At 36.9% G+C, this 132471-nt stretch overlaps 2 long non-coding RNA genes across 2 annotated transcripts; one reads left to right on the forward strand and one right to left on the reverse strand.

Moving 5' to 3' along the window:
• Window positions 1-391: 391 nt before the first annotated feature.
• On the reverse strand, window positions 392-57244 carry LOC110836831 (uncharacterized). The gene is made up of 2 exons (XR_015535250.1): window positions 56106-57244; window positions 392-1809 (listed from the first exon to the last, which is right to left on the reverse strand). It is a non-coding gene; the product is annotated as an uncharacterized LOC110836831 (long non-coding RNA).
• Window positions 57245-88632: 31388 nt separating this feature from the next.
• On the forward strand, window positions 88633-97613 carry LOC110836830 (uncharacterized). Its single transcript, XR_002545461.2, has 3 exons — window positions 88633-88723; window positions 91874-91999; window positions 97165-97613. It is a non-coding gene; the product is annotated as an uncharacterized LOC110836830 (long non-coding RNA).
• Window positions 97614-132471: the final 34858 nt, after the last annotated feature.

Here is a 132471-nt window from a genome sequence, read left to right on the forward strand (position 1 = left end):
GCGTATAATTATTTAGACTTTCCAATCAGTTAAATAACCCGAATTCTTAGTGATATGTCTGCTGACGGTAAGTACAGGTATTTGAATTCCATCCTGTGGCAGTGCCTAGTGATTTCGTCTACATAAATCTGTGTCATAAAGCTTTAAAGTGTATGCGACTTCAGCGTAGGTAGATGATCCGGAATTTACCGTAGGCAAAGGCGGGCTTTCGTTATAACGACGATTAAACTTCGACTTACACAGAATCTTACGACGAGCTGCTGTGAGTTCTTTTGCACAAGACTGCTTTCCTCCAAATGTTACGTGCAGGGCCTGTGCTAACAGTACAAGGAATTTCAGTGAGAATGGATTCGATGGAAGGCGTAAGAAAAATTCACACGTAAAGAAGTGAAAAGTTTCTATTGTATGCTTTAATGGCACCATTTGTTTGCAGTATAAAAACGAGGTATCGCTTTTAAGTACATTTTGCAATATGTAATGTTCCTCTTGTAGTCTGAAGACGGGCAGGTGGTTAGAAAACTGACAGTTTCTTTGTCAACACCAGTAATTAGCTTTCGCCACAATTAAATTACAACATTCATATAATTAATCGAAAGACTTAAAAAACAGTAGCTCGTGTAAATATGAGCTTATCAAGAGGTACAGCAAAGAAGATATCATTGCACTTTGGAGATATGAGACTCTTGACTTTAGACTCTCAAATTCTAGGATAACAAATTCAAATTTATAGTTATTTTCAGATTATTTTATTAATATTTATGGTATTTTACGATGGAGGTTTACTAAGCAACATAAATCGGATACCATTTATCAAAGCAAGTGTTTAGGTTCTAACGGCGGCGTATAAGCAGGTGACAGTCGTCTGAAATTTTGCGCTGTGTTCTGATTATGTTGGCAGTAAGAACCATCGAATTGTCAGTAAGCCTCCTCTATGGCGCTACCAGTTAATTTGCAAAATTTTTGAAAGCCAATGTCCCATATTTTATCAGTTTATATTGTAGCGCATAATGAATACAGTGTACATTAAATCTAGCAGTACATTTGTTGTGCAATATTTAATAATAACGCCCTTTATATATTTTTATTTTCTCACTAGTAGCATAAAGAAAGAATTAAAAGTAAATAAAACAAGAGACATCCAGAGCTTTACAAAACAATTTTAAGGTTTCAACAACTCCTACTTACTAGTGTGTTCAGTGTACCTATAGCTGGGTGTGAGGAAGCAGACAGGGGACCACTCCAGGTTCAGTTTAATGCACTTCTTAACGCCTCTGAGAAAACATACTGTAGATTGTGGTATCGTGTTAGAATTGTGTCTTTTCCTTGTTAAGCTTCTACTGATTAGACACTCGGACATGCTGCAATTCAAAATTAAGCCTACTGTAAAGTCTTTAAGACATTAGACAGAACTCTTTTCACGGGTTATTAACCGCTCTTAAGGCCTCTGCTTATTCAGGATAGCACAATACAAAAATCGTGTACGAATATTATTGCCTCGTGCGGGGTTCGACCTCACGATTTCGGTGTCTGATCTTGCAAACCTCAGAGCGAGCAGACACTGCGATAGGAAATCACGTATTTATACTGTATCTTCTTGCAAGTTGTTATCGAGTGGTTAGTATTCCTTCTTCGTATTCGGGAGGTCCCAGGTTCAAATTGCGCCCCAGAGAACGGATGCCCTGTTAGAGGTTTTTGTGATTTTAGTAGGTAAATGACGGGATAGTAGCTTGAAGTAGGCCACGATCGTTTTCTTCCACGTCCTTTACAATTCTTTATTTACTATCGTCCTCTCATTCGACGTTACACAGTCTGAAATATTGAAAGCGTAGTTAATAAAAAAAAGTATGTTCAGTTACTTTCAATATCTTACGAACAGGAATTTTATCACGACACTCTCCGGCCAATTTTTGGGAATGTTAGAAGCAACTTTAGTGACAATAAATTCTGGAAAGAAGTTAATAACGCTGAGTTCCCTTCAGATGATTCAGACTGTAAAATAAAGCTAGAAGTATGTGCAAAATAATAATTACACAGTTTATTGATCAGTTTATACGCGTAATTTTCACTGGTGCGGAATCCAACTACAGTCTACATTAAATAGATTAGATATTGGCATAATCTCAAAGCACTGCACAGTGTGTACATTTGTATATTTAACGTAAACAATACGTAAAACAGGATATTAATAATTACGTTCTTTTTGTGTATTTATCTCCATATAAAATTCCTCAATAGTAGGCCTAGTTAGGTGTCTTCGACGAAGAATGTTGTAACAAAAGTTCTTGTATTTTTCTTGAATATGCATCACCACACATCACGATCCTATATTAAACGGGGCTAATGTCACTTTTGGCTCAAGTTCGTGCAACCGCCGAGGAGTGTCGTGTTGGTAATACAGACGGCAGGAAAACGAGAGTACGGAGAAGCGTTAGTCCTCAGAGGAAGGATGTGAATACAAAGTTCCATGAAAATCCTCAAAAGTTATTGGGGGAAGGGTTTTAGGAGCATATACGAGCACATGGACCTAACGGTGCCACACACCTATCCGTCATTATAAAATATAGTGTTTACGTGAAGCTATACTTGCATCCTTAAATACGTCTTCATGGTGCGATGCTTAAATACGCACAGGGATAGCATTTTATCCTGCCTATCTTTTCCAAATAAGGAAATATGGCTAAAAGAATTGGTGAATTCTTTGGTTGCATTCGCATTTTTTCTTGCAGCGACAATAACATGAAATTGACTGTACCGGCGAGAAAAAACTAACATTATTATATATTCACGATCCAAACAAAGAGAATGCGGTGTGTTGCCAAATCGTATCAGGCTCCCCTCTCCTCACCTCACAACCATTCACCAACCACTGCACAGGAATGCGAATATCCTGTCCATGCAATTCCTCACTAACCGCGGATTTCAAGTCGCGCATCCCCTGTTTTGCATTTATAAGTCCAGTTTTGCCAAACGCGGTATTCAGTTTTATATCGCGGTCTTTAATGTGTGTTCATGGAATAATCGATGTTTTCCACACATTTACTGGAGGCAGGTGTGTAATGTTATCTGAAACCACTTTTGTCGATTTCAGATCATAACTATGGTATATTTATTCACAATGCGTGCAGTATCCGTCACCAAATTGCATGCTTCAGGGTAACAACAAAATCGAACAACACCGCAACACGAACAGCGGAGCCCGGGTGAGAAAAGACAGCTCAAAACTAGCAGCGTAGCAAAGCAAACAACGCTGTGAAGTCTTCCGTGGCCTTGAAGCATGCAATTTAGTGGCGGCTACGATAGTTATTTTTCATGCCTAATTAACTGCATATTTTGAATGTTTACTGAATAAACACGCAAATTTCTTAACTTGTAGTTTTCAGTCAGTGTTTTTCACTGACAGTCTCCGCGGGTGACGATGGATAACGAGGACAGACAGAGAAAGGAAGACTGCAATTGGGCCATCGTCCTCCCGCTCCATTCCTGAGTATGATAGGCCACCCGTCGCATTGTGTTAGGGAGAATGAAATTAAAGCCCCGGTGATCTGTAATATGCGGGGGTGAATATCTGGTCGCTCATGCGAGATCATATGCCGGGAAAATTCGTTTTCAGGTCGGATGGGAAACTGATTAGCCGTTCCACGGCACAAGAGACGCACATCTGGCAACCCTGTGAAGGTCCCATATGGAACATTCAGAGAACTAATTCCATGTACAGAGAATCGGACAATACCATCAGAACAGTGTGATTAAAAATATAAAACTTTATACAGCAATGTTTTTAATTCCAACCTATGCTAATTGGGGAGATAGCTTTTAAAAACAGATACAATTATTCAGATCCGAAAGTTATAATTATTATAGTTCTTCTATTTCTGTGTCTAATTTGTGATGTAACTTTACAAACAAATGTGATAATCTAAAACTACTGGAGTCATTTTAGCTCTAATGAAAATCTACGTCTGTAATGCGACCAAATTATTAGTATGTGGAGTACGTTTTTGAAATTGTTCATTTACAAAGTGGTCACGATATTTCCTGCTCTTATAGAACCCGAAATTCTATAATCGTGCTCATAAAGACTTGTCATTGGATCCTACCTGATCCACCTAATTCCAGCTCATACTCCCAGATAAACATTTACTTTAAGATCCACTCAAGCATTTTCCTCTCATCTACCCACGTGTATCCAGAGAGTCCCTTCCCTCGAGGACCTTCTCTCAAATCTGGCATTAATATGCCATTTATCCACGTTTTCTACATGTCCTGTCCATCTCATCCACTTTGAGTTAATCAACTCAAGAGTATTTCCGGTTCTCACGGCTGCGATTATACAAAATACTGTTTTCTGAGCCGCTGTACCGTGATGAAAATAACAAGCACCTCTGAAACGTCGGTAAACTTATACCAGACTACATCCTGGAGAAAATTCATCTTAATATTCGCTTCGTTCTTGTCCTACTTCGTGCGTCTTAGGTCTACATAAACATTTTCAAACTTTTAATCCATCTGATATTTGAGATTATCAAAGCAATGTAGACGTATACTGTGGTATTTTGGTTTACTAACATTTCGGAGGAACGTTGGTAACATGTATAAGACTAGACAGAGTCACAATGCAGAAAATCACAACGGAATTCTATCTGTTTTTTAACAATTTTCTTAGTGGTTCTTAAGTCACGCATTTTGTAATAACAGACTAAAACACTGTGTAGAAAGGACGGGGCACGCGCAGAAATAAATTCAACTCAAGGTTTGTTTGAAAATAGAGTTTAATCACCGCGACATCGTCGCCCATTCATCGGCCTGTGCTTTGAGCATCTGTCTGTTTGAGAAGAGAAATAAAAAGCGGAAATTTACTCACCTGTGGCTTAGTGACGAGCCGAAACTTATTTAATTTTAAGCTCAGCTGAAGGTGACACTCTTCAAAGAGTCCGTCAGTTGTTTAAATATTTAATATTAAGCTGAAGGAAGGAAATAAATATTAAATTTCGTTTTCACTGTTTAATCGTTCAAAACCGAGGACGTCGACATTAAATTTAGTTATTACTAATTTTAGAGCCATAATGTAATTGGTCTGAATCTTTAACTGAGCATTTTACTGAATACAGCATTGTTTCATTGTCTCTCCAGCTATAGTTTGAATACCTGGTCTAAAAGTGGGTGTTCTATTGCAGAATTATTCACTGGCGAGCTTATTACGTAACAATTCTATGATTATCCATTATTTGCGCATTATACCATATAATTATACTACTTCTGCCTTCTTAGGCAGAGCGCATCCTATGTTAAATACTCGTGTCTCAATTTCTTATTGATACTATCAGGTTTTTCAATATTTATCTAGGCCTATTTCTTTTCTTCCTTCTGTGTGATGTGTGTACTCTTGTTCGGATATGTGTGTGGCTGTGCTGGACATGTGTAATGAGTCTATATTTGTTTTACACCGAGTTCAACATTAAATTGAAGACACGAATTATTTACTCACATTGTAGTTAGCTGGTCCTTTTCAAATTCTAGCTGTATGAAACTTAGCAGATTTTTGTAAACGTAAAACAAATCACCGCTGAAATTACACTCTAGGCCAACATTTACTTTCTCCTTTCGGTATTTTTTTTCTTTTCAGCGAACCTTCGATTTATACAGGCAGGTTTTACTTTAATTTTGATAGATGATGTAAAGAAAACAGAGGTATTCTTGTATGGTCTTCTATCGTTTGTAGCAAAAAACGAATAAAAATAAGCTACTCGTTAAAGTACCCAGTGTAAGATAAAGTTAACGTAATAAAAAGGGAGGTTTCCTCGTGTTTTGTCTCAGTGATTCCCTACTTTTTTTAAATCAGATCCCTGGATGAACTGTTTCTGTGTGTTTTTGTCTGCTCTCCTATTGATCGACGCGCTACCCCAGTTTCTCTTGTCTCTCCCCCGTTGCCCAATTTGCGACCTCTTCCCGTGCTAATGTGATCACTCCTACGGAACCCTCTTGTACACGGCTGAGGAACTTTCAAGTGCCTAGCCTCATTCGCGCCAACTCTCCAAATGCAATGACTTTTAAGGGGGCGTCGTTTGTCCGGTTACCGCGATGCAAGTATCTGCCGCTCCTCTTCAACATTATCCTTCTCCTGACATGAGGGTTTGCCTGAAAAAACACTCAACTCGCAATTACTTTTCCCCTCCTACGACGGAAAAATATTTTTAAAATTATTTCTGTCTACTTTCTAGTCCGTTTTCGATATCTTTCAGCCTAAAATCTCAGTGTAATGTAGTTTTCAACACAAATTTATGCATGCTTTTGAAGAGTATTTAGGCCTTATAAAATTTACAGGTGAGAAACTACAAATATCTTATAAAAAATAGAGAATCTTGATATAATTTTTGTAACATGTCGCCAAGTTCCTTTTTTACGTGTTTATTGTTTTGGCAGTTCGATGGAAAAGAAGACTTAAAATACCTTGACTAACATCACCCTCGTAAATAAATGGATTTGTCATCGTGGTTCTATTCCATGGACACTGATGTCGACATCGAAATGTTAATTATGAAAATACACTACGAGAATAGCATTAAACTTCCAGAAGTTTTTACCAGCCATTAAGTACAATGCCCTTTTACTTTAGAGGGGCTATCTGCAGACAGCAGAGAACTGCAAATTAATTTTACTTGTACGCGAATATGCAATACCTTAATTTTTTTACTCCTTTCACATCAGCTTCGTCTCCAGCATGATGCAATGGAAACCGGTCCTACTTTTTAGCAACATGAACACGACCCCGTCACACGAACAACACGAGTATCAATAAGTTCTCAGAAGACGTTATGACGCATAGATTCCTCCAATGTTAGGCATTATAGGAATAGTAAAAACAGATGGAACTATAAACTAATAGACCTCCTTATAAAAGTTAGTGATGTACTTTCGGGCATAATTTTGATTAATAGCCCTACATAATTTTTTTAAGGTTGCCAGAAAAGAATTCAGAGTTTCATAACTTCGTCATAGTTCAAATTCATAACATTTTCGTATAATATTTTTAATCTATAATCATACAGCATTTTCTTGTTTCTAATTTATGATAATCCATATACATGACCTACTACAACACAACGCTTGGCATACTTCAGTGTTTAATTAATTTTTGCTACGAAACCAAAACCAAAATACGTATTTCACCATGTTACTATTTTGCATGACCGATATACAAAAATATGACCTTAGTAGTAGAATTTGAGGTTCTCATGGCGGTGATCACTAAGATGGCTGTCTTCTGGACTGTAACGCCGTGTAGTCTGGTAGAATTTTACCGACGTTTCGGGGGTCTTTTCTGTCTCCATTATCACCCTGATGATGGAAACAGCGACGTTGGTAAACTTCTACCAGACCACACGGCACTATAAAAATAAAATCCTCGCCTTATTTTCATCGTGTAAACTATTTTACATCATCAAATATCAAGACTCCAGAAATGCCTCAAACGTCGCTCCTGTGACAAAACTTCACACGAAAACTTGGTCGATAATAGACTATGATGGAGGAGTAATGAGGACTAATGAGTACACAGATAACGCGTAATGTAGCCTATAGTGACATAATGTTCAAGTCCAAGTTTCATGTAACTGAATAAATTTCAAAAGTTAATTTGGGCGGAGGGTAGGGCCAGTATATAACACAACATACACGTCTTCCATTACAAAAAATACTTCCGTTATAAAAATAGAAAAATAAAATAAATATAATTTAAACTATTTGTTTTACAGGCTTGTGTATATAAAATAACACAATGGCCACCTAATGCTGGAATCATAAGTTCAAATTCCGCTCCGTGTATGCGGGTATATCGTTTCAGGTGCGTATGCAACACTGCGGAGCAGTCCTTCCGCCCGACTGCCGGCATCAAACAGTCAGGGAACGGACAAACCGATTTTCATTACATGTAATAAAAGAGATTTTTGTGAAAAAATTGTTTTTTTAATTTATGATTTTATTTAGACAGAACAATTTTAACGACTACTGAACTACATAGAAGAATAAAAAAAATTATTGAGCTTTTCTGGCGAACGCTTAAATTAAATGTACAACGTATACTATTACACATTTGTTTTCTTTGTAGAAAGAGAACTTAAGACGAACCTATCCTCCAAACAAAGAAGTTATGCAAAATGTTTAACAGATTAGCTAACTAAACTATACCAATTACTAAACTAGCAGGAGAGTCGGCTTTGGCAAAAATATAACTACTTTCCTAAACCACGTTTCAAGGTTAAGACTGCGTGTTGTTTCACCTCCTTTCAACCTCCTTATGACCACGAATCGGCTATAGAGATTCCTTCCCGTTCAACAATTACAACATCTGTGTTGACAAAAGTGGATTTGAGGAAAAGACAACTTAACATCATGGAAGTTTTAAAGCAGTGTCAATACGTTGCTGTGTACTGCCAAATATCTAAAATAATTTTAACATTGCTTGTGTTCATTACGAAGTTACGGAATATTTCATTCATTGTCAAGTTAAACTATAAGGAGTGAGTTTTATTATTTCTTTGATGCATATAATTTTGCGTATACTTCGTTCGTCAATAAATGTTTTTATTCTGTACTATGAATAACCTGGGGGCCAGTCGCCTTCATCAAATATTCTTTGTTGGCTATGGTTCCGCAAAGTATGGGAAGAGTCACGTAGGCCAATCACTGCCTTAAACTCTGTCTGCCATGTGGTCTGCGAAGTGTGACTGGATAGTATTTTGTCTCTAAGTATTTTCGTAATGGTGTGCGCTTCTGAATCTCGACCGTTCCTAGTTATTCTCAAGAGCAATTACGAAGTACTAAAAGAGTCACCCAGAAGTTGTCCTCTGATTATTCATACAATACTCAGCGTTTAACGAGAAAAGTTTAGAAAGACTTTTTATAAAGCTTCCACTTCAGACAGTTGTAACAGAAAGCATCATTGTAAGTACAAGTACATAGACATTGTTAATTGCATTAGATAATTGCAATTATATTCAAGCTGAGAGGCATGAATCCATCAAATGGAAGGAGTTTGTTAGTGTCTCTTTATTTGTATTGGTGGGAGGAGCTCACTTCGAATCTTGGCCTCGTTACTAACTGTAAGTACGGAGGTTTTGTTGGCTTCGCTCAGACTCCTCAGGCCGGAAGTACAGTGAAATAAGCCACGGCCGTTTCACAAGTTCACACCTATCAGCGATTTTAAGCTTCTTGTCAACTCATTCGCCGATAAAACAATGCAATTTAATATGTAGGAATAAATTTTTAAATATGCTTGCACTCAATTTAAAATGTTTCGGACAAGAATTTGAAATTCGAACGGACACATAACATGATTATATCGGACAAAACAACGTAGTTACTAACTGAAGGGCAAAATCAACCTTTCTGTATGCAGACTCCGAAATATTAGAGTAATTACCTGAACTTATGAGTACATATATGCACATTTTATTTAACTTACTATTCCAAAATTTGCCTCAGTCAATATAGCTACTAGGCTATGGACTGAACGACCCGAGATTCGATTCCTGGCAGGGCCAAGAGATTTTTCACCACTGTATCGAGATCGTCTCCGGCATTGAATTTATACCGAGGTCCTTTTCCCCGTGGAGTGAAGCTGACCACTCACAACCCTTGCAGTGCCGAGGTCAGACATGGGTTGAGCCACGTGTCTTTATGGCATGATGTTTAATAAGTACCAGGACTTTACCTTTAACATTTGCCTGGAAGGACTGGACAAACCCTGACAGGATAACTTGTCTCCGTGCAGGGATACGAACTTTGTAGGCTTGCCTGCCGAGTATGAAGCAAAGTGCTAAGCACACAACGGCGAGCTTAATTTTTGAGCTCTTGTAGAATTAAAAGAAAATGGAACGTGTCTGTTAGTTGCGAGGTAAAGAGGATCAGAGAGGCGACAGTCAAGGAAAAACAGTCTGTCATCGTTACGAGTAACAGAAATCACTTTCTCACAGGGTTTTCGCATCTTACATTCTATTCACAGCGCAACATAAAAAGGTCTGGCACAAATTAAAGAGTTGGTTCTGTACACCAGAACTGTAAAAAAAAGGGTTCATATGAATATGGGTCAGGGAAAGCTTCCTTTCCGATTGAAAACGTCTGAAACGGCTTCATACTTTCTTCCTTTGCGTGCTGTAATCGGAAATAATAAAACAAATGATTAACATGTCCTTCGTGAGTTCTTGAAACCATCTGCACACCTATAAAAGACAAACATGTCTACCATTTTATTGAATGAATAAACACTCATTTTCAAAAACCACTTCGGCACGAAATTTCTTGAATTTAAACACTGATACAGTTACTCTTCAAATATTTATACTCAGGAATTATAATTGCAGTTGAATGTTGTTAATAAAGTAAATTAAACTTAGTAGAGTGCAGACTAAGAACTTAATTACGAGCGGAAAGGCCAGTGTTAGAGCTGCCGAAATGTATCTTACTGAGCCGTGCAATTTGGTGTCATTCCCCCCTCTTTTGGGTCCGCTGCAATGACTGCATGACATTACGCCGCGTCCGAAATTTCGGGGTGGTAAGGATCGTAAATTGGGAAGGAGACTTGTCCGATACCATACTCATATGAACATTCATAGGAAACCTGTCTTTAAAGCTAACAAAGAACACCTATCGGTCGATCTATATCTGTCTATCTGACTTATCACGTTGTCGTAATAATGACCTTGAATACTACTGTTATTGTTCTTAATCCTTAAGAGACTAGTGATCCAAGTCTAGAGCGCCTCTAAGCTATTTTATTAACGTAAGAAACTGCTGTGCATTTTGTGGCGTGAAAAACGCCTTTTGGAATTTTAGTGTACATAAAAATGCACACGTTCCAATTTTTATTTTTCATTCTTCTGGTGTATTTAATTTACTCTTACATTTATAACAGACTTTTAAGACATAACATGTATCTAGTAAAGATGAGTGTTTCATAGGGTTGTTTTGTTTAACACACTTTTTAAAATATTGAAAGCCGAGGGATCACCCAGAAGTAAAATTTCCTACATAGAAGCTGGAGACTTTTTAAAGTGCTTAATTATTTATTACGAGAGGCAGTGATTAGTGCACGGTGTTGCAAGTCACAAAAACGCACAGGTGAGAAATTTCTGGCAAAATGATAGCACAATCGTAAACTTGTAACTCTGACTCCCTCTCTTTGCCCCACAAATCGTTTCCCAGCCTCCGACGCGGCGTTCATGAATCATGGTACAGTGTATAAACGCGCTAAATCACATCCTTCTTTGTACAAACACCTTTGCATTCACATAAGCATATTATAACGAAGAAATCTTAACAGTATATGCGCACCTCGATTGTTTCTCTCAACCTACTTTCTATCAACACTGCATTGTGTTTAATGGCGGATTGTCGAGGTGCTTTCTTCGTAACTGTTCCTCCCTCCCCTCCTATTTAAGCTGCTTGTTGGAGCTGCTTCTCTAGGGGGCGTCTATGCAGCAAAGAGTTCTTATCAGCACAGGGAGATTTTTATACACATTATTTTTTAAATATTACAACAGTCACAACAGTGTTATCTGTCTAATATTTCCTGTGATATGGATATTCAGTCGTACTGTGAGATTTGTTATAAACGCTGAATAATTTAGCCTAATTCAAAAGCAAGTTTCTGATATATAATTCTGTAATAATTTATTTCTGGATAGGATTTGAGGTTCTCACGGCGGTAGGTAAGAAGATAGCTGTTTCCTGGGTTATTGCACCATGCAGCCTGGTAGAAGTTTACCAACGTTTCAAAGGTCTTCGCTGTCTCCATCATCAGGGCGATTATCAACTAGACCAACAAGTCTACGAAGAGGTAATTATCTTTATTTATATTTGGAATATGCGTGACTAGAATTCTGGTCATATTACTAGCTATCATAACTGAGGATTTTTGATAGTTTTCCTCAGATTCTGTAATTCATTTCCGGAATAGCAGCCAACTTTTTAACAGGTTACGAGAACCTCTTTTTAGTTTATCTATTTTCGTTATGTTCGACATGTACAGTAGGAAGAGTGTCATTAAATAACATAAAAATTAATCGGTACACAAAATTATGGTCTCTGTTTAGACCTGTATAAATTAAACACCTTTGATGTATAAATTAATTCAACAATTTACGTGGCAGTTGAATAGTATCATTATTAGGTCTGTACGATCATAACACAGGAAAACGTTCTCATACCTCCTGAAAGACAGAAAGACTCAGTTCCACTGTGTGCGAGGTCTAAGACCATAAATGACTGATTTATTCCTCTGTCTTTAAATTAATTTTGTTTTTCTCTAGAAACGACTTATAAGTGTCTATTACACGGCCATTAATTTACGTGTATCCTATTATTACTCTTTATTATGTGCATTATAATTTCACCAAAACAAAATTTAATCAAAATAACACTTTTATTTCACACCAACAGAACCGCAGATAGGACAATCTGGTATGTCCTTTTTGTTTAGTAAGTGCCTTTCAGTCTAGCACTTTCAGGTCTAAGTGACGCTAATAACATTCTTATCGTGTGCCGAGCTCTTTAAGACAAACTGCAAGTAGGCTATTCTTTATCGAGATAGAGAGGGACGTCCACATTCGCGGCTAGAAACATTAACAACTAAAAAATAAAAAAAGATTAACACTGCAGCGTGCAATTCGTGACTTGCAGAACAATGGCAGACTGTGACATGCTGGTGATCTTGCTTTGCTGAATTTATTGCTCGAAACGGCCAAGGAGATTTGGTCTTGTTGGAACGGTGACCATGAATTTCTTTTGGCAACAGTGCAAAAAAGAGAGAGGTTGATGAACTGAAATGACCAACAAGACACTCAACTTGGAGTAACCAGTATATACAGAAACCCATACGTCCATTTCCACTACATGTGAGTGAAACACGAAAATGTATAACAGCTCTGCGGAAAATCTGGTCTATGGTTAGAATTATGCAAGAAATCAAGAAGGAAATTTGGAAACAGGAATAAATATATCAGCTAAATATATGTAACCTATAAAATGCTACAGAAATTACTAGTAACGTCATCTGGCTTGAATGTTCAAATATAGATTTATTGAAATAAGTAGATGACTGTCTTTTGGAAGTTACATTGTGTAGTCTGGTAAAAGTTTACCGACGTCTCAGAGGTGTTTAGTGGTTCCATTTTCAGGGCGATAGGAAGAACATCTGAAATGTCTTTAAACTACTCCCAGATTACACGGCGCAACATTCCAGAAAACAGTCATTTTCATACTTGCCGCCGTGAGAAACTAAAACTCACCAGCTGAAATGAGAGTTAAAGATATGCTTCAATTTGGAGTAATTTGCAAATGCATTTTAAAGGTTTTACATATCTTACTTAATGAAGATATAACTCCGTAGTTTCAGAAACATATTTATTCTTCCGAAGCTGATTATAAATTATTTTCCCTTACATTTGGAGACACAACATATCGAAAAATACTTCAAATAAAATTTGTATTCGGAGTTCCGAATGAAATATATTATTTTCCAATTTCTTAGTACTATGAATATTCTTTGAGGAAAAATGTCTCGTACTGTATATAAAATTTTTTACGGAAAAAACGTAGGCCTAAATCGTCGGATTATGCAATCTCTTTTAGCTGAGATCATGTTTTGTTTCTATTATGCTAATGATGGCAATTGTGAACTTATGTTTTATAATTAGATTGTTTCTGAAAACAGTTTATCTGATAGTATAGTCTGCATTTCGCACCGTCGAACTTAAAATTCATTAACAGCCTATCGGCCTGCTGTTTGTTTTGTAATTCACATTTAATAAAAATTCGTGAAAGAACAGATATGAGTTTAAATAATATAAACAACATTCTAATGATGGACCACATCACTACCAATGTTAAAAACGTTGATTATGGGCTCATTACAATTTTCATATATTTTAATCTTAATAGTTAATCTGAATTAAAACTTTAAATCCAATGCATTTGTAATCACGTTACGTGTACACCAATAACACAAAATACCAGACTTATCTCTGCGACTTTCGGTATAATCTAACTGATAAAATAGTTCAGCGATTCATATAAATCTTGCTAGCCTCGCAATACAGACTGTACATTTGAATTAAATTTGGTATCCGAAGTTATTACATAAACTTAGAAGGTTTAGAAGGTATGAAGACGTTACAAGGTCACTGCCGTCCACTAACCTACTAAGACAAATAGCGTGGTAGTGCTGCTCCGACAGATTCTTGACACGTAACAATAATCTTTATTACAGTTTCTCTCTAGCAGAAAGAGGAGTTGTTGCATAAACACTTGTAGAAACTACAAACATAATGCGGTTGAAAAATCCAACATAACTTAACCAAGTTTGCAGATTAGGGGACCTGAATAATGGATACGATCCTAGTTAGTACGATTCCTACGTTTCAAACGCAGACTAGTGGCCGTAATTTTAACTACAACAAATCTGAAAGACTGACAATTCAAACGAAGGTTGCCAAGTACAGGAACATTATGCTGACATAAACGTTAAGATGGAAAGGAGATGATCGATGCTACTCTCGTTACTGATACAGTTCCTGACACACCCCATCTCAGCACTTCTTCCTACGGGATTTCCTTAATGCTCTTCCCGCCCTTCACAGAGACGTCAGCAAGACAAATGATCTATGATTCAAAAGGAAGTTGCTATTATAATTATACGTTACTTTTTCCTCGTGATTCAAATGTTTGAATTTTGTTAAGCATTGTAAGGACATAAAGACCTTCTGTCCATTACGTAGGGATTCAATATTTTGCAGTAGGAATAAGGACCTATACATATGTTTCGGAGATACCAGGTTCAAATCTCCACAGTATTACCGATTATCCTAAATTTGTTTTCCTTGGTTTCCTTCATTGTCTCTAGACCATTGCTGGAATGGTACTATCAGACATAGCACGACCATCTTCGTCCAAATTCTTACCTACTTCCTATTCGTGGTCTACGTACCATATCTTTCGGCAGTAAATAAGTTTAATTGACGGTACGTTATTAACCATCCGTGTTATTTAAATTTCAACCGGATTTTAAATGAAACTGAAGCGGAACATCTAGGAGGCAATGAAATACAAATTAAATTGTGGATCACTGATTCTAGAGGATTCTATCGATGATAAACCTCTGTATCATAATTAGTGCTACAGAGTTTCCGGGTTTTCTCCACTGGAGAATTGATTCGACTTTGAAACCTTGAAGTCATGCTGAACGCTGTCCAAAAAACATCGTCCCTTACTCCAAATGTTCCCACTGTTGGAGCATTTTGTATATACAGTAGATTCCGGTTAATTGGGCTATCGGTTAATCGGGGCAGCCGCTTAATTGGACCAAAGTGTTCTCGTACCGATGTGTCCCATTTAACCGGAATCCCCTGTATTGATATCGATATTACTGGCGTGTTACCTTCGATCCTGCGAAAAAACTAAATTCTATACAAGCTATGAAATAATAGAGAAGAAGAATGATATGAAAGGCCAGAAAGCTAGAGAACTAATGCAGATCTGAGAGTCAGCTGATATTCCTATACCGCGTATTACAATGGCTGTGCGCTTGCGCAGACAGGTACTTCTGTTTGAAGGTCGAATCAATTCTCTGCTGAGACTGTGTTTGCCGGGAGTCCTGAGTCAGACGGTCGGCTTTTGGCGGTGCGTTTGGCAGGTATATGATTTTAGTCGCCCTGAATACGTTCTGATATAAAATTTAGTTTTTAATAAATTGTATAAATTTCGTATTTACATGCGAGCTACAAAGGTAATGCTGTAATAAATTGTATAGCTGTTCAAAACAAAAAGGTTTATTTCTGTCAAATACGCCAATATTATTTTATAAAACAGTTAATACATCCTTCTAAATCGTGGTAAAATGTAAGTATCTAGGAACAAGAGTCTGAAAATAAATGAATTCAAGAAGAAGTTAAGCGCACCGAGACTTATTCAGTCAAGATGTGTCGCTATTCATCTTCCGTCTCATCACATTTAATATTAAATTACATTTGTTCAACGCTTATTACTTTTAATGTCACTCTTATTATTTATTACTATTTCATAAATGTTGATTATAAGAACATTTCTCTACGAACTCTAATGCTTATTACAGTTACTAGAAGCGCAATTAAGCTTGAAGAGTATGAACAATGTTTGTGTAAAACATAAAACCACTGGAAGCTATTTTAATATTATCTTCCCATTTATGTCTAGGTCTCCAAGTATTTTCCTCTTTCCAGGTTATCCGAGTTAAATTTTGTATGCATTTTCGACTTCCAGCGCTTGCTGAATATGCCGGTAAATTTGTATGAAAACCACCTTAATAAGATTTGGTTAAGTTATATTACGATATTCCTCATTATCCACACACAACTTTACAATATTACGTGATTCGGGTAAACTGTATTTTCGCGTGCCGTCACGTGGATGATATTGAGAAAACTTGTGTTAGGTAACAACAGAAAATTGAGGTCCATATCAATTGTCAGTACTTGGCTGTCAGTTAATAGGTTCTCTTGTTGATTCAAACTACATTTACTAAGAAAGGCGCTGCGTGAATGGAGCTAATATTCTGCGACTTCCAGACCCTTCCAGTGCCCTTTGAGCCTAACCTTAGCAACCTGTATACTGTTCCACTGGATAAAACAACACGTTGTTGGACCAGTGTTTGTACTGCCTCAATCCCAACCAGACATCGCCTGACCAAGAGGTTATATGAGGGTAGACATTGGCAAAGGCAGCAACAAATTACACACATCCGGTTGAGAGAAGCCCCAGTCCTGTTAAGCGGGCAGCCGATTTCAACCCTGCAAGGCTCCCAGTTTTCTCATTACATGCTACACTAATTCTAAAGAGCTTTTGCCACGTCCTGCAAGTTAAAATATTCCAGCACAAGTGTACAGGGCAATTTTCATGCAGCGAACACAGTTGAAGTCAGGGTATTTCAAACTCTGCACGGAATGGGCCACATCTGTTCAACAGAATATTCTAATTTTTACATAACAAAGCGTTTCTATACAGCTGTAAACACAATGTTTAACACGAGCACTGCCAAGCAGAACACAATGTATGAACTTGGTAGTTGGTGAGTCGGTGACATACAGAGTTCAGTTATAACTCGGTTTGTGTTCGGCAGAATTAGCGCGGGAAACCTTTCAATGTGGTTACAAATAATCCGGGAGTGTTTTAAAATAAACCACGATATTTCCCTTTCCATTTCATTGCTAGTATTACTATATTTTTCCCTTCAACCCAATTAACAAGAGAACAGACTAAAAGTACAGTGCATGTGTCTTCTTTTAAAAGTTGACAGTCAGTCGGTCAAAATATTAATTGTTTTTATGAAACCCGAAGGTCCATTGCCGCATTTACAACTATCTGCCAGTGGACCCGATTCTGGGCCAAATACTATATTTTGGCCACACCTTTACGCCCAGTTTTTCTAAGACCCACTATAGGCTTAACATTTTTCTCCCATCTGCCCCTAGATAAATTAACTCTGCAGTTGACTGGTTAGCATTTTACTTCGTAATCGGAAGATTTCGGTTTAAAAATCTCTGCCTAGAGATAGCCTATCCTGACAGGTTTTCTTTGGCTTCCTTAGTCCCTCAAAGAACGAGGTGGGGTAATACCTTAAATTAGGCCACGGTCGTTTCATTCCACATTACTTCTAGTTACTTTGGCATTAGTTTTACTGCCATTCATTGCTAGATGTTCTGAAATATAGACAGTACCGTTGCATGGACTATAAATAAATATATGTACCTAAGCGTTTCAAGCAGTCTCACACCATTAAGAAAATTAGTAAAAGTTCTATGATTATTTATTACTTTTTCCAAACATGTTAAAATATACCGTTCATCTCATTCTCTTTTATTTAATTGTTTCAATAAAAACAACCGATTTTAAAACTCCTCTTTTTGTATATGTAATCCACACAGCTATCGAAGTGTCGCTAAATAAACGTATATCTCATCTAGCATATATGTTCGTAATTACAACCCTTGTAAAAGCGTTGTAGCCAGCCGTTTAAACTGAAATATCCTTTCGCCGTCTTTACTACGGCCAAAAGAATCTCATGACACTCTCACGATAACCTTTTACGTGACATATCAATTCCCAACTGAGTACAGGAAACTGTTTCTCTTCTGTCATACAAAAACGTCCACATAGCACAGTGATATCAAAGAGAACGCTTGCCGACAGAGAAACAGCCAGGAACTGAGCAAGCTTACTCTTATTCCTCAAGGATCCACTTTAAAAGAGGGGTCACGTCTGACTAGCGCTTTGTAGCCGCAGCCAACTTTTAAATAAATGGAGTCTTTTCATTGCACTCACTGTTCTTCCATCTACATATATTGACACAAGAGTTAAAGGTATAAAAACTTTGTTTACAATTTTTATTTTATCATATAAAAATTGTCAATTAAGGGGTGTCACACCATTTTGTATTCCCCTCTAAACAAAATTATCAGAAAAGAAGACGTTACCTTGGGTCCGATCTGTAATGCTCCTAAGATGAAATTATGTTATAATAGAAACTGCTCAAGTAAGCAGATCTGATATCGGTATTAAATAATGAATTTTAATGAGAGAGTGCAAGGGCATGTAAAATCAGTTATAGAAATAAAACATAACTGATCGATCTTTAGAAGTGGTTGCTTCGATTTTGTTCATAGTCCATGTTTCGAAAATTAGATCTTCCGTCTTCGGCTAGTTTGATTTCCGTGGTTCTAAAAATTTGTCTAAACAAACACAAATTAAAAGCGTTCTTAAATACTTCGGAAGTAATGTTTTTCTAAGAGAAAAAAATAAAGTGGGAATAGACTATATTATGAAAAGAGAAACCTGACATTGTTATGGTACTGAAATCTTTAACACTGGAATAGGCTAAACTTTTAGTTGGGACCGACGTTACAAGTAATGCAAACATAATTTTGTGTTGAGAACTTACTGAAGGACTAGGACAAATTTCGGGAGTTAAAATTTGAAAAGTAATGGCGAAAACTTTATTTGTAAAAAAGTTTAGAAAATAAAAGTACCTCCCTAACGTATGAACCAAATACTGCTCACTATATGTGGGTCTACATCCGCCGACTTGCTCAGAACACTCACAGCTGGTCCCAGTATTAACATTCCCGTCTGTTCATTTGTTGAAATACGCCATCACGACTTTCTACCCGATGTCACTTTCGTTGGCGTATTTTCCCAAGCATTAAGATTGCGTTTCACTATTGCATTTTACCATAAAATTATATACATGTATGTGTCTCACTGTTCGGCTACTGTTTTACGTAATAATGCTCCTCTAACTGAATTTATTACACAGCATGGTTTTCTCTCTAGAAGCCGCAGACTTTCAGCAATAAAACCACTTTTTAGCACCGGTGGTGATCACATGTTGCCTCAGCCCTTGTGTAACTGCATCCCGCCACATACGGTGGTGGAAGTGGTCGTCCTCAGCTTCAACTGGACACGATGCTCGAAACTGGAGAACGCACGTTGGGGCATGTCTGCAATCTCCTGGTGAACGTTTTCTTTGACAACGTTGGTGATGCAAGGCTTGTACTTGTAAAATTTTCCCTTCAGTAGAACCCCTAGGATAACGTCTTGGGGTATATCGGCCAGAGATCTTTTGATGTAAACAGATCTACAAAAAATGTGGAATTGTAGCATCGCGTCCAGCTGTGCATGGACGCCAGGGACGACTGTTTTCAGCACCTTTTATGGCAGGTCACAAGGGCTGAGGTCTGCACCGATCACATGCTTTTTACTATCGGTGCACATATAGTGGTTTCATTGCTGAAAGTGTGCGGCTTCTAGAGAGAGGATCATCCTGCAATTTATGGCTTTGAATAAGAAAGAACATAAAGATTTGTGAAAGATGAGTTGGGAAGACGTGTGAATGCAGTTTCTTATTTGAAGTTTGCATCCAAATACTTTCCTGAAGGTTCAGAGTAGCGCTAACCGCTTTACTATGACAATCGATTTCAACAACGTTGGTTACTTAACGAAGCTGTTTAGTGTCGAATGATATGAAGGGGTGAACATTATAGTCGAATTGAAAGAACTTGTTCACTGAACGAATCGACCTATATCTGTTTCAAATTACTTCAGACATTCGAATAGAAGGACTGAAGGAAACCACGAAAGATCTCAGTTAAGATTGCCCATCTCGAGGCCAGTATTTGAAGCCAGGACATTCCCAATAAGAAATAGGACTTTCGGCAGCATCTTCTAGTCCTATAACAGGCAACTTCTCGATTGTCAAAAGAACTATCAATAGCTGAAGGAGGAATTTTTGCCTTGGAGTTAGTTTCCCACTATTGATTGGTTGTTAGTCTTGTGGGGATAGCAGATCGAGAAGCGTGGTGGTGATACAAGAAATGACGGAAGGACAGATTTTTGCCTCCCCATCCTTATTTGTTCAGTTGCTTCGGCTGGTTTTTGTCCCCACCCTCCAGGTAAATAATCGTAGGGGCAGACATATAGAGTATCGGAGTCTGTTCTATTCAGTGGTTGAATGCAAGAGTTACAAACACAGATCTGTCCCATAAAGGTGGTAGCTTTATTCCCACTGAATATAAAGCTTATTAATTTAATTTCAGGAAGCTTTAAAATTGTTGGCAGTAACCAAGTATTAATCACTGAATCGTACAAATACTTCATACTCACACACACTCATTACAATTTATATCAGTTCTGGCAGGCAGTTTTAGAGGATAAACTACTTTTCTTCACATCTTTTGGACATCATACAAATTTAATATCAGTGAATTCTGGGAAGGAAGTACAGCGCCTGCTTTCTTTAATATGGTTCAATCCATGGGGTGAGACCACCAAGAAGTACAAATAATAAAGAACACAACTTACATGTATTCAAGTTCGATACATTCGCATCTAAAAGTTGCAAAAATTCTCCGAAAAGCTTCGTTATGCCCTTCTGCCTGTTCACATCTACTAAGTCGAGAAAAGCTGAAATCGTGAAATTGTGTGTTAGTAAATCGTAATTAAATCTGCAGGCACGCTCCAATTTTGGTTAAATTCTACCAACAGCAACTAGTATACGATGCGAAGACCTTCATGTGTTTCTGCGCGCGGAAGTAACTAAGTGGGGAATACCCAATAGGTTAATTATCACATATCACGTCATCACCAAAATCAGACAGACGCCAGCCTCCAAAAGATTCTTTGTCACAAAATAAATCTGACGTCACTTGCGTCACACGCAAAGGACTGACTAAAGTGCCAGAATTGTTACGATCTGCATACATTTCCTAGCTTGTACATAATTTCAACTAGCATGGGTTCCTACCATGCGTAAAGTCAGTCTATGTAACACCGAAGTTATAAGTTATTGCACAAGATGCAAATAATAACCACAACACGCCGGGCATTATGATATGCATATCAAGGGAATAACCCTGGAGCCAAACATCTGTTGTGTTTGCGTAGTCTATAATATCCTGTTACTATATGGACACAAAGCCGTCATGTGGCACAGGAAACTAAGCTTCGTAAAACCAATTCGTATGTTATGCTGTAGAACAATAACCAAGACAAATGATCGCCTAAAGTAAAGAGCATACAATAAAACTAATCCATCTCTGTGAGTCGTGCCCTTACGCGTGACCCAGGACACTTCAACATCTAACACAGCCTCACTGTGACTCTCATACCTGAAATACCGAGCTGCAAAACCCACACTGATGTACATTTTAAACTGTTTTGCAGTAATAAAAACCATTCGACTGCAGACAGATTGTCTACATTCACTTGACGACACGTTGCAAAAAATATATCTGCTGTTACCAAGCGAGCAAACGCCATTATAGAGAACATAACTTGTATTACCAGTCCCACCTCCTGTATAATAGAATGGAGGTCCCTGACTTCGATTCTCTGTCCCTTGCCCAGCTGACATGACTTAGGTATTTTGTATGTCTGCTTAGTCTCCCAAGAAAATTCTAGGCCAGTACCTTCAAAATGGACAACAGTTGTTTCGTTCCACACATTTCCTTTTACAATTTATTAGCTCATTCCACTCCATAACACATATTTTATGCAAATATAGAATCCTTTGAAGTTAACTAATAAATATCCAGAATCTAACTAGTATTTAGCACCTCCCATAATAAACTTACTTCTGCATAAAATAATCAACATTAAAGTTTGTCTGTGATATAACAAAAGATGACGCGAAAAAGTTTATCTGTTGGCATGAAGATAGTGGACCACGTTAATTTGCCAATTTACCTATATAAAGTAATAAAATATGCACAGGAAGACAAAGAAAAACAACGGAGCTTGAAGGATGAAGACAGGAGGTCAAAGTTAGAATGAAATTATGAACCGGTAGCTCGAAGATAGGCTGTTGAAATTAAAATTATGAGGCAAATTCGGGTATTAATTTATCTAATCTACATATATAGAAAGATTAAAAACATTACTTGTCATCTTGTAAACTTTTTAAAAATATTTTAAGCTCAGTGAAACAAGAAAAAATATAGACTTTCTAGACCTATAAACGAAAGTTCCGCTTGAGACCTAGCATAAAATAACATTAAAATTAAGAATAAATTTCGTATGTATGGCAGGCTGCAGTAAGGATGTTGATGAACCTTAATGTTTCATAACAAGAGGGAAGTTTATTTACATACCTTTCTGCTGCAAGTTCTCCGAGCCACTTATTTTTTGTGCTTCAGAGTTGCTAACAGTTTAAGTTATAGATGGGAAAGCAGAATATATGTATTCGTGAAAAAGTACTTAAGAAGTTATGTGCGTAAGATTTTATCTTCTCGCAGTGGCGTTAATAAAGACGACTGTCTTCTGTGATGTAGTTTGGTAGACGTTTACCGACGTTTCAAATGTCTTCGCCCTGATGATGGAAGCAGTACGCAAAAAACAGCCACGATCAAGAAGTTATGATGCTTTCCGCCAAGAATTCTAGACTTCGGGACGGATGAGACAAAGTAGTCGGCTTTACGATTCGGGCGCTTTGCCTCCCGGGAAAAAATTGCAGGTACCCTTAGAATAAAATACAGGCCTCGCTTCAGGAAGACCATTCCACCCCACACAAACCTTTATACACACCAAAACTAGGATTGAAACACGAAGTTATTTTGTCGTCTAAGTATTCTCATGAACTTAGGCAATGAAATTATTTTTGGACAGTTTTCGAGTAAAGGCACGATCCATATCAACATAAAACCTGCTTAAAATTATGGACGTGACTTAACATTCCCTGAAATACAACGAAATACGCGTAACACTCATTGGTACTAGAAAGCATCTTCTGTCATCCATGTTACCGTCTTTTTTGCTGGTAATCGAGATGTACGACTTGTTACTTGTTTAGCAGATGGAAATAAAATGACAATATTCAGCCTTCTCTGGTACGTGATATGTGTAATGCCTTATTTATTTTCGTGCGTTTAAGTATAATTAAGGTGTCTTAGATGGGCACTAAATTTGAATACCGAACTGTGGAAAAGTCTAATGCTTTCAGAATTAGTGACGAAGACTGTATTAGATGTTTGTTACGTAATATTCGCCCAATGATTAGAACTCTCTAAGTGAACAATCGAAAATTTATTATCTTTTTCAAGCATTATTATAGTAACGAAAATGAGGAAGAGTGAGTTAGATAGTACCTTATATGCAGCCAACATGAGAAAAATGATAATTTATTCAGAATTTTAGTCAGGGAACCTGAAAGAAGAAGCTTCTCGTGAGACATAAAACTTCGGAGAATAATACTAAATTTTATCTTAAAGAAATATCAAGTAAATATGATGGACGCTAATGTCTCTTGCGAACCGGAAATGAATTTCAGGCTTCATAAAATACTTAATTTCTTTAACGGCTTAGCGAGTATCAGCTTTTCAAAACGGACTTCTTTTCTCAGGCAGGTTAGGTTTTCGTGTATTTATGGTCTGGATATTTCTCAGACATTTCAGAAATTCATTAATGTATGAACCCTGAACGCGTCAGAATAAACAGTCCGGAGGACACCAAATAGTTTACAAATAGGGCCCCATTCACCTTCGCAGCGAAACGAAGAGGAAGAAGGTGGTGTGGTAGAACGATGGTACTTTTTCATCCGTCTCATTTCCCAATTTTCTTTTGATACGTTTTTATGGTGTTTCTTGTAACGTTCTTTTTTGTGCCGTGATACGAAGGTGGGATAGGAAGAAACGAGAGGATGGATAGCTATGTCTCTTCTGAGTACCATTTGTTTCGCCCCTTCATAATCTTCTTCCATCAGTTGACATGGGAAGAATGAACTGTGAGCAAGAAAGTCGCTTTGTGAATACTCTTCTTCATAAGCGAAGAAGGAGAAGAAGAAGAAGAAGAAGAAGAAGGCAGAAGAGCACTGTCAAATAAGGCAACGTTATCTTGTTCGTGCAATTGAAACATGCAGGAAAGGGAAAATAATACAGTAAGAACAGCAAGAGTAAATTTAATCATTCGAAAGCTTATCAGAATGTTGAATAAAATAGGTCATAGAACTCGAGGTTATATTGTACTCCCTTTTTATTTAACAATGCTTTCCCAGGTCCATAGGTTACATACCGTCGAACAGGAAATACTTATCGCCCTTATAATGGAAGCAGCAAGCACCTCTGAAATTTTAGTAAACGTCTAACAAACTACACGGTGCTATATCGCAGAAGAGAGCCATTTTCGCAATTCATACAGCCCGTCAAATATTACTATGGTCATCAAATAAACGAGTATGACGTTTAGTACACATTTCAGAAGACATTTGTACAATTTCGGTCAGAGAACCTGGTGGAAAGAAGGCACTGGGAGAAATTGGAATACATGCGAGGGAAATTAAAAGTGGATTCTTTTAAGAAATGTGGTGTAATGATGTTAACTTGATTCATCTGGTTCAAGGTAGGATCCACTGACAGACTCTTGTAAAAACGATAATGAACATTCGCGTTCCATAAACAAAGGGAAATTTCTTTCCTAGCTGAATAACTATTTCCATCCTAAGATGATTTCTCCTGCATAGAATTATAAACGGGTTTAGAGTGAAGCAATGTTAGAATATAATAGGAACAACTATATAAAACAAATAATTACACTGCATGATGTAGAGATTCTATGGACGTAATGATCCTCACAGATTTGAATCCTTAATCGCTGGGAAGAGACGATAGGTTCTCCAGTAACCACGCAGCTATACGTTCAATGTCTTTTAGAAGAATAGTACAAATGCCACCAGTTATAACTTCAGTGACCCGTAAATGGATTTGTCGTTTGACTGATCCATGCGAGGGACTGCGGGATTTCGGTGGCTGATTGAGGGATGGCCAGCCCTCCAGACCGAGAGCCTGTAAGCTGCTACTGTCATGTATCATTCGAGCCGTTCTTGTCGCGTATAACGTGGCCAGTTCTCTCACTCAGGGGTGCCATATACATCCCACTGCGCCCAGCGCAACTCCCTAAATTATTACGAATACGTAGCACAATAAAAAGGTCATAAAATGAGGGGTTTATGTGTAAAACAGAAATGGAAGACGAGGCAGACCAACACATATTTTTCTCCAGATGCATTAATTTCGATTTTATAACAACAATTCAAACAGAATATATGGGTATATTTAAGTATTTTTGTCAAAAATATAAAAATATACATATAAACAACAATCATCCAGCTTAATAACACCAAAGTTAAATTTATTGAAACGAAAAATGGAATATTTACGTGAAACCTATGCAATGACATCATTAGCTATTTTTATTTTCTGTTCTTAAATAAATTAATAAGAGAACTAAACTGATATAAGCAAGTTGAAAAATTAGTTTATTCAATAATTTAACTTCACTAGAATATTCTTGATTTGAATTTATTTCAGATAAAAATTTATTATAATAAACATAATCGACTAAACTCCACACAGACACATGCCATATTACTTCCCTATTACTTACTTAATTATTAAAACAAGTTTTATTAAATTGTTTCAATAATCAATATTTATATAGTAGATTTATTCTTCAAAAGATAATATGTACTTTACTTCTCAAAAAATTCAACGAGTTTTATCAAACCCAAAGTTTCAAGACCATGTTTACAAGAGCCCGAAACTGGGCTCTATCCTAAGTCACATTAATCCAGTCACCGTCTCCATATCTTATTTCCTCAGAACCATTTTTAATATTATCCTCTCGTCTACGTCAAGGTTTCCCAGGTGATTATTTTCCTTGGAACTTCCCAATTAAATTTCTGTACGCAGACTATTTCTCATTTTCGCACTGGGTGCCATATGTTTCACCCAGTTCGTTCCACCAGACTTAATCATCCTGACGTGACCTGTAATCGCACTTAACCTAACAGCTGAAGAAACAAGCTCCTCTACCTCAGCCGGCTGCTAAAATCTACAACAGCTATATAATCCTCTAATTAATTACGGAAACAAATAGAAAATCTCTCTCATTCTTGGAAAATATGAACTCATAATGCCATACATTATTACATTGTGTCCCTTAATTCAGCCAATTAATTCCTGAACGGCAATTTCTCTGTGAAGAAAATATGACGGGAAAGGCGACATGCCATTTGCAGGGTGTATATTTATTGACGGCAGTCTTGATACATAAAGTAATCTCTCTCAGCATAAATGCTCCAGCAGGGGCGATATTAATTACTTTCCTCCGCTGAGAAAGCGAGAGGTTGTTGCCAGATCGGGTTATAGTAACTCACTAAAGTAATGATAAAACCTGACTACTCAACACAGCTAATACAGAAGGCCGCCATTACTGAAGATTCTAAACTATCTGCATCCAGATCACATGCACGGAAACTCTTTACCAAAGATTTATTTATTAATTGCATAAGTTGAAAAAGCGGAATAAGCATCCGCTTGTTAATTAAGAAAACGAGACGATGTTGTGGGAAATTATCATGGCCTATTTTAAGTTAAGTTACTACCGCAGAATTTCGTTAAGAAGCAAAAGAAAAAATGACGACTCTCACTCGGGTTAGGCGATATTATATTTATTCAAATATTATCGTCTCACCGCTATCGCTGTGTGAGGTTTTATAACTAACTTGCTTCGCATCGCTGACTTGTTTAGTATTCCGGACGTTTCGGCTTTACCCGCCTCAGATCTTTTGTCATTTTATTGAATCCCTCCAGGCAAACTTAGATATAATACATGAGATGTGATTTTCTCATGGCGGTAAAGATGTCGATGTTGAACTTCAGGGTTATAGCTTCATGTGGATGCGTATAGACACCAGCGTTTCGAAAGAACATGTTGCCTTAGCCCTAAGATATAGGCAGTATGTTACTGCGAAACGTTGGTATCTGCTGAAGACCAACATCTACGCGGGGATAATATCTTAATTAAACTATCGTCGATAGATTTTGAATCACAACTTTTCCGAAATTTATAAAAATAACTAACACGACAAAGCAGAATTATGAAATATAAAACTGATCTAACTAGTCATGTGACTAATTAACTATCATCGTGGAGCGCAGTCTTTGTTGAAAAGCAGATATATTTTTGTTCACCATAAACCAAAAAATTAAACATGAACAAGGAATATAGTTACCCGAATTTTATAAAATAAAACTTCCTAAAACAAAAAATAATGAAAATAAAGTCTGAATTAATAACACAATGGAAACGGAAAATTGAGTTAGCCTTCGTCCACCGTAAGCAAACCCTTCACGTTTCAAGGTTTCCTTTACGTTACATGATTCACGGTGGAGAGAGAGAGAGATAAAGTGAGAAATCAAAAGAGATGGATGAAAGTCAATCAGAAAAGCAAAACGAATGAGGGTCCTGAACTCAGCTTATGTGACTGATCACCTGTCCCATAGTGTGACCTTGGGTGCTAACGATGCTCATCTGTCGTAACCTAGTCCTCGATCATACAGCTAAGAGATAACTGTTTCTTCACCGTTTCCCTACTCTTCTAGAGCATCACCAGCCAAGGTGAAATGTTGCTTTACATCTTCAGTGTTCATCCGTCAGGATTCTGAGTTAACACGGAGCGGGCTAGCAGACCCGTGACGTGTTTCACTCGCAATGGAGAAATCCCAGCCAGGAAGCGGCTATCGTAACAAGGTTCTTGTAATTTTCTCAGTCACTCCAGGAAGATTTAGAGATAATAGCTGTATTATAATGAAATATATCGCGAATTTAAAAGCTGAGAATAAGTTACTTATTATTCTATTATTAAAATCACATTTCTCTACATAGATGGAATAACAATATTGAAACGAACCTTAGGGAAACTGGATGAAAGTTTCAGGACTTGATTCGTCTGGCTCCGGGTGGGGACCGGTGGTGGGCTCTTGTAAACACGGCTATGAACATTCGGGTTACTTAACAGGCGGGAAAGCCTTGATTAACTCCCTACTATTGACTTCTCAATAAGGACTTTGCTCATGGAAGTAGTTTCGGTAAGATTCACTTTTGGTTTTTCCCTGATAATGTACTTTTTAAACATTCCATTGGAGTGGTGAAGCAAATTTAGCGTTGTATTAACGGAGTCGTCTTTTTAGTGCACACTCTTAAATAACAATTCCTTGTTTGCTCAAGTGTTATTTCAGTTATAAAAACTGAAGACTCTGAGCGGGGTGGGGGGGCCTTAATATCTATCGTTTGTTGCAAGAACCTTCCAAGATTACGTTACGTCAGATGAGTCAATGAGAACTCGTCTTTGACAGTTCTAGAGCCGGTCGCATCTCACACTTTCGAACCTAAGTAAATATTTTATTTATACTTTCGAACATGCAGATGGTGTGATAAAATCAAACACCACCACAATGAAACATTGACAGTGTTAGTCACACTGTCCACAATACCTTGTGTACCGAGGCGCGACAGTAACATCTCGTCTTCCATAATCGCAGTAGCCTTTCGTAATCCTGAATCGGAACGTCTGCAAATTTCCCCAGTCCCTGGAGCAGCTGACGCCAACACAGCACTTTCAATCAGGTCAAACTACTGTCCTTACTAGTCCGATGAACATGATCATCCTATGGATTCTTTCACGTGGTAAATAACTTCTGCAGTTGACAACATGAAGGAAAAAGACTACCAGGAAGACGTAGACGTAAATAGGAGGATTCCGAAGATATTAACATGGATGGAATAGCAACAAAATGGGAGGTTGTGGACTGGGTCAATGTGGCTCAGGACAGGAACCAATAATGGAAACGTGTGAAAACTTCCGTAAAAGACGGGGAATATTTTGACTCTTTAAGTGACTATTAAATTCTATAGAGGGACTATGATGCTTGGAGATAATCAGTTAGTTACCATTATGACGACATTAAACAATGTAGATCCAACCGAAAATTTGTGCAGTGATAGTAGGGGTAGATACACGCATCGGGGGGTCTCCACCATCCATCCTCAACTCTCTGGTTTGTCTGCATTACGATAGCAACCGTATTGTCACAGCTATAAAGGGCTTATTAAAGGCGACCCGGTAGGATATATTGGATCTCACAACAACGTCGTTCAATTCTGACGTGGAAAAACAGTTTCCCTGTTCCAGGCACTGACTCGAAAGAGGATGAAGGGAAGGGAAACGATGACAGCGCCATGTCGGATCAATCTGCGAAAATTCGTGATATATGCACTTGATGACTCAGAGAGAAGGGTTGCGTCCTGCTTTGTTTCTGGAGTTGGCGCGTTCATAACAGGAGGACAGCTTTTCGTGCACCGGGAAAGGCCGGAGACTTGAGTAATCGCAAAGCGACTCTAACTGGATTATTTAATAGGATATGAAGGATACGTGTGTCTAATTTCCATGCAAAACTACTCACTAACGCCAGAAGTTCCCAACCCCCAGTTACCAACAAACGTTTCCATATTTGACTTCATTTTCTTTTTGTATTAGAATTCAACAAAGAAAATAAACACATTCTGAATAGGCGAAGTTGTCCCTACGCTTAACTGGGCACCACAATATACGAACGTATGGGGGAGTGGAGTAAAAGTAGAAGTTTAAAGTTTTCGACGATAGTCCGTTATAATAAGCAAAATGGTCCTTCTGAACTTCGTCCATTGTTTAACGATTCTGCTTCTGTTATATTTTGAGGATCCAGTCCAGGTATCAGGTCCATATGTCTTTAAGATCAATCTCAATATCTTCTCATCTTCGTCTAGGTCTTCCCTTGAGTATTGCTTACTAAAGTTTTGTATATATCTTTTATTCCTGCGTGGTACATATCCGCCCTCCTGCCCTCTTTGATTTGGTTTCGCTCAGAACATTTATGAAGAATGCACATTATGAAAATCCTTATTATCTTTGTCATAATAGCCACGGGGTTAACTCGGCCTTCAGAATAAAAGTGAAGACCATGTCAAGTTCTTTCCATGCATCACAAAGCTTGGAGGAGATACAGATAACGATTAGTTTTATGGAGTGTAATGGATGGACCTGTTTGTCCTTATCTCGTCTTTCTGTCCCCTCTTTCACGGCTTCATTGCGTCTTGTCATGCATTTGTCGCACCTTCGGACTTAACAAGGATCATAAGCGAACCACTAACAAACAAATCTCCTGTCCAGTGGTCCCTCCGTCCTTCTTGGCTTATCCCGTACCACGAAGCCCTGCTTATGTATAATCTGTTCCCGAATTCAATCCCACATTCTGTTTTAAGATTATGCATTGATAATGATTTTGGGATTCCATTCCAACCAACACGACTGCACCTTATCTCTGCTCCTCCTTATTAACTGTAATGCTTATTTAATCTGAGACATCCAGGTCTAAAGTTCTTGTAATTCAAAGCACAGTTTTCTTCTTTCTCCGCCGGCTCTCCTTTAAAATTTTCTGAACTTTCTCCATATAATTGCATTTCATTTGTAGTTGAAGTGTCTTCTTTTATTCTATCCATCTTCTACGTGTTATTAAAATCACAGCGTTTTAGAAGTTTTTCCATTTCTCTCTTCAGGTAAAAGGAGGAAAAAGGTCTAAACTATTGAACGGACTGGATTTGCTAGCCTCAAACCTGGATACATTCCATTTAAAAATTTTCGCTGTCTGGAGTTTTTCCATCGTCTTTGTTTAAAATAAAAACCACGACGTTTCGGAAACCTGCTCTGTTTCCATCTTCAGACGAGAAAGAAGGTACCTACTTAGTGGGGGTCCGTCAGAAAAAGCTAGTCCCTGTCACTGGACCTTAACACTCGCCTCAAGAAGGAAACATAGCCAGTTTCCGAAACGTCGTGGTTTTTATTTTGAACAAAGACGATGGAGAAACCCCAGATAGCAAATAATTTTAAGTGTGATCCACCATCGTCAGAACCCTTCAGAATTGAATTACATTTAATTTATTCTTCCGGACTGGGGATCGACAGCCCATAAATGTGAGAACTTTGAAAACACAATGGCTGGAATTCAGGACCTTACGTGTCCTAAATCTCGCTGCAGTCATTTTTAAAATACGCCCACTATAAAGTTACATTTTATCGAACTTGTTGTGTTAAAAGTGAAGTATACAAATGAAGTGAACTTGACTTCAGTGACTCCATTATATCCGTGAGTCTGTAACACCCAATAATTTTAGAATCATTTCACATATTTTATAAAGCGCAGTATGAAAACCATGCCACTAGAGGTAAACCCACCTCAATGTTTCTAAATTTACGAACATAGAGAAAAAGCTATCCAAACTTCTGTTATGGGATTTGAATTTGCGCCACTCAATTTAGAGTGATAAAATACTGTGTGATCAAGCATGCCAAAAATGTGCAGACGCTGTTAAGGTATTTATCACAGAATGTAAATATACACTGTGGACGCGCGGATTCTAGTTAAAATGTGGTCTGATGGTGATTACTGATTAACCACTGAGTTAGGAATGTGATATTTCATATGAAAGAGATCATAAACATACAATTTTGGGTGAAATATTCTTCCTATTTTTAACAACCACATACATGTCAATGGTGGAAAACGTGTCTGTGAAACGCAAATTATGAACATATAATGATGCACTTAGCGGGTATATAACGTGCATGGCGAAATACGAAATACGTACAAAATTTTGGTTTGAAATCATGATAGAATTAGGCCATCCCTGAGACTCAGGTATACATGGCTGAATGATATTAAGATGGAAAGTCAGCGTTATAAGATCTTCTCGCACCTTCTGTTTTTATTTGAAAGTCATCGATTACCACGAGAAATTTAGTGCTCGGTGCTGTCATGTTCTGATCGTTTAAACGCCAGTTTATTGTTCTTGCCGCTTTTTCCAAGGGATTTCTGACAATACCGAAACAAAAAAATATGCTTGTAGTGTCGCGGTATTTCAGTTCAAAATATAGCAACAGAGGGGCCATAAAGCAAGCTGTATGACATCCATTGCTCGCATGCAAGAATTGTATTGTATATCTATCTACGAAACTGCGTTGTAACTCTACGACACAGGCAGACACGCACACACATGCTGTCGAACTTGAAACCGCAATTTATAACTGAAGAGGTTGCATGCATGAGAAGGCCCTACGCCAGGGCTGCACGTATAGACCTAATGTCTTCTCAGTTCCCAGTGGAATTCAGGCTCGAACGATCACACCATACGTCGATTCATTGCGTTCTGTCCTACTGTCCAATCGGACACAAGACTAAATTTTCAGTCCACAGTATCCATATACGATTGTATTATACATTTTAATTTCTAACTGAATGAGAGAAGGAATTCTTGTAATTTTAAAACAGTCAGTATTTAACTACAGCTTATTTGAAGAACAATTTGAGATAAATACGGACAATTTGGGCAACGGCTTACTTTTTCATTTTTTGTTTTGTCAACGGAATATAAGTCTGTATTCATTTCACAGTCACACTTAATAATCAACTTTATTATTTCAATACAGTTTATTAGACGAAAGACCCGCATAAATGGCTAGTTTCGTTAGTGAAGTGTGTGTGCTTGCATGTGTGTGACAGAGAGAGACAGAGATATAACCGGAAACTTAGAAGAGAATCGGGAATTTTGTGTTTACCAATCTCAAATTATATGATTATGTCTAACTAACCGAATATTATTTTGAAAATTTGGTATTCTGACATTCCCAATGTTATCCAACACCAAGAGTCGAGGATTTAATTTTTTAGCAGCAAAGCAATAATTCCTGTGTGGGACTCAAGCTTTGCGACTGTGTACGAAATGCGAGCCAGATATAGTTCTTGCACATTAACCTTTATTACCCCAGCTTGTACCGCGAGTCCAGAGCAGTATGATATCCAAGAAACGATTAACGAAAATGTGAATTTACATTTCTTAACTTCAAAAATGAATCCCTATAATTACTGCAGAAACTATAAGAGAACACAGTGCCTACATATTTTAGGAATCTGAAGTTAAATAAGAGCCAAGGTCATCTGGTTTCAAATAGACGTGTTTACGGCTGTGTTCTCTTCCTCTAGTGACACCCTACAACTAGTGATTGTCGTTTTGTTGGTTATCCTGATTTACCGCCTGTGCTATAATTCTACAGCCATCACTCATACGCCACTCCCAACGAACTGTCTGTCAATAAACCCGAGAAGAAAGCTCTGTAGTCCATGACTTCTCACGTTGTTTTAGATAAAACCAAATAGTTTCCTCAGGATTTATAAAAAAATTAACATTCTATACTGGACGACCTATTGTTACTCGTATGTGAAAAGTTAGCTTACCCTCCATTCTGTTATTTTATTTATTTATAGTTTATTAATAACGTTTTTCAGTAGCTCAGACTATACAGCGTCTTTTAAAAGGATGATAGTGAATAATGAATTGGAAAGGATGTGGAAGGAAGCGATCGTGTCCTAATTTAAAATTTAAAAAAAAACCGCATTTGGCTGGAGATACTGAGGAAAACCGCGAAAACCGTCAGTCAGGATAGGTCTCCGAGCCGAGATTTGAACCTGGGACCGAATACGAAGGAGTGATTTTGTTATTGTTTTGCGCAGGAATTTGTAAAGCATGGCGTCAATATTATACCATACACGTTGATCTTCGGAGTTCCTTCGAAAATGTGGGGAAGCACATAAAAATGCGTGTACCATAAACACACTTTCTTAAACATCATGCAAATTCAAAGGAAATGACTAATATTACTGAAAATATATACATCAATTTGTGAGTGTTACTAACATTAAGAATTCTAGTCTGTAAGTCCAAAATATAACAGGAAATTTCCTTAATTCCCACATGTGAAGAGAAAGGCGTCTCTAAATGATAACATCTGATTTGTAGCTTTTAAAGAGATAGGATTAGGCAGCTTAGCAGTATTTTTCTCATCCCCAATGGCACAGACACACGAGGGCACGAAGGTCCTGTCGGAGTCCTCCCGGCGTGGCTTAGGGACTTGCCGGATTTGCGGGAACCAACCTCGGGAAGAGGGACACAAGCATCAGGACTCCATATCCCCTCAGCTTTGTTCTCGTAATAATTGTTCCGGCTTCCTCCACAGATTACCTCACATTCCCACGCTAATTCAGCAATTCACATGTGGATGGATGCCTACACAACGCTTTGCGATTCAATTCAGAATCGTCATGACAACCTAATAGCGCCTCTATGAGGCGAAGGGCTTTTTCCACTCTGAATAGTAAAACGTGCTGTTTAGTCAAACTTTCGATTCAAAATGGATTAAGGAAAATGTCCTCAAAATACAGACAGAGAACTAAGCGTAGAAAATGAAGGCGTAATGGGAAGGAAGTGCATGTCCGCTTGTTCACATATATGTACATGCTTTGGCGTCCAGGTTTCGGCCACTGAGTAGGCGTTGTCAAATATGTAATTGAAAACTACATCATAACTCTTGGGAGAATCTTACTTTAGTTTGCGTGTGACATATTACTCCTATGTTACACAAAGCCAAAATATAACTAATTTTAGTCGCATTTGCAAATAAAAGTTGCAAAAATGGACCTATCAACTTCACCCTGTTTGGGAATCCCCACTCGGGGAACTCCCCAACATTTCTTAATGGTCAATATTAAACTCTGATAAACGCACTGAAATTGTTACGCTATTGCTTATAGTGTGCATATGTATATATATATATATATATATATATATCCTTGTTTTCGTCATAAACAGATAAACATTTGGTACTCCTATATGACATTTGATTTCATTAGGCTGTACAACTTTAATTTTCACCGACTTTAATATGGTTCCTATACAATCAGGATATATGTTGAAATCTAACGCAATAGAAACCGGTACCAAATGTGAAAATTACGGACAAAAATCAATCACTAAACTGCAGAATTATTAAATAAGATTTCAGGTTCTCATGTCGGCGAGTGTGAGTCTTCTGGGTTGTTACGCCGTACAGATTGGCATAAGTTTATCGACGTTTCAGAGATGCTTACTGCCTCTATCACTATTGCCTCAGGGCAATGCTACGTGGCCAAAACATATAAGACAGCCATATTTAGGATTATTGTCATAAACTTCTTACAGAAATTCTTGTTAAGGACTCACGACTGGAGAACGAAGCAGCAAATTTGCAATCTTGTTTGTATCAGTAAACTTTATGATTCATGTTCTTTATTAGAAGTAAAAGACATTCTGCTAGTCTGCAGATTTGGTACGATTTACGTGATAGAGCCGCTTTTATCCAGGCGCCTGAACTGCTGTTTGGTTGCGGAGGGGGGCGGGGGATCGGCGACGCAAGCCAAGATGCGGGTGTTTGGGTGGTTGCCTAAACTCCCGGGTGGGTGGATGCTACAGCGTGGCAGCATCTGTTCCAAGGTTATGAGCCCGTGTTTTCCAACTCATTGGACCCGGAGAGGTGACGGAAAGAGAGTGGAGGGGAATGGGAATGGGAATGGGGAATGGGGTAAAGGGGCTCATAGGGCTCTCGAGGGCATCTGTGTAAACGGGAAGATTTCGATAGTTAGACCACTGAGCAGTAAGAGTTAAGTGCAAACGGAAATAGAACAAGTGTCAAATAAAGAAAGGGTTGAATGCACAGATTCAGTTACTAGCAGAATAGTGGTCTTTCTAATTGTGTTTAAGAACACGTGACTTGTTTCCGACAATAAATTAAATTTATAGTTATTTTAATCTTGCTTTACCGCAGTTATGTTTTCAAATAATATAGTTCACAATGTTTTATCAGTATTATTTTCATTTCAGCTACATGCTAATCTGTTATTGTCCCTTCAAAGATCGGGTACTACATTGTTTTCCCATCACAATTTCTGCAGTATTTCCAGCTCTCTGCAACACGAGTCCGGCATGTTATGGCGAGGAGAGACCGAAATTTCACCTCCTGAGCCTACATTTATTTTCATCTTAGCTAAGTATCCCAATTCAGGTAGTGACGCTTTCTTGACTGCATAAATTATATAAGACAAATGGGAGCATGAGTTTTCGAAATAAATGGGTGGAATGTAATATCCGGGGAACACGTTTTAGATAGGAAGGATGGAGGAAGACCACAGTAAAAATCAATTATTAAAGTTGGCTACCCAAATGGGAATCGAAATAAGAATAAAATACAGGAGTCCGAAAAATTCAGGGTTCCTGAAAGTATCAGAACCACCTTTTATAAACTCTTTGGTAAATTGTACGGTGTGTAATGAGATTCTTTTTACCATTGCTTTCCAACTTTGCTATAGAATGTGCTACCGTTAAGGTCCAAGAAAACAAAGGAACTGAACATAATATAAACTTCTGATATATCCTGATAATGTTAATTTATTGAGTAAAAACAAATTTTATACAAGAAAGTAAGGAAACTGATCTAGAAGTAAACGGAAAGAAAACTAAATTTATATTCGTATCTCTTCACCAGACTACAGGACAAAATCATTATATAATCATAGATGATAAATCCTTTGAAAATTTGCCTAAGTTAAAATGTTTGGGAACAACATTTACATATCAGACCTGTATTCATGAGGACGTTAACAACAGACTGAATTCGAGGAATCTACTATCTAATATCGTAAGAATTAAAATAACCAGAATAAATATAATTTTAACTTTTGTACTGGTGTGAAACGAGGTCTCTTATTTTAAGGGAAGAGTACAGGTTGAAGGTATTTGAGAACAGGATAGCAAGGAGAATCTTTGTACCTAAGGAGGATGAAGTTACAGGATAAAAACGATTACATTTTGATAAAATCCTTATTTTGTACTTTTCATCAAATATTGAAAGGATGATAAAATCAAGAAGGTTAATATATACTGCATATAAAGCGCGCAAGGGGAAACAAGAACTGCGTAAAAATTTATACTGAAAAGCCTAAAGTCATGATATCACTTCGAAGACCTAGGCGTGTATGGGTAAATAATATTAAAATGGATCTTGGGGGAAATGGGATTTGGAAATGTGAATTGGATTCATGTAGCTTAGGATAGGGAACGATGGCGGGTTCTTGTGAACAGATAATGAAATTCAGGTTAGACAAAAAAGAGTAGAATTTCTTGACTTAGCATCCCAATAAAGATTCTGCCCTACAAAGTTATTTAAACAAAACTTTGTCTTCCCTTAACCCTTCCTACGCACTTTAGGTTATTAAGCGACACTGTATTAACTGCTAGAGACTTGGGGTGGAACCACTGACAGCCTGCTTTAAGGTTCTGGCATTGACCTTAAAGGACTACAGTAAACTACGCCAGGCTAGCTGGTGTGACTGTCGAGATTCAACCGAGCACCTCCCGAATAGAAACCAGTAGCTTTTATCCCTGCTTTGCAGTCCCTTACTTATGTTCAGTGATTTGTTTGTAGGGAGGCTATAGGGCCCCGAGAAAGGAATACGAAGGCCCCCCTTCTGCTATCCCATAAATCCCACGAGGACTGGCTGCGTTCTGAACACATCCACTTTGTGTGTCAGTAACAAGAGCATCAGCAACCCACATGCCTCGATGCACGTGTTCCTTAAAGACAGACGAATTGTAGACTGCCGAATTGAGGCAGGTGTGGTATTTCTAAACGTACGTTATTTGCGATTTTGTATACTGGACGCAGATTTATTCATATTCTATGGCGGAGCCTGCGACACTGCACAGTCATCAATAATTTTTACCAGATAGTTCATTAAATACAAAGCACACAGAATAACATGGGAAATATTTATTACAGAAATCCGTTGAGTAAGACATGGACTGACCTTTACATACGAACTAATATATATATATTAAAGTGTAATATTACTATTAGATTATACGAAAGACAGTGGACACAAGTTTAGATATATTCTTCTTACTTAACATAAATAGGCTCATGTAAAACAGGATATCAACACAGAACAATAAAGTCAATAATGGGCAGTTTGTATGGGAATTCTGAAGTACTGTCATGTCAGAATTCTAAAATGAGTTCTAAAGCGAAATTGAAAATCGATGTGATGTAGCGTCATGCTATTTAAACCATACAATTTACTAAAGAATTTAAAAATGTAAGTATGCCTTCGTCAAGCCGTTTTTTCCGGCATGCACTCACTTTGCACCAGCTCAGAATTAAGTTTGAATTTTAAAAAATCATATTTCCACTTTCTTGTAGATAGATGGACAACGGAATAAGTCAATATATACTCACGTGTGTTGCGTACGGAATAACTGCCTATTTCTTCCAAAACAAAGCCACGATTTCTTGGAATAAAATCAAAATTTTATCTTTTATTTGTTACTGACGAAGATGACATTTGTAATTATATTTTAATCTCATTCTAAACTATACAACCATTGCATTTTAAAAAATTTCGTTAACTATCCTAAGAATATATCAATTAATACAGTTTATGTAATCAATATGATCAGTGCTGAAATGTTGCGTGCTTGTTTCAAACACAGGTTTTACTACGAATTTTCTTGTGTAAAGTTAAACAAACACAATAAACGTGGAAAGCTTCTTTGGCAAAAGAATTCTACAACAGATAGACTTTCTTCTCCTTTTTGAGACAAGAGGAGATTAGTCTAAATACAATCCCGCTGTGAACTGAATTGAAGATTTTTTTATCATCAACTTCCCCAACTGTTCGACTTAGATCAGCAAAACCTCATGCTGTATAACATTTGTCAGACCGAAGCCCCATCACAATAATACTGTACGCCTGCAGAATTACGACTAGATTACACGCCTAGCAGAACTGTCGGAGAAGTTGCCGCATTTGGTTCACGACACATGGATCTGTAATTAACCACTGGATTCTAGAAGTACAATAGTAGCACTGAATTTTATTTATACGCGTTTTTCTGTTAATTCATTCAGCCATGCAATTGTTTATTGAAACTTCAGGGGTTCGATAGTCGGCAATGACAATGTTTTTGTCTTCTTTTAGAACGTTCTAACATAATTCGACCACAGATTGTGCAGAAAGAATGTCAGAATGTAAATTAAAGTGGAATCAAAATGTTACGAGACATCAGCACTGCGAGAGCAAAGACGCAGAAAGAAATTGCTCATTATGACGAAGATCGGGAGTCTGACTCTGTACGGTAATAATAAAGCATAAAGAAGCCTCGCAACGTTGAAATTTCTGTTCGAGATTACATCTTCAAGAAAGGTTATTCAATTCGCCTGAAGATTTGAAGGTAAGAAAACATGTTATTATAACATACATGCTGAGTCTTGGAAAGCGGGAAAGAAATCGGAAGAAGCAGTCGGTCAAGTGTGGTCTATTCACTGGCAATCTCGATTTATGACATCAGTATCGACCAGAGCCACGCTGCTAGACTTCCAGTTGTGGCGGTGTGGTAGGGGTGGGGTTGTAACAGGATGAATTGGGAAGGGTAGTGGGATTATAGGCCTAATGCCAGTTGTCTGGTTGTCCAGCGTTGCAATAAGCAACAACAGTAGCAACAGAAGATGCAATAACGTAAGAAGGCAGATGGACCGAGTCATGTGGCGGAGTAGCTTCTCCGTTCTACCCCGCGTGCCGTTAGTCCCAACCAACTCCGAATATCCGCTCTAGCGAGTCTACGAAAATACACAGGGCTGGAGAATAACTGCCCATCTGGAAACCTACACAAGGACGATGCAGAAACATGACAGAGATAAAAAAAACACAATGAGAGGCTGAAGGAAAATCAAATTGAGAAACGAAAGGAGGTGAACGAAGGAGTAGGGCTGCAAAGGGTAGCAAAGGCACTATTTGTACGTGGTCCGTAGCAGAGACAATTGCATTTTGTCTAACGCTGAATTTGGAAGCACAAAGAATACGTTGCATGCATTACACAGTATAAAAAATAAAACAGCCCACGCATTTTAAACCACAATCTGCGCACAATACGTCTTCGAGTGCGTCTGACTCTCACAATATGGTTGGAAAAAATACACTGCGGCATTTGCTTATACTTCACACTTTCATGTATAAAATGTACGTATAATCAGATTCAGTCTTCATGCTACAAAGCATTGCTATGATTGTGAAGATGTCATCAGATATCGACACTATTAATATGCCATTTTACTCGTCAAAGTGTAAAATAAAATAAATTTCGATTATAGTAAACTCTGTAATTGTATAACACAAAATACACAGTTTTTTTTTCCAGAAGACGCTCCATCTTATTTGTATATATTTACTCTTAATTTTTGTGACACAAATGTTTATTTCTTATGGAATAATGTGTGAAGTGTTATCTACTAACCATGTATTTATTTTATAACTTTGGAATTGGAAACATATGAATCTTCTTTAACCCGTTGAACCCAAAGCTTGTCTATAAAATATTCATTAATTAAACCTGTACCGCATAAAACACAATTCTACACCATTACGAATACCAACTTGTCAATGCCGTTTAAGAAAACAGTCGCTGTTTATAATAAGAATCATACAAAACCCATAATTAGAAAATAATAAATAAAAATACATAAAAGATAAAAAATGAACAGTTACTGGTTGTTAAAGTAAGTGCGACATATATTTACCTGTGGGGCTGGATGTCATATACCAGTTGAAATATGCTTTAAGTAAACACTTAACTTTAATGTAAAGAAATTTCTTAATGAAGCAACGAAGTTCATTTTGTCAACAGCTTATATGCCACCTGAAAGCGTTTCCTGTTTGTAGGGCACTGAACTTTTTTCAGTCTCTGTGCCAGGTGTTCTCTTTTATTATATAACATCAACGCATAATGGTTACAAGTCCGCAATTCGAATTTCGCCTGCGATAATGACCATTCTGGCCAAGATTTTACGCGGTTTTCCTGTCGCCCTCCAGGCAATTGCTGGTATTACAGAGTGATTCAAAAGGTTAGAGCCAAACTGAAGGAGCTAGTAGGAGGGTAGCAAAGTACGATTATTTCAGCGGTATGTTATCAGACTTTCCTACCTTCAATGTCCTCGACTGACTCAGGATAACTTCGGAGGACATGGATTCCTATTCGAAAGTTGCTCTCTCTGAGTCTCTCTATACGCTCCTTCAATTTGGCCCTAACCTTTTGAATCACCCTGTATATTAACGCTCTATCTTTAAACCTTCTCAGTTAACCATTCATTTCATATTAGACACTTTTTAAAGTCTGCAGCTGTAAGGCGTCAACAAGAAAACAAACTTACTTTCTTTGTCGAATTGCACGTACAACTGATAATAAATGTCAGAACATAAGACGAAAGGAGGTGCTTCATTCTTATAAATACACTGTGAAAATGACATGTTGCTGTAGACAGCTTTCAGACGCAAATCGGTCATCTTCAGCGCCGATCCAAAATAAATAGTTGAACGAGACGAAATCGACTGTTAGCTTTTCACGGAGGGGGAGGGGGGGGGGAGGAGACTTCATGTAAGTCAACAGAATTTGTAAGCAATTCTTTTTTTTATTTTCACAGCCATGTACCCACACACCTGCTAGGAACTGCGCCACGTAATTCATAATCTGCAGTTTGAAAGTAAGTTGAAGGAACTGAGTCTGTAGTTTCCATAAGGGATAACGCTTCTTCTGATATTTAGCAGTAAATCCATATAAGACTATAGAAACGCTTCTGGACAAAAGCATAAGATGCCGGGTCTTAGCTGTGATAATATTTCGAATTTTATGATTGATCGTTAATCAGGTATCCTGTACATCTCTCTCTGTCCAACAAAATAGCCATTACAACTGCCCACCTCAGAGTTAATCATTCATCCTCTCGTCACAAGTTAGCAGTTGCCGAGAAATATTTTAGAGCAGTTGAAATAGCTCATTAGATTTACGCAACTGTGTAAACGAATACATTGTACGTCTGACTGCTTGTTTCTCTTCCTTGAAACATCAATACAACAATGATGATGATGATGTTCTGGGTTTTGGATCCGTGTAGATCCGTAGGTATATTCCAAAGTTTCGGAGAAACACGACGTTTGTCTTCAGGGTTTCAGTCGGAATATCAACATGTCCGTCCTCACCGCCGTGGAAATCTCGGAATCACAACGCAAAAACACGTCGAAAATTAACACAAAATTATTTTGTGACTTGAAGTATGCCACACTCTTTTGGTTAGGAGACGGCTATATAACTTACACACAGACCCTCACTTGTAATTGGGACATCATTTCATACGCCTTCATTATAAAATGGATAACCTAATAGCTATTTTTGCTTATCTGGAAGCGTTAGGTCAGACGAATCGTAAATTCGTTCATTAGTAAAATTCACTTCATGCACCGGTTATCGTCACTGAGATATTGTGAGGTTTTCAGTGCGTCCATTTAAGTGCCTGTAAATTATTTAAATGGGTTATTATAGCTTTCTTCGTCACCTATTCCATTCATTATTCACAACTGTCCTGTCTTTCAAAGCTTCATAACCTACGGATTGAAAACGTTTTGTCAAATAACAAAATCAGTAATTAGTGTTTACTTACGCATTTGTGGCTTATTTAATACATTGTTAGTAGCTCAGTTTAGATAACTAATGTTGAATGTCCGAGGGATTAATTTAAAATTAATTGGAAAGTACAGATCATGACCTAATTTAAGTTACTATGCTGTCATTTACCTGGAGGGACTAAGGAAAACGACAAAAGACTTCAGTTAGGATAGAAGGTCTCTCGGTAGAAACGCTCGGCCAATAATTAGTAGCTGACTTATTATATTGTACTTAATAATCTTGATGTTCTGTGATTCGAACACGAACGTAACTTTTGTTGCTGGGACTGGCTTTCGCCCAAGGCCGTACTTATTTCTTCAGAGCTCCAACCTAGCAATTATACTAACTTAGTACTTTTTCGGCTGCCAAGATAAATTTCTGTCTGCACGTGGCAATGCTTCATGAAACAAAACTTATATATTACATAAATGCCAAGACATCTGATACATCGATATCGGTAATCTGTCATGCACATAGAATGTTTCCTAATTATGTGTATCCGATTTCTTTGAAATTAAAATCTGAACAGTATTACTAGTATAAGTAATGATAAATTGTAAGTTAAAACTTGCACACTGCTTTTTGAGTTTTAATTAATGTTAGCAACTAGAATTATGTTTTACTGACATTCTCAAGAAAATGAAACATTTATCTTCTCTTTCTTTTACAATAAGTAAAAAATATGGAGAACGAATAAAGCAGAAAGAAAATAAACAGTGAGACGGTTATTGAGCTGCTTGGCCTAAGCAACCTGGCACTAGACGTAGGTGGGGAGGGGGGGGGGTGTTGCTAAGACATTCTCGCCCCAGTCTCCGAGACTGCATGGTGCCTGCCTTAGATCCCCCACACACCTGACTTGACTCCCATTCGGTCCATTCGCATCGATCTGTTTGTAGCGCAGAGCAACCCGAGAAGAAGAATCTAACATAATTCTCACTTTCCTCCAACCCCTCTCCTTCCAGCATAACATCACAGCACTACCAGTAAGAGCACAAAAGTTTCTGGACACTATCTTAACAGGGGATGCATATATCACACAGCCTGTCTCATACATTGGGCAACGGCTGATATCATTTCTGACTTTAAACTTCTGTTTCAGCATAATTAAACCATGTCTTGACTTTATAGGATGCCAAATTAAGTTAAAGTAAGTTTTAGGCATCATTACTTATCGATAATTTACTTTCATTGTCATATAACAAAAATGTGCATCTATGATATATAAAACAACTCGCGAAACTTTTCAAGCACTTGGGGTTTTCACTGCCGAATCTTTCTTTTCTGAGTAATTTTAATAAAGAAAATTTTGTAAGTTTTTGAGGTTTTCACAGCGGTGAGTAGGAAGATTTCTGTCTTCTGGGTTGTTGCGCTGTGTAGTCTGGTCGATGTTAACCAACGTTTCAGAGGTCATACTGACTCCGTCATCAGGGCGATGAGTATGAAGATTTCTGTCTTCTGGGTTGTTGCGCTGTGTAGTGTGGTCGATGTTTACCAACGTTTCAGAGGTCATACTGCCTCCGTCATCAGGGCGATGAGTATGAAGATTTCTGTCTTCTGGGTTGTTGCGCTGTGTAGTGTGGTCGATGTTTACCAACGTTTCAGAGGTCATACTGACTCCGTCATCAGGGCGATGAGTATGAAGATTTATGTCTTCTGGGTTGTTGCGCTGTGTAGTCTGGTCGATGTTAACCAACGTTTCAGAGGTCATACTGCCTCCGTCATCAGGGCGATGAGTATGAAGATTTCTGTCTTCTGGGTTGTTGCGCTGTGTAGTGTGGTCGATGTTTACCAACGTTTCAGAGGTCATACTGCCTCCGTCATCAGGGCGATGAGTATGAAGATTTATGTCTTCTGGGTTGTTGCGCTGTGTAGTGTGGTCGATGTTTACCAACGTTTCAGAGGTCATACTGCCTCCGTCATCAGGGCGATGAGTATGAAGATTTCTGTCTTCTGGGTTGTTGCGCTGTGTAGTGTGGTCGATGTTTACCAACGTTTCAGAGGTCATACTGCCTCCGTCATCAGGGCGATGAGTATGAAGATTTCTGTCTTCTGGGTTCTTGCGCTGTGTAGTCTGGTCGATGTTAACCAACGTTTCAGAGGTCATACTGCCTTCGTCATCAGGGCGGTGAGTATGAAGATTTCTGTCTTGTGAGTTGTATGCCTCCGTCCTCAGGGCGATTCTTAGTATGAAGATTCCTGTCTTCTGGGTTGTTGCGCTGTGTAGTCTAGTCGATGTTTACCAACGTTTCAGAGGTCATACTGCCTCCGCCATCAGAGTTCTGATGGAGGCAGTATGACCTCAGAAACGCTGGTTAACATAGACTAGACTACACAGCGCAACAACCCAGAAAACAGAAATCTTCAAAGAAAATTTTGTTTCAGATATTTCAGAGTAGAGTTGAATCCGTAACCAAGGCTGTTGAAATGTTCTATGACTGAATATCGCAGACGATTGATAAGTTGGTACACCGACTTCATATTAAGAAAATTTTGTCTTTCATGAAACATAACTGAGGACTTGTCCAATCGTTATATTTTATAGACTCTTATTGTGAAATAATAAAATGTGTAATGTCCTTTCTGATCCCAATGTTCATTATATTTACCAGCCAGGTTTATTTATTGAACCACTTTAAGCGGCTTTTTCCATAAAATTGATAACGTTGACACATGATGGGAAATGTGCATCCGAGTTTTTCATCTTGAAACTACTTAAAGAGTTACTATTAAATTTTCCAACTGGTTTAATTTTGGTTTATATCGGTCCAACGTAACCGCTACATTAAACATCAAACTTTGTTGATATACTCAAAAACGACTCATCATATAAAAGAATTTGGAAAGACTGTGGCTAAAACGTCGAAACCCTGAGAAAAGTGACCTGGATTTAAGTTGCCGTAAAGACAAATGGTCCTGGGATTATGGATTAAATGCTTTCTATGATATTTAACTATAGACCTACGCGAAGGATGTTCAGGTCGATGATAAGCTATGCCGAATGATAGATAGATCGATAATAACATTTTAACATTTGTCGAATTTGCGGTCAGTAAGACTACGGCCAGTCTACTAGGGTACAATAAATGGGCCTATGCAATATATTCGACATATATTATGTATGTGTCCCACTTGAAATTTAAATGTTTAACGTATGTAATAGTTTTAATCGAATTTGGGTTAGTGTTTTAAAAATGCAGTTCCTCCGAGATTAACATTTTACAACATAATATAACAGACTTGAAACACCTCTGCTGTTCCGTATGAAAGTAAAAGTAGAACTGGGTTTTATCGCCATCCTTAATGAGGTAGCTTGTAAATAATTCTGTAAGCGGATATAAAGTACATTGGGAAAAAAGGAAAGTAGCAAATCAAGCCCTTCCTATCTTAACGCCATGGTTTATGGATATCTCGAGAGATTGTCCACAGACTTAATGTGTTTTCCATTATTGATGAAATTAAGAGAGCTTCGCCATGGCGCAGTTCACAACAAAGCACTTACGCACCACGTGCTGTGTTTTCTCACAGTTCTTAATCCAAACCTCATGGGAAGCTGCCGATATGCGTGTCGTTATTTTTGTGATCTCTTGCGAGAGTATGGAATACGGCTCACAGGATTTTCCTGCAGCCAGTATAATATTTTTACACATAACGACAAAATTACAAAAGTGTTTTATACAAAGAATCGTATGCAAGAAGTTGCATTATGAACGAATCGTCTATATGTGAAAGGCGGAAAGGAATTTGGTTGAAGAAACCAAGAAAAATTTCCATATTGGGTCCTAACATAATGACAAACGTAGAAGCAGGAAAGTTTATCAATAAAATGTGGGCATCTGAATTAAGATAGAGCGAACATGGAATGTGAAATGTAAGGTAAGTCTAGTAACCTTTCAAGGACAAGTCCTCAGAAGAATAACCTGTTTAGAACGCCATATCAGAGAACAATAAGCCAAAGAGAACATAGCTGTCTACTAGGATGTAGAGCTGTATGATCTGATAGAAGTTTATTAACGTTCCAGAGGTCCTTGCTGCCTTAATCATATGGGCGATGTTCATGAAGAATATTATAGAAAGTTAAAGAAAGAGATTCACCATCTTCTCGTTATCAGTAAGGATTTAGTGATGGGATCCAGGGTGGGACGGACACACCACAATATTGTTTCAAAAGTAAATTGTTGTTGGTACCACTCCCACTGTACGACATTTAATTTATGTATAAAGATAAACAATTATTTGTAACTTCAAATATGTCCGTCACAGTTATTACTCAGAAAAATGTGTCTAGAAATATTTAATAAATCATTCCGTATTTCAAAGAAAACATTCATTAAAAATATCAGTTGTTTACTAAGAGTTATGCAAAATCCGCACATACATTCTGTGGGGAGAATGCAGAGTTCTTGATTATTATAACAGTTAGTACCCATAGTTACCACTGTTCTTTGGAGGGTTAAGAAAGACAGACATTTGAAGTGCGAGTCCTTCCAAATAACCGAATAACCTGCTTACAATGACCAGTGGGCCTACTGCCAACATTCCTTTCTGCGCGAGTGCAGGTTTAACCAATAAATTAGCCAGTAGGAGGGTTGGGAGACATTCACAGGGACTAATGGATTGGATAGCCGGAAATGGGACGAGACTTCGAGCACTCGACTGTCGATAATGAACCCTACAACTTCGAGAACAATATATATAGCGTGTGTAGCTCCCATTTCCTGTGTTATCACAGTTTCAGACCAATTTCTGATTATTGCGTTATAGAAAGTGCTTTTATTCAGAATGGACCCAAATTTATAAGAAAAAGTCGGTAGTTTTTCGCCATAATAATAATAATAACAATAATAATAATAACAATGTGATAGAGAATGGAAAAGAAAGATACAGAGGAACAATATCTGTGGATATAGGTTTTCTTCGGGATTTTAAAAACATGCTGAAAATTGCAATAACACTTTGTCAAGTACTCTGCAGGTAAAGCCTAGTTGAAATTAAAAGCATAACATTGTACCATTTAAGTCACTGTAACAGAAAACATCAAAACTTGTAACGTGTGAGAAATTCATAAATTTGTAAGATTTTAAGTTCTCATGGTGAAGATACTATCTTGTTCTCTTTGGTTGTGGCGCCATATGGACTTAAGCCCTAAAGTGGTACATAACTGAAGATACGTACTTTATAACCGAAAGAACAAAACACATACAGAGTGTCCACATAAAATCTCCCCCACTAACAAACAAATCGAAGCGAAACCTACGGCAGACAGAAACACGCGGTTTGCGGTACTCTGTAGAGCAACTCAAAAAGTTTGTCTTACAAAAGCATCAGCGTCTACTACATTTTATACATCTTTATTGCTATTAATGTCAACATTTGTTACTGAAATTCTTTAAAAGCAGAATTAAGGATCCATATTTATATTGTAACTGATTAGGAAACAATAATATGTGGGTGGCTGTGTTCAAACACTTCAACAGCGCTTACTTTCTAAATATTTATTAATTCAATAGAAATTTCCGACTTTTATCAGTACTTACAGACACACTGTAATTAACGCGGCTCCATTACCGACCGATCTCAAATTGTAAGAATGAACTAATCTTAAACATAAAGTTGTACTTCTCCAGTCTCTATAAAAAACGCTTTTTAGGGTCGGATAATACCTAGTTTCAAGTCACACTATGGTCCGATTACAATTGGCAAAGTTACAGGCTCATAGTTCGGGTTCTGATTTTTCGCGATTTTAAAATGTGAAACGCGCATATCTGGCACTTCGTTAATATGCGCACAGCGACTTCGTAGTGCGTCAGAGAATGTTCACAGAGGCTCATACATGCGAGTAGGCAGCAGACGTATTAATATTGACTGACAGACTTAAGTTTCGGTGGTTTTTTGAAGACGTCATATCATATAAATTTCGAATACGCGAAACATAGTTAACTACGAGTTATACTACCGTGATGCAACTCGAAAGTCATGTTCCTTCATAAATTACGTATTAACGCTAAAATACAACTATTATTTAGTTTCACTGCTCCCGAGAACGTATTAAGCCTACGGGCGCTTTGACCCAGGATGAATTGTTTCAAAGTTTCGGGTTGCTGTAATAAATTACATTAAATTTATTGGTTTCTGATGGAAGTTCTTGGGCACGACTTACTGAGCTACTTTGTTTAAATTCTTCTATATACAGTTATGTACATAAATGTCTTTCAAATACTCATGAACTAATTTGCATTTGACGGTAATTACTAAAGTTTGTGATAATTTATTCATTGCATTATCTTATTTTCATATAGTAAATTCTAATGTTACTATCCTTACATTAAAATATTATGTTAACATAAGAAATTCGCATGTTGCGATGAATATGCTCAATCTACTCCTCATCTTTAGCAAGTAACTTGCCGAATCGTAAATCCCAATTTTCGAAATACAGATTCAAAATTGTTCTCAGATTCTGAACGGATGTCATCCTTTACAGCAGGGGTGTCAACTAACACCCAGTATGCAGACTCACGTCATTTCATGTAGCCCATAATAGACAATGAGTATTACAGTACAACTTCCTTAAAATCATCAGTAAATACAATAATAAATAAGAAACACTGTACTTGGAATTTTTAATCATAAAATAAGACTCTTGGGTTTAAATAAAGTGATAAAAGTGGCCTCTAACATGAACGCCAGGAAACAAGTTTGACAGTACAATAATTTCAGTTTTCCATTTAAAATTGTAACAAAACGCTATTCATGCAGACGATTAAGTCAACAAAGAGAATGGTCGATTTTGGGATTTGCAAAATCCACTCATAATTACTGACAATCCCTCGAATTCCCGGTGAGTTACAGTGCGTTTGTTGTGTTCTTTCGACTAGTGACATTCGGCGCAGTGGCTTCTGAAATTTTGTACGAAATACATTTTGATGGTCGAGCTGCAGTTCGCATTGTAGACTTTATCCGACGTAATGACCTGTCGATGCGAATTATGATTCAGCGGTGGTGTGGGTTAGAGATTGAAAGGACCTGGGAGGGGAGGGGGTGCTACTCCTCTTTAAGTGGACTCTTTCGATTAGTGGTCTGTGTCTACATTGGGATCATTGTAAGGGATCTTACCCGCTTTCACCAAGACCATTATCTTATAGGCTAATAGAAAGAGGAATGGTTAAGAAAGGGTGCTGACTGAGTGAAAGGGCGGGCAACTTGGAGCACGGATAATGAATCGGCTAATTGCTGCAAAGGAGGGATAGGGGCGGGGGGGATGTGAATGCTGTTTGTTCTCGTTACGATCCGTCAGTATTGCAAGATGGATGGAGCTTCGTACACTGCTTACAATCGAACACTGGTAATTCTCTCACACTACACCCCACTCTCTTTCCACTTCTAGCTCATTCTTCCACCATGATGATGCGTTTTACTGTATAAAAACAACCCAATCCTTCTCTGCATTCACCAGCCCTCCTTTTTACAAACTCCGTGGTCCAGTACTGGAGATTTATCAGAGAGAAGGAAGAATTGTTTAATGTCTCGTAATAGAGACTTGTGTGAACTGTGTAAATTACACGTTGAGAAATTATATCATATGAAGACATTCACATTACGAGAATTGACCAGAAGATTAGAATTAGAGGTAATTTAGAATGTGAGGATTCGCAAGATGAAAATTATGAGAAAGCAACTGGGCTCAATTTAAAATACTGACCCAGAGTAAGAGCGAAGGGAAAATATGTAAAAATAAACCAGCCAGTTTTCGTGATCAGAATAGCATTTTTCCGTACTAAAAACAGACATAATCCTTTTGTTATACATATGCCTATATTAACTTGTTACATGTTACGAATGTGATACATCACCTAGAAACTGAATTTCTCTGTCTGAATGACCACATTAGTGAAATCTCTCCTTCCAAACCTCAACATCTGAAACCAACAGTTTTTTCTTCTTAAAAACCTGGAAATACTTTAGTGTAGAAAGCATATACATTGTCAAAACTTTTGGATATAATATCAAAAAAGCAGCCTCGCAATGTTGGCAGTTTCTAAATGAAAAACAATATTCCTTACATAATTTGAAGATATGTCTGTAATCTATCACCGTATAGAATTTCACACGCGTAACTCCGGTGATTCATTAGTTGTTGCTGTCAAATAAAGCTAAATAAAATTCCCGCAAAGCCGCCATGTTTACAAAACATTACATAAGAAACTTCATACTTTTCAATTACGTAGTACCACGAATAATTTCAAAATCCTATATTAAGTGGCGATTGTGTTGCTCCCCAACTCACAGAGATGATCATCGGCCTTCTGCATCATAATGTTTACACCATGTTTCGTGAATATCGGTTAAATAAGTAAAACGTAAAAGCGGAGAGATGCACAAACACTCAGAAAGCACGCTAATCTGAAAAGCTTACTTGCTTCCTCATGGAACGAATGTAGACTAACACGGATATTAAATATCTTTCTTGCTTGAAGTAAACCTCTTATAAGAAATATTATATCTTATGCACAAATGCAAAATGTGTTGCGTGTAGAGACGCTCAGAGCGTCTCTTTAGGCTGACTTTCTTATGCTTATTTGGAAAAGATTTAAACTTACTATGCTAGATAAACTAACATTTGTCTACACCCACTCAAAATAAATGCATCAAATGCATACTGCTTGTTTTGATTCTCAGAATAGACAACAGAAGTCATCTGAAGATTATCAGTATAAAATTGTAACGGTTATGTGGTGTATCTTCTTGGAGAAACAACCACGATTCAAAAATTTATTTGGACAAATTTAGTAATTTAAAAGTCAATTTTTAATCAGGCTCAAGTCGCCCTGTAGTAAGAAGAAGTCTTACATGAGTTTCGCCACTATTCTACAAGGTACTGTTTCTTTCTGTACCTTCGCCGATTTTTCCAGAATTTTATGTACGGTCATCATTTCTCTTTACATTCTGCAAATAACGGTAGAACAGCTACAGCGATGTTTATTTGCTAGCCTTGTGCATAAAGTCAGATGAACACAAAATCGTAAAATTTAACTACGCTTAATATGCACATACACTTGGTAGAGTTTAATTATTCATATCGCTAATCCTAAAATATCTAACCTATACAAACAGAAACTAAAAGGTACATAGATATAGATCCTATTACCTCAGAAGGCTATTGGGGAGATATGTTTTATTGTTAGGGCGACGGTATAAGCCGATTCAAGTTCTGAAAAGCATATGTAATCGTATCATTACAAGTCTATTACAATATCGCCTTTTCAGTCAACGCTGCGTTATTCTGTGAGTGAATGAAAAAACATGTACATGTACAGTGATTTAAGTTCTCTGTCCGGCATTTTCGAAACTTCGAAGAATATCGCTGTCTTTTTGATTTGATTCAAGTCAACTGGTAGTAATTTTGGCAAGAAAGGCTTAAAACACGAATAGGAAACAGTACTGCTCACTGCCCATTGATACTGATCTTTAAATAAAAATTGAAGATATTAATTAAGTCTAAATATCATGATCTGTATCAATTTTGTGTCATTATAGTCGTTATGACAACATTTATAAGAGTATTTCGGCTACTTTAATGCACTTACAATGTACGATTCGCCCAAGAATGGCTTATGCGGACAGTCAACATCTAGATTAATCGAAATCTTTAGCAGTTTTTGAGCTAAAATACTACCGACACTTTATGTAGTCATTTTATATATTTAATTTTAAACTAGCAAATGCATTAAAATTCATCTCTTATATGTTGGTATGGGCTACCTATTTGTTATTTATGTCCATTTGCAGCTATACACAGACAACAGAATATTAAAAATACCTGTTCCATATCAACATTTTGTAAGCGTATGTGAAAGCTAACAGACAAAAATTGCAATATCTGACAGACAACAAGTAAAGAACGAGAAAGGTTACAAACAATGAAAGTTTGGACATTAATGGTAATATAATAATAATAATAATAATAAGCTGTCATAAAATAAAATTATAAAATTATATAATATATGTGGCACTTGCTAAAAACAATATGTATCCCGGAAATAGCTGCTGCCCTATATACCTTGGGGACAAAGTCTGTCTATAAAATGGCGAATACATGGGATAATAATAATAAGCAGAATAAGAATAAGAATCTGTGATGTGTTCCGCAGTGTTCAACTGAATTGTCAAATAACAGAGGTCAACAAAATAAATATTTAGTAAATTTCTCAAATGGCATATTGATTATTTATATACCTATATAAAGACCCTTATTAACATATTGCGACGATAATCTTGTCTTAACGCTCCTGCGAAAGCTCGAATAGCCCAATCATTCCCGAGACGTATCTAGTGTCTCATTTTGCTATGTGTACGGTTAGGATATTCAGAAGCAAGAATAGGCTTCTAAAAATCTCAGTCCACGACTTTTTCAATACAGTATTCGAAAACAGAGCTTCGGAACTTCGTTTATCAATATCTGAGAAAACATGAAAAAGAAGACCTTAACAGCAACAAATAACAGTTCTTCGCTGGCGGAAAGCTGGTTGCTCCGTAGTTTCCGTATTCTGTTCTTTGCCTGTACCGGTAATTGGGAAGTTCTGTTAGGATGACGAGTAGAAGACCTGATTTCGTTGTTTGACTGTCTTCAGGGCGACGTGCGTGTGATTCACGCTCGGGCGTGGACTCATAAGTTCACACAAAGGGGACTTCCCCCTCTCCGACCTACACCAACACCTTTCAGACTATGGCTCTACAAGAAAGATGATGATGAAGTAAAAATGACATGTCCATTCCACTTTCGTCATTCATCTGCCTGTCGTCAAACGGCGCTCCGATCGAATTACGACCGATGTTTTAATTACGCAAACAAAAGAACTCCGTGCTTCAGGAAATTTCTTGACAAGATGGTCAAGAAATTTCCTGCTTTTGTGGAAATCAGATGTTCGTCACAATACTTACAAAAGCCTGAAAATTCAAAACTATTTCAAGCCAACCAAACTCACTACTCAATGTCTACATACGACTACTTCCTGCCTGTGTTTGCGATGTGTATATGACGTCTCTTAAAAAGCAGCACAGATTTCCAAGTAAACATTCACCAGTTTTATGAACTTTTAAATCTCCTTATATAGTATTTTCTTACAACCAAGTAACATTATCATATTTTATGACAGAATAAAACGATCAACCGCAATAAAATTTTAAAATAATCTTCTGGAACTGTCGTATCCAATACATAAATTCTTCTCAAAGTTTCTTTTTCTTTTATTGGCATCACACACCTTTCATTGTTAAAACCACAATTTTCGACTGGCTAAATAGGCCAAATACAAATAATTTAATAATGTGAACAGACTCGAGGAAAAATCTTCATTTTATTGCTCATTAAATTGCCACTCTAGTTAGCGACTGAACATAACCAGTATGCGGTAGTTTCATGTTAGTTCATTCACAGAACTGAATGACCATTTTACCATAAAATTATTTCAGTACACTACGTTAATGTAAAGCTCGCTTTTCTAAAGTTCTCATCTATTTCTGTTTATAATTTTTGTTATAGGCCCTACTACTTTACGAATTTCAGCAGTACCATATGCATACGCAAACTTCTCTACAGCTTAAGATTTCACGATATGAGGGGGTTCCAAAAATGTTTTAATATTAAATTTAATCTATTATTCAAATACGGTTTATCTTAGCTTCGAACAGCTATCTTTATTAATCAGTGCTAGAAAAATGCTTTAATTTACACCAGGTTCATGTTTATGTTTCAATATTCCCTTAACTCAAAATAATAAATACAAATTTCGATTTTAGAATTTTTGGGGCCTCGTAAACTTGACATATCTTAGGGACTCAGGAGGTCGATATTCGGTACTGGTTTTCGGATATCACCCAAGATTTCGCAAGATGGTCTTTGTTTTTATTTGTGATTTACAGTAGTTATAGTAATCTTACATCTTAACAGTCAATCCAGCATTACTGTCGTCTGTTATATCACGTACTGTCCTGCAGAGTTCTCTAGTTTCAACTCACTTTCAAGTAGCAGATGACTGTCGACGCCGGAAACTTTATTAATAGCAGAAGGCAAACCGAGTTATAGGTGAAAGGTGGGACGAGAGATGGCAACAGCTTCATATATATGTGCCTGGCTTTGGAGTAAGGATAATAAACACCTGTCTCTCACTCTCTCTGTCACTCTGGTGATGTCATTGACAGGATGAAGGGAGAAGATGATCCCTAAACCATCCAGTCTACTACCAGTAGGGGTAAAAGAACATGACGCACAACAGCCATATTTTTTCGAAATTTTATCCGTATTGTCACTTGCCGTCCGTCCTCTCTGCCCCTTTTCCATCGTTCCCACAACTTCTATTCCCTACAGCTGATGTCATTCAAGTTGGCTAGGAATGTCACAGCGGTTGCAACTGCTTTAAATTTAGGATACATTGGACTCATGAAGTGCAAAAAGGTTTAAACTGACCTCGGCCAGGAAGTGTGGATTCATATGAGGAATTTTAAGACTTTGTACTCAGGCCCAACAGTATTTTGAATACACAATGGTAAACACTAACCTCACTACACGGATTCGCAACTTTTAAAACCATGTCAACATTTTCACCGTTTTAAGAAACTTGAATCTCAATTAATTTAGTTCTTCTTTCACTTCGGACTCACGGCCGTGGAAACCTCAAATCCTACTGAAGTGAAATTTTTCAGAATAAAACAATTAAAATTATTTCTTGAGTTAATTGGATGGACAGAATCACCTAAATTGTATTAAAATCAGACAGTTAAATTTCTGTATTTTTATCGCTTGAGGTGATCAAGTATTTGATATCCCTGCAATGTTAATTTCTGAATTTTAAAGTACATTTTCTCATAATCAATTAACACTTTAAAGCCCGGTAGCAATTATATGCAGGGCCTTTGTGGGCATAATATGATTTTTAGTCTAAACAGAAATTATTTCTTGAAACAGCATTAACCATTTGATACTTGTAATGAAGAAGTTGTTTTCTTTGCTGAGTGGACTGAATTCTTAAATATCATTCAGATGAGCTTCTATTTTAAATATTAAGTCTTGCAGAAACTTTTCAATAAAAATAATTCTTAATTAAATAGAATTTGTCCTTATATGCTTTTAAAATTTTACTATTTTTTTATATCTTTACATTATACATTTTCAAAACAAGAGTTGAAACAATGCTTTTTTAAAATGTGTGAGACACATGAAAATAAATAAGAAGACTCGAAAGCTTTTTGTCTAAAGGAAGCTGAGAGAAGATAGATACATTTTATAACAAAATAGTGCAACTTACATGAATTGAACTCCAATGCTGAAGGTAGTGTTCATGCACCTCTGCTCCATATGAGATGTCATCAGAGTCTTCTTATTAATCATCTTGCACCATTTTATTCTCACAATTCCTCTGTTGTTTGGCACTTATTTCTAAGTCTTTTAACACTTTTCTGCATTTCTTGCATACTTTTCTGATCCAAGGAGAATATTGTTCTTAAAATGTGAGAATCGGTTTTGATCCCCAGTCTTTACACTATATCTACACTTCATGCAGTTTCTCTGATATTAAGTTATAACAGCACCAGCATATGATTTGTTGATACCCACAACCACTGTATCTGGAATTCTGGCACATAAAAAACTGTTGACATTAATTTAATTGATAACTCTTTTTGGCACAGGCAATTTGTTCTCAGATGTATGAATATAATGTAATATAATTCTGAAAATATATCAATTTCTTGTGTTGTACATGGTGGTAATCCATGTCTGTGATTATATTGTGAGCTTATATTACTTCAGTTTTCTTTCTATTGTTGTATTAACATTAGTTCACTTGTTCACAATACTACGAAAATTTTATAACCTGCTATGCCCTTACCAACTAACTGTAGGTATCATATACTGACATGATATTAACAAAATAAGCTATTACTGTTTACATGTTGTTCCTTAATTTTGCCTTAGACTATATGCAAAGTATTTACATTTCAATTCCAGTTCAGCAGCATGTTATTCGCTCAAAGAGGCATCCACTTTTGCCACACTATTTTTATGGTACAATATTCTGAAGTACGCCAGCCAGTATTTTCATGACGCTAATTATATTTACTTCATTTCCACCTCAGCGTTCTAGCAATTTATTCTAATTTCCTTCATAACCTTTCACCTTTGCTGTAAATAACGTATGTAGCTGTGTTCGTTGAAGTTTAAATAATTGTGTTTGTTTCAAGGTTAAGGTCAATGATTAGGCCGCGACTTTGTGTATCCAGCGTATATTATTATCATAGCCTTTCCTGTGTTTCTCTTTCATTAAACACTTTACTACAACTTTTGAGCATTGCTGGGAATTTTGAACACTGACACTAGACTAAAATTTCACTACAACACAAACCACTTTCACACGCGCACCTTTAAAAACTGCACAGTCACGCACAGAAAAAGAGCAAAATGGAAGCTTGCATGTACAGGTTCGCCACTAAACTAAATTCCCTAAATGTAGTGAAAAACCCATTATGAAGCGGTATGTTTAAAAATAATTTTATAGGTGGAAGTGACATATGGGCTATAAATAAGCCCGGATTGCGCCATTGAATTATACATTTTTAAATTTATTTACTTGCCACCACTCACAAACAAGATAATACAATATACCTCATCTATAAGATACAAGTATATAGTTAAAAGCTGCACAATACGTAATAAATCACACCTTCGTGATAGTTTCCAACTGGGACCACTTTAATAAAATAACTAACCCTAACTAATACCGATATTCCTGATATAGTCTTGAACTTTCTCAGCTAGTGAAAACATTCAACGTCTGTTAAGGAGCCTGAGAATTATTACTGTGTTCTCAGGAGTCGACTACTGTTCCCTATGCTAAGTCAAACTAATTCAGTCCGCACACTCATATACAGTTTTCCAAGATACATTTTAATATTATCATCCATCTACGCTTAGATCACTCAAGTAGTCTCTTTTTTTCAGATTTCGCGACTAAAATTTTGTGTGTATTTCTCATCTCTATCATGCATGATACATACTGCACCCATCTCGTCCTTCATTGTTTCATGACGCTTATAATATTTGGTAAAAAGTGGAAACTGTGAAGGTAGTCATCTTGCTTTCTTCAACCTCGTTTCGCTCCACGCTTTGAAGTATAAATAAATTAATTTCCTCTGCACCCTATTCTGAAACACATTCAATTTAAGTTTTCCTCTTAATGTAAAATACCAAGTTTCGTACCTATACAAAGCATCAGGTAAAATTACAGTTTTATATATTTCATTATTTACGTTTTCAGATGGGAGGCGTACAGATAAATTCTGAATTCAATGGTAACGAGTATACCAGAATTAAAAACGTTATTATTTCTCTCGGTTGCGTACTTTTTTGTTTCTTGTGTCATTTCCAAATACGGCTCTTAGAATTCGGCAAAATTTTCTTTATATTAAGTTTTTATATTACATACTAGTAACAGACATTACCATATAGGCCTTCTATTATTTCTTGGGTGTATTTGTAGAGTAACATCCTTACTTCAGTTTAAATATAATTTATGTATTTTTCTTTTCGCACATAAATACCTTATGTCTCTAGATCATTCTGATGCAATGTGTACAGTAAAACCATCAATATTACTACACAGCAATCTATTTTATTTCCACAAACCCAAATTCTTTCTACTTTTTGTGGGCCATCATCAGAGTATACTTAATATTTTAACGTAATAACCAAGGTTAACACATAGTATCCTTCCTGTATAATACTATCTATCTTAAAATGATGCAGCTTACTCATAAAATTACTGGACTACATACAAAATTCTATATCATGACGTGTTTTAATTAACCGAAAATGTCGTTTAAGTTTCACCATAGTATTGTCGGTAATCCGTAATTCGCTTGGCTACTCAAAAATCTTTTTAAATTGTTTTGTCAAGATGTCATATCCACGTAAATATTTTGGAGTTTTTTTCTTTTTTTGGGAGCATATATTTGTTTTATTGCTAGGGTAGCACCATTACAAATTAGAACAATATCACACATTAAATTAGCAGTTCACGATGCACTTAGTAATTAACATCGTGTTATTAACAGTGTTTAATGAACCGCTTTTTGGTTGTTAATGTGTTATTTATCTGCTCCGCGATATGATATGTTTCTAATCTTTTATCTATTGTGGTTTACGTTATACTGAAGCTATTTTCGACAAGTTCAACATGGAAAAAATATGTACAAGTAATAAGTGATTCCATACAAAATCATAATAATAACAATTTTACAATTTGCAGTTGTAAGGTGTAAATTTCAAACAAGACTTTGTAAACATTCAATGACATTCTCTGTATGAGCATTTTACTTTACATGCTTTTCTGCGTGCAAATTGTAAATTGACGTCAATATGGTGTATTTTATTGGTTGTTATTAAAACAAAATAATCCCATGACATAATAATATGGCGTGAGAAAACGATCACATTAAACGTTCATGAAAAACAACATGAGAAAGATTTTATGATCAACATATTTGCTTCTGTGTACGTCAACGAATACTCTGGTGCACAGAAAAAATTTTGTTGTACTTTTTATTAAGTTACAGATAATTTATTTTTTGTGTATAATTTTGTTTCTATTTTGTGTTTGCCTGTATTTGGCTGTTATATTTAATATTGTACATGTATATGTTTAGTTAATCTGTGTAATGTTTTAAATTATTATTTTTTTATTATTGTATGTATTACCAGTGTTTGCCTGTTATTGGCTTCTTGCTGTTGGCAAACACTTAAATAAATGAATTGAATTGAATACACCATTTTGGCTCATAAAACACTAGGAAGGCTTACGAAGTTTTAGTTAAATGAAGAGATTATAGACCGATGCTTAGAAGTTATAATAAAATTATATGTTAAAACGTTTCAAATTAATTAAAATGGTTAAATAGTTAAAATTATAAGAAGTTTTAAAAAAAGAATTTTTTCACAGCTTGGTGAGTCCGATGTTTTAACATGTAAACAGAAATTTTTAAGTTAATATATGTGATACGTAACACACTGGAATGCTACACTGCAGACCTAGAGTAAATAACGTTAAACCACCTGTGGTATAGAATACTCTGACAAGTATCCGCTCTTCTGATATACAGTAAACCAGAGACACGTCGTTTGAGTCAAATCCTCTGTGGAGTTCATTGCACAAACTCGGCTCCAGGCCACTGCTAAGTACGTCTGTCACATTACATGTAAACCAGAAATGTAATTTAGTAATTGCGTACCGAGAATGTATATGTACGACTACACGTACTAGTACACGTGTCTGATGCAGTATACAATCCCTTGTAACATGACGTATTCTAATTTCCCAATCAAATTATCAAATTATAACACTGTTTGAAGATTACCGTCTAGGCTCAGATGCATGTATGTATCTCGCACCAGCGTGCCTAACTTCTCTTACTAATGAATTAATAAACAAAGGACAAGTTATTCGTCTCGTGTCTCTGTCTCTTCCTCACTACGCCACTTTCAAACTAGCGCTGCCTTCGTTTCTTCGTGTCGCTTCACCGCCATGTATGACGCCCACAGGCAAATGTGTCTGCGTGCACGAAACACCTAGATTTAATTACACTAAAAGTTATGCGTTGCACGTTCAGTGTGAAACAGGTTACATAATAATATCAAATTCAATAAGCGTGTTTGAGGACTGCGCTATCGAGATGCGCGGGATAATTAGAAATGATTTGTGGTGATTGTAAGAATTATAATGCAACCCATTAATTAACTTGCTAAATGGAAAAAAAGTTATCCTTCAAAAGCTAATAGTCACTCAGGTAACTAAATTGTTCGAAAACCTAAAATACATCACAAAACCTGGTGTCGTTTTTTAATATTTTTGTTTTCTTAAAATAAGCGTTTAGCTTTACCTGTGAAACAAGTTAAATAATTGTACTTTTTACACAAGGCACATATCAGATACGTTACGTATTGAAAAACTGGATGGTGTGGTATCTACGTTTACTATGGCCTTCTAAACTTTGTTATATTTCTGGTTTTCACATCGGCTGTCTTCTTTGATTTTGAGCTAAGGTTGAAGTTTACTGACGTTTTAAATGTTTTATCAAAGCGATAGCCAGCAACTGTGAAATGCCACTGTTATTATCAGACTACAAAGCGTAACAATTCAGAAGACAGCCATCTTCTTCTAAATCTTAGTATCATATACATATAGAAGAGCCTCTAGGAATGTTTAAGTCGCCATGCCGATTTTACGTGTTAAATTACAGTAGTTTATCAGACCATTAATTCGCGATTTAAATGTTAGCATTCAGTTCTTGCATAAGATGGTGTGATTTTATAGATTCATTAGCATATAACCTTTCAAGATCTACACTGAAGATTGGTTGTAGTATTTGCTCCTCAGTTTCACAGTGCTATAGTATTGGAGTCGCTGGAGATAAATCAGAATGTCTGTTGTAAAAACGGTGAAAAAATTTAGGGTTTTATAACAGCCGAAAATATCTTGACCACTACAATTTTTCTAAGGGAGACTGTTTATTTAGTCGAAACAAGGCTCAAGTTAAATTGACAGATGTCTTGATACTGAACCTTGCAGTGGAGAATAGCTGAAATGGAATTATTTAAAAATAGCTCTTCTACCTCAACATCGCTATAACAAGTGCACCGCGCACCTCTCTCACTAATGAAACCTAATTTCTACATAGTTATTGAGATAAATACGCTTAGAAAACTAGACTCAAGGAACATAGGCCTATTGTGTGTTTATTTATTTATTTATTTATGACGTTCAGATTCAGAAAAAATCTGTAAACTCATTTTTCCCTACCTTAAGTACGAACTTAATAAGTTACATGAGCCAAAAGCTTGCCTTTGCAGTTTTTGTAAGTCTGCACACAAATCAGAACATTCTATTCTAGAACTGTATCTCTCGCCTCTCCATTTATCTTTCACATTCTATTCTCTTCATTACATGTTTATTAATTTATTTTCTTTTTATCTTTGCTATGCCAAGATTAAAACAGTTTTATACGACAAGATTTTCTATTATCAGCGTACATCTTTCTTCACATCTTCCGTTTTTGTTTTTTGTTTTATTTATGTTTTATTTTACTCTGTTCCTCCTTCTACTTTGTTACTCTTCTTCATTTCTGGATTTTCTGCTTTGCCAAGGCCTTGCAGACTTTTCTACCTGTCTCTTATATGATAGCTACGTGATTCAAGTTCAGAATCACCCCTGCCAGTGGGAAGGGGTTGAAGGATGGGTGTAAGAGCATTTTCTTTACCAACACACTCACAAATACACATGTGGGCAGACACCGAGTTAGCCCATCTACTGAAACAACAGCGAGACAGAACCGAAAAACCCAAACACGTCTCAGCCTCAAAATTGGCTTCCTGCGTCAGCTACAGAACAGACGTGTCATAGACTCACAACGAGGAGGAGTAGAAGAGCAATATATAGAATTTTTAACGACGGGTGGAGGCAGGTTGATGGAAACACATGCAAAAATAAAACAAGTGTAAAGAATTATCACGACATCTACTTTCTGTCAAATGTTTAAATATGAGCATACATTGTAATGCTAGCAGAAACTATAAATTGTATAAATTAGTGGTTCATTTGTGCGAATATTTTATATCGATACAGATACCGACTACGAAGGATTTTTAAGATATAATCTCATTGTTTCTTACTGTATTCATGATTGTCAATTCTAAGGATACCAACAAATGTTTCATAAATAAAGATTTATGTCTTCTGGGTTGTTGCGCTGTGTAGTCTGGTCGATGTTAACCAACGTTTCAGAGGTCATACTGCCTCCGTCTGAAACGTTGGTTAACATCGACCAGACTACACAGCGCAACAACCCAGAAGACGGAAATCTTCATACTCACTCACCGCTGTGAAAACCTCAAGTCTTACGTTTCATAAATAATTCTGTATAATATTCACGGCCGATCAGCAGGTCGGTAAAGAATTTCGCTCGTGTATCACCAGTGTATCAATTATGGCTATTAACCCATAAGCTAAATATTATCTTATCGCAGTTGCCATACAATATTACATAAAACAAAGAATATGTTAACAAATTTTAATTTTTTTCGAATGTCCATTTCCATACAAAATATAAAGATCAATTAATTGACCCAATGTCTTTTCGCCTTAGACACTTGCTTGTTAGTTGATAGAAAATAAAAATGCACAGATCTTGAGGGTATTCGTAACCTATTTCACGGAAATACGTAAATTAATTCACGAATTATTATGGGAGAAATTATATTGACATGTGGATACCATAGCTTATCTGTTTAACGACTACAAACTAAAGGAAACAGAAAGGACTGGCAATACAATGTAACCAACAACCGAAGATGGAGGTAGGGCCAATTAACGAAATGTTGTGTAAGTGAAATATATCTCAGACGATGGAGAGTGTCATATAATTTTATACAGTGTTCCTCTGCGTAAAATGTCTTTTGGGACCGGTACGTTCAATTACACCTCCCGCGGTACAGCCTGTTCGGCTGTCCTCAACGTAAATTCTCTAATTTCCGTTCACTTTCTATAACTTGTTTTTCTTTATTTTCCCTTTTGTTTTAAACGAAAGAAGGGAAAGTAGGAAAGAGGGAAGTTTTGCTGAACATCAATCATATTTCAGCAATGCGACCAGCTATATTTTTTTTCAAGACCCTTTAATGAGGAGAGTTCTTGCAGGAGAGGAAATACATTTAGGCCTCTTTTAACTTCATTGTACATTTGTCACTTAATAAATGTTAATAAGTTTTATATTGTAACTTGTGTTCACAATTAACTTACTTAGGTTAAGTAGACTGCAACTTACTTTTATGAGAAGAGGCAAGTGAAAGACAGTGTTTCAGTATCGACTCTATCAATTTCAGAAGTTAATACATAGACTGAGACATGTTAATTATATAGTGTATGTACGCAGATTATGATTACACGGAGAACTCTCATATTTTGTTTCAAATTTGTGTCACGAAAGTTTCTTCAAATGGCTAAAATATACGTGGAAATCATTAGCTAGGACAGCAGATATTGAGATAAAAAGCCGACACTTTCAGAATGTAGCTCAGATATAGTATATCTTCATTTAACCTACTTGTACCGTAATTAGATGTGTTTGGTAGAAGCCCTATATTAAAATTAACCATCGAGCATTGACTACTTTGAAAGAACTTTGAAGTTCACCAGTTAGGCAAGTTTCATAAAATCGTGTCAGCAGATAAGCACCGACTCGTTTTCATACGCCTGTAAAGTTAAACACTGAGAATTCTAGCAGAACTTTGGGAATTAAAAGTTACATCACGGTTTCGCCCTCTTCTTTTATGGGTTAGACCTGCAGCGCCTGCGGACTGCTGGCTCACCATTTGGGAGAAAGTAAACATTAAATTTCTCAAATCCTTAAAATTCTAAACCACAGAGTTTGTGTTAACCTTTGAGACAGAAGAAATGAAGTGTATAGACGATTTTTTGTAGTGCAGTATAGTAGAATTTAATAAAGACCAGATGTTTTTGTAAATCCGTCTATCCGTCAACCTATCCAGCGAAATAACTAATTTTCAGATAAGGCTAAAGCCTAAGGTTTGCCACCGCTAATACTAAATCTACGTATTGTACAGTAATTTCCTTGGATAAACTGAGGTACACACCTTAATTTCTCGGCGGTCTTCTAATTTGTGACGCCATGTAAACTTGTGGGTAGATTGGTAGGAGAAGATGGAGGATGAAATTTTATTAAATATTTTATATGCGAAAGAAATGTAAACATATCAAAACTGTATTTTACTAGATAATAAAAATATATTTATTTAAATATTCTCACACAAGGGTTGCAGACCTATTATGTAAATGCTACCGTAACAACAGACAACATGATCTCTTCCTTGTTCAATTTGCATTTTGCATGTTGATTACGACGTAAAAAATTGTCGCAAAAGACGTGAATAACTGCACTGCAACCTTCTGCTTCAGTAACGTTCGAAGACAAAAATGCTGTACAAAACAGATATTACAGTAGCCTTCACCAAATTACATGCATCAAGGCCACGGAAGGTACCCACCCCTCCCTTCCTCGCTGCTCTATGTCAACAGTACAACGTTGATAGCTCTTCTACCCTGCAAGATCTTAGCTGGATTCACTCCCCTGGGCTTCACTGCTCGTGTTACAGAGTTGTATCATTTTTCTGCTATTTTGAAGCACACAATTTCGTGACGGCTACCACAACCTTCTTACTTTCTATGATTATTAACTTCCCTACTATTTCATCGGCAAGTTATTCCCAAGTTCTATTAGACTCAAAAGTTCCAGTTCATCATAAGTCAGATATTACTAACCAAAACGCCATTTTAATTACCTTCTAATAATGAATTAGAAATTATGAGAAAGTCGTCTTCTGAATCGTATGTTAAACTAGCTCAATAGAACGGAGTACCTTCTGAGTAACTTATAGTCGCTCAGTTAATCTAGAAATCACCTATCTTATACGGAACTCGAAAGTTCATTACCATGTTTTCAACAGCCTGCCACTTTTATCGTAACCAAGTTAATATTTAATTTGTCTGAGTACAAGAAGTTTCTATTTTCTAAACGACACACTAACGAGATTTACCAGAATTTATGCGGACTCGCTCCTAAGTTTAATTCGTATTTAGCTTTGTTTCTGGTGCATCTGTACTTAGTCGCAACAGTGTACAATACGAGGAACACACTTCTGCAGAAAGAGTAAAGCAAACTCCACAGAACAGACTTCGTCCTAAGAGCACAGTAGTACGCTCAATAAAGAAATTCCCCGCCCGAGGAACACGGTGGTGAACACGAGGGATTTTCATTGTGGCAATCACAAGATCCTACCATCAGCCCCTAATTTGAGCAAGATAAATTCAGTTCATACCTTCCCAACCTATTTCTCTAGGATCCGTTGTAAAATTATGTGTAAGATCATTCTGTTGAACTTTGACCATCGTAAAAAAAATATAAAACCATAAAATCAGAAATTTTCAAAAGCTGGATTCTGTTTACAACATCTGGTAAAAAAGACGGAAAACCCAAATGTCGGGTCATTGTTTAACTAGACTCAGAGAAGGTACAATGTCTACGGATACAACAAAAACTGTAATTGATGAAAGACTCTCGGGTTACAAGCCACGTCAGGTGGCTGAACGTTGAATAAACCACCTCTTCTGCCAACGTTTCGAGAACAATCTCTGCTCTCATCTTCAGTTCCTATCAGATTTGCTACGCAGCAGCCCTGAGGATGAGAGGAGAGATTGTTCTCGAAACGTTGTCAGAAGATACGGTTTATTCACCATTCAGCCACCTGACGCGGCTTGTAAACCGAGAGTCTTTCATCAACTTCAGCCGCCGCGAAAGCTTCACTTTATACAAAACCTGTAATTAACAAAGTGTACAAAATGTATGTAAGAACATCGCTGGAAAGTAACTTGGCTCGTGCATTTGAGAGATGTCATGAGTGTCAGCACACCTCATAAAAGGCTTTATTTTAGGAATAAGACCCTTTCAAAAGCTGTTTCAGATGGCGAGAGTTCAAAAGCGTATATGCTTATGTGTGAAGAATGTAAAGGTGTTATTAATTCATTTTCGCCAAGAATGAAATAAGACCCTTTAAAAAATCACTGAATTAAGAATTATAATGTTCAGAAAGCAACAAAACTCTGACTTAAGATCTGAATATTAACGCGTGAATTGTTTCTAATTAACTAAGTAGCCAATTTGTTCTTCCAGTAACCAATACGCCTCAGAAGTTAATGGGCGGGGGAGGCCGATGAATGCCTTCTGAATCACAGCTCCTGCAAATTTAATTTCTGATAACCCATCCTCTGTACACAGATTAGTAGGTTATTTCCTAGCGTGCAATGGTGACAAAATTACTATTATCGAAAGGAGGATGTTAAACTCAATCAGTTTAATAAAGTTAGTCAATTTAGTTCTCGTTGGAACATCACACCTGGCACCTGGATTTTCTAAATAATGAGCTATGTCCTGTCTGACTGTCAGATTAGCGTGCATGTTAAATTGGCACATGCTTATAGAGACGTGTTATTAGACTCAAGTGATGTAAACCTACTGCCGCGGAAGACTATACAGTAAGAGTATGTGAATTTGACGAGGAAGTGTTATTTTATAATAGTCCTGACGCAGTCAACAGAAACATTTCTTACTTCGTATATATGATGAGTAAGTTGCGTTTTAAATGTGTGTACCAGGGCTAAACAAAACACAATCTCCCTACAAAAACACTGGTATAGAATAAAGCTGTAGCTGATTATTAGGGATGTATCTGGCTCGGATTTTGCCGGGGTCAACGGATAACCTAATAATAGAATTTCGTGATTTTGTTACTTCTAATTTCAAATCTATTACTGGTTATTACTTGACGCTGTATTTTTTATGCTCTGTAAGAAGTGCGTAACCCAAAGTAATTTTCATTAATGTAGGGCACGTAGAACGCATGGAAAAGATGAGAATTAAATTCAAATGGTAGTAGAACTACTATAAAACCAGGCGCATTAAGAGGATAACATTAAACTTAATCTCGAATTAGTAGAGGTGAGGGTACAGACTGAATCAAAGTAGCGCAGATTAGAGCTCAGTCGGTTACAGACTTTTGTGAAAACAGTAATAAACCCTTGAATTCCATAAACTAATTGGGATTTCTTGAGTAGATGATAAACTATTAGCGTCTCAATAAGGGCTGCACCCCTTGGAGTTGATACATAACACCCCGACGAAAGCATTAGATTCATGGGGTCATGCAATTGTGAGTTCTTATGGTGTTTTGGTGGTTATCATTTGTGAAAAATATATTCTATGTGAACTCAGTATATGGATGAACCGAAATGACATCAGGGAGACATGTAAATAAAGCAAAAAGAAGAAAGAACGTGTTAAGGTACCTACCGATATAGCAGGAGACTGCTCAGATTTGGGGCGAACAGAGGAGATTGAAAAAGGAAGATGGGGTTGTGGAGGTAGAGGGGAAATCGTGACAGGCGACATGTGCACCCGCAGTATCCCGATGGCAGTTCCTGTAGGACTCCCAACTCTGCTACCCCGTCTTCATCACAAGAGACACCCCAGGGCGCATGGTAAATAAATCAATAGGAGTTGGGGTGTATCTGTTAGCAGGGGACTTCAATAAAACGAACAAGCCTAGGGACAAGGTGAGGGTGAGTGAGAGAGAATAGGCCTATGTGTATATGAGAGGGACTATCGACTCCAATAGTACATGCTCCATTAGAGTAAAACAGCGTGCCTCAACGCCCGCACCACCCTCTGGGGCCACCCCTTACAACTTCACTAACACTCATTGCTAATGGGCGAGTCTACACGTGACACGCACAATAATTGGCACGTCTACCCCACGACAACAATGGACGTATCCCGCTTCATTTGATTACAAAATAGATGGAGCTAATCAGCAGACTTTGCCATATAACAGACGACAATAACAGATACTCTGCAGACTGTTTACCGCGACAAAGTCGCTGGAGAGAATTTACGTTCCCAGGCGAACTGCTAATTGCGTGAGCGTTTCAACACGGCGCTCTTCCTTTCACTCCTAGTTCTTTGAAATAATAAAATGTTTTGAGTTTCACTATGTTACACGGAGCCGAGAAATATATTGGAAATTCTCTGGACTTCTGTTTGGACGGTTTCTGGTTCATATCTCGACTGTCCTGAGATGTGTTGTGGTTTAAAACGGTGGGCTATCTTCATAAGAAGTTAGGGATATTTTTGTCTAGTGTACTATCGGCAAAGATCGACCCTTAGACTGCACGGCTATTGTGCACGTCTATATACATGTCTTAAAAACTAAAAAAATTGGTTGTACAGATTGGTTTAATCTGCGTTAATTAACGTTCTTATGAACAATTTAATGAAACTCGGGGATCATTAAAGGTGGAGAATTTATGCACTAGCTAAGCGACAATTACTTTCTAAGAAAAGACTTTGCTTCGATTTCGTTATACTATTAAGATTTAATAAATAACAGTGCTTCATACGTAAATTTTGATATCCGTGTATATTACACACTAATATTTCAGGGAGAATTGCCAGGAATAAGGTATAAAGAGCAGAACTGGAAATGTTTATCAGTCGCATATGTGTGCATGCCAGCCAGTTCTTGGATTTTATGGCTGAGAAGCAGATTGCGTATATTTTCAGTGGTATTTCCCCTGCGAGACCGGAAAACTTCCTTTGCATTTCTGTATTGTTTAAAAGCGACTTCAAAATATATTGCAGGTGCAGTGGTGTTCGTTACAGCAAGGACCTGGAAGCGATTGTCCAAACTCAAATATACAGGTTTCGAAAATAACGATAGAAATTCAGAACGGAACTAAAGTTTGCATGTATAAAACTATCATAAAACCAGAAAGACGAAGAAAGTTGAAGCATTGTGCTTGGGAAGAAGTCATTAGCCTGTATTAACTTTGCAAACACTAGATAAATACAGCTTCAAACATAAGGCAAAGTTCAAATATTTGAGAAAGATAGTAACAAATAAGAAACTTGCTTAGAATATCCGGAATTTTTTGTCGTCACCTGTCTAAGAATGCAAAGACCAAAAATACACAAATTACCAGTTTTTTATATGAGTGTGGCAGTTAGCCTTTTATTCTAAAGGAATTATATCATTTGAGGAGTATATGTGGGTCTAAGAAAATGAAATAAAAATGGATATGAAAGAAATAAAAAATAAACATTTCATAATTAGTAATTTTCACTAAATATTGTTAACGTGTGAAAATTCAATAAGAATTAAATAAGTGAATAATGTAGCACGCACGGGAAGATGAGAGAAAATACAGACTTTTACTTAGAAAACGTGGGGTAAAGAGGCGACGCAGAGATGTAGGAGTAAATGGATCTCAAAGATGTAGGGTGTGGATTTTTGTAATCTGGATATAAATTATAAATATGGTCATAAACAGATCCTTGTAAACACTGTAATGAACCTATGAGTTCCGTAAAAATACGGAGAATATCTTGTCCGATTGAGCGATTATTAACTTATGCAAACTAGAGACGATCTGGTAGCAGATTAAAGCGTTTTAAGGAGAGGAAGGGAGATAATTTTCAGTAAAATGTATTAATTTTCAGCTGAGTTATTTATCTGATTTGCACTCCTTCCGCCCCAACCGCAATTTTAATTTGTTCACTGAGCTATGCAGACGTACTTGTTGAACACATTGTATGCAAAAATTAGGTTCAGCGTTTCCAGTGGAACATATCTGTCGGTCGGTTTCTTCGTCTTTACTTTCAGGTTGTCTGCATTCGGCAATTTATCATGACTGGGAGAAAGACAGTTTCCTTCAGCAAATATTTTGACCGCGAACAAAAAGAAGCCCAAGTCACTGACTGTCAACTGTTTCGTATGAGAGCAAAAATGTCACAAACGACTCCATAGAAGTAAAGTTGAGCTGCAGAGACAAGTGTAGATGCTTTCCTCTTCGATGACTGAAGAGTTAAAAAAATTCCTACCGCATAAAGTAAACTTTAAGAATTATAAATGTAAACGATGATTAAGTCAATCAACAAGTAGCTGCATATGGGATAGGCGTTCGAGTTTTTCCCCCCACAATGGCAGGTCCTTTTTTTTTTGCTACGTCGGTGAATACGAAGATTGTTATTTTCTGGGTTGTAACAACGTGTAATCTGGTGGAAGTTTTCAACGTTTCAGAGGTCCTTGAGTCATCTCTCTCATGAAGGAAGCAGAAAAGACCTCAGAAACGTTGGTAAACGTCTACCAGATTTCACGTTGTTACAACCCAGAGCCATCTACGTATTTCTAGAGACTTGAAAACCGTTCAAAAAATATGCAAAAAAGTTAGATGTTTTTCAGTCGTGTTTTGTTACCTCCCGCACATTTCAAGAATTGTGCACAAAATAATATAAATTTGTCAGATTCCTGATCTAACAATGTGTCCCACTCAAAGTAGGAAAGATAGTGCCTACAGTAAAAATTTGACTGCTTAATGATGTATAAGGAAATAATTACTTGTTTTGGGAATCATGCGGCAACCTATAAATATAATCTGTGAGTAAAATGCAGAGGTACTGGATGGTAAAGCAAGTGGTATACTTAGTTAACACTGTGCTTTAAAATGCTGACATTCGAAGGGAAATGAAACTTTTATGAATTGCAAACTGGCAATTTGTAGCTTTTCAAGTATTAAAGCTGCGAGTTACGATGGAAACATTCAAACAAGAAAGTAGTTCATGTACACAAGATTTAAGAAAGTCCCTGTGACGTTGGCTTCATGATGGACAATTGATTATTATGCCCCTATTCCTCAGTGGAAAAGGATGATCCTTAGCAAAGAAATATTTCTTATTCGTCTTTCAGCTATTCCGTTGCCCGTAGTATTGTTCCTCATTTATTTGTCTTGTTGTTACTGCCTATTTTAAAACTTCAAATATTTTTTCAGCAGGGTGGTCCAACTTTTTTCCTCACTCGGACCTGAATAGTTTTCCTGTTGGACCCAATGGCCAAGAAGCCCCTACTGTCACTATTTTTGCATTGTCGTTATCTTTAATAATATTTATTCAGAAATGACGAATTACCATTGCATATGCTGAAATATAAATTGTATTTAAATGTGCACAAACTACTATAGAGTTCTATATTATTTTAAATTTGCTCCTACAACAGCTTGTATCTCTCACAATCTTTACCTGGATAAATTACATAAATTATTTGAATTTCGCTGCTTTAACAGTTTGTATCTGACACAATAACAATTTGTACCAGTAGAACGTGCATCTTATGCTTTTAAAGTCAATAGCTTTAGTGAGAGCACTGAGCAGAATGTTCTTATACCAGTGACATACAATTACAATTACATAAAATTGGAACATTCATGATGTTTTTTGGTCTGGCAGTAGTGCAGCACGTGACTTCCTTGGCTGCATACGTCACAGGAACTTTCCTCTCGCGTACAGCAGCGAGCCTCAGGACGGTTTTATGAGAAAACAGCGGGTGACATACTACCAAATGTACAGTCACAAGTCTACCCTTGCACTTCGCTAATGATACAGAGACGAAGCTTGTGTTGCGCCAAGAGTACGCTGGAAGGCATGATAAACACACAGGCTAAATGAATTTAAAGCTATTTGGCACTTCGTGCAGGAGAAAATATAATTGCTTTCATTTACTTAAATAATAAAATGGGAGTATTGTTCTTGGAAATTGTATCATAACTTTTATTTGTTAGACATTAAAGTAGACAAAGAGAAGTTCTGGCGAAGTATTGGAACGTATCAAGATTTGTTTGGATGGTAGCCAAAATAAAAGAAGGCATAAATCATACATATTAGTCAAAATTTTGTACCACTTTCTCTTCAGATGTTTAAACATCGAAACGCAAACCTACTAAAGTCATTTATATAAATTCGTAATTTTGTAAAATGTGTCCTTGATTAATAATTCCGAAAATTTTAGAAAATTAGGCTTACTGTATTCTGTTACAAACAACAAAAATTGCAGTTCTGTAATCTGTCATTGTACTTAAAATCTGAGATAGCATAACCATTTAAAGTCCAGTAACAACTATATATATCACCTTCTTTAACAATCAGTAACTCCTCATTTTATACGCAGATGTAAGACTCTCAGAAAAAAAACAGGGATTATTTGCTTAATCAGGATTAACCACTTGATCTTTGAACCGAAGAAGTGTTTTGTTTGGCCTGAAGCACAAACTGAATTTTGAAACATTATTTAAATTACCTACAGCTTAAAAGATTAGTAAGTACTTCGTCATGTTTCCTAATGCTTAAGATCTTATCCTTCTTTATGGCGGTTAAATGAAAGTCTGTGAAGTATTACTAACAACTCAATAGCGTAATAGAAATTCTACAGAAAAATGGTGTTATACAACCGAAACACGCCTAATTTGATAGCGTAACTGAGCAAGTTTTGATGCATTAGCAGTAATATTGTATTTGTTGTATAAATAAATAAACAACGCGGAACTTTTAACCTACTCTTTAAATTAAGTGTTTCTTTTAACTTTCTTCTCAAGCACTTGTCATATTTGATGTCATCCTTATATATTGTGTGCATAAAATTTCTACTGCATAATTCTGTGGTATCACATCCCCTTCTCATTCGGAAATTTTTCCAGTCTAACCGATGTCTAGTGAACGAAGTGTTCAGAATTATGTTAATCCGTGGCGTAACAGCCCTATGAGAGCCAAAGCCGACTTCACTTTCACATTCCTAAGCAGAGGTGAACGATCATCCAACCAGATATAGGGTGACGTGTGGTCAGCACGACAAACCCCCAGCCATTATTTGTTTTCATAACCGGATTACGATACTCAGAATTACGTTAGTACACCTTATTTAAAGAAAATGCATAAGATGTCCACGCGGCTCATATGTGAAAATTTATTTTGATAAATGCGGCATATGTGAAGCAAAACTCTAAAATTTGTAGGATTTATTTAGTTTTAGTACGTATCGATGTAATGTAAGCTCTGCTTTACGTGAAGTTCGTGTTGAACATTTGAAGACAACATCATTTTTCTAAGAAATAGCTAATCCAGCAAATAAGAGTTGATACACACTACATATTACAATAATTTATTTACCGTCTTTACACAAACTTAAAAATGTTGTTAAAATTACTTAAAATTATAACATTTTTTCATTAGATACTAGATCTTGTTACATTTTACATTCGACGACATGTTTCGATGTTATTTCATCATCATCAGGTCTATCTATTAAAATCTGTTGTACTTCTTGCTCTGCGTATATTGATTTGTTTTATTTGTTTGATTTTTTAAGTCTCTTCCATTAAATTTGAAGGCTATGCCCGGATGTTTTAAATCTGTAAAATTAATTTTAATTTTCAAATCGTGATTTTTGGATAATGACATAGGAAATAGAATAATTTACTAATTTAAAAAGTTATTACGTAATATATCGTAATACAAGTAAAAGAATTACAAAATAGTATTAAAAGTAGTAAAACATACCGGGTTGTATGTGATGTGTTGTGTCCGATATTACGGGCTCGTAGATAGCAACTGAGCTGTGTGTATCGTGTGTGGCTATATATATTGAGTGAAAGTTGTTTAGGGGGTTGGGTCGATGGACTGTAGAACATTAAATATTGGGTTGTTTGCGTAAATGTTGCTGTCGTTTAGTGCAATATCACATCACATCACATACAACCCGGTATGTTTTACTACTTTTAATACTATTTTGTGATTCTTTTACTTGTATTACGATATATTACGTAATAACTCTTTAAATTAATAAATTATTCTATTTCCTATGTCATTATCCAAAAATCACGATTTGAAAATTAAAATTAATTTTACAGATTTAAAACCTCCGGGCACAGCCTTCAAATTTAATGGAAGAGACTTAAAAAATCAAACAAATAAAACAAATCAATATACGCAGAGCAAGAAGTACAACAGATTTTAATAGATAGACCTGATGATGATGAAATAACATCGAAACATGTCGTCGAATGTAAAATGTAACAAGATCTAGTATCTAATGAAAAAATGTTATAATTTTAAGTAATTTTAACAACATTTTTAAGTTTGTGTAAAGACGGTAAATAAATTATTGTATTAATAAACACAAACATGACGCAATTAAGATATAAATTACATATTACAATACAGATTTTGATTAAATTCGTGATATTTTTCTTTATTTGAAATACTTCCGTTACGCTGCACAGTTAACAAGATATCAAGAGTGATTATTCATTTTTAGTCTCTAGAATTACTTAAATTTTTATAATTAACAAATAAATAAAAGCGCCGGTGCTTGGAGAAAACTCTCAAAGAACAAATTGGGAAACTGTTTTCCAAGCTTATTAAACTCCTTAAATAGACAATTTAGTATACATCCTTATTGCCACAATTTCGTCATTCCTTTGTGAAATCATTTATCAGAAGGTGTTGCTTATCACACGAATTCTTAAATAATTATTCTTAATATATACGCTAGGTTTCTGATCACCTGATATTTATTTTTGGTCTGCATTGTATTTTAAAATAAACATTCACTTCGTCATTCACTTGCATTTAGTCAATTTACTGATGTGTTTATTTGTTTAAAGTAATTATAATTTCTTATTTTGTTCCATTGGGAGCTGCTGAACTACAGTTTAAGTCTAGACAAAGTATGCGGTACTAAGACGTTACACTGCACATGATCGCTTCCAGTTTCGTGCAGTTCAATGTCCTAGCGGCGTACATCACCGCAGCGTCAGTCGCCACGGCGTCTCGGCGTCTTGACAGTAACACAAACAGCCAGAACTAATCGCCCGAACATATCATGCGTCCTATTCGTATTCTGGAAGTATCTTGTTCAAATATCGACCCATGGCTGACAACCGTGATTTCTTTGTGGGTTCTGTCAGTATTTTCGGACACATTATAGTTTAATTTCTTAAAACAGACAACGAAAAGTATGGCATTTATTACTTCTTGAACTGAAATTCTTTCTATTCTACATAATCTCAATAGTTGGTAAAGACTATAAAATAGCTTAATCCACTAGAAGTTAACGTATTGAATAAATTGATTACTCCTTCACGGCTTTTTTACCCTTCCTGTTACTTCATCTCTGTTGGATTCAGATATTATTCTTGGCTCCGTGTTCCAAAACACTGTTAAAATATGTTCTTTTCGGGGCGGGAAACCAATCACACATATATAAAACAGCAGGTTTATGTTATATCACTAAGTTTAATAAATGTATTGTAGTCGAATCAATTGGGCAAAAGTAAACAGCGGGTAAATTTATAGTTTTGTGTGCTTTAATTTTTGTATGTGCCTACATAAATTAGACAGGATAACAAAATATTCTGAACTGAATTATAGCGCGCAATCTCCGAAATCAATCTGCTCTTAGCTGCTACGTGAATGTAATGAAGGTGTGTCGCAAGTACAACATTCAAGCAGATTAGGAAAATCAATATTTAATAATTAACTTCTATCTCTGGCGCTCTGTGCTGTCACAATTAACCCTGACGAGTTCTTGTGAGAGGAACTTATTACTACTGACGTAAATCGAGTTTCACAACCAAACAAGACGCATCCATCCAACTGAACCATCAGAGTCATATCAATGAGCGGACTTCAACGTCCATCGGACAAACTCTAGCGACTATAAAATATTTTTTGTCATACTTCAAGGCGTTAAATAACAAAGAATTTTACAAGACAGGACAGCAATGCAGTTCAACATTGCCTCATTCTCTCAGGAATAAGACAAAGATGCTTACGTACCACGCTATGAAAACGTGTAGGCGTAGAGGTCTAGCCCCATACATTCTTAACAGGGTGATCAATTTCGTGCTTCAGCCGCCTAGGGGACAGTGCACAGGCGGTCTTGTCGACCAGGACGCGGTGGTAAAGAGAGAAAACGCCGGGAATAGTAACTCGATCGTCCAGCCCAGAACCCGTACAATATGCTGACTAGGCAATCCCGGATCTCAATAAAAAGTCACTCCACCGCTGGAAGGAAACACGCGACTCTCTCTTAACCTGTGTTCGGAACAGATTTCTCCATTGAAGTACAACTAATGAGCCCCGAAGTGAACTTTGGCTTCAATTTGTGGAACTCTTGGATTACATTTTGGAGATAATTTTTAGTGTTCTGACTTTAGGTTGTCACTGGAAGCTTCATAATACGTGCTCTTCACCACTTATGATCCGGTCACTGCCTGTGGGTGAGGAAAATAAATTAAATACGCTATAGCTGTGCGAGATAACTTTGAAAAAGATCTGTGACCTTGTGGGTTGTGACGTTGTTCAGTCTTCTATATGTAGCCACAGGGTTTTTCCTCGAACGCGTAGCTTTAATATTAAATGACTCAGTACTTTGCCAACAGAATGTATTTATGGATTTCGTGTCATTATCTATTTCGCAAAGCGACAACATTATTTAAAATACGTTGAATTAGAAAGATGCAGTTAAATAAGAAATGACGAACGGTAACCATGTTATGGAATATTTGGGGATGTTTCGTTTGCATTCAGAAGATTCTGCAGTTGATATTCTTCTGCCTTACAGAAAACTTTGAGATGGTTTCCAAGTTTCCTTTTGATACTGCATGGCTCTCATGCAGCACTTACGATTTAAACCAATTAAAATTGTCTCTCTACAGACGTCACTTAATTACCTAATTGTTCGAATTATCTACCAGCAAATCAGAACTAAGCTGTCTCTGTCTGTGGCTACTACTTCGGCCACCATTACACCTTCATTTTCACCCTAACCCTACCAAAATGAAGAAAGGCCTTTACCTGGGATCCTCTTACAAAAAGTGATGTCTTTTTCGTCCAGAAATTAAATGCCTCTGACTTCTTCCCTTTTGATTTTCTCTTTTCACCTCTTCTTCTATTATCTTTCGTCCTTCGTAAAAAATTCCCGTTCTTCTTTAAAGGTTTGGCTTTGTCCTTTTACGTCCGGCATTTAAATTCTTACTGTCGACGGACATATACGGACGTATTTGAAATTTAAACCGTCTCAGAGTGCTGTATGTTAAAATTGCAGTGCATTTATTGCATTTTTAAGCTATAAAATAAAAATAAAAACTACATTACTGAGAAATAACATATTTGTTTGCATATAAAGTTTAATGATAATGAGTTTTATATACACACCTAATTTACATTTATTTTCAGTTCTTTACAATTTCCGTTTATATATATATTTATTTATTTATTACTGAGCTAATTTAAATACAAGAGACTGTAAATTTTCTCCTTCTTAATGCTACGTATTCTGTTTTTTTAAGGAGAAAACGTTTTGCCTACAAGTATTTTATATATATTATTTTAAAAGTGAGAGTACATATACCTACACCCCTGAACAACTACTCTCGATGACGCAAAGCGAAGCAGGCCGTAGGACAAGGAAATTCTCGCAAATAAGAGACAAAGACACGATTCTGTATGTCTTATAGGCATTTCCAAGTTGTAACTCAAAAGCAGGCGAATTTATGAACCTCCCAGCTCCTACTAAAAAAGGAAGGCAAAAAATACGATAAAAAGAAGAGAGGAATATTCCAGAATTAAAAGGTTTTCTTGATAAAGCCAAGGAGAATATAGTGTAATATTCTCTAAAACGTATAGAAGGTTTTCTTTTGTTAACATGTCCGTCTGTTTGTCTCGTCGTTTATACTTTTCTCTGCTTGGTTGCCCCCACCCCCCACCCCAGCCACCCACACATACAAACAATTTTCTCCGAGTTCTATTACCCAATTCATGGAAAATTGGAGCTGACTGAGAGCGAATGAGGAAGGATAAAATTTTCCTTCCTCCAATGTTCGTTGCTTCCACCCACTTTCTACGGTTTCCACTCCCCTTGAGGACCATGAATCTAAGTTACTGCCATACGCCGCGGTGAAGCGAGAGGAACAGACGGAAATACGAAAGAGATGGAAGCTAAACAGGATAAGTACGAAGGGAAGTCCCTACAACGCAGTGGGCAACACCTATTGTGCTCACTGTCTTTATCTCTCACACTTCCCTTTTTCTTCACAGCGTTATAAGGAGTTTTAATCTTGTTTCCAATGGAAGAATAAAGTTACCATTCCGAAACAGAAGGTGTCAAAAGATTCTTTAATCTCGCTTTGTTTTGGAAGTCCTGAAAAGATGAGACCACTTGAGAGGCCTGAGCACAGATCGAAGGATAATATTAAGAATGCGTCTTAAAGACGCAGGCTGGATTTAACTTACTCATGATAGGAACCAGTCGCGAATGATAGTATCTTTGAATTCCAGAAAAGGCAGGGATTTTTTTCATTATATGTCCAACTTAGCTTCCGAAGAAGAATTCTGTTCAGTGGAGTAGGTTAAAAGTTTATTTAAACTCTCCATGCTGCTTGTTTGTTAAAAGCACCTTCTTATGCCGAAATGTTCCCACGAAAGCACGTGTACAATATAAAAATTTGTATTTTTAGATTGTTTTAATTGTTTAAAAATACGTAAGAATTTATTTCACTTTATCAAATAACACAATAATTCAAATTAGATGGACAAACGTTTTTAAGGGAGATCTTGCCTGTAGCAGCTTAAGCATATATGAATGTATGTACTTAGGCTATATGTATATTAGTGTATGTGTGTAATGGATTTCTGTCATTGGCTTCTTCCGAATCCTTAACGGCATTCTGCTCCATCCGTCCATTGGTATTGTTCATTCCTCTCTCTGCTATTGCATTATGGATTCCTTCAATCCGTCTCTCTGATTTCCAGTCTTTCTCCTACCTTATGATATCCACTCCAGCACTTGTTTGGACTATCTGTGTGGCAAATTAGATTTTAAAGTTTGTAACTTTTAACAATTTATTTGCTTGGCATTCTCCTATAATTAACTTTGTATCGAGCCCAGTAACTCCTGTACCATGAAAAATATTGTTCCGAATGATTGGATGTACATCTTAACTTCAAGAGCATGGGCTCTTGCAAAGTCGAGAACGTAAACTTTAGCTTACATAAATTTGTAATAAAGATGTTTTATACCTTCATTTATATTCTGTATATCAAGACGTACGTTGAAGAATAGACCTGAAATAACTATAATGTGTGAGCGTAGATTGAAGTGGTCTGGCTCAGGAGGGAATTAAATGGCGATAATTTGCGAAATCGCCAATGGACCTTCAGAGTACATAAAAGACGGTGAATGTTTTGAGCAGCTGACAAATTATTGATTTTTCAAAAAGGACTTGGTCCAGCCCTGGAGACGGGGGAAAAATAGTCCTCCAAAAAGAAGGAATCTAACTACAATTCCACACGGCACCAACGCTAGTAATTTTTCATAGGAGAAACGCGACTAAAGTTGCTATTCAGTGGTCAGTGATCCTACTTCGAAAAAAAACACGATTCTGTATTTCTGACTGACATTTTAAGTAGTTCCCTTAGAGTCTCCAGGCAGATGTTTGGTAATACCTTCAAATATGATACGACTATTTTATTTCACATGCTTTCGAATTCGAAAATTTGTAATTCGAAGGTTCTTGGAAATTATGTGTTTTAAACAAAGGGACTATTTAGGATTTGGGATTTTCAAGGCGGTGAATCTGAAGATGGCTGTCTTCTAGTTTGTTGCGACTTGTAGTCTGGTAGAAGTTTACCGACGTTACAGAGGTCCTTGCTGCCTCCATCATGAGAATATCTTCAAACGGACTATTTTTAATAATAATATTAACCAGCTTAAGTGAATTTCTGAGTAATAGTAAAAAGTTTTACGTGGGCCTAATAGTGTTTTATTGAGGCATTTCGTTCCATGTACAGTTAGAGGATAGGTGTACATTTAGTGCATTTTCTCCTATTTTAAGCGTTCCAGTGTTTGAATAATGATCAAAATAAATTTAACAACTAATATATAATATTTTATACTAATATCAAGAGCCATCTTTGAGAACAAGACGATGAGGAACTTCACGTGTAACTTCTTGCACTGTCGACTTAGAACTTGTGTCGTTAACCTGATTATCCGCGCTATTCACGTAAACTTTGAGGCAATTCTCGTAACTGACTCTAGCCCGCTACTGAGACCTACGAAGCGCAAATTCAAGCGATCGCTATCTTTTAACATTTTAACGTGTTCAGTTCTGTAACACAGAGAATTTGCATTCAACTTTTTAACATGTTGGCACAGAGATTCGTCCCAGTAAACAAAGTAAACTAGCAATCGTTGACATTACAGTCCTGTAATAAATGCTGTCTTCGATTCCATAGGACTGATTTATATACAGTCATGTCTGCGCACATGAATGCACGTTGTTCTTAATATGAAAAGTCCGTTATTATCGTCTGATTTGAACTAAAATTTCGATGTGTTGATAGAGTTTACTAAAACGCCTCAGTATCGCATTTCATGAAAATTTAGTTTGAAAATTGAACCGGCCAGAAATTGATTTAGAGAGCCCGTTGAAATTCAACGGATGACGCTTTCTTTCGTATTTTGATCCATCATCTTATTCCGTTTCATCCTAATTCCTTTCGTACTTTTATTTCCTGTTCCCTCTTTCCCGTTTTACATTATCATTTTCCTTGTTTGTCCGTTTTGTCGTAATTACTCTGCCACTTTCTTTCGTTCCTTTATTTCATTATTACTTCTGTCTCCTTTCCACGGTTCTCTCTTATTTAATTCTTAATTTTTCCACCCCTCAGTCTCCTTGCTCCTCCGAAATATTTTTTCACAACTCACATTTCACTGCCTATTTAAAGTTCTCAAACCTTATCGTTACAGAAGAAATGAAACGTGCTAGCCGTGCTGTGTACTACGTTATTTTATCGTTTTCACCTACGTCCATACCCCTTTAATTATCTCTTCTTTAATCGAAACAAATAAACAAACAAAAGTCTTACTGGCTTTTATATATTGCATACAAACAACGTTTCCTTTCGAATCAACATTCTTGATGCAAGCAGTTCTACACTTATTACAGTTCTGAAAATAAAAGCATGAAGGGATTTAGTAGATTTACATTGAAAACTTCATTTCTCAGGATCTCTAATGAATAAAAGTAAATGTGAAATTATGCGGCGTTCTCCACCGGGATTCGATGTGGGGACAACGGGAAAAATCGTGGTGCTTTCACGGAGTATCAAGTCCCGATCTCCCAGTCAATAGCCTGCCAATTTTCTGGCTGTCTTAAAGATAAATCTCATTTGAAGTTAAAGTAAAATATGTATGAAAAGGAATACTCTTCTGCTTCTTGTGTGAATCAATAAAACCTTTCGAATGCCTGGTTCGAGAGCGATAGGATCTGGAAAAGTGACATATGGACACCAGCCAGGCATATCTGTGATTAAATTTGAATAGCTTCTTTCTGTAAGGCATCATATTTTTCAATGAACGTCAGGCTCCGACAGGATTCCATAAAAAAAGGACAACAGTTGAGAGTACATTACCGGAGTCTTGTGCACGGTCACAAAATCCTACTTTGCTTGTGTTCAGGTCTCTGGCTCAGATACTGGCAGTCTACATAGGTTCTTCACGTATTCATTGGTATTTTTCTATTGCTAACGTCAAGTAGTGACCTTCCTCTGCAGTCCGTTGTGATACCTTCTCATCTCAGAGAGATTTCAGGTTTTCACGGCGGCATGTTTGCAGATGGCTGGCTTCTTGGTTGTTACGCGTGTAGTCTGACAATAGATAACAACGTTTCAGAGGTACTTACTACCTTGATAACCAGAGAAATGAATAAGCCGCGCGCGAAGAATAGGTTTTTTTTATATGGAAACAAATCTAACAATGTAGGACCTTTGCCCGGTCGGTGGGGAAGAGAATGAAGATGTGATAAGAGCAGGAGAGCCAATTCCTTGCGCGGTGCTTATTCATCGCCTTGATGATAGAGGAAGTAAGCACTTCTGAAACGTCGGCAAATTTCTACCAGATTATCTGACGCAACAAGCTAGAAGACTGTCACCTCCGCTGTTTATTTGATCTTATTTTATTTATGTTTTTTAAAATAAACCCTTTTCAACGGGTTTCACTACCAAAATTATGTTTAAATATCTTCTTTCCCCTGTTGATCAATACAACCAACCAGACATTGTTATCTTTCTTAATATGTTCTCTTATATAGCTTGGCCTCCCCATATAAACATATAAAAGCACCTAACTAGATGCCTTACGGAACCCGAAATTTCATCACCGAGTTAACCAAAGCCCTCCACGGGTCCCTGTCCTGGGACAGCAATATATATATATATTTATATTGATATTAATAGTTACAACGGTTATACAAGAAAGTTCGTGTCTTTGGAAACAGAAAGTTTGTCATCTTGACTGTGAAGCAGTATAGACTCGTAGGTAGATATAAACATTTAGAAAGAACGTACTGTCTCCAACCTCAGAGTTTAAGTTCATTATTCTGTTCAGTTCTCCGAATCCGAACCAGTTTAATACAATTTAAAACGTCATAAACTAATTATTTTAAACAAATTTGAGTAATTTTTTCTCATCTACGCCCAGTTCTTCCAGTTGGTCTTTAACTCGATTCGAATGTCGACCGAGCTACTATCGACGTACTTTATTTTGCCTGTCTCTTTAAATTTCTGTCTGCCACCAAATGAACATTCATAATTACTTTCCATTATCCTTCGATGCTATATAACATAAGCAGTATAAAAATAGTCGTTAAATAATATAAAAATCAGTTCACCTCAAAACAAAGTAACATAAACAAACTTATTCCCTTTCATTTGAACACGTATACGAATCTGTCTATCCTTTAGACAAATATCAGATTCTCATGTGTTCTGTGCACATTGCCTTATAGAACTCGTCGACAGAGTTCTTGAATGGGTCTGTTGGACCCACTCTACTCTATTAGATTTCCACGTGGTGGTTCGTTCTATTCTTCTGAAGCGGCCAACTGTTCCTGGGACGTACACGCACGGCCATTGTAGTCGATTGCTCCACAAGGAAACAGCCTCTCAACCCCATGGGCGTACTTCCTAGGCTACGAAACATGCGTTTAAAATGTAAATTACGCTCGTCTAATGAGACGAGGGGATCCTTCGGGTGCTAAAAGTGAATGTCGCCTTCTTTGCGGTCGGCGAGGAAACTTTCTGGTTGGGGTTAAACTCTCCCACTTATTTCGTGTAAAGCGAGAAACCTGGGGATGCTGTGGCCATTATGTGGCCACATATGGCATACTGCGAGCCCTATGAATTTTGTATCGATTTCACCTGAAAATAATCCATGGTAGTGTGGATAACACTTCTGTGCAAGTATTTCGCATTTTCCACCAGGCCTCTTATTGTTCTTATGGGACAAAATCTACTAAGAATTATTAAGAACTGAGTGTAAAAGGCTCATGACATGTGGAAGTCATTTCTAAATTGCAATGACAGCGCTTTTCATATCTTTATCTTTATATACATTTTTTATTTTAGTGTTCTGTCTGACGACAGGTCCATATGAACAGGATCCTTCCATCATTTTCTCGGACTGGGACCTGTTCATATACGTTCTTGGCAGATGATCCAGAAGTGGTTTGCCATTGCCTTCTTCTGTGTGTGAATGGAGTAATTGTTGGGATGCCACGGAGAAACCGGGGAAGCCCCCGTAGGAAAACTCCGTGTTGCCTAGACCACGGCCTTGCCCAACACAAGTTATAAATTCGGGCACCGCCGGGAATCGAACCCGAGACCCCAGGATTACAAGGCCGGCGTTCTAACCGCTAGACCACCGTGGCTATCTTTATACTGTATTATAATTCGTCAATAAACTGGTGAAAACGCTGTTTAAGCATTTGTAATAGAAACGAGCAATGCAAATCAGTTTTATCTCTAATGAGAAATTTTAAATTTTCAGAAAATAGATGCTTTACAGTAATGCAGAATATGGCTAGGCTATAATGTAAATACCAAATATTAATACTATAACGTCTTTAAAATCACAATCTTCTAACCAATGTTTAGAATGGGGTAAATGAAATTGTATAAAATTAGGTTCCGAACGTGAAAGGAATGGACCACCTTGGGGTCTAAAGTTGTCTTTGAAATGTATCTTAAAGGAATAGGTTATGGGTGGACTGGACAGAATGTGCTCAAGACAAGACCTGGCTTTGGTTGTTGTGAATGTGGCAATGAACATTTATGTTACTCCGTTTAATGATTATCAGATTGGCAGCAAAGACGCTGCTAAATGGACTTCGTTAATTAGTTTCTAGACAAATATTAAATTGGGTTATTGTTGTATGAGATAAGAAATGGGTTAGAATATGAAAAATTAAAACAGTTTTATCAAAACAGTTTATGCGAAACTGTTACTAGTTAAATATTTTCACATATTTTGTAGCGCATAAAACAATATATACCATATTCTTCTTAGCTAGGTTAAATTTAACTCTACTAAGTTACTGAAATGATTTGCCCTGGCTAAAGGATCGGTACTTGAATCTGGAGCCCTGTGAGAAGAGGAATAGGAATGTACCTCAAGTGGTAGTCGGTGAAGGACTTTGTTTGATCCCCAGAATATCGTAACTCTGTTATTTTATTTTCTATAGACTAAATCTTATTGGATGTATATAGTAGAATTTGAATAACCATATCAGCACAGCAAACGCCGTCAGTTTATTATGAAGGTAATATAGAGGTAATATAAAACCTATGCAATGTGTTTTTGTGAATTGTAAGCGACAGTTATTGAATGTGACAATACACGGAAGTATGAAGTCGGTTTTATCGCACGGAAATGTTCATTGTGGGCGTGAGTAAACATACACGGATCGGTGAATGGAAAGAAAACAGTGTCTGGAATCCTTCTTAGTGAATATTAAAATTACAAAAGAATTTCTCAGGGAAGAGAGAACGTAAAAAATTAAGCAACCCAACTATAATTAATTTTTAGGCACCCGCAGTCTCCCCTGAACAATCGGTCGATACTGAATGTTAGAGAAATTCCTTGCAGCTACTACAAAAACATAGTTCATTCCCGCCAAAAGAAAATTCATAAACCATTTATAATTTGCGGCTGCATTTACAATCTAAAATGTTTTCTCACACCTGTGCCTTACGTTGTTGTGATTGGTGGTAAATTCCCAAGAGATTTTCTTATCAATAATTTACGTTAAGTATTTCTTTCTCTTCTGATTGGACATCAGTTGTTAGTTTTTAAGTCATCAACCACTACTAACATGACGGCATAAACATCACTACAGAAGGAAAATAATTTGACCTACTCCCATGACACAGGCTACAGTCATAAGAACGTAAACCCAAAGTGAAATTTTAGGTTTACTGCATAATTATACACCAAAGTAAATACGATGAGGACTTAAGCATTTTGATGAAAATTAATACGTCTTTCATTAAACAATCGTAAACAAGAATATCTCAAAGACGTTACTGCAGTTGAAATAAAACACTAGTTTTTTACACTTTAATGTTTACAAATGCAACGAGGCGCAGTTCTTCTTGTGTATTTTAAATATTGTTGATTATATACTTTATAGTTTTATTTTTCCTGATTAATGTACATATATGTAATTATGGTTAACTGTACCATGTGATAAATAATATAATTACATATATTAAATAGCAACGTATATGTTCCATCTGGTACTGGTTCCGGGTAGGGCCTAAACAAGTCGGAAATTCAATAAATATGAATAATATATGTTTATTATTTGTTGTATTCTTTGAATGATCTCTAAAATATTATGCAATTATAATTTAATAGTGGAGATATTATCAAGTTAAGTGATACAAACTTAAAGATTAGGCTGTAATTTCTGTATTGGTCGAATGATTTACAACAATAGGTGGTATTTACGAGTCCGCGGGTTCTCCCAAAGCGCACGACGTAATTTGACGGAATAAAGAGTGAAAATACTCATGCAGTTCATATATATTTATACAGCGTATAATCTGCTTCATGCCACGAAAATATATTGAAGATGTAGTATATTCGGAAGACGGATCTTCCTGAAAGATACAGTAATGTGATCCCACTGAAATCAATGAAATAAGCACATTCGAATATCGGTTTACGCATTGTCATGACATTTCTTGTGACAGTGAAACCTTAAGAAATTCTGCTGATCTAGCACACAAGGAATACTACTATGTACCGAAAAGATTAATTATGTAGCATTCGTTTTGAGACGGAAAGGTTCATATAATGAATCTGTGATAGCATTAACCAACATAGTGAGGAGGAACAGAATAAAACTTAGAACTCGGACAGTTTGCACACCCCTTGTAAAGAAAATGTGATAATTACAAATGAGTGTCTTCTAGTTAATTATTTGACAATGCAAACGGCCCATCATTGTTACAACTGCAAGCGAATTTCCTCACTGTAAAGACGGGCAGAGGTGTGAGAAGGAGAAATTGGATGACCGAGTAGTAACTTGAGAGTAAGACACATTCCATTATTTACCAGCTACTACTCCCTTCACAAATTTCCTTTTTCCGCCTTGCTTATTCACAATTCAGTCTCACAAAACCTTCAGGTCCATTTCATTTCTTTCCTCCACCTTGTTGTCAAGGAAACTGTTCTATATGAATCTCTTTAACTTGATGCACGAAAGACCATCTACTTACAGAAGGTCGTGGACGATTTGTTAGAATTAGTGCGTCGTATTCCGGATACCTCAAGTTCAAATCTTGTCCCGGAGACCGGCTGTCCTGATTGAGTTGTTTAACGGTGTTTCAACCCTTCCAAACAATTATGCTGACTAATATTTGGCCAAAACCGCCTGATTTCCAATTAATTATCGATAGCCTTTCGTAAATTTAACGTCTTATTGTCCGTGTTACTGGTAGCGCCGTGAAATTAACCAGAAATAAAATATGTACTGGTATTGTACTCAGTTGGAATCTAGGTCAGGGTTGTTATTGTTTTTAGACAGCCTGTCGAAGCAAATGCAGGTATAAAGCATTCAGTCAAGCGTGTCTCGCCTCCATTAAATTGCACCGCCTAATCAGTTAGTACATTCGCTCTGTGCCCGGCCCGTACGCTTTTGTATAAGCATCGACTAACCCTGAAATTCTCCACGGCTTTCCAGATAATCCTAGAGCGTCCCGACGACTAAGGTATGCGGGATTTCTCTTCTTGCTCATACAATTGGCTTAATGAGCGCTTCTTGGAATACCCACACGTCTTTAATTTCTCTTGGTAAATTCATATTTATTAATTATTTCCCCGCAATTTCTTGGTAAGGCTTTTAAATGGATTTTGGCACCAAGCAGGCAAGCTTTATTGATTGTTATGTACACCTCATTTGTTGTAAATAATTATTTAGTCTGCTATTATTGCTTCAGTTTAGTACAGCTTACAATTATTAAATATATTATTAAATATATTAATAAAAATATTTTTTGCAACATGATTTTTCAAAAAGCTAAAATTACCTTAACAATTTTGAACATTTAATTATCATAGACTGTGTTCAGTAGTTTAATTTGTTGATTTGCACCATCCGCATCTATCGTCCGGGTATAATACCAAGTTTTTTAATTTGGGGGTTGTGGTTCTTGATTCCTGTTACAAGATGGATGTGGTTATTCACTTCCGCTGAGGCATGAATATGTTCTTGTCGCTCGTAATTCATGCGACACTGAGACAACAGATTTTAGTAACATTAATTTGTCATACAGGGATTTATTGTAGCGTTTGAGGTGTCAGGAGTTCAATTTGTTACTTTTCCCTGTTTCTAGCTAATGGACACAATCCGACATATTGCCCTGTGACCTGTTAACAACATTCCCACATTGTACTACGGGTAATAAAATGACACTCGAGCCAGTGACTACAAATAATGCAATAATTTTCCGAATTCAGACATTTGATGTGCTTAGAGGAGGAGTTAACTTGAAAGAACTGAGGTTACACGGAAGTCCATTCATAAAATAAGTATTCCGGAAACAGGATGCAGACCTGGACATTGAATTCAGATCGATCGGAATAGTTAAAAGTTTGAGATTTTGTGAAGACTATAATGAATATTTTGAATCAATAAAATCAGGGGACTGGGATCGAATACAGAACATTGATTTATGTTTTCATTTTGTTTGTTGATTTTGTCCTGTTCATGAATGAGGTTTTTTAATGGGCGACAACAGTTCCTTTCAAATGTCTAAAGATTGATTTTCAACATTAATTATGTATCGCAACAGATTAGAGGGCCTAATACGTGGATGAAAAAAATGAAGACACTTTATACAACGGGTCGATTAGTGTGACATATCCTTCCCTATCAACCTGTTCCCAACCTTCATTATTTTCTCGTTAGACTGCGCCCTGATCTTCTGTTGTTTTCTTAAGTCATATGAGTGCCAGTACGAGTGAGTGTCTGCCCCGCGGTAGTATAGAGTGTGGTGTTTAGGACTCAATCAACTCAAGGTAATCTGTTACTGTACTTATTTATTTGTTTTCTTAAATTGATTATTGTTGTTAATCTGTCTTTGCTGTCTTGTTATGGTGGATTGAATACTTCCGAATCCGTACTACGTGAGGAAGGTTAAGCTGGAATACAAGGTCATCATACGGAATGGAGTAAACACATCACCTTTCCTGTTTTGGGGGTACCTCATTTCTCCTTCAGGGATTACTACTGACCCTGCTCATTATCGAATTCGCTCAGGTACTTTCTGATAGGTTATGCTTTACCACCCTAATTTAGTGTGATATTAAGTTGACTGACCAGACGCCAGTTAAGTCCCCTCCGGAAAGGCTTTCGCCCCGAAGATGACGGTTTTACATCGGCAAATTCAAGACGTGTTAAATAAAGGGTATTAGGCCTGGTGTTTGGCAATAGATGTGCCTTTTCTTCTGCGTTATTATACGATGTTCTTAACATATGTTCACTCACAATCTTACTAATCAAGAGTATTCGCCATTTCCGAATAAATTCGAAGACTAGTACAGTGTTATTCGCGATGTTGAAAAGCGTTGTCATACATGCTGTAGGTGTGGTTCGAACTCGGGGCCTTGAGTGTTCGCGATCTGAAGATCATGCGCACAACACATCTGAGACCACTTGGATACGGTAGGACTGGAAGAATTATGTTTCATGCGTCTATGTTTTTAAGAGTTTATTATCATTTATGTTATTAATAACAATTTAGTTAACATAAAGACTCAAGTGTTCATAAAAGAATTAAGCTATTTACTATACACTGAGGACTATCTGTGTTTATATAGCGTTCTGGCCCTGAATCAGGTGTTGCTTGGATCCGCCTGAAGGTCAGTGATCACATGACAAGACCGGTTCGTCAACCTAGGATCAAGAAATAAAAGTTTACCGAGCGTCGAACCAGGTACACTGGTTAGAAGCAGGATTATTCACATCACGCCCGAAGGGTGGGAGTTTTGAGAGTTGAGGGGATGTTCTGAAACACAGTAGTACTGTAAAGGGCCGAGGTTCAGATTTACGGCGTAGTAGTGCGTTATCCATGCAAACATTTATAGCTTATATTAACCTTACAGGACTCATAAAATTTGGCATTTAACAGAATTGATAGTAAAGTGATTGCTGCAGTGAGGGTGTGTGGAGGGGGTGTAGCCTAGGTCATAAAAGTATAGAATCTGTCCCATTTATAACGTCCTTTTAGTGTTGCATTGTAGTTATATGACTAGGAATATGTAAAAAGATCGGGGGAAGCTTTGACAAGTTCTAATGTTTATAGCTTTTATACATGTTGCTGTTAATGTGATCTATAAGATAACACGCAGACAAAGGACTTTCTATAATGATTTCTGAAACACATGATTGCTCCAAGACATCAATTGGGGTTGGGTTGTCCAACAATAATACCGGCTTTCTACACACACTACCCCAACACGAAGACCAATGAGCTAAGTTACATTCTATTGCTGAGCCATGAATTAACATTACGTAATAACACAAGAACTGAAGATTTGTAGGACCACAGATATGTTAAATAGAAAAGCAGAATTTATGAGTTTTAATCAAAACTCCTTGCTAGTCCCTTTCAACAGTAATACGATGATTGTGTTTTTTAGCGCAATTTATTTTAAGTAATTTGAAATTTTATGTTACATAATTATAACAGCTTTTAAGGGAAATTGCCACGTTTGTGAACTAATTTTTGTAAAGATTACAGTTTCAAAGCGGCAACCACAATAATTATAGGTTTCTGTTCATTAAGATAATTGATGACGATGTATGATGAAGGTGGAAGTATGGCACTTGGAATTATAAATATGCGAATCTTTATTTGTAAGATGAAAGTTTCAAAGTTAAAAACTGTTAAAATTAGTTAAGCCTAACCTATAGCAATCTTCATGTAATTGGAGCATTGTGGAAATCATGCTTTGTGTAACGAAGATATACATTTTCATGTTATTATTCCTCCGCATGAAAATGGAGCGTAAAACTTATTCCCAGAACTTGGTGTTTGTAAGAAAGTACCTCTCTCTTCGAGTTAACTGCAACAGCATAAAGAAACCTAGCATTATTATAAATGACGACACGAAATACTTATGTCAATTACATCTAAAGTAATTTAAATTTGAGAACTAACTGTCATTGTGAACATGTAAGACTTTATGTTTCGGTATTTGTCAAAACGAGTTCAGAAATTAAACGGCCTTTATTGCAAGGGGAAACTTGCAATTAACAGAAGCAGTTAAACTCTTGCGTTATGGATCGTTGTCTCTTACCCACACAACTCATTCAATTTATGTTTGTACTTTTATTGTCGCAGTGCGTCAGATATTTCTAAGGTGAAACTACAGATCGCATTAAAATTATGTTGTTCAAATCGTATGAGTCATAAAGAATTAATATGAGACTTAATGCATTTATAGTCCCGTATATAGTCAAAATAAGCATAAGAAAATCTGTAACAACCCATGTATATAGACCTGCAGTATACATAGGAAGAATTCAGTAGACAATTGGCTATTTAACGATATTGTGTCATCTGCAGAGGTTATAAGACATCTTTTGAGGTTAAAAGAGAAAATGTATGTTTGTCTTCTGGATTGCGTTGTGTACTCTGGTAGACGTATACTGACTTTTAAAAAGTGCTTTTTGCCTCCATCATAAGGGTGATAATCACCCTGTTAGTATATGATAACAATTCAAAACTTTATAGTTCCTGTCTGACAAAAGTAGCAATGTAGAATGTGGCAATGGAGATTATGTACAGAAATCAATAAATAAAATTTGTAATTATTCACGTGTAGTCTTTGATAACTTCACAAATAATTAAACATGTAATGAAAGACGGACAGGAATTTATTTCCAGAACTCATTATCTGGCTCACACCATTGAGGATCTTAAAGAAAATTGTCGAGACAGATTTACGATTTATGTAAAATTCTGTGCTTTTTTAAGGAACAGAAATTCGCTTTTTTCTGTGTACTAAGTGTTTTATGCCTTTGAGCTTTTGTTCTCTGACACTTTATTCGACGCGCCTCTAGCTTTTTCTCATTATACCGAGTTATGAGATCATTCTGTGTGACACTAAATAGTATTTTCCCAAGTTGAAGAAGCGTGGTCATGTCATTTTGCTATATTTCAGATGCTGTTCATCGACCAACGGACAGACTACACCTATTATACGTAATGCAGTGTGACTCAGTTCAGGATTGCGTATCGGAAAAGAATGGCTTCAAGCTCGGGAAGTAAAGGCAGAGGACGAAGAGAGGTAGGTGAGCTGTTTCATAATAGACTTTCTGTCCATGAATCCGGTTCTAATGGAATTTGTATTTAATTTTCCACAAGAATAAATTCACCCAATACTTCTCAAGGTCGGAGATCCTCGCGAGAAAAAGTCTGCAATTCAAATACTTTTAAACGACCAGTAACTATTCGCAAGACTGAGAACAGACGTCACAGATGTACAGGGCCTACTGAAAGAACCGCTAAAATATATGTTATTTATAATCAGTCAATTTAATCTGTGGTTTATGTTACCATGATGAAAAGACGCATGAAATCGAATCTAGATTGGGTCTCACTGGACTTTCATATTCACAATTTTATAATTCACGCAGATTTTAAATAGGTGTATTAAATACTTCAAAAAGTATTTCTATCAAAATCTCTGTTTTTATTTTTCCGAGTATATAATTTATTTTATGGATGGCAGATTAAATAAAAAAACATGTACAAAAGGCCTGAAGAGAAAAGTACGATCGTAGCCATAAACTAGAAAATTTAAATTACATCTGGGTTTTCATACCTCTTCTCAGAGACTTATGCCAATATAAAATTATCTCCAGCACAGAGGTAAATACAATTAAAACAGAGTTCTATATATTTCATTTAGAGCCTGTTATTTGATTTATTAAATGATTTAAAACCACAACATTATTGAAGAACACGTAAGTAAAATTATATCATTCGATTTTCTCCTTAAGCAGAAGTTGCTTTTTCTGGTACTATATCCAGAACGTGTCGGTCGGATTAAAGAATTATCCGCTCCTCTCCTTTAGTACACAAAGAAGAGGTGTCGAGTAATAGCAGTAGTAGATTTGGTCACCTTCTGGAAACATGTTAAGTACGACTTCGAAGTTTTCGACAACAGATACCAAAAATGTTCCCAGAAATCAATACAATATTCGGATTGAATAACTATTGTAGACGTATTCCGATTTGTCTAAAACCTTACACTGCATATCGCGTAGCAGAAGCACAAGGAATTTTAATTTCAACAGACAATGTTAAATCGTTGGAAACTAAAATATGTCATAACGAAAGGCAGATAATTCTGGCGCAAATGAAAAGGCTTATTAGATATACATTTTATGTTATGTACTGAATTCTTTGTATGATAAGCCGTTTTGAGTAATTTAATCAATTTTACTTTGAGCTTCGTGTAAATTAGTTTGAGCAGCAGCAATAGGTTCAAAATTCACTGTATACTCCTCATAATCAAACGTAATGTAAAACAGCACAGTAGTATTGAAATTAAAACATACATATGTCCAATCACATCTTCATAAATGAATGTACAGTTGTGTACTGTTGTGTAAAGAACGCATAAAATAGGCCTATATTTTCTGCGGCACGAAGAACGAAAGAGATGCAAGAATAACAACATTTTCTGAATTACTAACGTCGGCGGATTATTTCAGTCATACTCGGGTATTACACGCATCGATGTTTCCCTGACTGGGGTAAATTTCTTCAATGAAAATTGTACAGTTCTGGAGATTGACACTTATTTCCATGTAAGTGCAGTAGAAGTAGGCTGATAAAATGGTGAATAAAATTAAGTCGTTATCGAAATAAATATAAAATTAAAAAGAATGGCAGAAATAAATAGAAATAAAGCGAACAAACAAGCTATTGCAACAACGAATCAGAATCAAAACTTCTTTCTTATTTACTACTACTGCGGTACATATAGTTTTGTCTCATCTCCAAAATGGCATTTCCTCAAAGTGTTTTAACATTCTGCATGTTTCCCGCTATTTCTCCCTGATATCTAGTTATTTTATGTTCCCAACTGTACTTGGAGTTCATCATGGCGTGTATCGACAACGACCTACGTACGATTCTACAACGGCAGCAGTATGTCTGCCTACAGCTTCAATTTCGCAGTCCACTGGTCGAAGCGATTGGAAAAGAGCAAATAGCCCCCCAGCCAACTTACTGGAGTCGATTGAAGCCACTATCCGGCACCCACCGCCATATGTATTCATGCAGGCTGCATTGTTTTCGCTTGAATTACGCCTCTATACCAGATTATTATTACGAAAACACTATTACATAATCTGAAGTTACTTATATTGATTTTACGTTATTTAACGACACTCGTTCAATTTTATAGGCTGATATAGTGACGAACGAGACCTGAAACAGTCATGTTTGACTTCTGGATATTCCAAAAGATAGAAGATTTTATTTGAAGACTCCTTTATCAATCAAAAACTTCGAAGTGCATATTAATTTACCAGGGACAGAAACATAGACTATGTAATGTCCAATTCTGGTTGTAACTACAAAAAACGGGTTTGATTTTTGCCACAAAGCCTCTGTGTATTTGCCTATATAATATGGATTATGGAACAGAGGAGTTAAAATCTGTCGCCTCTTCTCAATGAAGAATCTAGACTGAGAATTAAGATGAATGAGGGTGGTCGCCCTTGTAATGCACGCAGCAAGCCCCAGAAACATCGGTGAACTGCTACAGAACTTCACGACGCAACAATCCAGAAGATAACCATTTCATAATCTGAGCCGTGAGAACCTGAAATCTCACTTAGATTGAGAATATTCCAGAGCATATAAGAGGAATATCCATACGTGAGACACAGGAAATAAGAGAACTGTGGAGAAAATTACATAACAAAGCAAAATTTGTAGTTTTATCAAAACATTATTAGAGAGAACAAACGAAGGAAGCCGGAACTGGCGAAAACTCTAGTAGTCATGTGGGAAATACAAAATGCATACGAAATTTTAAACGAAAAACCTGAATGGTGACATCACTCCGGAGACTATACATGAATAAAGGAACAGCGCTAAAGTAAACCTTAAAAAAATAGGGTATGACAATATGGATTGGATTAGAAATCACTCTTGAATCGTCAGCAAACTTCTACCGGACCGTAAGGCGCTACATCCCAGAAAACAGTAATCTTCATACTCGACGACGTTAGAACCTGAAATCTCACCAAATGTAAACTCTTACACCTGCTTATTTAAACCGCGCTGTGAGCCGCCGATCTGGTGCGCTGTCTGCGGTTCCCGGACACTGCGTTCGACCACACCAGTCTGCGGCTTCCCCCGAACGCACTTCCTCTTTAACCCTCTAGGGCCCTTAAGAAGGCGCACAAACAGAATTATCCTCTTCTTGCTTAAGCGAAACGATTCACCCGCCTTCTTGAAAGATTAAAACTAATTCCACCTTGCCAGGAGTAGGGTTATGCCACATGCCACTTCTTCCTTTAGCCCTTGTATATTTAAGTACATACCCTAACTGGGGTAGGAGAATGTTGTTAGTTTGAAACAAGACGCTTCTGTGTCTCTGCGTGCATTTATCTATCTTCTAACTGAATTTTTGTGTGCGTGTGTGTGAAACTCAGAAGTTGAAATTAGTGAGGAAGATATATTTCTTGTAGCACATTTGTTCTGAGCTCAAAACCAAATAACAGACAATAAAACAAATATTTGGCTGCGTTATAGCATATTGACAGTTCATGACAGCAATGTCCGACTTGAGAATTTGATAGCCTCGACCTAATAAGAAATTTCTCTTCTTCTCTGGAAGGCGACGTTTCATTACCATCTTCACAAAACAGTCTGTGCTGTATAAATTTTAAAGAATTCAGTCCAATACAGGCAGAGTACTATTCACTTTAAGCACAGATGTCAATAAAAAGGCTAGCGGTTAGAACGCTGGCCTCGTAATCCTGGGGTCTCGGGTTCGATTCCCGGCGGTGCCCGAATTTATAACTTGTGTTGGGCAAGGCCGTGGTCTAGGCAACACGGAGTTTTCCTCCGGGGGCTTCCCCGGTTTCTCCGTGGCACCCCAACAATTACTCCATTCACACACAGAAGAAGGCAATGGCAAACCACTTCTGGATCATCTGCAAAGAACGTATATAAACAGGTCTCAGTCCGAGAAAAGGATGGAAGGATCCTGTTCATATGGACCTGTCGTCAGACACAACACTAAATAAAATAAGTCAATGAAAATTGATTATCGCTCTGTACACATCTACCAAGGACACTTCCATTTTACTAGGCTCGCAACAACAGAAGAATGAGTGACGTCAGACAGATAACAGTGTGTGAGAGAATTTTTTTTAACGGTTCCCACGCTTCCAGTTATATATAGTAAACCCATTTTACTTCTTTATCATGTTTCGTCCATCTCTTTAAAACTTTAAAGTTCAATACGTTCGTACAACCTGCCTTAGATGTTCGGTAGTAACTCTACATTTTGCATACAGATAGCATTTGGTGTTTTGTAAAATTCTCAGATTAACAGCAGTTATTCTTTGCACGAAGCGCATAGAGAGAATATTACACTCTTGCCGTGTCTGACCGTCCATCCATCCGTCCGTCTGTCCAATAGAATCACCTCGCGAATCTCTGGATGAATTTTGATAGAATTTGATGTGGAGGTTGTGCTATTCCGCACGACCTCAAAACTGTGCTTTTGATTGTCCTATGAGTGGTGATAACAAAATGACTGATGATACGGACATTGAGGTGCTGCTTTCTGGTGTCCAAAGTGATAACTATCTAACAAAGCGGATTTGCTACATTTAAATGCACTTGGCATGACGATATTATTTGTATTCCGGTACGGAATATATTTTCCGAACTTGTTACGAGAAAGGAAAATGATCAACTTTCCACTCCGGTAGCTCTGCCCCCAGTACCATTTGAACAAGAGGCTTGATGAGTCTCAAAACTGGTCTGGACATGTAGGCAATGAGACAAGCCCTGCACTCCCTGGTAACTCTCTTAAACAGCCTGAAAGCGATCTGAAGCAATGTTGTACCAGTAAGGTTGACGAGATTACGAGCAGGCATTTTACAAAGTTCATATTTATATTTAACGGCGCTCCTCAACTGCTCATGATAATATACATCGTCGAATAACACGATGTTTTTGATGTTGAATTGGAGTAGATGTGGAAGGGAGTGTCGGTGACTTGTTTTAATGTAGATGTGTTATCCCAGTAATTACTTGAGAGGAGAACGAAGTGTCAGTTCTAACCTCCCGATTGTTACTGCAAGTCACATGGTTTATTTCGTATAGTGTATAATAAAACTTTTTTGTTACATTTTAGAGCGGTCTGTGTTTTCTAAGAGGTTATTGCAAACAATCTGCTCTCCGTGTCTCCCTCAGGATTCTATAGAAGCTTCCATCCGAGAACTAGACACCTGCATTCCATGTCCCTGCATGACCCCCAGTATAAAGCTGGCGTACTACGTGACAGAAGAACATGGCTGCACGTGGCGCTGCACTAGACACCGCCCAGTCGGGTTTATGTCTTTTATTATTTTACTTAACCAGTTGTGTATGTACACAAGGAAACATAACTGCGAAATGAGATGCACCGAGTTTTCTACAGAGGCCTGTAGACTGTCCCAACGACAACAGAAAAGAATGAAAAATTCAGTGCACTGCACTTGTAAAATAATCAACTTCAAATCTTTGGATTACCAGGTCAACGTTATTTTGTGTACTTAAAATATCAGTACCAACTAAATTAAATTTGTTAAAATAATGACTCGAACTCTGTCGCAAAACTTCTGAATCTATAAATAAACTTTATTAAATCTGTTCCGCTGTAAGTAATAGATTTATATTTTTATTCGGTGACGTTTCACAGCAATAAAAGTAACTAATGCATTAAAATTGTCAGACGTTCCTTTGCCGTCAAAGTACATTTATGAGTTAATTATCCTCACGCAATTCGATAGTGCCCCTTGTGGGTCAAAATGTTTCGCACGCGATAATTGAAGTCAGAATTCCCACATCAGGAACAACAAGTACGTTTTGACATCGTTAGTTTTATACGACATCATACATGACCAAATTAAGGAGGATGAGATGGACAGGGCATGTAGCGTGCATGGGGGAGATGATACGTCGTAGAAGGGAAGATAATATTAAAATTAATATTCAAGATATCTGGTGGTAAGGTGTGAATTTAATTAATCTGGCTTAGAATTCAGACCGTTGGAAGGCTTTCATGAACACGGGTTTTGTAAAAGGCGGAAAATTTCTTGACTAGGTAAGTTTGTTTGTCAAGGAAGACTCTGCCTCATGGAGTTGCTTTTTATCAATTCTTAAATTTGTAGATCGGCGCTCCTGTCAATGCTTGAATTTAGAGGGTTCCCTGGTTCAGTTCCCGGATATGGTTACATCGTAATGTAGAATTAGATTTTCTTTTCATTTAGCCATTAACCACGGTCTGTACCCCGTCCTCCGCCTTACCTCAAGCATTCGTCCTCGTATCTCCCAGTCGACGCTGAAGAAACTCTATACAGTCCATGCAGAAATAAATAAAGGAGTAACGTTTCTGTCGTCCCCGTGGTTAGGAAAAGAGACGATTTGAGAAGTCCCAGTGACCACATGTTTAGAAAGGAAATGTTGAAACGAGACAAAGTATTTACGAAAGAGGTGATGGGGTAAGTGTTTTGTACTGGTGTGGTTCTCAGAAAATCTCACTTATTTTCTCTCTTTCTCTTGACGACATGAAGATAGGAGCAAAGGTGCCGGAATAGAAGCTAATAAATAGATGGAAAGCGATGGTGGAAGAACTGATTTTAGGGGGGTTCGTTTGAGAAGGAAGTTAGCGGAACAGAAGAGGTGAAGAAAATGATCTTCTCTTAACTTGGATAGCTCCTGCTCCTCTGTTCTGCCAATCAGGTCCTTCGCATCCCATTCGCCACTCACTGCCTGATATACAGAAGCTTCCTACCCCCTCCCCCAAATATATCTTTGCTTCACCTTGATGATGTCAATTGCAGTGTTTGCCGAAACGTTGTAAATTCTTCAGTATAATATGGTTACACATTTAACTTCCGCTGCGAAAACCGAAGGTCAGCATTCGCTTTGTGTTTGAGCCATCAATACCAAATTTAGTCGAAATTCCTCGAGGAATTTTTGATCTGAAAGTAATGGACAGACACACACAAACACGGCCTTCTTGTGATACGTTAATGTTATGCCTTCGTTTGTACAAAAACATCAGTTTGAAGAGTGTGTTCGTTCATCAGCAACACTCATGATATTCCCCCATTCCGTGCAAGTAGAAAGTTCCAAGCATGGCGTTACGAGCCATTGACTTTCAGCAGAGAGTGAGAGGGTGCACACCCTCTGATCTCCGTGATCCTCCCCTGTACTCTGGGCCAAGCCAACTCCTCACTAGTCGTCAGATGTCAGTATCGCAACGAGCCGTGAAGAGGCGAAGGAGCAGAAACCTCAATAGCTGCGTGCAACAGTGAATTAACTCGGTCTAAACTGTTAACACTTGGCACTCCTAGTCCCTCTAGTCCAGCGTTTCTCAACCGGGGTTCCCCGGAACCTTAGGGTTACGCGAGAAATAGTGATGAATAGGCTAATCATATGTAAATGTATTTTTGAGTCATTTTTATGTTTAATTTCATATTCGTAATTTTACTATACACGTACGACATATTCTCGGAAAATTCTTGGGTATTATAATAAAGTCTTCAACCTGTTATGTCATTTAGAAATATAATAATTATAAGAAATATATTTAGCGACGTCTATACGGCGCCAGCGTGATACCGCCTTTAGTGGTTAGTGTACAGGAGCTCTACGTGGTGGATTCACGTATCATCGAGTGACTCAAGTAAATTTTGTTATTTAAATTGGCTTCAAAAATAACATTTCCTTGACACATATATTTGTTCATATGACATTTTACTTTGATCTATCTTATGCCTTTTTAACATTGCCAATAAACGATTTAGTTATTGTAGTAGTTATTATCTGTTTTCGTTCTGTTTATATGTGTTATATACGATATTGGTTATTTATGTAAATTCTTTGTGTGAATGAAAACCTCCGTATGAGGTCTCTTGAACAGGCAGTTCGATTTCAGTTTTTTTGTATTGTCAATAAACTTGAGAAAAACGTAAGTAATTTTTTGCGTAAACCAGCTATCAGAAAAAATATATTAAGTTTTCCTTATGAACTTTAAGTTTATAAAAAAGAAAGAAAGATATCAATAATGATATATAATAATTTTTATGTAGGGGTTCCCTGAGACATGAATATTATTTCAAGGGTTCCGCAAGGGCAAAAAGGTTGAGAAACACTGCTCTAGTCTCATGCTGTAAGAGTATCTTAAAACAGGTCAGAACCGATTCTTTAAATATCCTTCCATTCTTCAATACTTAATTCAAATGCAAACTACATAGGCTTAATTTGGGCAGTTCGTTAAGAGTCATAATGCAATTTAAATGCAAAATATTTTGCAATTGCAGAGTATCAGATTGTAAATATTTCTATCGTATAGTTGATCAGCAATTGGTTTACTCTATGTCAACTATTCTTTTTCAGTGAGTTTTGCTAAAAATGCACATAAGTCTTCATGTTTTTGATTTCTGATTTTAACCAAACCAAAATTTCTGTTTCTCACGGCGAATACGATTATTTCTAAGTGTTTAGGTAGAGAGAGTTATATATTAGCTACGTTACACTTTATGTTTTTCGGCTCAGTGATCGTAAACAGTGGAAAATCCAGTAATAAAACTCTGCTTTGCTACAGATGTAGTAATAAATCTGTATGTACCGCATTATAAGATTTATGGAAAATTTTCCGTAAAGATTCAAGAATGACAGTAAATTCGTGCGTATTACTTTTATTGAATAGTGTGACAAACCAGCATATGAAAATTAAAATAATTACTTATTTTTGCTTAATTACGAAAGACGTGAAATATTAACAAATAAACATATGTTTTGACGCGTTGTATAGAAGTACATGTGCCCAGAAGTCAATGGATAAATGAACAATATTTTGTCTCTGACCATTATTTCCAGAAAACAGCATATAAAATTATCAAGTGTTATGTAAGAAATAATATGAACATTATTTACATTTTTATATATCCAGAATATAATTAACTGTGAAGAGTATTTCTCCTTTTAAAGCATTATCATTATTATAATATTATTCCATGAGCCCAAAATCCCTTAACAGCAAATAACCAACATACCATGGCAATGGTTTTTAGAACACACGATTATAAATATTATCACATAAAGCCCAAAATCCATTAACAACAGCAAATATTGACCAACCAACTTTTGTTATTTTGTAGATAGGTATTCCTTTACCAATTTTCTAGTTTTACTATTCAAAAGCCTCAAGTTCTTTAAAAGAGACATTAGATCTACATGTTTAATACACGCTCATATGAAGCAGTGCGAGACAGAAAAGGCAATTTGGGTTCTAAGTATGTAAGAGCAGGGCCCTATTCCCATTTTCACTCTAACTCCTTTCTTTTGAAGCTGAAAAGTTATAATGCGACTGTATACAAGAGCCATGTCAAATCCCTTTTCTTCCTCTGCTTCAACACAATCTCACAACTATTACAGGCTTTTGCAGATAGGCGGAGGTCGGGTGTATAGACAGAAGTGTCTTTTGGGCGGTGTGAGGAATAGGAGGGACCCAGGAACTCATCTTCATTAGAACCAGCTAAATAGCCACAGCCAACCACGGCATCATGCCACTAGCGCTGCAATAGACTTGCATTGGAGTACAGTACTTACTCTGGGAGTACGGCTAACTATACACGCAGATGTTCTGTGGGAAATTGCGCTTCGATGAAGTATCACTTTATTCATATACAGTGCTTGGTGAGCCATCCTGAAAATTGGTATAAATAGGAATGGGATCTAGTTATTTTGTTTTTGTTTTAGTCGCTGTACTAAAGGTTCTCTGTAGATGTGCATTAATTAATGCATAATGGGGAAGTCGTGTTCTGTAAAACGGTCGGGTTTGACACAGGTTTTAGGCATTTATATCAAAATTTGTTGGAGGTAATTTGATTTTGTTTTATGTCGATTCGGAGTTTTCTTCTTGTGAAACTCAACAAAAAAGTTATTCCAACAAAAATAGCTAATTGTACAGAAAGTCGATATATCACCTAAAACATAGATATGATTAAAATCTATAAATTTTCCTTTTAATATTTTTCAGTGTGATGTTAAATGACGTTAAATTATATGCTCGTCAAAACTGACACAACATTTTCGTCAAAAGAGGTCATGGTTCTCTGCATGGCATTATTAGTGTACATAGTGACCACGGAGCAAGGTTTTTTCCCCAAAGTATTGTTTTCCACCGCTAAACATCATTCCACGAATAATCCATAATAATCTGTTATTATATTTAGTATAAAGAGCTCGTAAAATACGTTTATCTGAGGCCGCAATGAAGCTAAGTTTCATCAAACTTCTATTAACAAATTAACAATATCCCTCCACAAGGATGCAATACAAAGTGAAGAAGAGAAAGAAGATATTTTAATTTTTTACATGTTAATGAAACTCAGATTAAAATCATATATCTATTAGGTTCTTTGGAATATTTTTGTATATCGCTTAACGTCAGTGATAATTAATTTCTAGTCTGGTAGAAGATAACCATCTTAAAATATCTGTATTCTGTATTCTGATACCGCTGGGCATGTAAAATTTAAATAGTGCATTTCTGTTGAGTTTATTTCATGTAAAATATTAAATGAAATGCGATAATAAATAAAACATTCATCTGTACATGTCCCTCTGCAAATAATGGCCGTACACGTCATGAATTCGTTATCAATAACTCGAACACTGCCTGATCGTATGTTTGAATTCCACACAGGGCATGAAGGCATTTCTCTACGTTGTCTTGTGCGGGTAAAGGCGATGTAATGAAACGGTCCGCCTACCTGTGAAATCCGACCCAACGTCTCATTTAAATTATTAATTATCTTGGTAATAATTTTTAACGGTGCATGGACCGATCCTTAAAATCCGATATAAAAGTATTTATTAGGATTTGAGTTTTTCACAGCGGTGAGTCCTTAGATGGCTGTCATCTCGGATGTAGCGCTGAGTAGTCTGGTAGAAGTTTGCCAATGTTTCACAGGTCCTTGTTATCATCGCTCTGATGAAGGAGGCAGCTACTACCCAGAAGACAGTCATCACCATGTTTCTATTAGTTTACAAAATTAATAATCAGTTGACAGTCCTAATTAGGCATTACAGTATTCGTGATATATATAAGAAATTAGGAAAAATACTCCATAAAATGTATCTTTACAGAACAGAAAATCGTTAAAAATATGAGATCTGAGGTTTCCATGGCAGTGAAGTAGTTGTTCTTCGGGGTTATGATGCCGTCTAGACTTTTAAGTAGATACCAACGTTTTAGAGGAACATACTGTATCCATCTTCAGAGCTGAAGTGTCTCACCGAAGCATTAGTATCCACTTACAAGTCCACACGAGTCACAGAACATCAACATCGTTTCAGGATAGTTCATAAGGTGCTATGGCTAATGATGCTTGACTCATTCTGAACACTTCAATTAAAATTTAAATTCATACGATAAACTTTGGTCAACGTCATGTCAGGCTCCCGTTTAGCATATTACATGTTACCGTCGAACCACAAGAAAGCAGCTTCAACGGTGACACCTCTCTGAACTACGGAAAGACTAGAAGTGCAAAGAAAAGGCTGTGTTATAAATTTACAGCTCATGAACAGACGCTACTATAAAATTAACGAAACGTAGAAAGGCAGTGTATGACGATGGGATATCTTGCTGTATACACTAACGTGATCCTCTTAGTGGGAGGGGCATCGTGTTTTATCGGTGTACTATTTTGTTGCCAGAATCGAGATTACGACCCGCGTCTTCATTTAAGCTTAAGTGAGGTGTTGACGGCACGAAATTCTTCATAGAAAAAGTGTAGTAAAACTTTTTTCAAATATTATCAAACTTCATTTAAGGCAAGTTTGATGGGGAACTCGTCACAACACTAAAACCTTCGACATACATTCCGGGAAATGGTAATAAATACTTACGAAATAGATTTTTGTTTGCATTCATGCTTGAAGCAAACACTGGATTTATTTTAAGACCGATAATAAACTCAGTATGATGAAACTGTAGTAAAATACCCAGAGTGGAACCAAATCATAGACCACATATTTTTCTTGAATTTTGCGGCACTTTCACTTGGGTTACTGTGTATCCAGTAATGTTCTTGACGTGAATGTCTACAATCAATAAAGTAATACCACCAGTATGGACCGGCTGTTAAATGCGAGTATCTTAGTTTATTATTATTTATTTACAGCAATTGGGTTTTGCACCCGGTGGCAGTGGTCCTTACACTAAACAATTATAACAAAATACATATAATATAAACAAGTACACTCCATAGAACACCCCACACACATAACTAGACATCCACTCCTACAAAAACATTCCACCTTACACACAATACAAAAATATACACACAATACATAAACACACATCCATTAATTAATCACAGTACTTTAGAGTAAAATATAAAGTCAGATCTCAGTACATGAAACTTTTATCCCAAAGAACTAAAACACTTCATCACTTCGAGACACTTCACTTCCCTTATCACCATCTAATCCCCACTTAATAACCCTTTGCTTGCAACTACTTCCTTGACCCGCTTTCTAAAGGTACTTAATTTACAGGGGAAAGACTCTAGCACGCCTGGAGGTAATTGGTTCCACCTTTTTATGGTCCTATTTACAAAGGAATATTTGCCAACATCCGTTCTTTGTCTCCTAGTCCTAATTTTCCGACTGTGATCGTTCCTGCCTAGGTAGCATGGCTTTAGTAATCTATCCTCTATCGTTTTACAAGCCCGGCCCCCCGTGTGAGTTTTGAAAAAGGCGCACATTCGGGCTATCATTCTACGCTGTGCCAATGTTTCCCAACCAGATTCATTTGCGTAATTTGCAAATTTTGAAGCTCTCTTCTACACCCGATTTAGGGCTCTTACCTGTCCTTCCCTGTATGGGTCCCAACACACAGCTCCATATTCAAATATCGGTCTCACTAGTGACGTACAAGCCAAACGTTTCGTATTGTTATTTCCCCTTTTTAGTATACGCATTAGTTTAATCGTCATCATTTTCCAAGACTCAAGTTTAGTTACATTGCTATTTATGTAGCGAGCTACCGCTCTGCAAGAGTGTCAATAAGCCACGATGGTCCGCAGTGCGGAGTGCTTTGTAATACGACCATTTTACTCCTCCTGTCCCGAGGGGGGCGGTAAAATTGTAGCGCCTCTAGCAGTATAAGCCAAAACGATGTCTTGCGGCTGTAGGTCTGGCCCATGTAACCTCCCTCACACCACCATTTTCACTATGAGGTTGTCTCCTACTGACTTGAGGGGTTACCCAAGATGAGAAGAGTCATCTCCTTTCCCAAAGGAATTGGTCCTTCAGCTCCTATTTTTATTGACTCCTCTCCTTGATCTGTGTCCAGTCATCATTTACTACTTCCATTGCTTGGTTTCACCCTTAATTCGAGGGCTGTCCTGGTGGGCATGAATCAGCAAAGACAGCTAAGTTCACAGGCGCTGCAAACAAGAACAAGTGAATATTGAAACTGTTTTCGGGCTCCGGACACGTACTAAAATGTAGAATTTATTTAGATGGGGGGGGGTTTGAACATATAAATGAGAATATTGTTTTTCTCTAAATTAGTAGACATTCCTTAATACACACTTTCACTTCTGGCCAGTAGAATTATTATTGGTTATTAATAATTTAATTTTGTAAAATAGTTTACTTTGTATGTAAAACTATATCACAGCTATTAACCAGATTCGCTGTCCATCCTTTAAATGTCTTGGTCTCGTTTTATTTTGCATAGCTAATATCGAGTATCAACGGGAAACGTATTCCTTCGTGTCTTACTCCCTCCCCTACTTCTTCCTTTACTCTTATCATTTCGTTCTTCCCTATTTTCTTCCGTATTTCTTTTCCACCTCTTCCTCATCCCAGTCTACTCACCCCTTCTTACTACCGTGTTGAGTCAAGTTGTTTATCTAAATTCTTAAAGTTCAAAGGAAACCTCAATCAAAAGTTCCAATTTAAATATATGACACAAATATACGTATTAGAAATTACTGTAGTGGATTTTACTCTGTAATAAAAATCTAAAATAGTTTATAGGTACAAGGTACCTCTCAGAACATGTCCTTGTGGTAGAACAGCGGTGAAATACATAAATAGCCATATGTAATTATGAAGTTCCGCCCGACTTTGCACCCGTATAAATATCACTTCTGTAAAGCAAGCGAAACTACTGGTCTTCAATCAATGCTGAGATTGTTCACAGATTCAAAGAATATATAGCATGTTCCTAATTTAACCTTTAAAATTTAAATATTTCAAATTATCTGATTCGATTAATTCTTTTATTTTGGTGACTCTATACTCCTATCGGAACTTCATGTCGTCGACAATTCGAAAACGCCTCCACATCTCTCGATGTTTGTCAGATTCTAAATTGAATAATGAATAAATTTTTATTTTGTTAATGTTGTCCGATATTGTAGTGAGATTTACAAGAATTTCTTTTTACTGAGACAGTGTGGCCAGCTTTACAGCAATACCACAGCAAGGTTTTACATACGATACCTGAAAAGGTTTATCAGAATGATGTCCAGAGAATCATAAAAAATGTAAAATGTATTTGAGACTCCACTACAGTAGGTCTTTGCATAAATGTATTTCCAAACAAAAATTGTAAGTTTGGTGGCAAAAAAGATTTTATAATACGATTTGTAAAAGAAATGTATTTAAAGCTACCATTTTAAGTTCTGATTAAAATTTTCCCTAGGAGAGTGTTTTTCATCTCTTTACTCCTGACATTTATCTTTTCTTCTAAACAAATTTCGTAGAATATCTTGCACTTGTGGGCTGGAATTCGATTACATCTAATCGAGAGTGACAACACTGAGTTCCAATTACAACAAAGTACACAATGGATGAGAGGGAGTTAATTGAAGAGGAAATTTGCCGAAGCAGCAGTATGAAAAAAAAATCCGTGCGAGATTTCAGGTTCTCAAGGCGACGAGAATGAAGATGTCTGCCTTCTAGGATGTTGAGCAGCGTAGTCTGGTAGATACTGCCCGACGTTTGAGAAGTGTTTACTGAGTCCATTATCAGGGTAATCGCTTCTGAAACTACGGTAAACGTCTACCATACTACACGGCCCAACATTCCAGAAGACAATTATCTTCATCTGTATTTATAATCATTTATTAACTAACGTAGTCAGTTTTATGACCCACATGTTTATTAATTACCTTAAAACATTTTCCGAAATCGAAAAATAACTAATTAGCGATAATAAGATGGTTGTCTTCTGGGTTCCGGGAATTTTTTTTCAAAGTTCTATAGGTGCTTGATACCTCCATCATCACCGGAGGCACAGGGTACTTCAGAAACGCTGGTAAATGTCTACCAGACTACACGGCGTTACAACCCAGAAGACACCCATCTTAATACTCACCGCCATGAAAATCTCAATTCCTCCATAAATAGCGACAATATTTTGCATTTGCATTATAAATGCAGAATGTTTAACGTGCGAGACAGGACGAGTGAGACGTGTAACGCCATGCAGTATATTGAGACACTGTGGTAACCATGTGGCTTGCATCACGCCATAAAGTCATGTTGGATGTATGATAGTAAAGCTACGCGCGTTTTTGATCTCTGTTCCAGAGGAGAGCGTTCAGCTTCAAGTTGCTGCTACTTTACCTCTGATACCCAATGGATGAGAAAATCGATGTACACTTAAACCGGTCTGGACGCGATGCCAGAATGAAATACCGTTGCTGCTGTCATGAAATAGAACCGTGGCATCCAATCCGATGTCTTTACTAACAGAGATATTCCGGATTTTTCTTTAGTACAGGTCAGTTATTCGACGTATTTTAATAGGCATAAATGTTATTCGATTTTTCTTAATCGTATTATTGCTGTCAGGTCGAAACTTATCCTAACCTCCGATTCTCTGCAGTGTCGCACTTGTTACACGCTAAAACTTAAAAATGCAATATTTTGCATTGATGGGAAAGTGTTAAGAAGTTGGTTTAGATGCAAATCAGCTTTAAAAGATTAGGAAATCTCGCAGCCGCGTCATGCCTCCCCTCCGAACCCTTCTCTTGTAATTGCAACAGACGCCGCGGGAGGGAAGCGGGTTGTGATGCTCATTTGTCAATCTCGTTAACGATCCTAACATGACATGAACTTGTCATCGGGTTCAGACTAAATAATTGAGTCTAGAATTTGCGGTGATGAAAAGCCGGAAATTTCATATTGTTATGTAAAGTTAAGCTACCAACATTATTTACAAGGAAATTCCACCACGACCTCCCTCCTACCATCGCCAAAACCAAAACAAAATGACAAAGTAAGAAGATGTAATTATAATTTGTTGCCCTCCCTAGTTCCCTCAAGTGCGTTGACAATTGGTTTTGGTATAAAAATTACAGCGGTTTCCGTCCGGCATGGATGGCACATTCTACATTAGTGATATAAACACACACACAGCAAGCTTGTCCGAGTGAGCAAATTCACTTCAATTACAAAATGGTGTTGGCTCAACTAGTAACGCTTTTAATTTTTTTTTTGTTAAAGTGCGACGTTGTGATATCATTAATTATATTTTTCATGAAAACATAATTTACACTTTATATGTCATTAAAGAGAGAACAAATACAATGATATTACGCCCATTTGCATATTTCAAACAGTCACTTATATTTGAATTGCATGAAGTTGAAATCTGTTCTTTTTTAACGTGTATTAAACATGCGATCATAAAAAATCCATGGAATTGTAGGTCATGCTATCTTTTTATCAGCTGTCAGTCTTTTTTGGCTGAAAAATTTTCCTACACCATTTCGCATGTAGTATGAAAATTTTTTCATTTGAAGATAACTGTCTTATGGGTTTTTGCGCCGTGTAGTCTTGTAGAAATATACCGACGTTTCAAAGTACATGTTGCGTCCATAATCAGGGAGATGGATGAGTAGCCTGATAATGGAGATTCTACCAGAATGCGCGGTCGTTCTGAGAACCTCAGACATCAACTTTTTATTGTAGGAACGCAGTCTGCACAGTTCTTAGCATGTAAGACGGAGAATACTATAACCATTATTCGATTTTCGTATTTCTGTGATTAATTCCAGCTACGTACACATAGTTTAGTTGCTATTAAATATTTACTTTAAATGTTATTTGGCTTTAATTGTACCAGAATATGTACATATTAACCAGTAGTGGTTTCTTATGAACAACTCAATAAAACGTCGGGCTGCATAAAAGGCGCAGAATTTTATAAACATCTGATTAACTATTACACGCACAGTACACAAGTTTCTTTGGAAAATTCTCGTCTTGTATGTCCTGCCTCACAAAGAACAATTTCATGTAAAAATACGAATAACTAATCATCAACTCAAATTTTTCTTTGCACAGAAATGTACCGTGAACTTGGTATTAAAATCTTAAGTAGCTTGAATATAAAATAAAAATGTTTAGTACTTTGAATATATAAGCTTTCGGAAAGCTTTAAAATAAATCGGTGTTTGAAAGCATTGGCCTATAGATATTTTATAGGATAAAGTGTCAACACAGAATTCAGGAACGGCTTGTAGAAATGGTTGGCTTTAAGTAGTTTTATTGCAGTATTTTTATACAAGGCGCCAGTATATTTGAAGTTGCAGACATCTTATGGGTCGTATTAGGTAATTGCAAGGCTGTTAATTGTGCAATAACTAACACAAATTCTGTCACTCAGGCCAGTGAACCATTAGTGAACCAAGGTTTATATACAGAGACATTCGAATGTGCTCAGCTCTGAAAAGGGCAAGTGAGATGGAAGCTCTCCCATAAACCTTCTTTCTGTTCGGTTACTTTACGCTAAAAGGTTGTGTTATTATTAATGGCTTGGATTATAGCAAAGTAAATAATATTTCTTCTTCGAGGAATAATGTATAGGAACAATATTTAATTACAGCTTCTGTACTAAGACACGTTTTTTGTGTCAAGCAAATGACTATAATAATAAGTCAGATAATTAAAAACAGGATTTTTAATGTTATTATAATTAAGGGCCAGACTGTTATTGACAAAAATACGTTAAATATATTCTTCTTGTTCTTTATGCATCGCACAGATTAGCCTTTCTGATCTGATCCGATTCAGCATTCATCCTGAAACAGAATTCCTTAGATATTTTCCAGGTCTGGACCACATTAATTATTTCTTACCGATCGTGGCCCCAAGGTTATAAATGAGAGTTATTTATCAAAAAGCTATGGCAATTAATTAGAAGCGCTACTAAATTAGGCTTACTATCGCAAACATGTTCACAAATTACTTAATAAATTTTTGTTACAAAATCAGGCATTTGTGAACAATCTGGCACTGCACTAACTTGAGAAATCTTTCAGTACCAGCTTCAGTTTCTATAGTTGCTTTTCTCGTCCCTCCCAGCTTTCATCAGTTTTCATTCAACATTCTTCAATTAAGGTGTACAGTTTATCACAGCGACAGGTAGTTCCAAATAATCATGAAAATAACAAGATGTGTTTTATTATTTAAAGTATCATACAAGCTGAAAAAAATATTATCAAACATATACGTGTACGTACTTGTTCGTACGTAAGCCGGTCGCGGTTGATAACCCCAGTTTGCGAACTACAATTTCTTTATAATTACATTAAGCAAATTTCTCTGGGAAACGGATCAACCTATCGCAAAACCAACCAGTACACAGGCCACCACAGTACTGAAAGACGCTGGCTTATATCAGTGCTTCGAGTGAAATTCAAGAGATGCAAACCCCAACAGCCCATGTTCTTATACGAATCGTTAAAAAAAATTAAGTCGTGTCGAACGAAAACGTACAACGTAGAATAAATAAAATGTTTATGTTGGGTTTGAAGCTCTAACGGCGAATTAGTCCACTACAATTCCCTCAGGCTCTAAGTAATTTAAAAGTTCTTAAAATCTGCTTGGTTCACTATCAGGTCGTTACCTCAACTTTGACGAGGCTAATTCATCTAGAGGATTTTAGTACAATAAAATCTTCAATTGGTTGGACAGCCCTCTTCAATTTAGTAGCTTCTATACGTTAACATTCTTAGAATTATGGCTAATATTTTCTCTAAAACTGTACTTTTTACTACACCATGGAGTCTAATTGTCTACCAGCTGTCAGGCATTACGAGTCTGAAGTATTTAGTTCCCTGACTTATTTAATTTGTTTAATAATGTTTATTTTATTTTTCAAGATATTATTTTTTCTGCGTCTTCGCGAAGGTAATGCTTTGGTTTTCTGAGTACATATAATCAGATTGTAAAATTAAATAACTTTATTTAATTGCAAGATTGCTTTTTTATAATTAACTTTTTGATCCTGACATTAAGAACTCTTAGTCGGGAAGTAAAAGTGTTATTAATTTTCCAATTTAATTTTGTATTTCCACGTTCTTACTCCATCCTCTAAATATACATTAAATGAAGCTTATAATAATCCGCAAAATTGTCGGACTGCATGAATATTAAAATGTCCGGAGAATCGAGAATAATTCATATACAACTTTTAGAGCCAACGTAATACAGACGAAACTTGTAATTACATTGATCACGTGCAATGTAATTTATCTTCACGTGATACATTATTATCACAATCGCACGACATTCATTCACATCCTGCGGCCTATGGACCGCATACGTTGCACAATGCTTTTTAAATAAGCATTTTAATGATTTAAACATACAAATACGAAATTAGATAAAAACGTGATAATTGATAACAAGAACTCTTTCCAAGGTATCAGAACAGCCGATATTCTGTACTCGTTAGGGCGTTCACGAGAAGTAAGCATTAATCATCGGTGGGAGTGGGACCGTGTGTTGAATCTGTGTGCTCACAGCATTAAAATGAGACTCAAATGAAGTTGATAGGGGTAACTAATTTCAAGGGCCAGGCGATGTTTCGGTAAGCCGAAAGTCGTTTAAAAAGTAAAGAAACCCCTAAAATTCATTACAATTTTCATAAAAACCCAATATGTTACTAAATTATCAGCTATTTAAATTCAGCCATTTTCGTAATCGCCGCCGTGAGAACCTAAAATCCTACCAAGTTAAATCCATTCCGCACTCGATATCGTTAATATTTATTTTAATACGCTTTTATTCCATCAGGTTTTCCGACAACATTTTGTATGCATTTATCGTATCCCTCATTTGCGTGTACCACCCAATTTAAATTTCTTGATTTGATCGCCCAAATAATATTCAGTGAAGCACAAACATCACACATGCCTTCATTATTCACTTCTCTCAACCAACGAATAAATGACTTTCTCTTATTTCCAAATATTCTCTAGGCATCCTGTTTTCAAACACATCAACATGTGCTCTTTCCATAAAGAAAGACATCAAATCTCACACTCGTACAAAACACAATATGTTTTTGTTTGTTTGTCATCAGTCTTTCGACTTGTTTGATGTGGACATCCATTTTAGTCTATCTTGCGCCAATCTCTTCATTTCTAGATACTTTTTGCAGACCACATCCTCAAAAATCTGTGTCACATATTCCAATCTTTGTCTCCCCCTACAATTCTTCCCTTCAACTGTTCCTTCCATTAACAAATTAACCAATCCTGGGTGCCTCAGAATGTGTCCCACCAGCCTATCTCTTCTTCTGGTAAGATTTTTCCATAGACTTCTTCCTTCGCCTATCCTGTCTAAGATCAGCTCATTTCGCACTTTATCAGTCCACTTAATTTTCAACACCCTTCTATAGCACCACATTTCAAACAAAATATATATTTATTTAAATTCCATATATTTTAATTTTTAAGTTTTTTTATAGAACAAATATGAAATATTCTGAATATATTGGCAGCATTTATTCCCCAGATTTAATCTAATTGTACTTTCTTAGCGATTGCAACTTTAAATTGTTGAGCTTGTTTCTAAATTTTCACTATAATTTCAAATAACTTGCTCGCGTAAATCGAGGATGCTAACTTTACGAATGATTATTCTGTGAACTGCGAGCTTATTTGGCTCACAGAATGACTGACTCACATAGGTAGGTACCACTTACTGAAGAGTCCGCATAGTTCAATGATCGATTGTTCCATCCAGACTGTCTTTACCTACATCGAGAGTGAAGTGATGTAGTGGCGTCAGTCAACATGACGCATGACGTTGAGTGTCACAGCAGCTGCTGGACAGCCACTGGACAAAGACTGACGTCTTCATCCTCGTTGTCTAGCTGATTCTGCCTTCCCATATATTTGTAATCAAAAGCTAAAATACTCAACTTTGCCCTTTGATGCCTTTGCCACAGAACATCACTGATAGTTCAAATAGGTTATGGTAGACTTTTATTCGGGAGGCACTAGAATCGAGTCTTGATCGCGATAATGTCTATTCTGAAAGGTATGCCTTGATTTTCCTCAGGTGACTGGCCAGATAGCACCTTGACGTAAGACACCAGCGTCTTCTTCTAAATCATTTTTGCTAACCATCCATAAACATTTTTCTACCTTACTCGACTCTGCAGCTGATACAACGTTATATACCTACGAATGAATGAATTAATCAAAATTATCTAAAAAATTGTGACATTTGTTGATTACTGAAAGAAACATTATGTCGGACATTAGTGATGTTCTGGAATATATTTGGGGAAAAAATAAACGACGTTTCAAGAACGAGACAATATCGCATATAACAAACATGTCTGACAATGGAAAATGTTCAACATAACGTTTCTGTAATCAATCACATCACACCGGTGATTAACTTTCTCGAAAAAACTGTTTTTAATAACAAGATATAGTGTTGTTTGCCAAATACAACACTTTTATATTTTTTAAATATATATTATAATAGTTGTGTTTTAATATCATATTGTTACACATTTCAGCGTAACTGCGCCATGGTCAGATCTTTTTTCTACACAACATATACCGAGATCTGTATGTATTGTAAAACATGTATTACATTAACATATGTTACTCAGTTTTAATATATTTATATGTGTCGTGTAGAACAAAGGTCACATCTACGCTGGAATATTAACTTTATTATATTTAAATGCTATATATATCAAAACACAAAAGTGTTATGTAAGACTTGAGGTTCTCACAGCGGTGAATATGAAGATTTCTGTCTTCTGGGTTATTGCGCTGTGTAGTCTGGTCGATGTTAACCAACGTTTCAGAGGTCATACTGCCTCCGAATTCATCGCCCTGATGACGGAGGCAGTATGACCTCTGAAACGTTGGTTAACATCGACCAGACTACACAGCGCAATAACCCAGAAGACAGAAATCTTCACAAAAGTGTTATGTTTGACGGTCAACATTATAACCCAAAAAACAATAACACAACGGTATGTCACAAATAATGGTAACCGTTCTGAGTGCCCTTCTCTGGCGCCTTCGTTCTCTCACTGCCATCTCAGTCCATAATTTTCCGGTGCCAGTGTTCAGATGTGCAATACGAAAAATTACAACCGTAAAATATTTCAGCCTTTTATGTAACCCGAGTGTTTATGACCATGTTCACAAGAGTCCACCACTGGTTCCAATCCTATGACAGATGAATCCAGTCCACATATATACCTGCCCTATTTTTATACAAGTTTCGATTCCATTCCATCTACGACTGGGTCTTCCAAGTGGACTCTTTCTTTCCCTCGACTTCTTCGTTCCTATGTTATCTCGTCATGCGTGCTCCTAACCTACATCCTTGTAGTTTTTGGTATTATGTGTAAATATTACAGCAATGGAACGACTAAGTAAGACTTCGGGTAGAAATAAGCAGTTAATAATGTCAGTGTTATGAGATGTGGGATCCATCACATATTCTGCTCATCTGTCATAGAAAAGACCCACAACTTATAACAGTTATGAAAGTAATGTATATGGACTGACGCCTTTTACATATTTAAAACAGAAATGTAGACGTTATTAAATATTCTTTTTCGGAAGCAGAACCTTGAAATAAGTGATATTTGGTAAGTGAGTTATGAAAAATGCTTTTCACGTGTAAATAACTACATAAATACGCCACAGAACACAACTAAATTAGAATTTAATTTTTGCCAATTCTATAAATTAAAGAAGTTGTAGTTTTCTATGAAGGTACCTAATGATAAAATTAACTTCCTCTCCGACAATTCTGTCAGAAGAGAAAGTACGAGGAAAATGTTTGGAGCTGTGTGATTACAAATTCTCGTAGCTACACTGTACACTCGGAAACATTAAAGGCATGTAGTTCATCCACTGAAGTCTTCAGGTAATTGTGCAGTAAATACGATTTAGAGTCTGTTAATTGAGGAACGACTTGACGCTTAGCGATTGGCTAATTGGCTCTTAGACACAGTACTAAACACTTTGAAATGTAAACACATACACTTTAGCTAAAAAATGATTGTCTCTTTCACAAGTCACGTCTGTATTAGAATTAAAATGGTATTATTTATCTATTTGATAAATACAGCGATCATAATTTGTCGTTAGAAAGACGAGGTGTTTGCTGTTTCTATGGTCCTCAGCCGTACAGCTATTACGTTTAGTGCAATTCTTGGTGTTATAAAGAAATATTTTAGAAACCACTGAATAGCAAACTTCGTCATTTTTACAAAGGCGTGAAAAATTCATCTACAATTTGTCGGGAGTGCATGCTAATGAAATTCCTTAACTAACGAACGAATTAAATGTGTGATGATGATGATCTGCGTTTGAAGAAACTGTCTCAGTCTTCAGGGTTGAATATACAGATGCTATTAATACAATTTTTTCAAGCTATCTGCAGTTTCAAATGGTCATCAGACACACTGATGATAGAGATAGAGATTGTCCCTAAAACGTCGGCGAGTTTTGAACATTTACGTCTGGTAGCCCGACAGGATTTCATTAATTCGGTTCGCCCTGAAAGTTTTATATCATACAATATGTTTCTCCGACGAGTACACACGGTTTCAAAACCACGAAAAACATTATCATCCTCACCGCCATTAAAACCTCAAATATCACATAAATATATAGCCCCAGTGTTGTATATTTCGTTCTGAAATAGATTTTTACCATTCCAGATCTCCATCGTATATTTTTATAAATCCCTTATGGCTTGCCTGTCCCTGTTTAAATCTTGTACTTTAAAGTAATAATTCCCTCCCGAAATGTAATTTATCCACTCTATCATTTGCTACTGTACAAATAAAGAGCTACGCATCCTTTGTAATAATTTATGGCAAAATGTTTAAAATATCACAAGGTAACTGAAATTGTTTCGTGACCACCAACCCGTAAGAAAGGAAGAAGCAGGGGAAAGATATAAACCTGCAACAGTTTCATCTCCCTTTGCACTTCTCTCGTAATCGAGCGCGTGCTAAGAATCCGCAGTTGACTTTGAGAGAAATGAAGGAAGCAATTTACTTGCCCCCTTTCGGAATATATTACGCTAGTGCCTTTGCAGTGAATGATTGATAAAGAATTCAGTGACGACAAATTTTAGATGGGGTTTAATAACTTTGCACATTAAAATGTTTATCACGATTGATATTAGGTTTACATGTATATAGACCGAGGAGAGCAAAATAAAATGACGATTTTGGTTTCTCTCTAAAGTGACGCTGTGATAACTCAAAATTTTGGTGGGTAAAAACAATGTGGGCATTCCCTCATTTGTAACTATTTCGGATTAATTTTCTTTTGAAAATTAATAATTATGTGACACATTTATGCTGCCCATTCCATTCTTAGAATTATCGAAAAAAAACAATATGTGACTAGATTTTTATAGTCAGCTATCCGGGGAACTATATCGAAAAATGAGGGGTCAGTATGGTAACAAATGTAGATGTATCAATCAGAGGAAAATAAAATAATGAGTGGAAAGATTCAAAGCAAGATAGACGAATGTCGAGGTTAAAGATGAAGTCTCTTAGCGTATTATTAGGCAATCGAAGTCTAAGAACTGATGATACTATATCTGATATGAGAATGTAGTATCAATGGAATAATATCTTAAGGCTAACCAAAATTATGTCATTTTCAAATTTCAAATTGCCTCTAAAAAGCAGGCTACAATCCTTTATAATCGCAATTCACATTCAACAAACAGCTTAATACATTTGAAGTCCTGATCATTCGCATTTTAGATTACATTCTTCTTTCGTTTAGCAGCATATGTTACTCCTAATTGCTCAGCTAACTCCCAGTTAAAAATTTTCATACTAGCTTAGTTACACGACGCGCTGGGTAGTCACGAAATACGTCTTGTAAAAACAAATTGTGATCATTTGTGAAGAAGTATAAGTTCAGTTTCTTGACGTTTAAGATATAGAGATCTTATCCCTTTTCAGGATTTTTCTGTGCGAGATAACAAGTAATCCTATAATAAACGTTTACCTAATGTATAAATAATACACTCACACATTGGCAATCTGAAAAACTTGTTTATGACGTGTCTAAATTACAAGAACTATTGAATAAGAAAAGTTATAGTACAGATATTCTGACGTTATGTATAAGTCCTTAATTTAACACTTTATAACTTGATTAAGCATAGTGGCTCAGCTTAGATCGGTGCTAGGAACAAACCACTACCAATTACATCGCAAACCTCATGTTAGATAAATAGCAGTCTTAATTCCGTTCAAAATTTAAAATTGTCAGTGTTTGATGTCGTATTAACAGTCTGACCGCCTGTTTGAAACATATATGTGTCTATTACTCAAAAGAAACTTCTTTTACTCTCTGATATAACAGCTAGTCCTACAGAAAACCAACAATTGGATCATCACGATCATATATAATAAATGAAGATACAAATTTTATATGAATATATGTTAAATTTCTTTTTTTCAATATGCCTGACATATTCCAGATTGTGTAAATAATGCTTACAAATAAATTAATAAAATAACCTCCCATCTACACTAGTTTTCCACAGCGATTTATTTTCTTTGTGTTTTCAACTTATTTTAAACTTCATTTATAGACCTTTTTCCTTAAAACGCAACGTTTAAAAAATTAGTTTCTTCTCTCCCCCCCCCCCCCCCCCCCCCCCGGTCTGCAAGGAAGATCATAATCCGAAGGATCCATTTGTAAGAACCATTCTTAGGAACGTGACTGAGAGTGGCTGATGCAGCTCACATAACACTTCGGGGTAAAATAATTTGTATAAACTCTGACATCTCAAATGTAAAAGTTTGAGCTTTCAGAAGGTTTTATTTCCGTTCTTCTCGGAGGGGCAGGCTAAAACTCTTTTTGTGCTCTGTGTTAAGTCACATATGTGAGTTCCAACTGCTGTACTCCAATCAGAAGACCCTTTAATCACTCAGCTATATACAGAAGTGATGTTATTCATGTCCAGGAGAATTCGTTTAGGTCAATCAATATTCATGTTCTTTATCATTCTTCAGAAAGACAGCACATCTGGGGGTTTAGAAACTTCTACCACTAAAACCAACTCCTGGATCAGACAAGCCAGTTCCATCCATTTTCTAGTGTCACAACCGATCTTTCTCTATCCAGAAGCAGCTTGTTTACTTCGTCCGTGGCTCTGCAATCCTTGAAGGACCTTGGCCGCCTCACACCTGATATTGTTCTGAAACTATTTAGACATTTGGTAGGAGTCCTTAGACGAGTGATCAGCACATCGCAAGGACCGTGTCTATACAGGACAACACAACACAGAAAGAAGCGGACAAACATCCATGCTTTGAGAGGAATTTAAACCCACGATACCAGTGTCCGATTGACCAATGCCCACTCCCCAAACTACGTGGCCACTGAGACCGCCATCCGTATTATCTACTCGTAATATTGTCATACAATCTTCTCAGTATTCCAAGTGGTCAGGTTCCGAGGGATTTTGAAATCAAAATTTTATACGAATTTCTTGTTACCGTAGTCCATGACAGAAGAGATCTATTCCAATTCTTAGTTAAGTAAAGACTTCATCGATAAGAAAAGTGCAAGGAGGTAAATAAGAAATTCCCATTACTTATATAACATGTTTTATTTTGAAGATTTCTGTCTTCTGGGTTATTGCGCTGTGTAGTCTGGTCGATGTTAACCAACGTTTCAGAGGTCATACTGCCTCCGTCATCAGGGCGATGAATATTCATCGCCCTGATGACGGAGGCAGTATGACCTCTGAAACGTTGGTTAACATCGACCAGACTACACAGCGCAATAACCCAGAAGACAGAAATCTTCATATTCACCGCTGTGAGAACCTCAAGTCTTACATGTTTTATTTTCTATGTTTGTTTCCTTTCAATAAGAGCTCTAACTTTATGTGAGGACTGTATTTTACTTGGCGGTGCTCATGAAGAGAATCTCATTTTATTTACCATTTCCTTCCCTTAACTTCCACCAGGCAATCTCTTCTGTTCTTTCTGCTGTACTCCGAGGAGCTTAAATCGGCGAAGTCAGCCTTGCGGATCCAACGTTGTAACTTTTTCTTTTAGTGGTTAGAAACCAAAAGCAAAAATGAATGAGTTAGTGTGTATGTTTAAACTGAAGCCATATTTATAGTACTGCACAGCAGAGCGTCAAGAAGAGCAGTGGCGGCTCTGCGCGAAAACTTAAAATATGGAAGGTATTGTCCTACATTGGGAAGCTTCAGAAGAAGTAACAGCTGTGACTGTAGGAGACGGCCGGACAACACGGTGATGGGCTCCCAGGAGGACGATCTATTGTTCCTCTGCGGAAGACTATCCAACACTAAAGTTGTCAAAACTGCTATTTTGAGTCTGGTATTTTAAGCGGGGTCAATGCTGCTATGTCACTGGTGACAACAGTAATGTACCTTGGGTCTTTGCCAACCTCACCACGACAGACACTGCTATGGTGTAGACACGAAGGGGCTTCGATCCCACCGCTACCATCGGAGTGATATTTTGCGGTAACTAAAGCTGAGTGTTTTAGATCGTCGCTGGAAACGTTTTATCAACATTAATTGCAAGAATAACTTTTAAATTACAACTAACAATTAATTCATTATTAAAATTTAACAAAGTCATCGTATATTTTCAAACACAATACACTATGTAGTTACATCAGTTCATATGTTTAAAGTTATGCAATATTAAGTTGAAGAAAAGTTATGAAAGTTAAATGTCTAATGGGAATGAGGAGAAAGGACGACTTGTTTAAACCCCAAACGCACAAACCGCCTCTGAGTGCGGGATTAGCTGCCAAATTCTGCCGCCAAGAAGCGAAAGTTCGAATGTTACCAGCCCCTGAATTACTGCAGTCCAAAGTGGTTTTGTACTTTCAGAAGCTGTACTAAGCTCAGTCTGGGAAATAAATTCGTGAGATACATGAGTGCATTTGTGCTTGAAAAGTGTTCTAGATTACACGGTACATCAAAAGTTTTTGTTGAACTAACTTACAAAAAGGCTTCTCATATATTAATCTACTCCGAATTTTATTCCGCATGTGATTTCAAAGACGTTCTATTGGAACATGCATTTCTTAAGCATCTCTTGCGCTTTTCACAGACGTTAGAACACTAAATAAATAAATAATGGAAAATTACTCGAGGAGCTGACATGAGCGCCATAATAGGCATAGTCTTTCGGGAAAAGAATCTGAATGGATGGCATATTTTAAAGTTTGTGAGAAGTGATTTTACCACTTAAACACAAGATCCGGGAAGCTACTTTGAAGTACTAATCGAAACCTTCTTTAGTTAATTAAAGTTACACATCTTTATTAAAGTGTCAATTAGAAACTTTCGAAAATTATAATAAAATCTATTTAATTATAATAAAATTGCAGTAGGGTTTTCATGCTTGAAACTGTATCCAAAACCAATTATGGAGACCCATTACTTAAGCAGCATATAACTGAAATAAAGGCTCTATTAAATCGTTAACACGTTTAGGGATTCAATGATTAACGTAAGACTTTGCGCTTCATAAAACAGCAAATATTATAGTACTAAATGGGTTTACAGAATCAACGGATATGTGAAAATATTGTTAAACATTTATAATCATCCTTTTATAAATCCATTAACGTACATATTGTAATAAATAGCTGTTTGAAACCGATATGCGGTATGTGGCCAGCCAGTTATGGTTCCTGTCTGCCCCACAAAATGTTGCCTATAGTGTAAAAACAACCTTAACACAAGACTTACTTAATCACAGCAAAATACGTATTGTCAGAGATTTTAAGTTCTCGCGGCGGTAAAGATGTTGCTTGTAGTTTTCCTAACCGTAACAACGCGTACCTACGTTTCGGAAGAAATTATCGCGTCCGCCATCAATGCTAATATCAAACATGAAGATTGAGGCCGAAACTGTGGAAATCACCTACCAGACTACAACGGCGTTACAACCCAGAAGACCGCAACCGACAAAATTATGTTACTTTGTTGTTGTTTCTATCCAGCGAATTCTGAACAATTCATGCACAGTTCAGTCACCTTCTGACAACAGAGCTTTCTTTGAGTGAAAAAGCACGTTCAGACTTTCAGAAAGCATCCCTCAACATGTCAAGGCTCCCCTGCATTGTTCAGTGATAATAAAATTGCAATTTATTGATGCTTATGTCCATGTCCGTGAAACACGATGTATAAAGTGTATAAAGTGCACACTGACGTTATGGATCCTTTGCTTTCGCCCTTATCTTCTTCCAGTTTTGCTACTATCATCGTTAGTCCCTTTATTACGAAGCGTCTCTTGTATCATACGTCATCCTAGCTCAGTGGGAGAGTGGTAAAACACAACCGAAAACATGACAGTGACATGTTAAGGGAAGGATTGTGAATTCATGATGAGGGGTTGAAAGTAGTAGGGACGGATTATTATTGAAACGACATTTCTCTTCCCCGCTTGCCCGAGGCCCCTTATAAGGTTGTCTAAGAGAAACGTGAATGGGTTTCCTGCCCCATTCTCTCGCCCTCACAATGATGACGAGCCAGTTTATATGAAACTTCAGGAGACACACAGGCCGACTGTAATATGAATGATGCAATTTATGATTCATTACTTTCTGTATGTCCTTACATTGGTAACTCAATGGTTATTGTTTTCCATTGTTCTGCGAAGCAGCGGTAATGAAGTGCGGCCACAGTGGCAAGAGACGCTGTCAGAAATTAGGAAAAATAGAAGAAAATGTTTACTGTGTCGGTTTGTCGGCTCAGGGATAATTTTCTCGTTTGTCTTGAAGAAGTTCAAACTACTGTGTATATTCCAAAAAGAAATTTACACACACACACACACACACACACACACACATATATATATATATATATATATATATATATATAATGCATAAATTGCCTTTGCATTATTAATTAGTCAATCAATCAATTTTACTGGTACTAGATCTTTAGCTACACCTTATATTTCCTGCCCTCTAATTGTGTCTATTTTCTTTCAGATTATAATTTATTATTATTTTGTTGTATCCCATTTATGTCAACAAGTTATTGTTTTCTCTTTTAATAAATGTGTTTAGCACTCTTCTTAAATGTTTGTCTTTAAGCGTGTCTGCCCTTCTAAATCTGTATTATTTGTAAAACTTTTCCCTTATCATTATGGGCTCTTCAGGTATATACCAAATTTCTGTGTCTTATTGATTAGGCTATAATCTATCTGAATCAAAGGACCGCTAACATTAGTGTAAATATGAATATTAATGTATTAACTAAAACCAATACATGTTTTAAACTGTAGGGCATTGCCAGGCGGATATAAAATTACTGATGTATACATATACAGAGTGAATATTCAGTACCTTCTGTTTAATTTTATTTATTCTCACGTAACCATTTTTGTACACTACTATTTTAAAACATGTCTTTATTTCGTACTATTTCATGTTTGAATTCTTCCTTTCTTTCTTGTTTCCTCCGTCCTATGCCTTTCATTCCTGAACGTAACTGTAGTCCATTACTGTTTACACAATCAAACCAGCAACTGTCTCTTACTCGGTTTATGCACAGCACATACTGCGGTAGCGCTATACTGCCATGCCAAACGCATAAAGGAAGACCGGCACAAGAGACTATTAAGATGCTTGTATTCTGAGTTGTAGTGCCACGTAGTCTGGTAGGTGCCATGATGGAGGCAGCAAGGACCTTTGAAACGTCAGTAAACTTCTACCAGACTACTCGGCGCTACAAACCAGGAGATAGCCATCTTCAGACTCACCGCCGTGTAAACCTCAAATCCTACGAGATATTTTGTCTGGTGTTTTAGGACTGAGGAACAAAGCGAAATCGAAGACACTGAACATTCACTTTGTGTAACATGATTATATTTTTTAAAGTCTTCAAGCCGTAATAAGTAGTTATATAAAGTGTGTATGTGTCCATGTCGAATGACTAAGATATTAAAATATGAGGAGTGGAATATATACATATAATTAAAAGTGAATAAAATGCTGCATTGGAAGTTATATCGTAAAATTGTTCGAGAAGGGATAGACGTGGATATAGTTATGTCCGGTATTAAAACACGAAAATCGATTAAATTTAATGTCGCGTATGCTCTTAAGGCTGTGTAAGAATACAACAGGACTACCATATCAATTGAATGCCTGGATTGGCTTGTTACCATTTTTGTAAAACTTCGTCACCAAATATACAATACTTTTCCTAGAACACTCTCAAAACGCGCACAGCATTTTTCACTCACCACAAAAATTCGTACAAATTATTACTGTTATTATAATTTTTGTCGCATTATAAAGAATCTAATCGGCACTTATTAATTCTGGCTTGAAATGTATCAGCCATTCTTCTCCTGTCATTGCTACAAGTCAAATGAAATATGATTTAAATTCCATTTTAAATTACAAATTTTCTTCATCCCTCATTGAATCTGCTTTTCAGGTAGATACAGACCTACACTTGAACGTATGACTTTATATTCGTGTGTGTAAAATTGTTCTCTTCGACTTTGTCCATCATTATAAAATTACAGAACTGTGACGTTTCGGAAGCTAGATTCTGCTTCCGTCTTCAAGCAAAAAATGGTTTGAGTACAGAAAGCCAATCTGTTGGGCCTCCTGGTTGAGCTAGTCTCAGACTTAGTCCATGTTTGACGCTAGATCGATCAGGGTATCCAAAGGATAGCCTCTCTGTTTTCCATCTCTATACCTTAAGAGATAAGCATAATTCAGCTTAAACGTTATAGTTTGATAACTTGGACAATGGGCAGTGTTCAAAATAACAATATTATGATTCATAAAGCATCATCGTCAGAAACCTTCAGACTTTGCTTACATCCGCAGTTTAACTCTTACTTTGCCCAATCGTGCTCAGTAGCTTGATCCCTTCCTTGCTTAGTCGTTGGCCGTATATTCTACAACACGAAATGAGTAACAAGCAACACCTGTCTTTTCTTTTCGCATAACTTCCACACTTTCCTGCTATACCACGGAGCGTGCAAATCCCTCGTATCAGATTATTTTACACCCACCCAGCGCCCGCTTCATAACCCACAGCTAGTTCGCGAAGGAATAGATTCATGAAGGCAGTGAAGCGGTAAGAGCTGACCTTAGTACAGAATAAAATTTCAGTGTAACAAAAATATTATTTTTTTAGGAATTGCATGGATGGTATAGTGAAATAAAACTGAATTGTAAAGGGGTGTAGGAAAGTGTAAAGAGAGGGAACATAGTGTGTGTGGGGGGCGTTACGCTCAGGAGAAATGCAACGCTACATTAAGTACAGGGAGAATGTGTAATTCATGGGACCTTCACGACATGCTGGAGATTTAAAGGGATGGTTTATGTTAGGGGAGAATCTCTTCTTGTTTCCACCCCAAATAAACTGAAATTCTCTACTATCTACGTCAGAATACTATGTAAGGAGCTTAGGTTTTGCAGCCTACCAGTAATATTGCATGTGTCGTACACATCTCTGCTGGCCTAATTATTACGCTTATTGGAAATGTAATTAACTAATTCATGTGGGTGCAAAGAAGGTAGAGAGGTGTAGAAGTAAATTGATTTCTTTACAATGTGTATTATGTTTGAAGATATCTGTTTTAATTAACTCAATTATCAGGAAGATGAGTCGACGCCTTGATGATGGAAGCAACGAGGACCTCTGAAACGTTAGTAAACTTCTACCAGACTACACGGCGCTACAACCCAGAAGACAGCCATCTTCTGACTCACCGCCGTGAAAATCTCAAATCCTACTGCTTTAAATTTAATTTCCTTATACGCAGTCCTGTAAATAGCACAAAATTATCGCGGTTCACACCTGCTTTAGATTATATCCATTGTACTACTGTTTTATTGTACGTTACTGTACGTTGCATATTTCTGAATTTAAATTTTAATCCCACGTAACCTCTATTTATATATCGATTATTTCGATTATGGCTTAACTAATTTAATTCTCCCACTTACATCTGTTTTAAATAGATATGATATTTTCCAGAAATTGATTTACAGTAACTTGGAAACTCTGTGAAGACAAGGAAGAAATATATATGTAGTTTATGTAAATATGTCAATATAAAGCATTCACTAAAATTATTTTACCAAAAGGTATGAAGAATTTGGTGCAAATTATTATACGTGTCGGCCATTCTGTTAGGTTAACGGCATGAAGGAGGGGTGCTGGGTCGGCCTTGCAGCTCGGATGTGAGAAACAATATCATATTTTACAGAGATGATGACGATTGGGAAGCAAAATGGAAGCACGTGGAATGAAAGCGCTCGATGACGAAATAAAGCAGAAAGAATTCTTCAAGTCTAAGGGGGTTCTGACGATGGTGAATTACACTTAAAATTATATTTTCCATCGTCCTTGTTTGTAAGAAGTGATGGAGACTAGCTCTAACTGACGGACCCAACTGAATAGGTACCTCTCGCCTGAAGACGAAAACAGAGAAAGTTTTCGAAACGTCGTGGTTTCTTTTTTTTTTAAATAAGGACAATGGAAAAAGTCCAGACAATGAATAATTTTAAGGAAGAAATCTATTAGAAAAATTTCTGTATGTTTCATCCTCATATTTAACATTTGCCAGTTCTATCACAGAGTGCTGATAATGATGCCTTATTGGAGAATTTTAAATATAAATATTCTTAAGCTATAAATAGCTTTCTCAACATAAATGTGCTAAAGGTTCCAGCATTCTCGGGTCCTTCTGCTCTATGAAATTATTAATTATAGGTCCTGCGTTCGATTGATCTCCTTTTAAAGCCTAAGATACTCCTTATTTCAAATTAAATTCTGGTTGGGAGCAGTCTAAAAGGCTACATTCTTGTAAGTAGAGGAACTGTTATTGAAATTATTATGTTTATTTAGGCCTAATTACACAAGAATCCTTGCTTGTAAATGGTTCATGATATAGCTGTCCTGAACGTAGCCGTTTGGAATTTATTGTCCCTTAATTATATTTTCACAACCCCTGCATCGTGACCAGTAGCCTATACCATTTCCAGACACAGAACTTACGATACGAAATTGGATTCATATTTACTATATCACATAATAACTAGTGTAAAAATACCATTACATTTCCTACGTATCTCAACCCCTTTACTGTTTTTCTAGTTTTCGTGCCTTCGTATAATTTATCCTGCATTCCTTTCCCATTCCTTTCGTTTTTCCATATTATATTTGTCCTTCTTTCCCCAATTCTGTCTTTCCTCTATCCCTTTCTACCTTCATATCCTTCTCTTGCTTCTCCCATTCTATATATTTCTCATCTCCTCCACATCTCAGTAAATATTTAAACATACAGTAAAAGCACATGTAATTAAAACTAACTTAGTGATCTGTAATACAAACCTAAAGCAGCTTACATGTAAAAGGTATAAAACAAGCCGTTACATAGGAACAAAATTAAAAATAACAGTCGCGACTGCGTAATTTCAATGTTTTCCCCGAGGTACGGCCAATTTAAATATCCCATTTGTGAGACCAAGCAAACATACCCAGTTGCAGACATCAAAGGTTTATTTAACGACTCAGTCAGTAGCTCGTGGTATGTAGCTTCTAATGGCGGGCTGAATAACGAATAGGAAAACCATACGAAAGGAAGCTGTTATGGCCTAATATACAGTCGACTTACTGTCCTAGAGTTTTTCAGAGAGGCTGAGGCAAATCATAAAGGATCAGTGCTCCCCACTTGTTTTTATCATCTTTGTATTCCCTTCTTTTACCCTGTGGCACTACATTCTTCGAAGTACGCAAAAACATTTAGCACTAGCAAGCATAGGACCTTACAATTCTGATCGGGAAAATTCCTATAGGTGACCACTTGGAAGACCTAGACACAGATGGATGGTAATATAATGATATTGGAAAAGGGAAATTCGCTGAGTTTCCAAATGCGTTCTTTGCATCTTGACATTCTGTATGATCCTAGTTCTGCATTTTAATTAAGTGAGCTGAGAATTTAAAGACTTTTAAAAACTTCGTGTTAAGAAATTTTGAGTAGAGAATCCAACAGAACAAGACACAAACTTTCATTGACTGCAATAACTACTGTTGTCCACTGCGTCCTACAATACTATTAGCTGATGAGTCTGAGTTCTGGCTCCCCAGCAGATGGTCATACGATCGAATTCCGGTCGATCGTGGCATAGTTTAAGATAGGATACTATCCATAACACGAAGAGATGGAGGAAAATAACGGAAAATCATTAATCTCCGGGCCGAGATTTGAACCCGTGACCTACCGAATATGACGTAAGAGTTTTGCTGTGACGTTAAGCATATAATATCATGTTTTATTATTTAGTGTTCTGTCTGACGACAGGTCCACATGAACAGGATCCTTCCATCCTTTTCTCGGACTGGGACCTGTTCATATACGTTCTTGGCAGATGATCCAGAAGTGGTTTGCCATTGCCTTATTCTGTGTGTGAATGGAGTAATTGTTGGGATGCCACAGAGAAACCGGGAAAGAACCCGGAGGAAAACTCCGTGTTGCCTAGACCACGGCCTTGCCCAACACAAGTTATAAATTCGGGCACCGCCGGGAATCGAACCCGAGACCCCAGGATTACAAGGCCGGCGTTCTAACCGCTAGACTTAGTACAATATATTTTAATATAACGTTATTTTTCACCTAATATTCTTGTCTGTGCCGTAAATGTTTCTAAGTGTTTCTTTGTCATTGTGCGTTGTAACTCAGCGGATAAAGAAGCCATTAAAGTCCATACGTTCTCTGCACCGTGGGAGAAAACAGAAGAAGAGTGACTATAAATTGGCCTTGAAATGACAAAGATATACGTGTGTATAATTGACAGACTAAGTTTTTACCAGACAGACATCTCAGACAAAGGCTGCCTTGTGTTTTGTGTTGGCTGTACTCCGGAATGTTCCTCGTCTGCAGGGAGATACGAGGTTCTCTGCAATATATACGTCTTACACTGAAAATGAGGACAAGAGAGAGAGACGAGGGAAGAGGAAAGGCTAGAAACACAGAAGGTGCAATTCAGTAGCGGAGATGTAATTTACAAGCTGTGGGTCATTTTTGATGAAGTTAAACTTGCCCCAGGTTTGCTATGTATACTCCATTCCAAATGTTTCAGAGTTTCTGATAAAAACTACAAGCCTGTTGACGTAGTATACTTGTGTGTGTTATACGTTTTAGACCGCGGATATTTAAAACATACGTGATTTTCATGTTTGTTTAAGGATCATAGCAATGAAAATATTTCATCAAAGTCGATGGATGTTGAGCTGTATAAAATTAAAATGTTTTTACTAAACCAGAAATTCTATATTTTGTGCAGAAAATACATTCTATGCGTATTAAATATAATTTCTGGACATGTTTAAACATTTTTATAAACTATATAGGTAAATACGTATTCATCGTGAAATACATAATAAATGTTTGTTCATAATATTGCATGAAATTATGTATATTCTTTAGAGGAAAAAGACGAATTTGTTCTTCTGGGTTGTGACGTGTGGACTCGTAGGTACATTCCACCGATTTCGAGAAATATACCGTTTACATTATCAGGGCTGAAGTGTTGGAAGTAATAGCAACTAAAGAAATCAGCTCTTAAATTTCGTTCGATTTATCAGTAACTAAAAAGAGAACTTAATAACTTTTAATTAATTAAATATGTCGAGTATTGTATCCGGTAGTTTTCATTGATTGGCCCCCGGTGTTACATCACCGAGTGTCGGTCAAGATTAGTCACCTTGGTACATACGAGGTGCGATCGGAAAGTTTCCAGACTGCGCGTATAAAAACCCGTACACTTATCTCAGGTATTAAATTCATCCATCACCTTCGACGTAGTTCCCCTGGGAGTGAACACAACGATCCCAGCGCCGCTGCCAAGCCTGGAAGCATCCCTGGAAATCTTTCTTTGTCAGCCTGTCAAGCACCATCTGCGATTCTGCCTGAATCTCTTCTATCGTCTCAAATCTCCTTCCCTTTAGCTGAATTTTCATCTTTGGGAAGAGGAAGAAGTCACACGGAGCTAAATCCGGCGAATAAGGAGGGTGCGGGATGACGGCCATGGTGTTTGAGGCCAAAAACTGCCGAACTTTGAGGGCGGTGTGAGCTGACGCGTTGTCATGATGCAGCAGCCAGTTGTGGTTGCGCCACTTTGACGGCCGCTTCCGTCCTTTAGAATCAGCTGACAGGTCCCATAGCCTATCCCAACAATGTCGCACAAGTCGTTGATGGTACGACGTCGATCTTCGTGAATGGCCTGCCGAATCTTCGTAACATTTTCGGGCGTTGTGCTCGAAGATGGTCGTCCAGAACGCTCGTCATCATCGACAGAGGTTCGGCCATTTTTAAAACGTGAATGCCACACAAAAGTTTGCGCACGACCCATTGCGGACTCCCCAAATGCTTGCTTTAGCATTTCATAGGTTTCCGTAGCCGTTTTGGCGAGTCTTTGGCAAGAGATTCAGGCAGAATCGCAGATGGTGCTTGACAGGCTGACAAAGAAAGATTTCCAGGGATGCTTCCAGGCTTGGCAGCGGCGCTGGAATCATTGTGTTCACTCCCAGGGGAACTACTTCGAGGGTGATGGATGAATTTAATACCTGAGATAAGTGTACGGGTTTTTATATGCGCAGTCTGGAAACCTTCCGATCGCACCTCGTATATTCGCAGGACATCAGACTGACAGAGTACCGAACAGACTGATATATGTCTAACTGTGTGCCAGAAATTAAAAAACTATAATATCGACAGATATTTTGATATATTATGAATTAACGCAAAACTGCCTGCATTGATAAGTAATTACAATGCTATTTATCCATATAATAATAAGTTTGTATTGGTTGATGATGATTTGCTGTTGAGGAATTTTTGGTCTTACAGGATAATATTTATGAAAATTGTGTGTTGTTATAACCGTTACCATGGTAATGCTGTTAAGAGATACTGGGTCTTGTATGATAATACTTAAGACTGCGTATTTACTACTACAGATTCTCCAGTCATATTGACGCTCTATTTAATAGTGTGATAAAAATTTGTGTTATTGTAAATTCTTGCTACTATTCGGATTTTAATTCGTTCAGGGCAGGTATTGAAATTTTAATTTCGTGGACTTCTTGTGCGAAGTAGTAAGTGCTTGAAATAATAAAATGGTAACTACAATGAGACTTTAGGACAATGTCCGTCTCCATTAGTAACTACGACATTTTGTAATAGCTACTTGAATCCGTAATACAAGAATATAGAATCATGGGAAAACTATAAATGCTTTTAATACATTTTCGTTTTCGTTGGGAATAAATAAAGAATGTTTTGTGAAATACGTTCCATTTAAGGTTATCTACAGAAAACGAAAAGAATTTAAAGCCATTGACAGAAAATGGGGAGTTTAATATGAATTCAAGTAAGGAAGCATTCGGATACGAATGAAAAAGAGAGAAAAATATGAAATGGCACTGTTTTGTCATTTTATATACTAAGAGGAGTTTTCTTAGGGATGACGATACCAAGCTCGAGTGAAGAGACATCTAGCGAGAGACGGTGCAGCACAAAGATGCCGGGACGACTATTAGCTGGGAACCGAGGAACTGTGGAACGACATTAAGGAAGAATACTGCGAACTGACAGCCCACATTCAACGGAGTTAGGAAACTTCTCTGTAAGCAAACACTTTCTCCTTAACTTTCGGTGGTTTATTAAAATGCAACAAAAGGGAATAATTACACACCAATAATACCGTCTATATAATACGTGTATGTGCCTGCATTCACAAAGGAATTTCTTTATATTCTTTTGATTTTAACGTAGAAATTCGATTTGAAGCGACATTTGCATTCAGATCGATTTTGAAATATATTATTCAAATGTTGCGATAATTATGATTTTATCTCTTGATAGAACAGTGTTTGCAACGTCTTGGGTTACAAGAGGCGAAGTTCATTCGCTAATGGTGTACACGTACTTTCCGAATGCATTTGCTGCGAATTTATGTACAGTTAGTAAAGAATTTCCTGAATTTTATGGAAGATTCATTACCGTGTCCACAAGATCATGGCAATAGGCCATGTTATGAGCCAGATAAACTCAACCTGCAACAACAAAACATTTCTATAACTTGAGTCGTAATATTATACTACCATATTTGTCTGTCTCCCAAGTACAGTCTTCTCGCTTCAAGACTTCTGAGTAAAACGTTGTATGCATTTATTATTTGTAACATACCATATTTCTCACCTATTCTCTTTCCTCCGTTTAGCTATTATTCCACATATTCATGATGCTCGATCGTGTATTTTATTATCAATTCATTAAAACGTATCTATTAACCAGCGTATTTATTATAAGAACATAAATACCTAATTAATTAGTCAGATTAACAATAAATCAGATTGAGTGCTGTCTGGATGTGGGTAACCTAATTCCTGTGTTCTACGCAGGATATTGTCAGACCAATGGCTGGAATAAATATTATATAAGGAAAAGAAACAGGGTTTCCGTATATGTACGGAAAACATATCTAACAATATATAGGTATATGTATGACCTTGATACTGCACAGAAATCCTTTTCAAGAGACAGTCACATGGATTATGTAGTGGATAAACTTATTCATCGCTCTCGGGAGAGAGTGCACAGCCCCACAGAAAAATGGCACGGCTTACTGCCACCTGCAAGAAAAAACATGGGCAAGAGTCACTATTTTAAGATACGATAAGTTCTTCTTTCTTCATCCACTTCTTATTTCTAGGGTGGCTTTAAGCAAGAAACAAGAAAGTTGAGAGTAATAAACATGGCTTTAAGGAAATGAGTATGTGTTGCTAGGTTTTTTCTGTATATATAAATTTATGTCGAGAAGTAAATTACTTTCTTACAATACACCCCCAAAATGACCCTATTCTGAAATATGTGATTTATCCCACGCCCTTACACCCAATTTGTGATTCATTTAATATTATCTTACATTGACTGCTCAAGTATCCCTTTAGTTTTTAAAATATATTTTCGCAACTTATCGTATGTATTACATACCCAGTCCATCACACTCCCGAATTTTCACCCCAATTACATATTAATTACAGATGTAGACCCAATTAATCATTATTGTGCTATGATATGAAACTTACACGGCGGCTAAGTATAATAAATTCTTC

This window comes from Zootermopsis nevadensis, unplaced genomic scaffold (genome assembly GCF_977971745.1).
Source record: "Zootermopsis nevadensis isolate Lab colony 2312 unplaced genomic scaffold, Znev_1.0 Znev_ptg000002l, whole genome shotgun sequence".
In the NCBI taxonomy this organism is placed as follows: domain Eukaryota; kingdom Metazoa; phylum Arthropoda; class Insecta; order Blattodea; family Termopsidae; genus Zootermopsis; species Zootermopsis nevadensis.